Below are 144,179 nucleotides of genomic sequence, written 5' to 3'. Positions count from 1 at the left end.
AACTCAAGTGGCTCAACTATACAGAGACAGGCATGCATAACCCAACAAAGCAGTTGTCGGTCATCAACGAGTGTAGACGAGTCGTAGCAAGCTACAAGGACTCCATTACACCGCATGACATTTCCCCGTAGGGACGGACACAACAAATAAAAAGATACATGTCGGCCAACCAATGTGTCTGGAGCAGTAGCGAACTACCAAGGCTCGGTGGAAGCACAAAGGGGCATTCTTCTGTATAGAGAGATACTAAGGGCATACGACTAGGTGTCGAACCCCATACATATCACAGCACATCACACGTATGCATGACATACTCGATATGCATAGATACAACAATGGCATCACAACATAACCATACAACATCACAACATTTATTTGGAAGACTCGAAAGATCCTTGCATACTAAGTTCATACAGGTAGGGGTCACATGACCCGACACTCAAGTCATACAACACAAAGTCATACAAGCCATGCAGAAGCATTAAAGTTGTTTGAGTACAAAAAGATGAAAGTAAAAGGCATAAAGCCTAACTATCTATAGATCCCTTCTAAAAGGGCGAGGTCGTAGCTGGGACACCAGCTAGTCGTCATCATCAACGTCTAGGTAGAACCCACATGTTGGCTCATGGGTGTCTACTGCAACATTTATTAAGCAAACATGAGTACAAAGGTAATCAGCAAGACTTTAGACCAGATCTCTCTACTCATGCACATGTATAAATAAAGGGGGTTGTGGGGTTTCATACAGCCAACCAGCTTTGACTCTTGGCTAGCCTATACTTCAACTTTAAATAGTTTAAACAACTTTGATAAGTCGTACACGAGTCCACTACCACCACAACAATACACTATCATGGATTCCTTCCCGTCACCCTACGGGAATGCCATACATGATACTCACACTTATCTTGATACTTTTATGAGTAGCCATTAAAGTTATCAATGAACAACATATGTCTCCAAGTAGTCCTTATCCGCGGACGCGGCTATTCGAATAGATCATAACCCTGCAGGGGTGTACTTCTTCACACACGCTCTCGCCACTTATCGCCATGCGCACATTACCCACCTCGGAAACCTTCAAGCGGAAGCCCAGCGAGGGAGTCGGCCACGACCGTTAACCATGCTAATACCTAGTCCGGGTTTATCGCCTATTTGAGAGTGAACCCGCACGGAAGTCCTGCCGAAGTTTCCTCTACGGCCCCAAACGATGTGCGCAGGGTTCCCAAGCCCACCATACGGGTGCCACTTGGTACACCGTGCCACTGCCTACCGCATCATAGCCCACCTCTAAGGTTAGCACTATTTACGACCTCCAGCATGACTACAAACACCAAAAACTACTTGCAACTCTTGGACCGAGTACTAGGCAATTAATAAGCCAAGAGGGTCAATTAAGTATCCCAACGTGTGGCAGTATCTAGTCTTGGATTTCATACACAGAACTCAGTTCCTAAGGACGGTTCCAATGAAACAACCCGCCAAGTACTCCTACATAGCCTTTCATCGGTACCTTTACCAAATCAGGTTCTACACTTATTCTTTTGTCATTAGAACACATTCTTCCATTCCTGGTCATCACCCAGATGAAACAGACCTGACACAACTCTAAGCATAGCAAGCATAGCAGGATAAGACACATCATGGCTCAAGCAACTACCAGGTATGCTAGGTTGCATGGTTTAGCTATTTACTGTGACAATGACAGGTCATGCAAAGGAAAGGGTTCAGCTACCGAAGTAAAAGCATTTGAAGTATTTTGTCCTAATGCAATAAGTGAGAGCAGGAGCAGGAACATGGGATTTTATCGGGATGATAAAAAATGGTGCTTTCCTTGAAGCTCAGCGGAAGGAGACGCTCCTTCAGACGGATACTCCTGGGTATCCTGTGGAGCGGAGCCTACCGTAACAAACAGTAAAAATCAATACTGAAAATGCGTTATATCGACTAGAGGGGAGGTGAATAGGAGATTTTTAGAATTTCATCGCTGAGGAAATTCCTTTTGAGGAAATTCCTCACTGATGACTAACTTACAGCGGAAACAGTTACGGATCAGACGTGCAAACTTTCACAATAGCAGTATTACAGAGTGAAGAATGTGAAAAACAGATTGCACAGTAAGCAGGCACGCAGGATACAGATGATGATTAACTCAAGTGAAGAATTTGGGGTTGAGGAAATTCAGAGAAACTCTTCAGCAAATTCTTCAAACAGTCACAGTGAAAGTCATCAACACATAATAAAGAGAATGTAAAGAGTTGAGGAATTAGAACCCGATTCTTGGTGCAGACTATTGTTGATGACCCAGTTCCAACTGCTGTGACAGTTGTACATCTGGTTTGGAGCGGCTTGGTATTGAAACCAAAGGACACCCAGTCCCGGGACACACAGTCCCTACCGTATTCTCCTTGAGCTAAGGACATACAGTCCTCGCCCAACACTCGTGGTAAGTCTTCAGGGCAGACTTCCAAACCCTCACAAACTCGGTCACCCGGCGATCCACAATTGACTGCTGGATTGCTCCAGACCATGACGCCTAACCGTTTGGAGGATGCACAGTCCTCAAAGGTAAAAGGCTTCAGTCCCACACAGGAACAACTTCTTCAGTGATGCTCAATCACTAGGTTTGGTTGTGGTTTTGGTGGGTGGTGTATTTCCTAACTGATGATTTACTCTCGAAGGCTCTGAGGAATTTGGGTTGCTCTTATGACAAGTGTCATTTTCTAACGGAGCAGCCAACCAGCTAGAGGTTGTGGGGGGCGGCTATTTATAGCCTGGGAGCATCCCGACATGATTTGACACTAATGCCCTTAAATAATATGACCGTTGGAGTGGATAAGACCAGTGACTTGGCGTGGTTATCAAAACGGTCGGGACCCTCAACTGTGAGAGTCCTCATGTCACTCATATTCCTCACTTGAGGCTTTTGGTAGGATTTGGCTTGGGTTGAGCATCATGAGGAAATCCATTCCATAGTGTTACTTTGACCGCCTTTAACAGTACGGTGTTCCTATTCATCAATTGCATAGAAAGTAAAACAGAAAACGTAAATCTTCACGCTTCAATTTCTTCAGAAAGATTTTCTTCAGGAACCACCGATCTTCTCAATATCAATATCTTCATGAGGAATATCAATTTCATCGCAGATTCCTCGCGATTCATTTCTTCAGCTTCAGACGAATTTCTTCAACTGAAGATATACATTTTTAGGGGTCAATATTCTTCAAATATCTCAAACTCCTCAATGACTTATAGATCCTGTGTATACTCACAAACACATTAGATACTTAACCTATAAGTCTTCAAACCACCAACATCACTAAGGAGCACTAGATGCACTTACAATCTCCCCCTTTTTGGTGGTTGATGACAATTAGGTTAAGTCTTCAATAGGGATCAAAAATATGAAGTGTAAATACTCATTTGAAGATTTTCTTCAGGATTCACAGAGACTCCCCCTGAAGATGTGCATACCTTGAGGATTCTGCTTTTATAGCAGATGCACATTGATGATTTATATCATGGAGATCTCCCCCTGAATCTTGTAAATCATGCATACATATAACGTATCGTATGAAGAAAATGAAGATGCATGATGGCAAATGGTATCTGACGAATTCCAGCATGCGTGCATTAAAACTTGAGGAATAAGCATGCGAAGAAAAACGTTCAAAAGCGTCTGAGTACCATCGGGCTTAAGTTACAACTCATTACATAAAAACTTCAGAAGAGCCAAGAGTTTGTAACTTAAATATAGTTCATAAGCCCCAAAAATAAATCCCGTTTAAAGACTAACTCTCAAGTTTCTCCCCCTTTGTCATCAAGTGACAAAAAGGGACAAACTGAGGACTAATGCCCGAGAAGACTTCATTTCTTGGTGGTTGATGAAGATCCTTGACGCTTCTTGGGTGTAGTCTTCTTCCTTGGGCCGGTTGCTGTGTCGAGTTGTTCCTGATCAGATTCGGCGGTGCGGAATGAAGAGAAGGAGCTGTCTTCAACGTCTGGCATGGGAATGGGCCTGAACTTCTTCTTGCGAGGCCACGACCAGTCAAAGTCCTGCTCAAAGTTCATTTCTTCAAGCTCAGTCTGTGTCTTCAGATGTGCAAGTGTAGCCCAGGTGCGATCAAAAACCTCATGCAGATAGTGATGATTAATCTTCACAGAGTTCTGGGTTTCAGTGAGGTTTTCAAAATGGCACCAAACTGGCGTTTGACCCATTTGTGGTTGTGATCCACCTTCTGATGAAAACTAAGGAGAAGCTCTCTGGTGTTTAGCACGCGAGGGGGAACATGGCTGGGTGGACGAGTCTCAGTATCGTCCCATGAAGAATAAGCGTCTGGTTCTTTAAACTGGCCATCAAGGGGCATGCTGCCTTCGTCAATCACAGAATTTCCTTTTCCCTCAATGGGCTCGAAAGTCTTCTTGTTGACCCGGATAGGAGGCATATAACCAACATGGTTTTGGAAATCAGCGTGGAAGTTGATGCATGTCCTTGTCCTGAGGAATCTCATGATCCATGGTGCATAAATCTTGTGATCATAGGGGCACATTGCATTGTCAGCCAAAGTCCTCAAGAAGAAATCATGGATATTCATAGGAATACCGTGAATGATGTTGAAGAGGATATTCTTCATGAGGCCTACAACATCTTCTTCATCGTCATGGCCTTTGATTGGCGCAAGCACACTGCAGATAATGCGGTAGACAGACCGGGGTGTGTACTTGAGCTCATGGATGAGGAATGTGGTTCTTGAGGGTTTTCCTGCAGCCAAAGGCTTCATGAGGACTTCCATCATTCCATTTGGCAGCTCACGCTCACCATAAAGCTTCACTGCCCCGTCTGAAGGAATTGGTACGGGAAGTTCTCTGAGGAGTTCAGAAGCAGGAGCCTTGTAGTGAGTGTTTTGGGTCATCCAATCAAACACCAAAGTGTTGATGTCATCAGCATTGCCAGAGATGTGCAGAGTTGCATAGAACTGAAGAATAAGTTCATTATTCCAGTCTGATATATCTGTGCACATAGGGAGTAAACCTGCATCGTGGAGTACACAGAGGACTGGTTCCATGCAGGGTATTTCTTCAAGCTCATCATGAGGAATGTGCCTGTGCTGGAATATCTTGTTGCGTCCACAGAGCACAGAAGCATAGTAGTTCATCTGAGTCCTTGTCCAAAACTTCAGATGCCTCATTTGAGGCTTGTCATAAGGATTCTCTCCAATGAAATACATGCATTCCTCAAAGAAATTTTCTTTCTGAAACTTTGGCCGCTTCGAGAATGGCTGGCGCTCAACTGGCTTGATATTGTGCTGAGGAATGGGAGGGGAACAACCATGGCAGTCTCTGGGTTGAGCACAATGTAGTCATTGTCAGGGGCGGGAACATTTTCTTCAGCATTTTCCTCAGGTTGAGGAATTTCATTAGCTGGAACTTCTTGCTCTGGCTGAGCTTCAGGCTGAGGAATTCTGCTTCCTTCTCAGCTTGAGGAGTTTGGTCAGCCTGTTCAGAGTGAGGAGCCTGCTCAGGATGGACATTTTCATCAGCTTGTTTTTCTTCAGCTGGCTTTGTGGCAGAGGCATTTTCATCAGGTGCTGCAGCTGAAGCTTGAGTAGTCTGTGTCTGAGGAACATGAGGTTGAGGATTGTCATCAATCTGGATTTCCTCATCAGTATGTTCCTCAGAGACGACATCCTTCATTTCCTCATCTTCCCTTGTAGTTTGGTCACCAATGACGACCATTTCATATGAAGGTGCAACATTTAGAGGCACCGGGTCCAGAGGGGCAGATTCTTCAGTTTCCTTGAGGCGCTTTGCCTCTATCTTTTTTCTGCTGAAGAAGCTTTTCTCTTCTTTGCTTCCTTCTCAGCAGCTCTTGTCTTCTTCGCGTCTGATGCAGACGGGATTATCTTCTTCACCTTTGAAGCTTTTGGTGAAGGTGTTCTTTCTGCAGATTCTTGAGCTGGTAGTGAGGAACCAGCTGGAACAGAGTCATCAGCCTGCTTTGATGAAGCAGCTGGATCAGAAGTAGTTGCATCAGGGGTTACAATTTTATCAGTAGCGGTCTCGGTGATGATTTCTTCAATGGACGGCTCATCAGCACGGCGCTCTTGGTGTTGTTCCTCAGCTTGAGGAATTTCCTCCTCATCAGGAGATGTATCATATGGCTGCTCAACCAGGGGCTGAGGAGTTGGTGCTGGTGGTGGGTGTCGTTTGTTGTAGTCATCAACAGCACTAGTGGCTAGCTTGATGAAATTGCGCTTGATGCTTTTGCGGTCTGACAGTTTGTCACACTTGTAGTCAAGACTTGCAGCTCTGCCTGGGTTGACACCTGTGCATCAGGAGTCAGCTTGAGGAGATTTTGCCTGGGGAATTTCTCCTTTTTGGCCTTTGCAATCTTTGCCCGCTTGGCCTTCTGTTCCTTCCACTTGGCTTCGTTTATGAAGGTGGCCACCATGTGGCTGATGCCAGGAGGAAGTTTCAACTCATCAATGGGTGTGTTTGGGTCTTCGTACCATACATTGATGAAGTCGAGGAGGACCTTGGGGTCCATTGTCAGAGGAATAGCACTGCCTGATGCTTGTGCTACCCGTTCTTGCTTGTTTCTGATGATGGCTTGCAAGGTTTCATCATCATACTCATCACTTCCCTCTGATGCAGACGGGACTGCGATGATTTTGCTGGGGCTTGGCAGAGGTGCACGTTCAGTAGTGGCCAAAGTCTTCACAAGTGGTGTTGAAGACTTTGTCTCCGAGCTTGTTGCAGTTGGGAGTGAGGAGCTGGAGTTGGCGGTCGTAGGCTTCACGACATGCTTCTGTACTGGCTTTGGAGGTGGAGCTGAGGATTTTGGTGCAGAGGAGATGGGTGCTGAGGGTTTTGGCGCTGATGGTTTTGGTGTTGACGGTTTTGGAACCGAGGGTTTTGAAGCTGAGGGTTTTGTGACACAAGCCTGTGCAGACTTCTCTTGAGGCTTTGGAGCCTTTGGCTTTGTTGGCGCAGACTGCTTTTGAGGAATCTCTGAGCCTGAAGTTTCTGCTGCTGAGGAATGAGCAACACCGAAGGCAGCAGCTGAGGATTCGTTAAATTTCTTCACTTCAGCTTCTGCTTGCTTCTTGAGCTTGGCCAGATGCCTTTCTTTTTCATCTGGGAAGTCATCAAGTGTCATAAGGCTAGAGGGATGTGCTTCTTGATGATCCTCAAGTGGGGCCCTTCTGCCAGGAGCCTTCAAAGCGAATTTCTTCGCATATTTTGGAGTCACAAACCTGTACTCCTTCCATTCCTTTGCCCATCTGCGTTCAATCTTCTGCAGCCTGATGTTTCTCTTGGCCATTGTCTCAGGTTCTTCATCAGGCGTACAATAGTCCAAGTATATGTCCTCAGGAATATCAGCAGCTGTGTTCTGCTCCAGTTTCTTTCCTCCCTTCTGTTTCCTTTCTTCCTCCATTTTCTTCAGACGAGGAATATGCTAATGAGTTTGAACTCTTGAGGATTCTGATGAGCCATGAAGAGTTTCTTCCAGAATCGCTACAAATGAGTTAATGTGATGAGAACCGAGAGATTCATCAGCTGACATGTGTGTACCTGTGAATAGAGTATATTTGCGAGGAATTTGGAGAGGTCAGATGCGTTCTCAGATTTGAAGAAAATGAAAAAGTTTGACAGTTTGAGGAATATAACCAGTGGTTGAGGAATTTGTCTAAGCATACTGTTCTTGGGTTCCAGAGTTGTACAGATCCGAAAATTTGCACAATTGAGGAATCTCGTGAAAATCTTAGATGCTTAGCTAGTTCATGAGTGATTGCGGTGATAGGTAGTGTTTGAGGAATCATGTGCACATCGTATCTTGAGAAAAAACAGATTTCACATAGGAGAGGTAAAATTTCAGATCTAATCTGCTGTAGAAATGGGGTATATTTACCCTAGAAGGTGCGAGCGAAGAACACAAAAAGTGGTGTTGGAGAGGCTCTTGGGTCGAGTGTCCAATGCACCCTAACTGGGCAGCAGAGGACGTCTACGGCGGCGGCGGACGTAGATGTTCCGACTCCGGCGTGATCCTGGCGACGAAAATGGTCGAGGCAGTGAAGCTCTTCCTCACCGGCGACAAGACTACCAGCGGTGGCGCTAGGGTTCGGTGGAGTGTGCTGTGGCAGGAGAGCGATGAGGCGAAGAAGATGATACCGAGGGGGATAAGGACATATTTATAGCCCGAAAGTTACTGTTTGGCGCGAAAGTTTTGGACCAAATAGCCCTTGCCTCTACGTCTTCGCAGGACACGTGTAGCTCCCGTACGATGCGGTGGAGATAGTGGAGATCGTGGTTATACGATCGTGGGAAGTGGGGGTTTAGTTACTGTTCCTTTGAAGAAAACAATTTTTGAGGATTTGAGGATTTTCGTTACAAAATCATCAGCTGACAAGGATGCAGTGAGGATTTTTGAACAAAGTTTCAAGTAGAACGCATATGAAGAATTGAATAGACTGGATAAGTATAGCATAGAGGGAAAGTGGGGTCCGATCACATTCACTTAGCAAAAACATCAACTTGAAGAAATAGCAATAAGTGAATGCTGTTGAGGACTAGAAATCACAGTCTACCTAGGCAAATGAAAGTCATCAAGTGTTTTTGAAGATTTTGTAATAGATCATCACAATGAAGAATAACTGTTTTGAAGAAAATGCATTGTGAGGAAATTGATCATTTGAAGAAAATCAACTTGAGGAATTTCACATTGGGCGGTGGCGCTACCCACCATATAAGAATGTTGATTACACACGCCGCGTACAATTGTCGCAGGGCCCTGAGAATCAATTTCTTCGTTAATTTCTTCACATTCAGAGTGACTTTCTTCATTAGTTGAAGAAAATCGTTTCATCATGTGTTGCACATCTAAGTCATCAACTTTGCATAAGTGTTAGGATGTGTGCATGTTTTTACAAAACATTTGAAGACTCTAAGATATTTAGCTCACATCGCAACTTGCAAAACGTTTTCTCATCCAAGGGCTTAGTGAAGATATCAGCCAGTTGATCATCAGTCTTCACATGGTCGATGAGGATATTGCCCTTGAGGACATGGTCCCTAAGAAAATGATGACGAATCTGGATGTGCTAGGTCTTCGAGTGCTGTACTAGGTTATATGCAATCTTGATAGCACTCTCATTGTCACAGTAGAGAGGCACATTCTTCATGTTGATGCCATAGTCCTTGAGGGTTTGCTTCATCCATAGTAATTGAGCACAGCAAGAACCAGCAGCAATGTACTCAGCATCGGCAGTGGAGAGTGATACGCAGTTCTGCTTCTTTGAGGACCAGCAAACTAGTGATCTTCCGAGGAAATGGCATGTGCCAAAAGTTGACTTGCGATCCACACGGTCACCAGCATAGTCTGAGTCAGAATACCCTACCAGATGAAGATTGGAGCCCTTGGGATACCATAATCCTAGTGTTGGTGTGTGAGCTAAGTATCGAAGAATATGTTTCACAGCCTTATGGTGTGATTCCTTCGGTTTTGCTTGAAAACGTGCACACATGCGAACACTAAGCATTATATCTGGCCTAGATGCACATAGATACAATAAAGAGCCAATCATAGAACGGTATACCTGCTGATCGAAATCTTTACCATTTTCATCAGTGCCGAGGTGACCGTTGGTAGGCATTGGAGTCTTGGCACCTTTGCATTCGTGCATATCGAATTTCCTCAGAACATCCTTGAGATATTTCTCCTGTGATATGAAGATTCCATTGCTTTGTTGACGAATTTGAAGACCTAGGAAGAATTTTAGCTCCCCCATCATGGACATCTGATATTCTTCACTCATCATGTAGGCAAATTCATCACTGTATCTTTTGTCAGTACAGCCAAATATGATATCATCAACATATATTTGACATACAAACAACTCATTATCATGAGATTTTGTGAAAAGAGTTGGATCGAGTGAACCAGGTTTGAAGCCTTTCTTCATGAGGAATTCCTTCAACGTATCATACCATGCCCGAGGGGCTTGCTTGAGACCATACAGAGCCTTTTTGAGTCTGAAGACTTTGTCTGGATTCTTTGGATCTTCAAAACCTGGGGGCTGAGCAACATATACTTCTTCCTCAAGCTTACCATTGAGGAATGCACTTTTCACATCCATTTTATATAAGGTGATGTTATGATGATTAGCATAAGCAAGTAGAATTCGAATAGCTTCGAGTCTAGAAACAGGTGCAAAAGTTTCATCGAAATCTATTCCTTCAACCTGGGTGTAGCCTTGGGCTACAAGTCGTGCCTTGTTCCTCACCACTTGACCGTCCTCATCTTGCTTGTTTCGGAAAATCCACTTGGTGCCGATGATGTTGTGCTTGCGAGGATCTGGTCGTTTGACGAGCTCCCATACGTCATTCATCTTGAATGGAAGAAGTTCTTCTGGCATGGCTTGGATCCACTCCAGTTCCAGAAAAGCCTGAGCTACGTTTGAGGGTTCTGTGATGGATACAAAGGAAAAATGCCCACAAAAGTTAACTAAGTGTGAAGCTTTTGAGAGAGTGAGAGGACCTGGCGCGTTGATGTCGTTGAGGATTTTGTCAAGTTCTACTTCATTTGCAATCCTTGGATGAGCTGGTTGAGGATTTTGTCTGGGCTGAGGAAGTGGTGCTGTTGCAATTTCCTCAGGAGCATCTTCTTGGTTTTCACCAGCGATGGGGATCGTTTCTTCACCAATTTCCTCACTGGGGACAATGTCTTCAGTAGGCTTAAGCTTTATTGCTTCCTCAGGAGACAGCTTATCTGGATCAGAAGGCAATTGCTCTCTTTGCGAGCCATTAGTTTCATCGAACCGCACATCTAAAGTCTCAACAACTTTGTTGTGATAGTTGTTGAAGACTCTGTAGGTGTGCGAGTCCTTTCCATAACCGAGCATAAAACCTTCATGTGCCTTAGGTGCAAATTTTGAGCTATGATGAGGATCTCTAATCCAGCATTTTGCACCGAAGACTTTGAAATAACTTACATTGGGTTTCTTGTCAGTGAGGAGTTCATATGAGGTTTTCTTGAGGAATTTATGAAGATATGCCCTGTTGATGATATGACATGCAGTGTTGATTGCTACAGGCCAGAAGCGACGAGGAGTCTGATATTCTTCAAGCATAGTTCTTGCCATTTCAACCAGAGTCTTGTTCTTTCTTTCGACGACACCATTCTGTTGAGGAGTATAAGGAGCAGACAATTCGTGAGTAATACCAAGTTCATCAAGATAACCATCAAGACCAGTGTTTTTGAAATCGGTTCCATTATCACTCCTGATATGTTTGATCTTGATGCCGAAGTTCGCCGAGGCCCTTGAATAAAATAATTTGAAGAATTCCTGCACTTCAGTTTTATACACTATAATATGCACCCAAGTGTATCTGGAATAATCATCAACTATGACAAAGCCATATAGAGATGTTGCATTGGTTAGTGTGATATAGTGAGTAGGTCCAAATAAATCCATATGAAGCAATTCAAATGGTCGTGTAGTGGTCATGATGGTTTTAGAGGGATGCTTGGATCTGGTCATTTTCCGAGATTCACAAGCACCGCAGAGATGATCCTTGAGGAATTTGACTGATTTGATGCCAATGACATGCTTCTTCTTTGCAAGTGTGTGCAAATTCCTCATGCCTGCATGACCTAGTCTTCGGTGCCACAACCATCCTTCTGAGGTTTTTGCTAGTAAGCAAGTGGCTGGTTGAGGACCTGTAGAGAAATCAACAATGTACAAATCCCCTCTTCTTACACCTTCGAAGACTTTGGATCTGTGAGATTCCATGATGACTACACATCTATATCTACCAAAGATAACAATCATATCAAGATCACAGAGCATCGAGACTGACATGAGGTTAAAACCAAGGGATTCAACAAGCATCACTTTGTCCATATGCCTATCCTTGGAAATAGCTACTTTGCCAAGTCCCAATACCTTGCTTTTACCTTTATCAGCATATGTGATTTGCTTCAGAGGTGATGGAGTTAGTGGCATATTCATCAATAGGATTTTATCACCAGTCATGTGATGTGTGCAGCCACTATCGAAAACCCACTCAGTATTTTTGGGTTTGTCATCCTGCAGATGAATTAGTACAGCTTACCATCTCATATGCTTCAGATTTGAAGAATATGATACTAATTTCATCAGTTCAGTGATTTCATCATAACAGAAATGTACGGACGTGTGAAATATTTCTATTTCATCAATCATTAGCTTGCGTCCTATCAAGCGTTTCTCAGGTTTCCAGCAAATTCTTCAGATGATGATTTTCATCTGGAGACCTGACCTGCAGAAGTGATTAGTTTGATTTCTTCACCACCCACATCTGAAGGGGTGGCAAAGCGTTCATCATCCCGTGAGCACCATATGAGAAAGGTGGCATTGAAGCTAATGCACTTCTCTTAACAGTAGGGGGGTTAAAGTACTCATATGAGTATGCAGAGAACTGGTTTGAGGATTTATGAACATAATTATTTGAGGAGTAGAGCTCATATTCATATTCCTTGTAGTTTCCCTGCATGTTAGACGCGTAAGCACGGGTACGAGCATAGTTTTGACTAGTTGAGGATTTTGATCCTCCTGAAGACTTTGGTCCTCCTGAGGAATTTGATCTGGGGTTCAGATTCTTCAGAGGTGATGTCATGAGGACATTCACTTGAAGATTTTCAAGACAACTTTTGGGAACCCAGATTTTCCTCAGAGGAGGGCCATTCCTGCAGTTAGTTCCAACATATCGAGCAAATACTTCACCAGATTGATTTTTGAACAGTTTATAGTTGGAATCAAATGACTCATCCAAGGAATAGGATAATTCACATGAGAAGCCAGTTAGATTAGATGGATCAAAAGGAGGCCCAGTAGCAGCAACCCATGAGGTTTTGGGATACTTCTCAGGTTTCCAATAAGATCCATCAGCATTTAATTTCCTCTCAAAGGCAATTCCTTCTTTCCTCGGGTTCCTGTTCAAGATCTGCTTTTTGAGCACATCACAAAGGGTTTGGTGTCCTTTGAGGCTTTTGTACATGCTTGTCACATACAATTTGTTCAACCCTGCATTTTCATCAGTAACATTTGTGTTTTCCTCAAGTGAGGAAATAGACACAGCAGGTGCAGTTGAAGAATTTGTAGCATTTGATGATTCTGGTGAGGAATTAGCAGTTTCACGTTCAATGCATTTAAGACATGGAGGAATAAATTCAACTTGACTAGCGCTAATCTGTTGAGGTAGTAATGAATCATTTTCCATACGAAGATCATCATGACACATCCTCAGCTTCTCAAGATCAAGCTTTTTTGAAGGAATTCGTAGGAAAGCTTCTCATGATCAGTGAGGAGTGTATCATGATGATCCTGAAGATTATCAAATCTAGACTGAAGGTGTTTCATGTCATCAGCGAGGATTTGATTAAGATTCATTTCATCATTCAACAGATCATCACTTTTGTCTAGCGGTTTTTGAAGCTTTTCCAGAGCAGTTTGTTGTTTAGTGGCAATGATGGCAAGTTTACTGTAACTGGGTTTTTTGTAATCATCATGTTCGCAGTCACTTGAATCAGAGGAGGAGGCATTATTTGATACCTTTGACCCTTTTTCCATGAAGCAATAGGTTGGAGCAAAGTCATCAGCATAGTCATCAGTATGGATGGTGAAATCATTTTCTTCAAGATTGAAGATTGACTTACTGACGAAATTGGTTGCTAGTGCAAGACTAGCCTGTCCGGATTCTGAGTCTTCTCCAGAGCCTTCTTCTTCATCACATTCCTCTGATTCTGCCTCGGAATCCATTTCCTTGCCAATAAGTGCCCGAGCCTTTCTGAAGCTAGTCTTCTTGTGTGAAGAGGACTTTGAAGATGAGGATTTTGAAAATTTCTTCTTCTTCTTTGAGTCATCAGAACTGTCATCCTTGTATTTCTTCTTCTTTGATTTCTTTCTCCAGCGGGGACAATCAGCAATGTAATGACCTGATTTCTTGCACTTGTGACAGGTCCGTTTCTTGTAGTCCTCAGATGCAGATTCTGATTTCCTCATGTCTCTTCTTGATGATTTACCGAACTAGCCTCGTCGTGTAAATCTCTGGAATTTCCTCACAAGCATTGCAAGCTCCTGACCAAATTCTTCAGGGTCACAACTGCTGTCATCTTTGTCTTCTTCTTCAGATGAGGAAATTGCTCTTGCCTTCAGTGCAAGTGGTATGGAATAGCTTTGTCCATATAGATCTCTCTTTTCTTCTAGCTGGAATTCATGAGTATTTAGCCTTTCGAGGATATCAGCTGGATCTAGCATCTTGTAGTCTGGTCTTTCTTGAATCATCAGAACTAGAGTGTCAAATGAAGAATCTAAGGATCTCAGCAGTTTCTTCACAACTTCGTGATCAGTGATGTCTCGAGCTCCCAGTGCTTGCAGTTCATTTGATATGTGAGTGAGGCGATCAAAGGTGTCTTGGCAACTTTCATTGTCATGTCTCTTGAAGCGATTGAAGAGATTGCGAAGAATATCAACACGAGAGTCACGTTGGGTTGATACTCCTTCATTTAACTTGCACAGTCTCTCCCAGATCAGTGTTGTAGAGCCCAAGGCACTTACTCTTCCAAACTGGCCAGGGCTCAGATGACCACAGATGATGTTCTTCGCTTGAGAATCGACTTGCTTGAATTTCTTCACATCAGCCGCAGTGACACTGGCAGAGATGATGGGGACTCCGTTTTCCACAATATACCAGAGATCATTATCAATAGCTTGTAAATGCATTTGCATTTTGTTCTTCCAGAAGGGAAAGTTCTTTGCTTCGTAGGTAGGACATGCTGCAGTCACCTTAAACATGCCTGCAGTCGACATAACTAAAACTCCAGGTGGTTAAATCAAAATCACACAGAACAAGGGAGTACCTTGCTCTGATACCAATTGAAAGTGTGTTATATCGACTAGAGGGGGGGTGAATAGGAGATTTTTAGAATTTCATCGCTGAGGAAATTCCTTTTGAGGAAATTCCTCACTGATGACTAACTTACAGCGGAAATAGTTACAGATCAGACGTGCAAAGTTTCACAATAGCGGTATTACAGAGTGAAGAATGTGAAAAACAGATTGCACAGTAAGCAGGCTCGCAGGATACAGATGATGATTAACTCAAGTGAAGAATTTGGGGTTGAGGAAATTCAGAGAAAGTCTTCAGCAAATTCTTCAAACAGTCACAGTGAAAGTCATCAACACATAATACAGAGAATGTAAAGAGTTGAGGAATTAGAACCCAATTCTTGGTGAAGACTGTTGTTGATGACCCAGTTCCAACTGCTGTGACACTTGTACATCTGGTTTGGAGCGGCTTGGTATTGAAACCAAAGGACACCGAGTCCCGGGACACACAGTCCCTACCGTATTCTCCTTGAGCTAAGTACACACAGTCCTCGCCCAACACTCGTGGTAAGTCTTCAGGGCAGACTTCCAAACCCTCACAAACTCGGTCACCCGGCGATCCATAATTGACTTCTGGATTGCTCTAGACCATGATGCCTAACCATCTGGAGGATGCACAGTCCTCAAAGGTAAAAGGCTTCAGTCCCACACAGGAACAACTTCTTCAGTGATGCTCAATCACTAGGTTTGGTTTGTGGTTTCGGTGGGTGGTGTATTTCCTCACTGATGATTTACTCTCGAAGGCTCTGAGGAATTTGGGTTGCTCTTATGACTTGTGTCAGTTTCTAACGGAGCAGCCAACCAGCTAGTGGTTGTGGGGGCGGCTATTTATAGCCTAGGAGCATCCCGACATGATTTGACACTAATGCCCTTAAATAATATGACCGTTGGAGTGGGTAAGACCAGTGACTTGGCGTGGTTATCGAAACGGTCGGGACCCTCAACTGTGAGAGTCCTCATGTCACTCATATTCCTCACTTGAGGAGTTTGGTAGGATTTGGCTTGGGTTGAGCATCATGAGGAAATCCATTCCATAGTGTTACTTTGACCCCATTTAACAGTATGGTGTTCCTATTCATCAATTGCAAAGAAAGTAAAACAGAAAACGTAAATCTTCACGCTTCAATTTCTTCAGAAAGATTTTCTTCAGGAACCACCGATCTTCTCAATATCAATATCTTCGTGAGGAATATCAATTTCATCGCAGATTTCTCGCGATTCATTTCTTCAGCTTCAGTCTTTCTTCAACTGAAGATATACATTTTTAGGGATCGATATTCTTCAAATATCTCAAACTCCTCAATGACTTATAGATCCTGTGTATACTCACAAACACATTAGATACTTAACCTATAAGTCTTCAAACCACCAAAATCACTAAGGAGCACTAGATGCACTTACAAATACACATCAAGCGCGGCAATATGATGCATGATCATGGTATGACAAGAGTAAGATGAATGAGCTAATGCATCTATAAAGGAATTGGTTTGTAGCTGGTTTGAAACATGGTTTCAAATGTTACTTCAGTAATCATTTCCATAAACTTCTTTTAATTGATTTGACTTGATACTTACAATAACTTTTTTACCATGCATGAAAATAGCACCATTGGATTCTTTGGATTTTTCGGATCATTTTTCATATATAAATTATTTTATTCTGAGTTACTTATTATTTTCTATGAATTTTTGAATTTTTGAACTTATTCTGGAACTGTTTTAGAACAGAATTTGAATTACTGCATGAGCATGACATCAGTAGGTCAATCTGGCCATCGAAAGTTAAACCTGACTAGTGGGACCCACTGCTCAGTGACCCTGGTTAGAATTTAGTTAAGTTTTAAGTTAACTAGCTAATTAGCAGTGGTTGGCCCACATGTTAGTGTCTGTTTGGGGATTTAATTAATTAATTATTTTCATTAACTTAACTTAATTACTCAGGGGCTGGCCCCACCTGTCATAGGCTCTGGGGGGTTGAACCCACCGACGGTGTGGTCAAACTCACCGGTGACGAGCCTCCGGTGACACCATAAACGGCGGAGGGCATCGGAAATGCACCTCCGGCGACCAATCGAGCAGCGGAGGGCACTAGGAGAACGGCCACTCGACAGCGCGCACGGTGGAGAAAGCCCCAAGTGCTGGGTTGGCCGGAATCAACGCCGGCGACGAGCTTGGTGGCGGCCGAAGCTCGGGCCTCGACGAGCTCATTGCTACGGGGCTCAAAACATGCGGGGTTTAGCTCCTATAGCACCTACTCGACGAGCTGAAGCCGTTGGTGGCCTCGGAAGGACAAACAGATCGCCGGAGGGTCACCAGCGACGAGCTCCGACGTCGGATCTCGTCGGGCTCCGATGGAATCGGGGCTAGAGCTTGGGAATGACGGGCAAAATCATCAGAATGGATTCCTCAGCTCAAAGAGAGGGCAGAGGCGACGAGAGCTGGCTCGGGGACGACCTGGAGACGACGAATCGATGACGGTGAGCTTGGTGGCCAAAGGTTGAAGATGACGGTGATCTGGCGTGTCAGGAGCTCTCGGTGTTGGTTGTCTTGCTGGGAAGGTTCGGGACGTCTCCGTGCAGCTTCTGTGTGGATCAGAGGCACGAACGGACGGACAGAGCGAGCTGGCAACGGCGAGCTTTCACGGCGCCCATGGCGGCAGAAAGGAAGTGGGGAGGGATAGGAAATGGAAAGGAGAGAGCAAATGGGACGGCTTCGGGGAGGCTTATCCCCTGCGCCAGCACGACGAGGGAGGCAAGCAAGCACGCAGCTGCGTGCTACGACGAGGAGAAGCGGCGGCGACCTCCTCCTCTGCCTACTAGCAGAGGTGGAAGACGACATGAGGGAGTTGGGCTGGGCCTGGGCGACACGTAAGCTCCTTCTCCCATTTTTATTTTTATTTGTTTTCTGTTTTACAATTCTGACATTTGTTTTATTTATTTTTGGCTCCAAACTATTCCCTAAATTGTTGAATATATTTGTGGGGTGGTATTAGGAATAATTCCAAGCTCCACAAAATATTTCAACATTTTAGAACGTCCTGAAATATTTATAACTAATTGTTTGGGTATTTATCAGTGGCTTTTGTGGATCATTTAAAATGACAAAGGTGTTTTAAAATAATATCCACCCGTGTAATATTGTTTCCAATATTTAACAGAAAAGATGAATATTTTTTAAGGCCATTTTTGGTTCATTGAATTTTCACATTATTTGAATTGGGTTGAATAAGTGCGATACTAGGGTTTCTTTAATCCCCATTTCAATTTTAATGCAAAGACAAAACATGAGGCACAATCTTGCTAAACAACAAGGAATTCCAGGCATGTGACACATATGACTTCTCCAACTTCTTCGCACCTATACTCTGTTCACAGGTAGAAAATGTGAGCTGATGAATCACTAGGTTCTCATCAACTTAACTCGTTTGCAGCATTTCTTGAAGAGATATTGCATGTGTCCTCAGATTCCTCAAGAATACAAATTTCTTAGCAAAAACGTTAGCTGAAGAAAATGGAGGAAGACAGAAAACCGAAGGGTGGTAAGAAACTGGAACAGAACACTCCTTTTGAGATCCCTGAGGAGATATATATATATATATGTTGAGTAGTGCACGCCTGATGAACAAATTCAAGGAAAAGAGACTATGGCAAAACGCAAGATAAGGCTTCAAAGGATTGAACGCAGATGGGCAAAGGAGTGGAAGGAATATAGGTATGTCACTACAAAATATGCAAAGAAGTTTTCCCTCAAATCTCCTTGCAAAAGATTGCCACGGGGAGACCAACAAGCAGCACATCCTTCTAGCGTAGCCACCATTGAGGACTATCCTGATGAAAAAGACAAGTATTTGTCTAAGCTTTAGAAAAAGGCAAAAGTTGTTGTCTCAAAGTTTAATGAGGATTGTGCTGCTACAGCAACTGCTGCCACTTCTTTTGCTGCTGAGGCTTCAGCTACAAAACAACCTGAGAAGAAGGTCCTCATGAAGAAACCAAGTCTCAAGGCAAAACCCTCAACCGCACTATCTAAAGAGAAAATTCCTCAGAAAATTGCTACAACAGCTGCCAAGTCTGCAACTGCAGAAAAGTCTTCACCTCCTCTACAGACACACCTCAGTAAGCATCAAACAGCAAATCCAAGTTCCTTTGAACCATCTGCCTCAGGCTGAGCTCCAAAATCTTCACCTGGTCTGTTGAAGACAAAGATGGCTGCTGGTAGACCTACACGACCAATCCCAAGCAAGATTGTCAACTTTCCTTCTACATCAGAAGGAAGTGAACATTATGATGATGAAACTCTTCAAGACATCATCAGAAACAAGCAAGAAAGGGTTGCACAAGCTACTAGGAACACCATTCCCCTCGGACTAGATCCGAAAGTTCTGCTGAAATTCATCGACCTTTGGTATGAGGATCTAAACACAACAATTGATGACTTGAAACTTCCACCTGGACTCAGTCACATGGTCACTTCATTCATCAATGAAGAAAAATGGAAGGATCAACAAGCCAAACAAGCTCGGGTTGCGAAGGTTAAAAAGGAGAAGTACGTGAAGCAAAACATCCTTAACCTCATGCGTGAGAAACATGTTTTGACTCAGACTGATTTGAAAACCCTCACTGACAAATACACTAGTCTTCATGCAGACCGCAAAAGTGTCAAAGTGAGGTTTGTCCAAGCTGCAACTCATGCAATTGAGGAATACAACAACAGGGTTGCTGCTCCAAAGCAACCAGCAAATCCTCAGCCAAGCTATATTGTGCATCTGGCTGATGAAGATGAAGAACCAGCAGCTGATGAAATTACTCACAATATTATAGCTGAAGAATCTTCCCAGGCCTAACACTGCTAAAGTAGTGCCTGATGAAAATGCTCCTTCACCAAACTCTTCAAAGGTGCAGAAAGTGAGTCTTCCGTCTGCATCAGGCGTGAAGAAAACAAAAGTTGTTGAGAAGGAGGCCAAGAAAAGAAAGGCTTCAACACCTACAAAGTCTTCAGAGGAGAAACGCTTGAAGACACTGCCTGCTACATCATCAGCTCCAGTGGATGCAACTCCCCTCAATGTTGCACCATCATGTATGATTGTTCCATTTGGTGAAGAGCGCATCATTCTAGAACAGGATGAGGAAATTGATGATAATCGATCTGCTGCATCTACACGAATAGATGAGGAAATTCAAGGAGATCAGCTTTCTCAAGTCTCAGCACGTCCTCCATAAAACCCAGAAATGACTAATGCAGGAAAGGAGGCTGGTGAAGATATTGGCAGCATCACACCAGTTATCCATGACGAGTTTTGGGAAAAGGCTCACCCAAACTTGCCAATATCAGCTCAAGTTCCTCAAACTCCTACAGCCACTGAAATTTTGACTCGCTCTGAAGAAAAGAGTTTGCATGTGAAATCAGCACATGATCAAGATTTAGCTGCATCAGCTGAGGAAACTGCATCTGCTCACTTGGCACAGCAAATTCCTCAAGTTGAAGAACAAGCTCCTGATGAAAATTTCCCATCTGAGGATAGAAATACTGCTGATCAAACTGCAATTGTAGTGGTAAATCCTGAAACTGCAATTCTGGTGGCCAGAAATCTTCAAGATGATGAACAACATAATCTTCAATCAAAGCCTCATCGGCCCTTCTCAAAGAGGCCAAAGTTTCCGAAGGAACACTTCTATGAGGAGCATCTTTTCTTCACTGAAGAAAACCCTTACGACAGGCTTCGTATCAGGCACGGAAAGTTCTGGATGAGAACTCAACTTAACTACTATGCTTCTGTGCTGTGTGGAAGAAAGAAGATATTTCATCACAACCACATTCCTCATTGTGATATGGAGGAAATTCCTTGCTTCACCCTAGTAAAGAATGTTTTTCATGAAGCAGGGTTGCTGCCATTCTGCACAGGTATTGGTGATTGGAATACTGACATTCTTCTTCAGCTCTATGCCACACTGCATATCTCAGGTCACCCCAAAGACGTCAACACTTGGGTCTTGGACTGGATGACACAACACACTCACTACAAAGCTCCAACCACAAAATTGCTTCGAGCTCTTCCAATCTCAATTCCTTCAGACGATGCAGTCAGAATGTATGATGAAAGGGAACTGCCAAATAAGCTCACGGAAGTCCTCATGAAACCTTTGGCTAAGGGCCAACCTCGCAGAACTAGATTCCTGGTGAAGGATTTGAAGTATGAGCCTAGATCTGTTTACAGAATATTTTCATATTCCATCGTACCTATCAAAGGGCATGACAAAGACGAAGATGTTGTAGGCATCATGAAGAATATTTTGTTCAATGTCATTCATGGCATCCCGAAGAACCTTTGTGATTTCTACTTGAGGACTTTGGCTGAGAATGCTTTGTCACCATTTGAGCTGAAGATTTATGTGCCTTGGATCATCAGATTCATCAGAAAGAGATCTGCCATCGACTACCAAGCTGACTTTCAGAATCATCTCGGCTATCTGCCGCCTATCAAAGTCATCAAGAAATCTTTTGAACCTGTTGAAGTCAAAGGCAAGTCAGTGATTGATGAAGGAAATTGGTCCCTGGATGGTCAATTTTGCAAGGCCGAATCTTATTCCTCATATGATGACACTGCCACTCAAGAACCTTCAAGCCCAACTGCCCCAAGGGTGATGACTAATAGAGAGCTTCTCCTCAGTCTTCACCAAAAAGTCGATAACAATCACATGTGGGTAAAATGCCAGCTTGGTTCCATTGTGAAACCCCTCAACGAGACTCAAAATGTTGTGAACAGAAATCAGTATTATCTTCATGAGGTATTTGATCGCACTTGGGCCATACTGTCTCACCTGAAGACTCGTGAGGAACTTGAAAAATTGGAATTATCTCGCGACATTGACTAGTCATGGCCACCTAAGAAGAAATTCAAGTCTATTCCAGTTCGTGACTTGGTGGACAGCTCATTTTCTTCATTCCACACTCCTGATTCTGATAAAGAACCCGAGGACACTGCAACTGGCCCAACAAGGAACACTGACTCGAAGACTGACTCGAAGACTGCTCGCACCTATTCCTCAACACAGAAGTGAAATTCTTCATGGGAGTTAGTCCTTAGTTCCGTCCCTTTTCGTCACTGGATGACAGTGGGAGAGAAATCTGAGAGTTAGTCTTTAAGCGGGATTTATTTATGGGCTTATAAACTTTATTAAGTTACAAACTCTTGGGTCTTCTGAACTTTTTGATGCAATGAATTGTAACTAAAGCCCGATGGTGTTCTAACACTTTTGAACGTTTTTCCTCGCATGCTAATTCCTCAAGATAATTAATGCACGCATGCTAAAACTTGTCAGACACCATTTTTGATCATGCATTTCAAATTCCTCATACTATATGTCAAATGCATGCATGAATTAATGTGCATCTGCTGTTCAAAGCAAATTCCTCAAAACATGCACATCTTCAGCGGGAGGTTCTCTATATCTTAACTTTGAATTCCTCAAACTTAGTATTTAAATTTAATGTTATTATCCCCGTTGAAAACTTATGCTATTTGTCATCAACCACCAAAAAGGGGGAGATTGTAAGTGCATCCTATGCCCATTAGTGATTTTGGTGGTTTGAAGACCGATAGGTTAAGAGACTGATATGTTTGTGAGTGTACACAGGCTCTATAAGTCGCTGAGGAGTTTGAGTTATTCGATGAAAATCGACCCCTAAAAATGTATGTCTTCGGACGAAGACTTTGGTCATTCCTTAAAGACTTTGATTCCGAAAAAATTGATATTCCTCATGAAGATATTGAAGATGAGGAATTCGGTGTGTCCTGAAGAAAATACTCTGAAGTCTTTGAAGCTTGAATATTTACCTTTTCTTCTTCAGTTTCTTTACACTTGAGTCATAGGAACACCTGACTGTTAAAGGGGGTCTAGGTAAAACTATGGAACGAATTTCCTCATGATGCTCAACCCAAGCCTACATCTACCAATACCTCAAAGTGAGGAATATGAGAGACATGAGGACCTTCAAAGTTGAAAGTTCCGACCGTTGTCGCGCTACACGCCACCTGTCATAGATCTTATCCACCCAACGATCATATTATTAAAGGGCATTTATGTGAAATCATGTCGGGATGCTCCCAGGCTATAAATAGACACCCCTACAACCACTAGCTGGTTGGTTGCTCAAAGAGGACCTGGCACTAGTCATTTAGAGCAACCGAAATTCCTTAGAGCCTTCGAGAGAAAATCAATCAAGTAAGGAAATACCCCAAACACCAAACCAAAACCAAAAACCCAAGTGATTGAGCATCACTAAAGAAGTTATTCCTGTGTGGAACTAACGGTTGTTACCTTTGAGGACTGTGCATCCTCCAGACGGTTGGCGTCATGGTCTAGGGCATCCAACACTCAATTCTGGATCGCTGGGTGACCGAGTTTGTGAGGGTTTGGAAATCTTCCCTGAAGACTTACCACGAGTGTTGGGCGAGGACTGTGTGTCCTTAGCTCAAGGAGAATACGGTAGGGACTGTGTGTTCCGGGACTATGTATCCTTTGGTTTCAATACCAAGCCGCTCCGAACCAGACGTGCAACTGTCACAATAGTTGGAACTGGGTCATCAACAACTGTCTACATTAAGCTACTGGTTCTATTTCTTCAACTCTCTCATTTCGTCAATTGTATATTGAAGAGTCTCATTTGAACTATTCGAAGAGTTTATCTGAAGACTTTCTCTGAATTTCCTCGACCTAAAATTCTTCACCTGAGTTAATCTTCACCTGCTTATCCTCTACTTGTGACCTCTGCAAACCAAATCTCTGAAATCTCGTTGAGTACTTTGCTGTAGACGTTTTTGCACCCCTGATTTGGTTCTCTTTCCTATGCACTTAGTTCATGACTAAGGACTTTCCTCTCTAGGAATTTCCTCAGTGAGGAAATTGTAAAAATTTCCTATTCACCCCCCTCTAGTCGATATAACGCACTTTCAACTTCATAATATAGGTTGCTATCATAAAGGGAAATATAAAGTGCATGACAACCTAAGCTTCCCTCTGCGAAGGGCCTATCTTTTGCTTTCATGTATTTACTTTTATGCAAGTGTCATTAAGATTCGTCCCTATTCCATCCTTATTTACTCTCTACTTGGCAATCATCGTGTAGTGGGGAAGATCGAGATATATATATCTAGTAGGATGCAGGTGATCATGACTTATTATTGTTGACATTATCCTTGACATAAGTAGTTGGATATTGAAAAGTATAAACCCCTATCTTCCTATGTGTCTGATTGATGCTTTTTCTTTGACAAATATGACATGAGTGTCAGCAATCATAGAAGACTAAATGATAGTTAAGTATGTGAACTTTCTATAAAAAGCTGTCACATAGACTCTTTCTGAAATATGATGAATTGCAATTGCTTCAGTGACTAAGAACATAGCTTGTTAGTTTTCAGTAAGGTTTGTGGTTTATACTTTCTCGTGTGAATAGATGGCCACTTGTTCATGACATGTTTCATGCTGATATATTTAGCTATATCATGATGCCATCATGTCTGCATTTTTGTTTTTATTGAGACCTCTCTTATCATGTGGTCATTATTGTCGAGTTTGGCTTTCGCTTCTGGACAAGCAAGCTCTAAAGTTGGGGAAGTTGATACGTCCATTTTGCATTATGATTTCCTCTTGATATTATATAGTTTTCAAGCATTATTTCACTTTATGATGCAATCCTTATACCTTGCCTCTCTTATTTTACAAGGTTTATACAAAGAGGGAAATTACCAGCAACTGGAATTTGGGAACTGAAAGGCTAAGGATAAGATGGAAATTTTCTAGACTCCAAATGACCTAAAGCTACACAAAGAATGTTTCTTGAATATATAAGAAATATTGGAACAAAGAAGTACCAAAGGGGGCCCACCACGCAAACAATGCAATAAGGCACGACCACCCCATGGGCATGCCCTGATGCCTTGTGGGTCCTACAGGTGGCCTCTGGTGACCATCTTCTGCTATATGAAAGGTTTTGACCTACAAAAATTGGGGTAGGAATTTCAGGATGAAGCACCACCGTCTCAAGGAAAAACCTCGACATGAACACTTCTACTCTCTGTTGGAGCAATTTTGCCTGGGAAACTTCCTTCCGGGAGGGGAAATCGAAGCCATCGTCATCACCAACACTTCCTCCTTCATGGGAGGATCAATTTTCACCAATATATTCACTAGCAGCATCTCATCTCAAACCCTAGTTCATTTCATGTATTCAGTCTTTGTCTCAAATCCTCAGATCGATACCTGTGGGTTGCTAGTAGTGTTGCTTACATCTTGTAGTTGATGCTACTTAGTTTATTTGGTGCAGGATTATATGTTCAGATCCTTAATGGTATTCAATACTCCTCTAATCTTGAACATGAACATGCTTTGTGAGTAGTTACTTTTGTTCTTTGGCACAAGAGAGAAGTCTTGTTATAAGAAATCAGGTGAAGTTGGTATTCGTTCGATATTTTTTATGAAATATATGTTGTCTCTTCCATTGGTGGTGTCATGTGAACGTCGATTACATGACTCTTCACCATACTTGGGCCTAAGGGTAGGCATTGTGGAGTAATAAGTAGATGATGGGTTGCTAGAGTGATAGAAGCTTAAACCCTAGTTTATGTGTTATTCTGTAAGGCGTTTATTTGTGTCCATATGTTTCATGCTATGGTTAGATTTATCTTAATTATTATTTCATAGTTGCAGATGCTTGCGAGTGGGTGTAATCATTAGTGGGTTTGTTGTTCAAATAAGAACAACACCCAAGCACCGGTCCACTCACATATCAAATTATCAAAGTTGTTGGAAATGTGCCGTAGAGGCAATAATAAATTATTTATTATTATATTTACTTGATCAAGATAATCGTTTATTATCCATGCTATAATTGTAATGATTGGAAACTTATATACATGTTCTGATACATAGACAACACCGTGTCCCTAGTGATCCTCTACTAGACTAGCTCGTTGATGATAGATCGCTAAGTTTCCTGACCATAGACATGAGTTATCATTTTATAATGGGATCACATCATTAGGAGAATGATGTGATGCACAAGACCCAACTATAAGCATAGCATTTCATTGTATGACTAAGTTTATTTCTATTGCCTTCTACATGTCAAGTATCTCTAACTAAGACCATGAGATCGTACAACTCCCTGACTCTGGAGGACGGTCTTGTGTGTATCAAATGTCACAACGTAACTGGGTGATCATAAGGATGCTCTATTGGTATCTCTCGCGGTGTCTGTTGGGTTGGCATGGATCGAGATTGGGACCTGTCACTCCGTATGACGGAGAGGTATCTCTGGGCTCTCTTGGTAATACAACATCACAAGAATCTTGCAAGTAGTGTGACTAAGGAGATTGTTGGTAATGAGATTGAACTATGTATGGAGATACCGACGATCGAATCTCGAGCAAGTAACATACCACTGGACAAAGGGAACTGCATATGGGATTGATTGAATCCTTGGCATCGTGGTTGGACCGATAAAGATCTTCGTGGAATATGTAGGGACCTATATGCGCATTCAGGTCCAACTATTGGTTATTGACCATAGAGGTGTCTCGGTCATGTTTGCATAGTTCTCGAACCCGCATGGTCCACACGCTTAACGTTTGACGGCGATACAGTATAGTTGAGTTATATATGTTGGTGATAAAATGTTGTTCGGAGTCCCGGATGAGATGCCACACGTCATGAGGAGTTCCAGAATGGTTCATAGGTAAACATTTACATATAGGAAAGTGTTATTCAGGTTCCGGAAAAGTTTCATGTTTTTCTGGTATAGTACCGATAGTTCCGAAAGGGTTCCGGGGGTCCACCGAGATGGTCCACCCACCGTGAGGGCCCACATGCGATGAAGCATGAGTCACAACATCTCCTGGTGGGCTGGGAGCTACACCCATAAGGGGCCATGTGCCCAAACTAGTAGGAGTGAGGTGCCTTGGAGAGGAGGGACACCCCCCTAGGGCACCCACCTCCCTTATGGGAGGTGGACTCCTCCCTCTTTGGCCGGCCAACCCTTCCTTGGAGGAAGGTCCAAGGAAGCACCCTACCTACCCTTTCCTCCAATAAATAAAGTGGGCTAGAGAGGTAGGACACACCCCAAAGCCATTGGTGGAACCTTCTCTCTCTAGATCGTTTTCTCCTCTGTCGCGTATGCGACAACGGTTGGCGAAGCCCTACCGACATCGCACCACCACCACCATCACCACGCCGACGTGATCGGGGGAATTCATCTACTACTCCACCCTTGCTCTCTGAATCAAGGAGGTGGAGACTTCATCGAACTGTACGTGTGCTTAACGCAGAGGTGTCGTTCGTTCGGCGCTAGATGAGGACGAATCGTGATTGGATCGCGAAGACATACGACTACATCAACCATGTTTCTTAACGCTTCCTCTTACCAATATACAAGCCTATGTAGATGCACGCTCCCTCTCGTAGCTATACGTATCCATAGATAGATCTTGGGTGCACGTATGATTTTTTTTGTTTCCAATGCAGAATTCCCCAAAAGTGGCATCATCAGCTAAGTGTATGCATAGATGAGATGCATGAGTAGAACACAAAGTGTTTGTGGGTGTTGATGTATAGATTGCTTATTTCCTTAGTATTATCTTGATTTGGCGGTATTGTGGGAAGAAGTTGCCCGGACAAACATTACTTGTCCTCACACAAGAGACCGGTTCCACCAACTAACATGTAACTTGGTTGCATAAAGGTGGCTAGCAGGTGTCTGTCTCTCCCACTTTAGTTGAATCGGATTTGATAGATGCGGTCCTTGTAGAAGGTTAAATAGCAACTCGAATATCACCATTGTGGCTTTGCGTGGGTAACAACAGTTATTGCTAGTAGCCCATAGTAGCCACGTAAAACTTGCAACAACAAAGTAGATGACGTCTAACTTGTTTTTGCAGGGCATGTTGTGATGTGATATAGCCAAAGATATGATTTGATATATGTGATGTATGAGATAATCATAATTTGTATAGATTATCATGAATTGCATGTCGATGAGTACGACAACCGACATGATCCATAGGATTTTCTTTAATTTATTTGTACCATAGTTGGAGCGAGAACGACATGATGATAAGATGATGGAGATCCTGGTGTCAAGCCGGTGATGATGGTGATCATGTCGGTGCTTTTGAGCTGGGGATCATAAGCACAAGATGATGATGGCCATATCATGTCACTTATATGATTTGCATGTCATGTTTATATTTTATGCATCTTATTTTTCTTAGGACAATGGTAGCATTATAAGATGATTCTTCACTATTATTTCAAGATAAAAATTGTGTTCTCCCCAGGTTTGCACCATTGCGAAGGTTCATCGTTTCGAAGGACCTCGTGATGATCGGGTGTGATAGACTCTACGTTCGCAAACAATGGGTCTAACCCATATTTGCACATGCAGAACACTTGGGTTAAACTTCACGAGCCTAACATCTACAAACATGGCCTTGGAACATAGGAGACCGAAAGGTCGAACATAAGTCATATAGTAGATATGATCAACATGGAGATGTTAACCGTTGAAACCATCTCATCTCACATGATGATCGGACTTGGATTGGTGGATTTGGATGATGTCACACTCGGATAACCTGAGGGATGTTGATTTTAGTGGGATTTCTTTTATTAATATGATTAATCGAACTCATTATCATGAAGATAGTCGAAGTTGTGTTTCCAAATAATGTTGTAGGTCAATGGCTCATGCAGTAGCTCCCCTAAATTTTAATGCTTTCCTAGAGAAAGCTAAGCCGAAAGGTAATGGAAGTAACTATGTAGACTGACACCGTAATCTGAGGATTGTCCTCACGAATTCGCAAAAGTCTTACATCCTTAATGCACCGCTTGAAGTGCCACCCCTCCAATGCCGCTTGTAGATGTTGTGACTGTATGGCAGGCGCGTGCTCATGAGTACTCGATAGTTCAGTGTGCATGTTGTATGGCTTAGAATAGGGACTACAAAAGCGTATTGAATGCCATGGAGCATATGAGATGTTCCACGAGTTGAAGTTAGTATTTCAAGTAAATGTTTGGATCGAGGGTTATGAGACCACCAATAAGTTCTTTGCCTACAAGATGGAGGAGAATAGTTTTGTTAGTGAGCACATACTTAGAATGTCTAAGTACTACAACCTCTTGTGTCAGCTGGGAGTTGATCTTCCACTTGAGACAGTCACTAATAAAGTTTTCGAGTCACTGCCACCTAGCTAAAAAGGCTTTGTGATGAACTATAATATGCAAGGGATCAACAAGTCAATCTTCAAGCTATTCCTAATGCTGAAAGTCGCGGAAGTAGAAATAAAAATGGAGCATCAAGTGTTGATGGTGAATAAAATGAATAGTTTCAAAAAAGGCGTTGGCAATATGGGAAACTTCAAGAAGAACGGCAAGCAAGTTGCCGCTCCCATGAAGAAACCCAAGGCTGGATCCAAGCCTAAGACTGAGTTACCGCAGGTATCTCGCCGATAAGAAGGTTGACAACCTCAACAAAGGTATATTTGATATACATGTTATTGATGTGTACCTTACTAGATCTCATAGTAGTTCCTCTGTTTCTCATATTTGTAACTTGAAATAGGAACTATGGAATAAATGGATGCTGGCAAAGGGCGAAGTAGCGATGCCCGACACAAATGGTTCCAAGGTAGATGTGATCGCCATCGGCACACTCGCTCTTCGATTACGATTGAGATTAGTTATGGACCTAAATAATTGTTATTTTGTGTGTGCATTGATAAAGAACATTATATGTGGATCTTATTTATTGCGTGATGGTTATCCATTTAAATCAGAGAAAATGATTGTTTTATTTATATTAGTAACATCTTTTAATTGGTTTATTCTTGTAGAATCTCGATAGTGATGATACACATGTTTATAACATTGATCCCAAAAGATATAAAGTTAATAATGACAGTACCACGTTCTTTTGGCACTGCTACTTAGGTCATATAGGTGTAAAATGCATGAACAAGCGCCATCTTGATGGACTTTTGAACTCACTCAATTTTGAACCGCTTGATACATGCGAACAATCTCTCATGGTCAAGATGAGGAAAACCCCATTTTTGGAACAATGAATGGGCAAGTGACTTGTTGGAAATCATACATACTGGTGTGTGTGGTCCAATGAGTGTTAAAGCACGCGACGGGTATCATTATTTTCTTACCTTCACTGATGACTTGAGCAGATATGGATATATTTACTTAATAAAGCACAAGTCTTAAATGTTTGAAATGTTCAAGCAATTTCATAGTTATTGTAATCTCATTGCGGAGGAGCATCTCTAAGTTATGAGTTTGGTACACACTTAAGCCATTGTGGAATTGTTTCACATCTCACGCCACCTGGAACAGCACAGTGTAATGGTGTGTTCGAACATCGTAATTTTACCTTATTGGATATGGTGCATTGTATGATGTCTCTTACCGACTAGCCAATATCGTTTTGTGGTTATGCATTAGAGACAACAACATTCACTTTAAATAAGGCACCATCTAAATCCTTTGAGATGACACCGCATGAATTATGGTTTGGCAAGAAACCTAAGCTGACATTTCTTGAAGTTTGGGGCTGCGACGCTTATGTCAAAAGGCTTCAGCCTAGTAAACTCGAACCCAAAGAGGAGAAGTGTGTCTTCATAGGATACCCTAAGGAAACAATTGAGTATACGTTCAATCTCAAATCCGAAGGCAAAGTCTTTGTTTCCAAGAACGGATCCTTTCTAGAGAAAGAGTTTTTGTCGAAATAATTGAGTGGGGGGAAGGTAGAATCTGATGAGGTTATTGAATCATCACTTGAATTAGAGAGTAGCCTGACACATGAAGGTGTTTTTGTGACGCCTACAACAATTGAAGAGGAAGCTAATGACGATGATCATGTAGCTTCATATCAAGTTAGTACAAAACCTCATAGGTCGACAAGGACATGTACTGCTCGTGAGTGGTACGGTAATTATATCTTGGAGGTCATGTTGTTGGAAAAAAGTGAACCTACGGGCTATAGAGAAGTGATCGTGGGCCTGATTTCCAATAAATGGCTAGAGCCCATGAATTCCGAGATAGCAGCCATGTATGGAAAGGATCGTTAAAAAGAAGATAGACACGGGTGCTAATGTCACCGTCTATAAAGCATGACTTGTTGCAAAAGGGTTTTCATAGGTTCAAGGAGTTGACTATGATGAGAGTTTCTCTTCCATAGCGATGCTTGAGTCCGTCAGGATTATGTTAGCAATAGCTGCATTTTTCGATTATGAAATCTGGAAGATGGATGTCAAGACTACGTTCCTTAATGGTTTCCTTAAGGAAGAGCGATATATGATGTAAATAGAAGGTTTTGTCAATCCTGAAAATGCTGATAAAGTATGCAAGCTCCAGCGATCCACTTATCGACTAGTGCAAGCATCTCGGAGTTGGAATCTTCTCTTTGATGTGGTGATCAAACAGTTTGGGTTTATACAAGTTTTTTTGAGAAGCTTGTATTTACAAGAAAGTGAGTGGGAGTTCTATAGAATTTCTAATATTATATGTGGATGACATATTGTTGTTTGAAAATGATATAAAACTTTTGGTAAGCGTGAAGATATATTTGAACAAGAGTTTTTCAATGAAAGACCTCGGAGAAGCTGCTTACATATTAGGCATCAAGATCCATAAATATAAATCAAGACTCTTGATAGGACTATCAAAAAGCACATACCTTGAATAAGTTTTGAAGAAGTTAAAAATGGATCTGTCCAAGAAGGAGTTATTGCGTGTCCTACAAGGTGTGAACTCGAGTAAGACTGGATGTCTAGCAACTACAGAGAATAGAGAAAATATGTGTTATCCCTTATGCCTCAGCCGTAGGCTCTATCATGCATGTAATGCTGTGCACAAGACCAGATGTCAGCATTGCCATAAGTATGACCAGAAGGTTTCAGAGTGATCCAATAGTGGAACAATGGACATCGGTCAAGAATATTCTTAACTACCTGAAAAAGACTAAGGAGATGTTTCTCGTTTATGGAGGTGATCAGGAGCTCGTCGTAAAGGGTTACATCGATGCTAGATTTAACATAGATCTGGATGACTCTAAGTTTCAAACGGGATAAGTATCTATTCTGAATGGTGGAGAAGCTAGTTGGTGTAGTTCCAACTAAAGCGTGGTAGCAGATTCTACATGTGAAGCGGAGTACATAGCTGCTACGGAAGCAGCGAAGGATGGTGTCTGGATGGAGAAGTTCATGACAAATCATGGAGTTGTCCCAAGTGAGCTGGATCCAATGACCCTCTTTTGTGATTACACTCATGCCATTGCTCTAGCCAAGGAACCCAGGTTTCACAAAAGCACCACACACATAATGTGCTGCTTCAATTCCATGCATGATTATATTAAGGAGGAGGACATCAAAATTTGCAAAGTACATATAGATCTGAATGTTGCAGAACCAATGACTAAACCTCTCTCACGAGCAAAACATGATCATCACAAGAACTCTATGGTTGTTAGATTCATTACCTTGTAATACAAGATTACTGACTCTAGTTCAAGGGGGAGACTATTGGAAATATGCCCTAGAGGCAAGAATAAATTGCTTACTATTATATTTCATTGCTCATGATAATCGTTTTTTTCCAAGATATAATTGTATTGATTGGAAACTCACACACATGTGTGGATACATAGAAAACACTTTGTCCCTAGTGAGCCTTTACTAGACTAGCTCGTTGACAAAGATGGTTGAGGTTTCCTGCCCATTGACATGAGTTGTCATTTGATAATGGGATCACATCATTAGGAGAATGATGTGATGGATAAGACCCAACCATAAGCATAACATTTGATCGTATCACTAAGTTTATTGCTATTTCTTTCTGCATGTGAAGTATCTGTCCTAAGACCATGAGATCATGAAACTCTGTGACACCGGAGGAATGCCTTGTGTGTATCAAACACCATGCATAACTTTGTGATCATAAAGATGCTCTACATGTATCTCCGAGGGTGTGTGTTGGGTTGGCATGGATCGAGATTGGGATTTGTCTCTCTGTATGACCGAGAGGTATCTCTGGGCCCTCTAGATAATATAACATAACAAGAAGCTTGCAAGAAATATGACGAAGGACTTAGTCATGGGATCTTGTATTATAGAACTAGTAAAGAGACCTGCAGGTAATGAAACCGAACTAGGTATGGAGATACCAACGATCGAATCTTGGCCAAGTAACATACCGATGGACAAAGGGAATTGCTTATGCGGTTGATTGAATCCTTGGGGTCGTGGTTCGGCCGATAAAGCTCTTCGTGGAATATGTAGGAACCAATATGGGCATCTAGGTCCCGTTATTGGTTATTGACCATAGAAGTCTCTCGATCATGTGTGCATAGTTCTCAAACCCGTAGGGTCCGCGTGCTTAATGTGCAATGGTGATATAGTATTGTTGAGTTATATACGTTGGTGACCGAATGCTGTTCGGAGTCCGAGATGAGATCCCGGACACCACTGTGAGTTCCAGAATGGTCGAGAGGTAAATATTTGTATATAGGAAAGTGGTATTTGGGTTATGAAAAAGTTTCGAGTTTTTCCGGTATAGTACCAAGAGTGCCGAAAGGATTCGGGGGTCCACCGAGGGGGTCCACACACCCTGGGGCCCAGATGGGCTGTAGAGTGAGGCACACCATCCCTTGGTGGGATGGACGCCAGACTAAAAGGGCCCATACGCCCAAAGTCGTAAGAGGGAAGTTCCTTCGAGAGGAGGGAGACCCCCTAGGGCGCCCACGTCCCTTGTGGGAGGAGGAATCCTCCCTCTTTTGCCGGCCAACCCTTCCTTGGAGGAAGGGACAAGGCAACGCCTTACCTACCGCTTCCTCCTATAAATATAGAGGGAGAGAGCGGGCATACACACCCCAAAGCCGTAGGTACATCCCTCTCTCTAGATTATTTTCTCCTTCGAAGCGTCTGCGGTAGCGCTTGGCGAAGCCCTGCTGAGATTGCACCACCACCACCATCACCATGTTGTCGTGCTGTGAGAGAACTCATCTACTACTACGACCTCGCTCGCTAGATCTAGGAGGCGGAGACATCATCGAGTTGTACGTGTGCTGAACACAGAGGTGACATCCTTTCCGTGCTAGATCGGGACACATCGTGACTGGATCACGAAGATGTACGACTACATCAACGACATTTCTTAATACTTCCGCTTAGTAATCTACAAGGCCATTTAGATGCACTCCCCCTCTCATAGATATACTTATCCAACAAAAGTAACAAACGCGAATCAACTAAACATGATGAACGTGACTAGACAAAAATTCTCATGAGTCCTTGAGAGAACTTTGCTTTATATAAGAGAACTTTCTAGCTTGTCCTATGCAATAAAAAGTATTGTGCCACCTTGCTGGACCTTTGCTACTATTGTTATTTATCACTTCTTACAAATTATCTTGCTACAAAACTATCTATCATTGTTACTTACAACACTTGCACAGAATACCTTGCTGAAATCTGCTTGTCGTTTGCTTTTGCTCCTTAGTGGGTTCAAAACTCTTACTTATTGAAAGGACCATGATTGATCCCCTATACTTGTGAGTCGTTAAGACTCTCCACACCTACATGGGTTAGTCCCACACAATGAGCAATAAAAAGGATATCCATGGACATGGAGTGAAATGCTGAGATGATGATGTCCATTTATGCATTGAATAGCTTGTCCCTTGCTTACTAATAAGAGGGGTTATGACTCCTTGAACTAGTGCATAAGGTGGGAGTTGGTTGCACAATTTCTTGTAAAGATATGAATATGAATGAGGTTTGTTAGCGGAGTCACCCCTCAAGGTCTCTCTAGTTCTTCATCTCCATGACCCACATCAACTTGTTGGGAATCCTTGGAGTTGAAGTAGCACTTGATGAAGTAGGGCTTGTAGTAAACTTGGGAACGCACTTGACCATGGCTTGAGGTAGGTGTTCAAATGAGTCAATACCCTCTTGAACCATGTCCTTGACTTTTAGCTTGTAGACTTATGGTAGAAGATCATCTTTAGCTTGTGTTCCTTTAGAGAGAGTAGGATCGTACTTCTCTTGTTCAGGAACAAACTTTGTCCTAGGTATTGATCTTCCTCCCATTCAACTCCATTAGCATTGAACTTTTGGTCAAAACCAACACCTTGGTTCTTTCAGTGACAACCTTGCTTGCGTACAATCTCTTCAAATTGCCTAGTTTTGGCAAGACATTTGTAGACATCTTTCTCTATAAAATTTCAATAAATTGTTTTCTTTCTCAAGTGTAACTTGACTAGGAGAATCATTAGTGGAATCAATAGAACTACTAGAAGGAATATCTTTGGATTTAGAATTTTTATTGTTGCTACTATATGAAGAACCTTTCTTTCCCTTATTACTAGTTTTCTTAGGATTAAATTGAGGCATAAAAGTAGAAAGATAGGTCATTTGGAAAGATAAGAAGAACTTATGTTTGAAAGATCTTCGTTGGTAGATTTAAGAAGCTCATGCTCTTGCTCTAAATTTAGCTTCTCGAAGCATATCTTCTCATGAGTATTTAGAAGCTCTCTATGATTTTCTTGAGTAGATTCATGAGCTAACCTAAGACAATTTAGTTCATTACTTAAGCTCCCAATCTCCTTCTTAGCATCAACAACAGATTCATCTTGGCTATCATGATTACTAGCAACACTAGTACATGATTGTACAAAGACAACACATCAATGAGAGACACTTCGATGAAACTGTGTGTGATGCATGAAACACAGATGGTATAGTTTAAGCTCCATCGCTAGTGACATGAACTGTGTGCGATGGCGGATCCATCAAACACGATTCATAGAAGATTACGGTGTGTGGTCTGAGGCAAACAACTGGTATTAACAAACTTTTGTGATGAGGAAAAAGAATACAAACAGTTTAAAAAACACACGTTTGTGTGATGTATGACATATAGTTGACACGGGAAGATCCAACGTAACGCAAGCGGTTAGGCAGATCCGAATGTGTGCAATATACAACATACAGGTCGCTCAGATGCACTATTTGCACTAATCTGGAAGAACACAAACGGTTTGGCGTAACAAGGTGTGTGTGATACTCTACAAATAGGTTGGTAATCAGAATTGTGTGCGCTAATTCTAGACAACACATATGTTTTTTGTTCTCATTTGTTTTCTAGACATGGCACATGATACGTCCATTTTGCATCATGATTTCATGTTGATATTTATCGCTTTTTGGGCTTTTATTACACTTCGAGGTACAATACTTATGTCTTTTCTCCCTTATTTTGCAAGGTTTACATGAAGAGGGAGAATACCGGCAGATGGAATTCTGGCCTCAAAAAGGAGCAAGTTTGAGATGCCTATTCTGCGCAACTCCAAAAGCTGTGAAAATCAACGTGGAATTTTTTGGGAATACATAAAAATATTGGCCGAAAGAAGTACCACAGGGGCGCCACCTGGAGGCCACAAGCCTGCCAGGCCCGGCCTACCCCCCTTGGTCGGGCCTGGGGGGCTTGTGGGCCCACTGTTGCCCCTCCAGCACTCATCTTTTGCTATATGAAGGGTTTCGTCCGGAAAAAAATCATAAGGGAGCTTTTCGGAGGATTCGCCGCCGCCACGAGGCGGAACTTGAGCAGAACCAATCTAGAGCTCCGGCAGGACGATCCTGCCAGGGAAACTTCCCTCCCGGAGGGGGAAATCGCCACCATCGTCATCACCAACACTGCTCTCATCGGAGGGGACTCGTCACCATCAACATCTTCATCAGCATCATCTCATGTCCAAACCCTAGTTCATCACTTGTAACCAATTTCCGTCTCACGACTCCGATTGGTACTTGTAAGGCTGCTAGTAGTGTTAATTACTCCTTGTAGTTGATGCTAGTTGGATTATTTGGTGGAAGAGTTTATGCTTAGATCATTTATGATACTCATTACCTCTCTGGTCATGAAGATGATTATGCTTTGTGAGTAGTTACTTTTGTTCCTGAGGACATGGGATAAGTCATGCTAATAGTAGTCATGTGAATTTGGTATTAGTTCGATATTTTGATGTGTTGTATGTTGTTTTTGCTCTAGTGGTGTTATGTGAACGTCGGCTACAAGACACTTCACCATTATTTGGGCCTAGAGGAAGGCATTGGGTAGTAGTAAGTAGATGATGGGTTGCTAGAGTGACAGAAGCTTAAACCCTAGTTTATGCGTTGCTTCGTAAGGGGCTGATTTGGATCCACTAGTTTAATGCTATGGTTAGACTTTGTCTTAATTCTTTCTTCCTAGTTGCGGATGCTTGCGAGAGGGGTTAATCGTAAGTGGGATGTTTGTCCAAGTAAGGGTAGTACCCAAGCACTGGTCCACCGACATATCAAACTATCAAAGTAACGAACGCGAATCATATGAACATGATGAAAACTAGCATGACAGAAATTCCCGTGCGTCCTCGGGAGCGTTTTTCTTCCTATAATACTTTGTCCAGGCTTGTCCCTTGCTACAAAAGGGATTGGGCCACTTTGCTGCACCGTTACTACTTTTGTTACTTGTTGCTTGCTACGAATCATCTCACCACAGAATCACTTGTTACCGATAATTTCTGTGTTTGCAGATATTTCCTTGCTGAAAACCACTTGTCAGATTCTTCTGCTCCTCGTTAGGTTCGACACTCTTAATTATCGGAAGGACTACGATTTATCCCCTATACTTGTGGGTCATGAAGACTCTTTTCTGGCGCCGTTGCCGGGGAGTGAAGCGCCTTTGGTAAGTGGAACTTGGTAAGCAAACTTTCATATAGTGTGCTAAAATTTATTGTCACTTGTCACTATGGATACTAATCCTTTGAGGGGCTTGTTCGGGGTATCTTCACCTCGAACGGAAGCACAAAGAGTTTCTCCTCAACCTACTGCACCTACTGAAAATATTTGCTTTGAATTTCCTTCGGGTATGCTTGAGAAACTGCTAGTTAATCCTTTTACAGGGGATGGAACAACACATCCAGACTTGCATCTAATCTATGTAGATTAAGTTTGTGGTTTATTTAAGCATGCACGTTTGCCCCAGGATGAGGTCAATAAGAAGGTCTTTCCTTTATCTTTGTAGGATAAGGCGTTGACATGGTATAGGCTATGTGATGATATTGGATCATGGGACTACAATCGGTTGAAATTGGAATTTCATCAGAATCTTATCCTATGCATTTAGTACATCGTTATAGGAATTATATTTATAATTTTTGGCCTCGTGACAGATAAAGCATCACCCAAGCTTGGGGGAGGCTCAAATCAATGTTATATTCATGCCCCAATCATGAGCTCTCGAGAGAAATTATCATTCAAAACTTCTATGCTCGGCTTTCTCAGGATGATCGCACCATGCTTGACACTTCTTGTACCGGTTCTTTTATGAAGAGAGATATTGACTTCAAATGGAATTTATTGGATAGAATTAAACGCAACTCTGAAGATTGGGAGCTTGAAGAAGGTAAGGAGTCAAGTATGAATTTCCAGTTTGATTGCATTAAATCCTTTGTTGAAACAAATACTTTTTGTGACTTTAGCGCTAAGTATGGACTTGACTCTGAGATAGTAGTTTCATTGTGTCAATCATTTGCTGCTCATGTTGATCTCCCCAAAGATAAGTGGTTTAAATATCATCCTCCCTTAGAAGTCAATGTAGTTAAAGCCAATCCATTTAAAGAGAAAGTCATTGCCTATAATGATCCTGTTGTTCCCAGTGCTTACATTGAGAAACCACCTTTCCTTGTTAGGATAAAGGATCATTCTAAAGCTTCAAGTGTGATACGTAGAGGCTACATTAGAACACCTACACCCCCTGAGCAAATTAGAGTTGAACCTAGCATTTCTATTATCAAAGATCTTCTGTTCGACGATGTTGAGGGACATAATATTCACTTGTGTGATGATGCTGCTAGAATTGCTAAACCTCATGCTAAAGATAAACATAGGACTCTTGTTGGCACGCCTGTTGTTTCTGTTAAGATAGGAGATCATTGCTATCATGGTTTATGTGACGTGGGTGCTAGTGTTAGTGCAATACCTAAATCCTTATATGATGAAATCGAAGATGAGATTGCACCTATTGAGATAGAGCCTATTGATGTCACTATTCAGCTTGCCAATAGAGATACTATCTGCCCTGTGGGAATTGTTAGGGATGTTGAAGTCTTGTGTGGTAAAACGAAGTATCCTGCTGATTTCCTCGTTCTTGCTACCACCCAAGATATCTTTTGTCCATCATATTTGGCAGACCTTTTCTCAATACTGTCAATTCTCATATTGATTGTGAGAAGCAAAATGTCACAGTTGGTTTTGAAGGTGTGTCACACGGGTTCAATTTCTCCAAGTTTGGTAGACAACCTCATGAAATAGAGTTGCCAGTAGGGACGAAACTATTGCCTTAGCTTCTATTGATGTGCCTCCTACTAATCCCTTAGAGAAATACTTGCTTGAGCATGAAAATGATATGCATATGGATGAAAGGGATGAAATAGATAGGGTTGTCTTAGAATAATATCATATCCATAAGAATAATCTGCCTGTTGAACTGCTTGGGGATCCCACCCCACCAAAGGGTGATCCTATGTTCGAGCTTAAATAGTTGCCTGATACTCTTAAGTATGCTTTTCTTGATGAAAAAGAGATATATCCTGTTATTATTAGTGCTAGCCTCTCCAAGCTTGAAGAAAAGAAATTAGTAAAAACTCTGAGGAAGCACCGTGCTGCTATTGGATATACTCTTGATGATCTTAAGGGCATTAGTCCCACTCTATGCCAGCACAAGATTAAATCTGATCCTGATTCCGAACCAGTTGCTGATCATCAAAGGAGATTAAATCCTAAGATGAAAGAAGTAGTAAGAAAAGGAATACTAAAGCTCCTGGAGGCTGGTATTATTTATCCTGTTGCTCATAGCGATTGGGTGAGTCTGGTGCATTACGTCCCTAAGAAGGGAGGCATTACCGTTGTCCCTAACGGTAAGGATGAATTGATCCCGTAGAGGATTATTACTGCCTATAGGATGGTGATCGATTTTAGGAAATTGAATAAAGCCACTAGGAAACATCATTACCCTTTGCCTTTTATCGACCAAATGCTAGAAAGACTATCTAAACACACACACTTCTGCTTTCTAGACGGTTATTCTGGTTTCTCCCAAATACCTGTTGCACAATCTGATCAGGAGAAAACCACTTTCACCTGCCCTTTCGGTACCTTTGCTTATAGATGTATGCCTTTTGGCTTATGTAATGCACCTGCCACCTTTCAAAGATGTATGATGGCTATATTCTCTGACTTTTGTGAAAACATTGTTGAGGTTTTCATGGATGACTTCTCCGTTTACGGGTCGTCTTTTGATGATTGCCTCAGCAACTTTGATCGAGTCTTGCAGAGATGTAAAGACACCAATCTTGTCTTGAATTGGGAGAAGTGCCACTTTATGGTTAATGAAGGCATCGTCTTAGGAGTATTGAAGTCGATAAGGCTAAGGTTGATGCAATAGAGAAAATGACATACCCCACAGATATCAAAGGTATACGAAGTTTCCTTGGTCATGCTGGTTTCTATAGAAGGTTCATTAAAGACTTCTCTAAGATTTCTAGGCCTCTTACCAATCACTTGCAAAAGGATATTCCATTTGTTTTTGACGATGATTGTGAGGAAGCCTTCGAAATACTTAAGAAGGCTTTGATAACTGCACCTATTGTTCTACCACCTGATTGGAACTTGCCTTTTGAAATCATGTGTGATGCTAGTGATTATGATGTTGGTGTTGTCCTAGGGCAAAGAGTCGATAAGAAGTTGAATGTCATTCACTATGCCAATAAAACTCTAGACAGTGCCCAAAGAAACTATGCTACTACGGGATAGGAATTTTTAGCAGTCGTGTTTGCATGTGAAAAGTTCAGGTCTTACATAGTTGAATCCAAAGTCACTAGTCACGCTGATCATGCTACTATTAAGTACCTCATGGAGAAGAAAGACGCTAAACCTAGACTTATCAGATGGGTTCCCTTGATACAAGAATTTGATTTGCACGTTGTCGATAGGAAGGGTGCTGATAACCTAGTAGCAGATTACTTGTCTAGGTTGGAGAACGTTCTTGATGACCCACAACCTATTGATGATAGCTTTCCCGATGAGCAACTGAATGTCATCAATGCTTCATGTAGTGCACCGTGGTATGCTGATTATGCAAACTATATCGTCGCCAAATATATACCACCTAGTTTCACGTGTCAGCAAAAGAAGAAATTCTTCTTTGACTTGAGACATTACTTTTGGGATGATCCTCAACTTTATAAGGAAGGAGTAGATGGTGTTATTAGACGTTGTGTACCTGAACATGAACAGGGACAGATCCTACAGAAGTGTCACTCCGAGGCCTACGGAGGACACCATGCGGGAGATAGAACTGCACACAAGGTATTGCAATCACGTTTCTATTGGCCCACTCTCTTCAAGGATGCCCGTAAGTTTGTCTTGTATTGTGACGAATGTCAAAGAATAGGTAATATTAGTAAAAGTGAGGAAATGCATATGAACTATTCACTTGTCATTGAACCATTTGATGTTGGGGGCTTTGATTATATGGGACCTTTTCCAAAATCCAATGGGTATACTCATATCCTAGTTGCTGTTGATTATGTCACTAAGTGGGTAGAAGCTATCCCCACTAGTAGTGCTGATCACAACACCTCTATCAGGATGCTTAAGGAAGTTATCTTCCCTATATTTGGAGTCCCTAGATATCTAATGACCGACGGTGGTTCACATTTGATTCATGGTGCTTTCCGTAAAACGCTTGCTAAGTATGATGTCAACCATAGAATTGCGTCTCCCTATCACCCTCAGTCCAGTGGTCAAGTAGAGCTAAGAAATAGAGAGATTAAACTGATTCTGCAAAATTCTGTCAATAGGTCTAGAAAGAATTGGTCTAAGAAGCTCGATGATGCACTGTGGGCTTATAGAACTGCCTATAAGAATCCCATGGGCATGTCTCCGTGCAACATGGTGTACGGTAAGGCATGTCATCTACCTCTTGAGCTAGAGTACAAAGCTTATTGGGAAATCAAAGAGCTCAACTTTGATTTCAAACTTGCTAGTGAGAAGAGGTTATTTGACATTAGCTCGCTTGATGAATGGAGAACTCAGGCATATGAAAATGCAAGTTATTCAATGAAAAAGGTTAAGAGGTGGCGTGATAAGAGGATACAAAAGCGTGAGTTCAATGTAGGTGATTATGTATTGCTATACAATTCTCGCTTAAGATTTTTTGCAGGCAAGCTTCTCTCTAAATGGGAAGGCCCCTATATTGTTTAGGAAGTATATCATTCCGGTGCTATCGAAATCAACAACATGGAAGGAAAAGAATGAAGCATTACATCTCAGGTACTCCCATAAATGTTGAGAGCAACATTATCAATACCATAACTCCGGAGGAGTACATAAGGGATATTTATGAGCCAGTTTGAGACTCCGAAAACGAAGAGGTATGTGATTCCGTAAGTAAACCGACCCCAAAACCTTTTCCGTAGCAATTTTCCTCCGTTTTGGAATATTTGAAAAATTAGAAAAATTTAAAGCAGTCTGGAAAGTGCATGAGGAGGCGACAAGTCTCGTAGGCCCGACCTACCCCCCTGGCCGGGCCTGGAGGGCTTGTGGCCACCTCGTGCGCCTCTCGGACTCCATTTTGGTGTGGAGTACTCCTTCAGGTCTGGAAAAATTCATTATATATTCGCCTGAAAGGTCTGATCCTCGTATCACGCAGATTTCCTTTGTTTTCAGTTTGAGCTTGTTTGCCGCCGCAAATTTAGAGCAAGATCTCGTCTCAGGAATCTGTGGGGAGAACAATCTCCCTCAAGTCTATGGAGAAGTATATGCTGATCTAAAAAGGATGGAAGTCATGGAGGCCAAGGAAAGGCTACCTAAAGAAACCAAGGGCAAAACTAAGGAGAAGAGTCAGGCATGGGACGAACTGCAATCTGTGCTCAACAAGGAAGAAGTTGAAGAAGTGGATTTCCTCCAACCCTACCTCCACCTATTGTCTCCATCCTTGATTGAACTCTTGAGGTTTTGTGAAACAACTCGTGCTCGCAATACTTATCTCACTCATGAAGTTGTTTTGCTTGAGAAACATATCACAGGTCTCCAAGGTATAAATCAAAGATTAATGGCCCTCTTGGAATGAAAGATTACAGCAACTCCACCGCCATCACCTCCAAAGGAAGACAACTGAGCATGGGTATGAGCAATCCCCTTGGCTTGTGCCAAGTTTGGGGGAGTTGCCCTGGTATCGTATCACCATCATATCCTTTGCCTTTACCTTTGCTTTAATTTGTTCCTTTTCAGTTTTCTCTTTCTCTAGTAGAATAAAAGTCTTAGTGTTTTAGGCTTGAGTTTTGCTTTGTGTCACCCCCGATGTATTCGAGCTCGTGAGCCATATAATAAAGAGTATCTTAGTTGAAGGGCTTTGCCTCTTGCCATGATCAAAAGAATTAGAAAGAACAAAGGCATGAATGAGCATATAGTGTTCTTATGGGAAGTGATGGATTCACATATAAAAAAAGGATGATGATTGAAGCTTGTTAAGGGTAGACAAACGTAGACCTTGCTGATTGTTGCAATTAATAGGAAGTGATCAAGAAGGAGAGGTTTACATATAAATATATCATCCTTGACACCACCTATGATTGTGAACACTCACTAAACTATTACATGCCTAAAAGTAGATGTTGGACAAGGAAGACAACATAATGAATTGTGTTTGCTTGGTTCCAAACAATGTTATATGATTAGAGATCCCGTAGCATGTGACGATTGCTTCCACCTCATATTAGCCAAAACTCCTGCACCAAGTAGAGATACTACTTGTGCATCCATAAACCTTCAACCCAGTTTTGCCATGAGAGTCCACCATACCTACCTATGGATTGAATAAGATCCTTCAAGTAATTGTCATCGGTGCAAGCAATAAAAATTGCTCCCTAATATGTATGATCTATTAGTGTGTGGAAAATAAGCTTTGTACGAACCTATGACGAGGAAGACATAACAGCGACAGACTGCATAATAAAGTTCTTTATCACAGGAGGCAATATAAAGTGACGTTCCTCCGCACTAAGAGGACACGCATCCAAACCTCAAAAGCGCATGACAACCTCTGCTTCCCTCAGCGAAGGGCCTATCTTGTACCTTTACTTTTTGCCCTTGAAAGAGTCATGGTGATCTTCACCAATTCCTTGTTTCACCTTTATCTTGGCTAACGTCACATGCTAGGGAAAGATCTATATTCATATGTCAACTTGGAGGTAAGTATTCATGAATTATTACTGTTGACATTACCCTTGAGGTAAGTAGTTGGGAGGCAAAACTATAAGCCCTTATCTTTCTCTGTGTCCAGCCGAAACTTTGCTCTCCTGAGTACCACGTGAGTTGTAGCAATTGTAGAGAACGAAAGGATGATTGAGTATGTGGATTTTCTTTACAAGCTCTTATTTGACTCTTTCTGATGTTGTGATAAATTGCAATTGCTTCAATGACTAAAGGCAATCGGTTCTTGATTCTCGGTAAGGTTCTTGATCCATGCTTTACTTTGTTAAGAATTTGTCACTTTAGCATGAGAGATTATATGTTGGTATTGATGTTCTAATCATGATCATGATGCCTGCATGTTCGTATCTTGTTTTGTCGATGCCTCTCTCCCTAAACATGTGGATATATTTATTGAGCTAGACTTTCGCTTGAGGACAAGTGAGGTCTAAGCTTGGGGGAGTTGATACGTCCATTTTGCATCATGCTTTCATGTTGATATTTATCGCTTTTTGGGTTGTTATTACACTTCTAGGTACAATACTTGTGCCTTTTCTCACTTATTTTGTAAGGTTTACATGAAGAGGGAGAATACCGGGAGCTGGAATTCTGTCCTGAAAAAGGAGCAAGTTTGAGATGCCTATTCTGCACAACTCCAAAAGCCGTGAAAATCAGCGTGTAATTTTTTGGGAATATATAAAAAATATTGGGCGAAAGAAGTACCAGAGGGACACCACCTGGATGCCACAAGCGTACCAGGCCCAGCCTACCCCCTTGGCCGGGCTCGGGGGGCTTGTGGGCCCCCTGTTGCCCCTCGGGCGCTCATCTTTTGCTATATGAAGGGTTCCGTCCGGAAAAAAATCAGAAGGGAGCTTTTCGGAGGATTCGCCGCCGCCACGAGGCAGAACTTGAGCAGAACCAATCTAGAGCTCTGGCAGGATGATCCTGCCGGGGAAATCGTTGCCATTGTCATCACCAACACTCCTCTCATCAGAGGGGACTCGTCACCATCATCATCTTCATCAGCACCATCTCATCTCCAAACTCTAGTTCATCACTTGGAACCAATCTCCGTCTCACGACTCCAATTGGTACTTGTAAGGTTGCTAGTAGTGTTAATTACTCCTTGTAGTTGATGCTAGTTGGATTATTTGGTGGAAGAGTTTATGTTCAGATCCTTGACGATACTCATTACCTCTCTGGTCATGAATATGATTATGCTGTGTGAGTAGTTACTTTTGTTCCTGAGGACATGGGATAAGTCATGCTAATAGTAGTAATGTGAATTTGGTATTCGTTCGATATTTTGATGTGTTGTATGTTGTTTTTCCTCTAGTGGTGTTATGTGAACGTCGACTACATAACACTTCACCATTATTTGGGCCTAGAGGAAGGCATTGGGAAGTAGTAAGTAGATAATGGGTTGCTAGAGTGACAGAAGCTTAAACCCTAGTTTATGTGTTGCTTCGTAAGGGGCTGATTTGGATCCACTAGTTTAATGCTATGGTTAGACTTTGTCTTAATTCTTCTTTCGTAGTTGCGGATGCTTGCAAGAGGGGTTAATCATAAGTGGGATTCTTGTCCAAGTAAGGGTTGTACCCAAGCGCCGATCCGCCCACATATCAAACTATCGAAGTAACGAACGTGAATCATATGAACATGATGAAAACTAGCATGACAGAAATTCCCGTGTGTCCTCGGGAGCGTTTTTCTTCCTATAAGACTTTGTCCAGTTCCTTGCTACAGAAGGGATTGGGCCACTTTGCTGCACCGTTGCTACTTTTGTTACTTGTTGATTGCTACAAATCATCTCACCACACAATCACTTGTTACCGATAATTTCAATGCTTGCAGATAGTATCTTGCTGAAAACCACTTGTCAGATCCTTCTGCTCCTCGTTGGGTTCGACACTCTTACTTACCGAAAGGACTATGATTGACCCCCTATACTTGTGGGTCATCAGCACACAGTTGAAGAAACGAACTGTGCATGATAATGTGAATGATCAGTGTTGAATCTATATTCGTAACCATTTGCGATGAGATCGACACGGGAAACAGAGTTCTAGTGTAAATATGAGCCAACGGCAACATAGATATACAATCTGATTCACCTCTTATTATTTTTTTGTTCTTGGATGGCCTCGTGACATCGTCTTGGCATGAACACTTCTTGCCACTGAATATTGGCTTTTCATCGCCTTCGTCGTCATCACCATCATCGATGTCATCAAAATCGTCCTCCTTTAACCATTCCTCATCATCATCTTCATTGATGTCCTCATTGGCGTTCTCGTCCTCCTCCTCCTTGTTCGACCATTCCTCACCAACATCATCTTCATCATCTTCTTTGTCCCTCGGTGTCTCATCGTCCGTATGGTCATCGTCCGACTACTCGAGGGAGAGTCCCTTCCATGAACCGGATAAACTAGAGGTCAGAGCTCAAGGATGGACTAATGGAAGACGATCACGATGATTCTGAGGTTGACCGTAGATCGGGTACCAGACTGGCGGAACTGTCATCCTTGCTGTCACTCAACATGGCTCTGCTACGTATACGAACGCGAAGAAAGCGAGTTTGCAGAGTGTGGGTAAGTGTGTAGCGCGGCCTGCCGGGACGATGTAGATGGTGGCGACTAAAGCGCGGTATCAAGAAAAGAGGAATGCCAATTGAAGCATGGTATTGACGGATTATATTGGTGCGTTTCGAGGTGGTTAGAATTCCTATATAATCAACCGCAACTATGAGTACACCATCGCTCTAAATTCCTCTCGTTGTGATAATTACGCACACAAGTTGGAGCGTCCAAATGTTTGCAGTATGCACACAGTGCATTTTAGCATAGGACAGTTGGTAAGCAATAGATGAGCTCTGCTCATTAATCTAGCCACTAAGAGTCAAACAAATCCCCTAGTCATCATTGCAAATAGGGCATAGAATATGACTAATGTGACAACTACAACAACACATGCTAGTTCCTTCTTGTCTATTGCTTTCATCTGTTGCCTATGATTGATTCTTTCTTGCTTCATAGTACTTATTGTACAATCCGGATAAGTCAATTTCTTCTTCAGCTTGACGTTATCTTATGCAAGGTTGGTGATAACCCTCTGAGACCGGCCATGCCATTCATCACGCACCCAGTTAACACAGTCACAAGCCTCATATCCCTGCGAATGTTAAAAAATCACGATGAGTGGGGGCATTAACTGAACTTAAAGGATGAACTTAGCACTAACCTCTAAGGGGCAACTGAGAAACCATGTGCCAATGTTGAATCCCTCTATGCATACACATCGAGCGGAAGTGTGTATGTGCACACAACTCAACTTTGCTACATCTCGGTGGCGCAAAAAACAGAAACAAACTCATGTTGCGGGAGTTTGCTCGAGTCATACTCTGGATCCAACATTTGATCGCTTTCCTAAGAGAGAGAGAGAGTGAGTGGTTGCAATTTAGGGCGGATTGAGTGAGCTACTTGCTTTGGACATGCTACAAAGATGAGGAATGATTGGGACCTGACAGGATGTTCTGGATCCGTAGTACACCGGCCTCCTGATGACCTATGGCAAGTTCTCGGCGGTTACAACTATTGCGGTGGCGTCGCAAATGGCGCTCCCAAGAGCGACTCTACGGACTAGAGAAGCCGCACTCAAACCATCAGCACCACTCATTCAGATTACCCCAATGTCAGTTTCATGCTACGTAATTTGGGGGCTATAGATTTGGAGGCTATTTAGGGATCTCTAGAAGAAGAGGAAACTATGGGGATCTGATAACGCCCGGGCAACTATTTTATCACACTCTGTTGTATACGACACATGGTTTTCCAATCCTAATCGTGTTAGATGGAAACGTGCCTAATACACGGTTTTCGTAACATGACTGTTTGTGATGTGCTACCCAGTACATATGGAGCGGTAAGCAATCGCTCTCCAAAAACCCCAAAAAACGTTATGTTGATAGAGATGTGGACGACGGCCAAGTCAGTGGCTCCTAATAGGAGGTCAATCCCCGGTCAGTTGGTGGTGTCGGTGTTATAGGAAGTACATCCTCAGTCGGCCGATGGTGGTGGTGTGATCTGATTTCAACCCTTGGTCAACGATGGGAGATTATGAGGAGCTCAATCTTCCTGGTCGGTGCCAGCATGACTGGAGCACGTCCCTCGAGCTCGTAGGTGGGATAGTGGAGCTCGGAGGTGCCTTGCTAAGCTCTGCTCCTCTCAACTCTGATGTCTCGTAGTGCCACTACTAATTAATTAAGGTATTTTTTTTGTTGAGTAGCCTAATTAAGGTATTACATTCATATAAGTGTATTACCAGTGGGGAATCTAGCACGAAACTGAAGGACATGCTCAATCTAAGTCTAACTAGCAAATGCATTGCAAATTACATGTTAAATACCTTAGTATAATTTTCAACTAGTATGTTTAGCTGAAACATGATTTTTGGAGGGTAGGCTTAAGCCTATTAAAGCCCCTAGTGTAATCGCCATTGGGTACTACTGATGATACATGTAAATTGACTAAGCATTGATTAGTGTCATCGCACGGCTGGATAAAATTTTGCATCAACCTCCATAAATTTTGAAATTAAAATCTTGTGATTTATTCACACATCTTTATGCATCTATTAATCCATATATTCATGTTTTTTGTAATTACCCCTCGCATGTGCAGATGGAACGATCTCAATGTATGGGGGATCAGACAAGCTCAAGGTATGTGGATGGACCGCAGGAGTTCACGACTTTGATCGAACAGACAAAGAAGAGAATTGGCAAAGAAGATTATGTCATGTGTCCATGGAAGGATTGTACAAATACAGTGTCACGTCCAATTGATGTGGTCAAGTTACACTTACACAAGAGGTGATTCATGGGAGGATAGACATTATGGACTAGACACGGTGAAGAGCATGTTATGGATGAAGGTATTAAACTGCATGTCAGTGAGCTTCCAAACCCCAAACAGAGGCGCATGGGTGTCGAATTCAACCTCGGGGCTCATATGTCAAGCTACACACAGAAGACTAGCATGCAAAACCCCCCAAAGAAAAACCAAGAGTGTGAAGCAGATGACACCAACCTTGATGATATGCCATATTTTTCTGTTATGATTGTAGATTTCCAGGGCCGAGAAGCACATGTAGCTAACTAGAAGAAGCTGCAAACCATTGATATGGCCTCCAAGAAAGATTTGTATCCAGGTTGCACAAAGAAATATTCCAATTTGAGTGTCACACTCGCGCTTCTCAGATTGCAGCAGAAAGCGGTCTATCAAACAAGGACTTCACAAAGTTATTGAGTCTTTTCAAAGACATTCTTCGAGACGATAATGTGCTCCCCAAAAGCACGAACGAAGCGAAGAAAGTTGTTTGTCCATTGGAACATGAATTCCAGAAGATACACGCTTGTGTGAATGATTGTATGTTGTAGCGTGGTGTCGAAAAACATTTTCCTTCATGTCGCATATGCAAGCATGCACGATACAAACACACAAGAGCAAATGACAAGTACAAAATAGACGAAGAGATCAATACAAGAATCCCGTTCAAGGTTGTTTGGTACTTGCTTATAATTCAATGGTTGAAGCATTTATTTGCGAATCCTAGAGAGGCAAAGAGTTTGGGATGGCATCAAGATGAGCGAATTGCGGATAAATATATGAGGCACCCGAAAGATGGGGTTACGTGGGAACAAATCAATCACAGGTTTAAAGATTTTGCGAAGGATCCAAAAAAATATATGGCTAGGGAAGTGTATTGACGGATTTAATCCATTTGGCGATATGATGACCCAAAACAACACTTGGTTGGTGCTTTTGTGCATATATAACCTTCCTCCTTGGTTGTGTATGAAGAAAAAATACATCATTATGTCGGTGATTATCCAAGGTCCAAAGCAACCTAGAAATGATGCCTACATTCATTTTTAGCTATTGGTAGAAGAACCGCTGACATTGTGGGAGCCTGGTGTGAACTGTTATGATGCCTGCACAAAGGAGTTTCTCTAGCTACATGAGTTGCTACTGCACACCATTCAAGATATGTCGGCATTAGAAACATTTTGGGACCGAAAACAAAGGGATCATGAGGATGTGTCACATGCATGGATAGCACAGCGAGTATGTTTCTTTTCAGCTCACGCAAAACCGTGTATTTGCGTCACTGTAGGTTCTAACGGAGAGATCGCCCATACCAAAAATGACAGCTGAATTTCATGGTACGGTAGAGAAAGGAATGTGCCCGAGACCCTATAATGGGAAAGTAGTCCACATCATGGTTAAAGAAATTAAAGTTGTGCTTGGCAAGGGTTCGGGTTCGACATAAAAAACACCCAAGGACCAAGTGTTTAAGGAGGAATCTGTGTTCTAAGAATTACCTTACTGGGACTTCTTAAATGTACATCAGTTCATTGATGTCATGCACATAGAGAAGAACATTTGTGAAAGCATCCTTGGTAACCTTCTCAAGATAAAAGGCAAAGCAAAGGATGGTGATGATGCGTGACTCGATATGCTTGGTGATCAATCAGAACGAATGAATGAAGCAGAAGATGATGACAAATTGCTCCACCTACACCAGAGTTACAATCGCAATGCAACAGAAGTAAAAAAAAATCTTCGATTTTTTGTTGTCAATTAAGACACCCTATTCCTACTCCATAAACATCCAAAGTATCGTGGATGGCACCTTGGCTAAAAAGAAGTTGTCTCACATGAAGTCACATGATTCCCACGTAATGTTGACACAAATCCTCTTGGTGGCCATAAGGAATATGATGGAGATAGACATAAGAAATACACTGATTGATCTATGTGATTTCTTCAACAAACTATGACTGAAAGTGGTAGATATTGAAGAGGTATCCAAGTTGATATTGCAAGAATATTGTCAAACTTAGAGCAGTTCTTCCCACCGTCATCCTTTGATGTCATGGTTGATATCACCACGCAACTTATCGATGAGTTAAAGTATTGTGGTCTTGTGTTTCTTTGCAACATGTATCCCTTCGAGCGATACATGTGAATATTGAAGCGCTATTATCGGAACCAATGTCATCGAGAGGCAAGCATCCTACAAGGTTATACCATGGAGGAGGTGGTTGAATTTTGCATCGAATACATGAAAGTTAGACCTATAGGTGTGCCCCTCTCTCGCCATGAGGGAAGGATGGATGGTAACTCGGTCCTTGCTGGCACACAGATATGTGCACATGGAGAAATGGAAAATCAAGCCCATTTGACGGTACCGCTTAACAACTCGATACTCGATGCTTATGCTGTAGAACATGTGAAGGAGCTATTCAAGTGGCATTATTCAAGTGGCATTATTCTTCATATCACAAGGACCTATTTATTATTTCTAGCGATGCTATCCAAAATTTCTATGTGCCAGACCCCTTGCATAAGAACTGCCATATAGTGATGTATTGGAAGAGTTGGGTATAGGAGTAGAGAATGTTGCCGATGTGGAGGAGCACACTCAATATGATGAGTTTCCACCTGAGGGGCCACGCGACAAAACAGAGGAGAAGCGTAAAATCATCAAAAACCTAAGTTCATTAGGGGTCAACCTAATGATTGCGATCACCACAAGTACATGGATATTAGTTTTAAAAACTAATCATTATGTCTATTGTACTGAATTGTTGCATGCACTGAATCACGAGCGATATGTACTGAGTTTGTTCTATTAGAAGTTTCGAATGTACTGTATGACAAGGTATGCTCGGCCTTTTGTTAATCAAGATTAATATGTTGTCAACCCTAGCAGTGAATTTCAAATATTTATGATGATATACCCTATAGCTAGAATGCCTGCTTTATCTCACTCTGGTATGTATGAACTTAACACATGTAGTTTGGTTTACCAATCGCACACTGTTCACTCACTAAATCCGCGTGCCACCGAAACCATGGTTGATGACCCCTAATGTGCACAACGTGAGTTGTGCGTTATGATTGCCCAAAATCCAAGACACAGGGATCGTTCGTCTGTACCGTAGGATGCATCCTGATCGAATGACAGTCCTTATCCCTCTCGTCAACACACGTAGTGGAAGTTGGGGTTTGATTCATGCACTAAATTCCATGTAAATGCTTAAAATGTCTTAAATATAGCAAATGTCCTAGAAATGCTCCAGAAAGTCAAACCTAGCATGTAATGATGATTGCGTATCATGGGAAAAATATTGGAGGAGAGGCCATGAAGACACTATCGATTGGAGTTTGATTTGCCACTTCTCCCTTTGGAACTATGATCCTTCTACTGAGATGCTATGGTTTCCAAGGAGTGATAATTGTAACTTATTGCCAATTTTACCAAAAAATTACCATGGTTTCTCAAGATCACGCCGTGATGACACACCAATTTCCGCGATTTTCCATGTCCATCTGCATTTCCCGTAGTTAAATTACTGACATGCCTTACGTAGGTGGACACATCTCCCATCCGAAATGTTTGAAAATTCTTCTCATTCCTTGGACAATGACAAAAATCATGGAAAGCAAAACATAAATGAGTTTTAAGAGTTCTTGGTGAGCATCCACACGTAGTTCGTGTTGGGATTTTATTTATATGCACTAAATGCATGGTGAATACAAAAATTGCCTTAGATATAGCAAATGAGCCCTAAAATTCATCATAAGATCAATAATTGGAGTACAATGATGTTTGCGTACTCGGGAAAATCAAGGCAAAACGATGAAGTCGACAGCAATTGGAGTCCCAAAATCCAACTCTCCTCTTGGAAACTATGATCCTTCTTATGAGATGCCTTTGTTTCCAAAGGGGCGATCCTCACAACTTCCGCCATACATTACCAATTTTTTTCCACGCGGTTTTCACATCATGCCACGGTGATACACCCATTTTCATGATTTGTATAGTACATCTGCATTTCCTCCAATTAAATTACTAACAAACTGTACATTGGTGAAGATATGTCTTCAAATTAGCAAAGGAGTCAAGAAATGTGACCAAAAATCAATACATGGGTTAAAAGGTGATTGTTTGCCACTGAAAATAATTCGAGGCGAAATGATTCATTTCAAATCAAAATATAATTGTTGTGCATAAACAAATAGCACATAGTTCATTCATTAAATTTGTGTGCTTCCCAAACCACGACCGATGAGACCTAATGCGCACAAAGTGAGTCGTGCGTTGTAATTGGCCAAAATCCGAACCACATGGATCATACGTCTACACCGTAGAATGCTTCTAGATCGAACAACAGTACTTAACCCTCTTGTAAACACATGTAGTGAAAGTTGGGGTTTTATTTATATGCACTAAGTGCCTTGTAAATGCTAAATATAGAAGACGAGCCCAGAAATGCGCTACAAAACCAAACTTGGCGTATAATTATGATTGCCTATGGTGGGGAAAGTTGGAGGAGAGGGGATGAAGGCACCGTTGATTGGAGTTCGATTTTCCAGTTCTCCCTTTGGAATTATTATCCATCTTCTGAAATGCTATGGTTTCCAAGGAGCGATCATTGCAACTTGTGTCAAAGTTTACCAATAATTTTCCATGGTTTCTCGAGATCATGCCATGATGACACATTGATTTCCATGATTTTTTGAGTCCATCGGCATTTCCTGTAATGAAATTACATGCATTATGTAGGTGGACATATCTCGTAGTCGAAATGTTCAAAATTATTTGGATTCCTTGGACATAGAACGAAAACACACAAAGTTACACAAAACAGATTTTAATGCCTTCTTTGTGACCACCCACACGTAGCTGCATTTGGGATTTGATTTGTATGCACTAAATGTCTAATAAATGAAAAAATGGCTGAAAATATCGAACGATACATGAAATGCGGCACAAAATCATACTAGGGTACACAGATCGCTGCATACCATGGGGAAATTTTTGAGACAAAATGATGAGGACACGTCTACATTTCAAAGTTGTCAGGTTTTCATTTCAAATGAATTTATGCTGCTTATGCACATGGGTTACTATACGAAACCGTTTGCATAGGTATTTTCACGACTCACTCGACGTTCTTTTTTCACCCTTTCCCCCAAACTCCATCGACAGCTCCCTCCCGTCCCCCACCTACTCCCTCCCCCGTTACGCTCAATGGTACACATATTCTACCCAAACTCCATCGACAGCTCCCTCCCGTCCCCCAGATCCACACCAAAACCATTTCCGGCGGCATCGTGCTCAACCCGGCTATGTACCCGCTTCCCGGTGTCAACCCTAGCCTTCACTGTCATTGCAAACATGAGTTTGCCTGCGCCTCACCGTCTTCATTTTCTCACCAGCCGCCCTTGAGTATATCGATCCTGTACCCTCACCTCTCCTGTCCTGTTTGCACAAAAACTGTCACTTGCTTCCCTCCATCGTGGAGCGGTCTATTATCTCGCGATCCCTTTTCCTAGTTGGTTCAGTTTGTCCCCAAATTTGTTATAAATAATGGAGAGTGTATTTATGTTCATCATATATATTATAACTACATATAAGCTGTATTTGTTCCAATTAGTTGTTGTCGAATTACATACCATGTGCCTATGAGTCACACAAAATGAACAGATTAGCCGTATTTTTTTGAATTGCCACATGCCATGTTTAGAGAGCTTGTTGATAAGTTGTTACCTTTAATTTATGCTTATCTCCCTTTATTGAATTTTGCACGTGTCCTTTGTACATGAATATTTGCATCAACGACAATCAAACTGTAACGCCCTAGATGTGGTCCTATCCTTATTTTGGTTTGAGGACCTCGATAGGGATAGAAGCGCATCTCGTTGTTTCGGAAGAATGGTTATCCTTACAAGTACATGTAAAGAGGATATGAGTATATGGAATTGGATTACACTCACCACAAGCTAAATCATGAACATCTCAATACAATCATCATACATAAAAGTAGGGTCCGACTACGGACGCAATCAAATGATAAAAGCGACATCCATCCTTGCTAATCCGAGTCTTCCAAATGAAACAAGCATCCCTCTCACATCAAAGCATCACATTACGTGTACCTGCAACTGTTGATGAAGTAATATCTGAGCCACATAGACTCAACAATCTCATTTCTGAGGGTATAAAGACTAGCAAGGCTTAATGGGTGACGCATGTTTAAGTCGTGAGGCTGCAGCAAGCACTAAGCATTTATTTGAGTGGCCAACTTAGGAGTTCAAGAATAAGAAGAGTGATCTACGCATAAATGGACGTGAACTAATAATAATCATGAAGTGACCCTCAACACCTACTTACAAGTCAAACATGATCCCACCATGTTCCCTTCTTGGTTCAAACCTCACAAGAAGAGAGGATCATGGTTACACACACGGTTGGTGTATTTTAGTTCAATTTACTTAAAGTTTGCTATGACCGGTTTTGAAACAAATTTCCAAGTTGCCACATAACCATGGGCACGACTCTTAGAGATATTTAACCCTACACTGGTGCTGCAACTCATCCATCACAAACTAGGCACAAGCTGCGCTGGAAAACCTCAACCTCGAGATATTCCAATGTATCCTGAAAATTCAAGTGCACAAGACATCCGAGAAGGGTAAAACAAATCCAGCAAGATCTCTGAGGAGGCCAGATCCCAATAGGAGTCGTGCATATCTCTTTCTCATGGCACTACTACATGGGCAAGACGCCGGGTTGCTGAAACCCCGGGTGACCAGGGTGACCGAACATCGCCCGTTTTGGACAAGCACATTAAGCACTGGCCCTCCCTGCATTAGGTTGAATTAAAAATTCATGAGGGAGAAAGCCCTATGCAATTAGTAAATTATCAGTATTTTTATGTTGGGAAAAATTTAGTACCAATGTTGGGCCTTGCCGGAAGAGTTTTTCCCAAAACGAAAATCAAGGGGTCCCCATAACAACCCAAAGCATGTTAGGAGCGCTCAATATGGAACGTAACACCGGCACCCAAGTAATTAGGGGGCAAAGGTGGAACAAAACACCAAGAAAAAGGCCAATATTTCCACCTTTTATCAAGTATATATATATGTGCACTAAATTAAATAGCAATAATATCGTGACATTCCAAGATATCCAGGTTATCACATGCAAACAACGTGCACCTGTAATGTCGGGGTTCGACGATCTATGGGACTGGCAACGTCCCTTTTGCAATGGTTCTATAGGGACTACATGTGCACAATTAGCATCACTGACAGCTGCATGCACACGGTTTAGACAGGTTCGTGTAAGGATGGCAATGGATCGGGTTCGCCTCGGGTTGAAAAATATCATATCCGTATCTAAATCCATGACGATACTCTTTGCCCATGCATGATAAAATCCATGGGCAAAATATTGAGTCCATGTCCAAACCCGATGGATGTCCATAACCAATGGGTATCCATCGGGTCCTATCAAAACACATGTATCCATACATGGCACACCACTAAAAAAAGATTGAGATCCTCGCAAAATGGCATGGAACAACTACACAACATTAAATAAGTTCTCAAATGCTAACAAAATGACACACGAGAAGTGGACCACAAGAAATGGGCTCTTAGATTCTCACAGAATGACATAACAGAACATCCAATAAGTATATTACAAAATTCTTAGGACCATTTCCTTAAAAAATGACATAGCAATAGCCCAACAAAAATTTCAGTCTCAATTTCTCTCGAAATGGCATAGCATCACATAAGTGACCACATGGCAGCCGGGAGACATAACTACATCTTATTATAAATGAAGGAAGGTATTCTTGACTTCTTCTAGGCATCATCTTCTTTCTTTACCGCATGGCAGCCGTGATACATAAGTACAACCAAATATAGCATGATGTGGGAACCAACTATATTGGGTGCAATATGTTACCATAGATTCTTCATCATCATCAAGAACACTTTGAAATGCCGCAAAGAGAGTTGAGTAGTATCTCGAGCGATAGCCCCAGCGTCGCCTTGTGCTCCATTGGAAACAATATTTAATTTCAATTAAAGTGAGACAAGCTACATAATGTTTGTACAAATTGATACCTAAATTGAAAATTTTAAAAGCAAAGTTACTAATAACTAAAGCATCATACCATGAGATATCTTCTTCAGCATGAATGCACATGTCGTAGACCAAGTTGAGCACATGCTTTAATTATGCGAGCTTAATTAAAATGGATACTAACCAGTTAGGTCCGAACTTCATATTAATCATTCACAACCCATTTCATTGAAGTTCAAAAATGAACTCACTGGTTTGGAAAGATAGAATTACTAATTAACATGCATATCTACTCATTAGTTCATGTGTAGAAAAGAGGAATCAGGCTAATTTTGTAAATCACAAGAAAATACCATTTTTAACAGCCACAAAGTAAACAAGTTGAAATTGACCACCAAAAATATCTTGTTCTCTACTCTAATTGCCACAGAGTCATGAGCAAGCACCTAATGCACATCCATCCACGAGAACACATGACGAATACGAATATGAACCTAAATATTACTCAGGTTGGTTGTTGGGAAGTGAAAAACCCAATGTCGTGCGTTCTATTGGATTATGTCGATGATCACAATATAGACATACTCGCCGACAATGATGCTCGAGGGCAGCAACTACGCGTGTGCAATAAATAGAGTGACGACCTTTCTAAAGGTAGCCATGGACCTCCTTTGTGGGGACCCCGACTTACGACTCGAGATCGCTGAATGAATGTGCTTAGTGATCCCAGAGACCAATGGTCACCGAACACACATATACTGAATAATAAGAGTCCTACATCCAAGTACCGAATTATTAAATCACGTGACCAAGAGGTCAAGTTCTCAAGGTAGGGCCTATAAGGCCAAATCACATGAATACAACTAGCGGCGGAAATCTTGGGGCTAAGAGGGTGCCCATGCCATAAACCTTCACCAATAGGCATTATGGCTGGGAAACGTCCTAGTTCGCGGGGCCGTCTCCGAAGACGTACTCTTCTCCCAACTCCGCTCCTTCCATGTCTGGTCAATAATATAACCTGTGGCAAGCCAATGAGTACTTTTGAATGTACTCACGGACAACCCATGCTATGAACAATGCAATTGAAAGTATAACAAGTAATATGTATCTTTGGTGGATAGCTCCTTATCTATGAATAAACTTGATCATGGATATGCATCATAAACTAGATGTTGATTTGAAGAACAGGTTACAGATAACAACATATCTGTCAAGGGCTGAATACTCCAGATCCACCCTTTATGCCAAGTCACCAAACTTGGTCATATCAACTCTTTCATATTAACACTAAAGACCACACACTCACACTCGGTTTATGCGGAAACGACTGGACGTAGTTTAAGAAGCACCACCCAACTGTCCTTGACCATGGACACAGCTGTTCGAGTAGTTTCACACTCTGCAGAGGTAGTACGCTGGACCCACGAGATCCGGGAAACTTCCGTGTCATCCACGACTTGCGATATATAACATACCCGAGGTAAGTACCCGATCAATGCCTTTCCCATGATGATACTAGACAAAGAGGTCCACTCGATTGGTACCCAGCCCACATGATGTACGTCTTACGAGCACCGACTCTCGACAGTATCATCCATGCGGGGACCAATGGTATGCCTGGAACACGTAAAAACAACATAGTCGCCCTACCTGGCACGACCCCATCACGAGAGTGACCACACATCACTCCCACCACTAGTAATGTGGCTCTTTGCTACCACCGACCAGAGTAATCAACAAAGCCCCATCCCATAAAGGGGTAATGTGGTCATACATGTAAGGTTGGGACGGTCGACACATCATTAATCTATTCCCATTTTCGAAACCATACACACTCAAAATACCCGGTGCACCACTTAACCAAAAGTGGCCACCTAACTCAACATCACCCTCGGGCATTAGTGGCACCCGATGGGGTTTTCATAAACCTTTGATTTATACCAACATCATGCTCATGCTACTATGCTTAGATCTACCTGTCAACACGATATAAGCGTGACCCTCATAAGTGGTAGGATCATGCTTAAAATGCAAGTGCCCCGGAGGAGCCATCGGTAAATCACTTCAATGATTTACCGATACTTATGATCACATGCAACAAAAATATATGCTACTCTAGCATGCAATATAACATATGCTCAAACATGGCCAAAGGGGTGCTTGCCTTGGTCAACTAGGTATCCGGCGTCTTCGAGGTCTTCAAGTCCAACTCCTTCGTCACACGGGTTTTCTATCATCGTAATAAATAGAAAGCAATAAGTGGCTCACTCCAAAACAGATCACGAAGTCACTTTAAAAATGTTGTTTATTTCTAGTAAATCCATATTGTTATTTGAAAAATATTTGTCTCTGGTTTTAGTGAAAGAATATTTTTAAAATCAATATAACAGAAGGAATACTATTCCAAAACCCTTATTTTTATTATAAAACAGAATAGTTGTTGCAAAAAAAATCCAAGGTTTCTGTTAAATACTACACATTTTTAGAAAAATAGAAGTGGAAGAATCATATTTTTCACTAGTTAAATCTTTGTACAAAAATCATTTAATATCAAGTTGTAAATAAAAACAAAAGGGCTACAGCCCGTGTCCTGGCTTGGTCTGGGACTGGGCCGGCCCACTGGCCAGCCAACCAACCTGCCCAGGCGCGCGCACCGTCAGGTTTGAACATGACGCGTGGGCCCCTGCGGTTAGTGGCTGCGGGCAGCGAGGGAGAGAGAGATGGGCCATCGACAGGTGGGGCAAACTTGTCGGGGTCGTCTCCTACTTCTTGCCAGAGAGGAGGAGGAGCACGCCGGTGCTACCGACGACCTCGGGCCCTAACGACGACAGGAATGGGTCCGACTCGTCGTCGCCTACCTGTTGGAGGTCGAGTCGACGACGGAGGGGCTCTGGTTCACCGGCGACAACGTAGCCGCGGCGAAGGGGTTTTGTGTGAAGGTGGAGGTGGCAGCTACGGGCACAGATTCGCTCGGGGAAGAGGGGGGAAAGCATCATGGGGTCACGGGGAGTGCTCTAGTGGGTAGAGGGACGCGAGAGCCGACGTGTAGCCTGGGAATGACCAGAGCCCCGAGGCAGAGGGGCCTCGGTCAATCTCGAGCACCGGGGCACTGCTTGCTCAATGGGGTGGCTAGGGAGGTGATTGAGGTCTCGGTGAGGTGGAGTGAGGGGTTCTGGAGCGAGGGGAGGGGCTATTTATAGGTCTACGATGGTGAGCCGACTCAGGAGCGCGAGTGATCCATCGTGGAGTGCATACGTGTGCAGAGAAAGGCTGGGGTCGAAACCACGGTCTCAGGACGTGGTTTTGGACCTCCAGGACTCACTTCGAGAGAGAGGGAGAGAGGAGAGGCGAGCTATCATGGCAGCGGTCCTCTAGCGCTTCTGGTGCGCCCGGGCACGCGTCACAGCGGCTCTTAGCGCGGGAAAGGAGGGGCCCTAAGGGCTGCCTGATGCAACGAGGCTATTGGGGGAGACGAGAGACACCGCAAGGAAGCTGGAACTTGCCGAGGGAGTCGCCCCCACCTCGGTTGCATTCTGTAGCGCGCCAATAGCGGAGCTTTGGCATGCCTTGGCATGTTGGCGCGTGCTACCTCTTGATCTTGTGTTGGTTTTTCCCTTGAAGAGGAAAGGATGATGCAGCACACTAGCGATAAGTATTTCCCTCAGTTGGAGAACCAAGGTATCGATCCAGTAGGAGTATCAAGATGAGGCGCCAATGTACCTGCGCAAAAACAAACAAACTTGCACCCAACGCTATGAAGGGGTTGTCAATCCCTTCACGATTATATGCAAGTATGAAGGTGGAAAGTTAAATAAAGTAAAAGTGTAGATCTGAAAATATGATGTGAAGTAGACCAGGGGGCCATAGCGTTCACTAGAGGCTTCTCTCATGATAGCAAGTATTACGGTGGGTGAACGAATTACTGTCGAGCAATTAATAGAATCACGCAAAGTCATGATGATTTCTAAGGCAATGATCATACATATAGGCATCACGTCCGAGACAAGTAGACCGATACTGTCTACATCTACTACTATTAATCCACACATCGACTGCTATCCAACATGCATCTAGTTTATTTAGTTCAAAACAAACAGAGTAACGCTTTAAGCAAGATGACATGATGTAGAGGGATAAATTCATGCAATATGATATAAACCCCATCTTTTTACCCTTGATGGCAACAACACGATGCGTGCCTCGCTACCTCTTATGTCACTAGGCGAGGACACCTCACGGTATGAACCCCAAACCAAGCACTTCTCCCATTGCATGAATTATAGATCAAGTTGGCCAAAGAAAACCCAAAACTCGAAGAGAATTACAAGGATACGAAATCATGCATATAAGAGATCAGAGGTGTGGGGACCCCGACTTACGAGTCGAGATCGCCGTGCTCAGTGATCCCAGAGATCAATGCTCACCGAACACAGATACCAAATAAGAGTCTTACATCCAGGTACCTATTATTACAACACATGACCGAATGGTCAAGTTCACAAGGCATGTCCTAAGGCCAAATCACTCTGATACACTAATAGCGGAAAACATAGGGGCTAATTGGGTGCCCATGCCATCAAGCCTACACCGATAGGCATTCTGACTCGGAAGCGTCCTAGTTCGCAGGGGCGTCTCCGAAGACGTACTCATCTCCAAACTCCGATCCTTTCATGTCTGGTCAGAAACATAACCTGTGGCAAGCCAATGAGTACTTTGAATGTACTCGGAAACAGCCCATGATATGAACAACGAAAGTGAAGAATAACAATATCTTGTATCTTTGGTGTAACTCATCTTGGTGGAATAATCATGAATATGCATCAAGTTAAAGAATTACTTTTAAAGAAGAGGTTACAGATATCAATATATATCTGTCGAGGGTTGAACCATCCGGGTTCACCCTATATGCCAAGTCACTGAACTTGGTCGTATCATTACTTATATAACAAAACCTTTTTCAACACCACACACACTCACACTTGGTTTGTGCGTAAATAACTGGACGTAGTTTAAGCAGGATTACCCAACTGCCCTTGACCATGGACACGGCTATTCGAATAGTTTACACTCTGCAGAGGTAGTACGCTGGACCCACCAGATCCGGGAAACTTCTGTGTCATCCACGACTCGCGGTATAAAACATACCCGAGGTAAGTACCCGATCAATGCCTTTCCCCTGATGATATTAGACAAAGAGGTCCACTCGATTGGTACCCAACCCACATGTTGTAGGTCTTACGAGCACCAACTCTGGACAATACCAACCATGCGGGGACCAACGGTGTGACTGGAACTCATGAAAATGGCATAGTCGTCCTACCTGGTACGACCCCATCACGAGAGTGACCACACATCACTCCCGCCACTATTAATGTTTCTCTTTGCTAGCATTGACCAGAGTAATTAACATAGCCCCATCCCACAAGGGGTAACATGGTCGTACTAGTAAGGTTGGGACAGTTGACACATCATAAATCTAATCCCATTTCCGAAACCATACTCATACAAATACTGGGTGCATCACTTCACCGAAAATGACCACCTAACTGATCATCACCCTCGGGCATTAGTGGCACCCGACGGGGTTTTAGTAAACTCTTGCTTTATGTCAACAACGTGCTCATGATAATACTACTTCCATCTTTACTTTTCATCATGGTATTAGCAGGACCCTCAAGGGGTAGGTAAAATGCATGTGCTCTGGGGCAGCCTTCGGTAAAATCATATCAAATGATTACCGGCACTTATGATCATATGCAACGGGAATACTTGCTATTTTAACATGCAAAGTAACATATGCTCAGTCGTGGTCAAAGGGCTGCTTGCCTTGGTCAGCTATGTATCCAGGGTCTTCGTGGTCTTCCGCTCCGATTCCCTCATCACACGGATTTTCTGTCATTGATAAAACAATAAATAAGAAATAGCTCAGATAGAAACAGATCAGAATGTCATTTTAAAAATGTGCTTTATTACTGATAAATCTAAGGTATCATTTTGAAAATATTTGCCTTAATTTCCCTTGAAGGAACATTTTTGAAATCAACCAAACACAAGCAAAAGAGAATAGTTGTAGAAAAATTCACCCAAACATATTATTAAATACTACATATTTTGAGAAGAATAATAGTGGAAAAATTATATTTTTACACTGGTTAAATTGTTTTTATAAAAACCTTAGAAACCAGGGTTTAAAATAAAAAGAAAAATCAGCTAACTCCTAGCCTGACTCGGCTCGGAGCTGGGCTGGCCCATGGCTAGTCGACAGCCTGCCCACGCGCGTGCGCCGTCAGGTTTGAACCTGACGTGCAGGGCCCTGCGGTCAGTGGCTGAGGACAGCACGGGGGAGGAGGCTGGGCCATCGACAGGTGGGGCACACCTTTCGGGGTCGTCTCCTACCTCTGGCCAGAGAGCAGGAGGAGGACGCTGGCAAGGTTGCCGACGCTCTCAAGCCCCAACAAGGACTGGAACAAGCTCGCCTTGATGTCGCCTACCTGCTGGTGGTCGAAACAACGATGGGGAAGTAGGGGTTTGCCGGCGACGAGGAGGCCGTGGCGGAGGAGTTTCGGGAGGTGGTCGAGGAGGTGGCTAGAGACACGGAAATGCTCGGGCAAGTTGGGGGAAAGCTTCCTGGGGTCGAGAGGGTTGGTTTGGTGGGTCGAGGGGTGCAGGAGCCGTCGTGTAGCCGGAGATCGACCGGAGCTCCAAGGCGGAGGGGCCTCGGTCGATCTCGAGCACTGGGGCTCTGCTGGGTTGCTGGGGTGGCTAGGGAGGTACTAGTGATCATGGTGAAGCTATCTCAGGGGTGCTGGAGCGAGGGGGAGGGCTATTTATAGGCTCACGACGGTGAGCTGATTTGGGAGCGCTGATGACTCACTGTGGCGTGCATGGGGGTGCAGGGAGGAGCTGGGGTCGAATCCATGGTCTCAGGACGTGGTTTTGGACTGTCGGAACCATCCGCAACACAGGGAGAGAGAGAGAGGAGTCGAGCATCCGTGGCCGCGCAACCTTGGCCGGTTCTGGTGCGCGCGGGCAAACGCCGCACGAGCTCTAGAGCGGGAGAGGAGGGGCCCTGAGGCTTGCTCGACGCAGAGGGGTTGTCGGGGAAGAGGTTGGACACCTCGGGGGAGGCTGGAATTGGCCAAGAACGTCGCCCCCACCTCGATGGCTTCCTGTGGCGCGCCCAGAGCGCTGTTTTGGCATGCCACGACATGCTGGTGCGCTCTGAGGCACTTTGGACTTGTCTAGCATGTCATGGCACTGGCTGGGAGTGTGACTAGCCGTTTGGGTCTTGTGGGAGCTTCGGTGGTGAAGGGAGACAAGAAATACTAGTGTTGTCAACCTTGAACTGAAATCTATATTAGGGTTTTTGGCCTTTCCACTTTGAACCAGTGAGGGGCCAGTTGACTGGGGTTAGACATAGATGCTGGCCACCTGATCTATGAGTTTGAAGCAAAGGGGTTTGGTTTAGCTGTGGCTAAGGTGGCTTTTGCTATCCGTCACAAGGTGTTCGACAGTGGTTTAAGGGGGTTGCACCCCACCACTAGTTCTGCAACTTAACAGGTTTGGGTTTGGTGGTAAATCATGGGGTTTCACCAAGTTTGAGCTGCAATGGACAAGTTTAGCTTTGTAAACTTGAAAACACTCCAATATGACCAGATGTGTCCCTTCCAAAGGCACTGTGGGCAAACTAAGTCCCACAAATCCCATTTTTGGTGTGGAACCCTCTTTTCAGGTATTAGGCACTCCTGCAAAGTTCCAACATCATTGGATAAACTTTGCTATGTAGAGTTCCTCTAGCTTGATTTTGGATAGAATGGGTTTTTGGGTTATTTGGGGTCCTTATTCACCCTTGATCAAGGTGAAACTTTATGTCGACACCAAATATGGCTTAGGGATCTCTCTGGAATTTTCTAGGAATTTATTGAGAATATTTACTTTGGAAATATTTCATAAGGTCAAAACATACAGAAATAGCTTTCATGGTTTTATTCAATAATTATAATATAAAATAGGTTTTAAAATCCTATGAATGCAAAATATATGTCCTTGTGATCATCTCTGAATTTAATCAGATTTTTCTAAGACAGAAAAGTATTTTTCCAAGTAGGAATACCAATTCTGGTCTCAAAAATGGACATATTATTTAATTAGGAAAATAATCACCTTTGTGTTTTTGAAATACAAAGATAGTTTAAAATCAGATCACCAACTTTGAGTAGAAGCACTACTTGCTATCAAGGGCATGTAGTGCAACTCAAGGTAGGGTTTTACCTTGACCAGAAATAAGTAAAAGGTTTTTGGAAATAAGTGATATAAAAATAGGGTTTTATCCTCACATGATCAATCACACAAGCATACAATGTCAATCCTGGCACTCACAACATTAGTCTTGAAAAAGTTTTAACAAGCTCAGAATTTCACAATACAAATAAGTGACAACAAAAACAGGGTGTGACAGACCTATTCCCCTTCCAAGAATCTCGTCCCCGAGATTCCTAAGCTAGGTGCTAAAAAGGTGTGGAAACTCAGATTGGAGATAGTCTTCACGTTCCCATGTAGTTTCGGCTTCGGTGTGGTTGCTCCATTGAACCTTGAAATACTTGATAGTGCGGCTTCTGGTGAAACGCTCAGCTTTGTCTAGAATTCGGATCGGCCTCTCGCGGTAGTTGAGATCAGGCTGAAGGTCAACGGCGTGGTGGTCCATGTCCTTGTAAAGTTGAGGACGACTTGGCGCTTGAAGACACTTCCGAAGTTATGAGACGTGGAAGACGTTGTGCACACCCGAAAGTTCCGGACGTAGCTCCAACTGATAAGCGACCTCTCCACGCCTCATCGTGATCTTAAATGGTCCAATGAACCTTGGAGCGAGTTTCCCTTTAACGTGGAAATGCTTGGTTTCCTTGAGAGGTGTGACGTGGAGGTACACCAGGTCTCCAAGAATGAACTCCACATTTCTGCGGCGAGAGTCCGCATAACTCTTCTGTCGTGACTTGGCTGCTTTCAGATTTTCTTGGACCAGTTGCACCTTCTCTTCTGCCTTGTGCAAGACTTCCGGTCCGAAAATCAGCCCGTCACCGGTTTTAGACCAGTTGAGCAGGGTGAGGCATTTTCGTCCATACAATACTTTGAACGGGGCCATCTGGAGATTGGACCGGTAGCTGTTGTTGTATGACTCACCGAACGGTAGACAGTCTTCCCATTTGGGTCCGTCCGCCAAGACGCATGCGCGGAGCATATCTTCGAGTATCTGATTCACTCTTTCCGTTTGACCACCCGTTTGCGGGTGGAAAGCGGTCCTGAAAGAGAGCTTGGTTCCGAGGGCCTCTTGAAATTTTCTCCAAAACCTTGAGCTGAACTGCGTGCCTCGGTGAGATACAATCTCCTTGGGAACTCCATGAAGGCTTGCTATACCGTCAATATAGAGACTAGCCAACTTGTTCCCATCATAGATGGTGTTGACAAGGATGAAATGGGACACTTTGGTCAAGTGGTCGACAATAACCCGTATCGAGTCATGGACCCTGCTAGACCTTGGTAAGCCGGTAACAAAGTCCATGCCTACCTTGTCCCACTTCCATTCCAGCACCTTGAGAGGTTGTAGCAGTCCTGCGGGTCGCAGATGCTCGGCCTTGACTTTGCTGGCACACGTCGCACTTGGCAACATAAGACGTTATTTCCCTCTTCATGTCGTGCCACTAGAATCTTTCTCGGAGGTCTTGATACATCTTGGTTCCACCGGGGTGAATGGAGTAGGGTGTAACATGTGCTTCCTGTATGATTAAGTCCTTGAGCTCAGCCTTGTTGGGTACGCATAAACGCTTCCCAAACCACACCGCTCCTTGTTCATCCTTCAAGAATCCTAGGGCCTTGCCTTCTTGAATCTTCTTCTTGATACCTTCAATGCTCTTATGACCCTTCTGGGCCTCCTTGATGTCGTCTACCAGCGTTGGTTTGACTTCGAGGTTATCTAGGGATCCAGATTCCACTAGTTCCAACCCGAAGTTCTCCAATTCTTCATATAAGGCGGGCTGCCTTTTCTTAAGCATGACGTTCAAGTTGCTGGTCTTCCGTCTTAAGGCATCAGCCACTACATTAGCCTTACCGGGGTGATATTGAATGCTGAGGTCGTAGTCTATGATTAACTCTAACCATCTTCGTTGCCTCTTGTTCAATTCCCTTTGGGTGAAGGTATACTTCAAACTTTTGTGGTCAATGTATATTTCGCATCGCTTCCCCAGAAGGTAATGTCGCTATGTCTTCAGAGCATGCACTACGGCTGCCAATTCAAGATGATGGGTGGCATAGTTCTCCTCATGCGGGCGCAGTTGTCGTGACAAGTATGCCACGACTCTGCCATCCTACATTAGAACCCCACCTAGTACGGTCCTTGAGGCATCATAATATATCACAAACTCTTGGCTGATATCTGGAGTGGCCAATACCAGGGGCAGTGGTTAGTCTCTTCTTCAACTCTTGGAAGCTTGCTTCACATTCCGGCGTCCATTCAAACTTCTTTCCTTTCTTCAAGAGCTGAGTCATAGGTCGTGCGATGCGGGAGAATCCTTCTACAAACTTGCGGTAACATCCCGCGAGTCCGAGGAAGCTCCTGACTTCCTTCATGTCAATTGGCGATTCCCAGTTGGTTACCGTGTTAATATTAGAGGGATCAATGGCCAATCCACTTGCTTTCATGGTATGACTCAAGAATCCAACTTTGTTCACCCAAAACTGGCATTTGATGAACTTGGCATATAGTTGGTGCTCTCGAAGATTCTCCAATACTAACCTCAAGTGTTGCTCATGTTCTTCTTCAGACTTGGAAAAGATTAATATGTCATCAATGAACACGACGACAAACTTGTCCAGGTATTCCATGAAGACCTTATTCATGAGATACATGAAGTAAGCTGAGGCATTAGTCAACCCAAAAGACATGACAGTGCATTCATACAGACCGTACCAGGTCACAAATGTTGTCTTCGGCATGTCCTCGGGTCGGATCTTCAGTTGGTAATATCCAGATTGGAGGTCGATCTTGGAGATTACCTTAGCTCCATTTAGCTGATCGAACAAGTCTTCAATCTTGGGGAGTGGGTACTTGTTCTTGATCGTGACCTCATTGAGAGAATGGTAACCAACGCAAAGTCTGATTGTCCCATCCTTCTTGGACACAAAGAGAATAGGTGATCCCCATGGTGATGCACTCAGACGAATAAACAATTTCATGAGTTGCTCATCCAGTTGCTTCTTCAACTCCGCTAGCTCTTCGGATCCCATCCTATAAGGCTTCTTATAGATAGGCCTTGATCCGGGCATGAGTTCAATGATGAACTCGATGTCTCGGTCAGGAGGCATCCCTGGTAGCTCATCAGGGAAGACGTCCGGGTATTCACAGAATATTGCTACTCGATCGAGTCCTTCCTCTGACAGGCTGTTAACCCATGGTACTCGAGCGGGTACTGGCTCACAGACATACTTGACTTTGACCCCTTGGTCACTTGTCATGGCAATGGCCCTGTTGGCACAATCCAAGATGCTTTGATGCTTGGCCAACCAGTCCATACCGATAATTACTTCTAGGCCTTGTGACTTAAGCACAATGAGATCCGCTGAGAAGCTCGTCCCATTGATAACTATCCCGACCTTCCTACATCCTAGGTTGGTCCTCAAAACTGCTACCTGGGTTTGAATTGCCATATGCCCACGAAGCAAGGTAGGTTCTAAACCACACTTTTCCGCAAACTTTTGTGTAACAAAAGAATGTGAAGCACCACAATCAAACAATACTGTTGCTGGGGTAGAGTTGATGAGGAACGTACCCAGAATGCAGTCCGGGTCTTCCTGTGCCTCTTCTGTGGAAATATGGTTAATCCTCCCCTTGCTGTGATACTGCTGATTGCGGGGAACCTGATTCCTCCCTCATGCTCCTTGGCCTGGATTTGGCGCACTGGGGCGCGGAGCATCGGGATTCTTGTTGGGGCACTGCCTGGAATAGTACCCTGTTTGTCCACATCCGAAACAGGTAACTTGCGCTGGAAGATTGGTCTTGACCCCACGTTATTTGGCGGATTGCTTGCTGGCTTGGCGTTGACTTGTTTTTGAGGCTGGTAATTCTGGCGAAATGTCGGATACTTGTACCGTCGCTGCTGATAGTTGGATCTTGCTGGAGTTGACTGCCATGGTTGTGGCTTCGAGCTACTTGGTCCTCCACTACCCATTAGCTTGCGCTTACGGGTGTCGTCCATTGCACGACGCTGGTCTTCCAACATTATGGCCTTATTAACCAGGTCGCTGAAGGTCCGGCATTCACAAACAACCAGCTGATACTGGAGTGACTGCTGCAGTCCTTCCATAAAGTGTTCCACTTTGGCAACCTCAATGCTGACGTCTTCAGGCGCCTATCTTGATAGGAGGTTGAACTTCTGCAAATACTCCTTGATAGATCCACTGCCTTTCCTTAAGGCTCGGAATTCTCGCTTCTTAATGGTCATCATTCCAGGAGGAATGTGAGTAGCGCGGAATCCATCCTTAAACACAGCCCAAGTGATGACTTGCCCTGCTCGCATGATCTGAAATCCATCCCACCAAGCTCTGGTTGTGCCTCCGAGACAGTGAGTTGCATAGAGGACTTTCTCATGGTCATCAGTGAATTTGACCAGCGCGAGAAGGTCTTCAATAGTACAGATCCAGTCATCGGCATCCAATGGTTCATTCGTCTCTGTGAATATGGGTGGCGTAGTTCGCATAAACTCAGAGAGAGTTGAGCGACCATTGCCATTCCTGTTCTATGGTGAGTGGTTCACCAAGGTTTGAGCCAGCTGCTGGATAGCGGCATTGTTGGCTTGATGCTCCTCTCGAAGATCTTGAAGGAACTGAGCCATAGTCAAGGTTTCAGGAGGAGGCGGTGGTGGTGGAACATCGTCTTGCTGCTCGTGGTGATCTCCAGCTTGAGCTTCCCCTCCGGTTGCCTGCTGCTGTCCTGAAGAGGCAGAGCCGGGGTGGCCGAAGGTGCTGTTGCGAGTTGCGTTCACCATCCTGTCAAGGGAGTAGACAGGTCAATTTGCCAAACTGGCAGAAATCATAAGGAATGATGTTCTAGTAAAGAGGGGGTCTGCTGTCGTGCTAGTGTGCAAGATTTTTAAGCCAGTGGTTTTGAAAAGAACTATTGCATCAAATTCGAAAACAAGCGATGTAGTCGCTCACAAGTTGCCTAAGGAAGAATGTGACTTGCATCCAACAGCCTTACACAACATCCGGGGTCATACAACCTGATACAAGAACTCCTACGCTCGGGTACATCCTAGTTGCCTACGTTGCTAACCGATCGACTGCGCGGTCTCATAAGCCGGTTCTGCGGGATCTTCATCTTCGTCTTCATCTCCATATTCATCTTCATTAGTGCTTCCCTTCCTTTAAGGAGTAGGGGAAGGAAGCGGACCATCACAACGCCTCTCGGTTGGCGAGATAGCGAAGAGTTCGGTGTACTCTTCCGCGATCAAGCGATGACTCTGAAGAGGAGTGGCCTGAAGCGGTGGTATTCCTCCTCGAAAAGCAAAACTAGGTGGTCCTATGGGTGCTCCTTGTTTCTTCACCTTGTGGTTCTTCATCTTCTCAGTGCGAACTAGGTCCTTGACTTGGTGCAGCTCTTGCCGGATCCTAGTCGACTCCTTTATCAAAAGTTGTGTCAAGGTGTCTGAGGAGAGACTGAAGTAGGTCTGAAACCTTAGTGGCGTCCCGTCCTCGGAAGATGGGTTGAGTGTCCAACTCCCGTCTACCTTATCTTTAACAAAAGGTAGGTGATGAGTAGCTGGCTCATCAGCCATCTCGGGAAGGATGTCACGGAGTCGCACGAGTGCCTCCCGTGCTGCAGTCTCCACGACCAACATCAGATCCTCCATCTGTGGTCCTTCAAAGAACCAACTAGTCAGGGAGTCGTTAGCCTTCACTATCACGTCCACGTGATATTCCTTGGTGTCGGCGTTGACCCAGTGCTCGTGGTAGAGGAAGATGGGGGTGCAATGTACTTGGCACTTCTCAAGGCTATCACTCAAAAGCAGAGGAAAGCCCGTCTCCAGAAGCATCTCAGGTACTGCGGCCATCTACAAGGTCTAGAGGAGAGGGTTAGAAAGTTTTAGTGGTTGCAGGTTCTCGGGTTAATTTTATGTGCTCTAATCATTTCGGCTAACGTCCATGCTACCTAAGGCTTCCTATAGTCAGGATGGATCTGATACTAGCTCTGTGGGGACCCCGACTTACAAGTCGAGATCACCGTGCTCAGTGATCCCAGAGATCATTACTCACCGAACACAGATACCGAATAAAAGAGTCTTACATCCTGGTACCGATTATTACAACACATGACCGAATGGTCAAGTTCACAAGGCAGGGCCTAAGGCCAAATCACTCTGATACACTAATAGCGGAAAACATAGGGGCTAATCGGGTGCCCATGCCATCAAGCCTACACCGACAGGCATTCTGACTCGGAAGCGTCCTAGTTCACAGGGGCGTCTCTGAAGACGTACTCATCTCCAAACTCCGGTCCTTCCATGTATGGTCAACAACATAACAAGAGGCAAGCCAATGAGTACTTTGAATGTACTCGCAAACAGCCCATGATATGAACAACGAAAGTGAAGGATAACAATATCATGCATCTTTGGAGTAACTCATCTTGGTGGGATGATCATAAATATGCATCAAGTTAAAGAATTACTTTTGAAGAACAGGTTACACATATCAATATATATCTGTCGAGGTTCTGAACCATCCGGGTTCACCCTATATGCCAAGTCACCAAACTTGGTCGTATCATTACTTTCATGACAACACCTTTTTCAACACCACACACACTCACACTTGGTTTATACGGAAATAACTGGACGTAGTTTAAGCAGGATTACCCAATTGTCCTTGACCGTGGAAACGGCTATTCGAATAGTTTACACTCTGCAGAGGTAGTACGCTGGACCCATGAGATCCGGGAAACTTCCGTGTCATCCACGACTCGTGGTATATAACAAACCCGAGGTAAGTACCCGATCAATGCCTTTCCTCTGACGATACTAGACAAAGAGGTTCACTCAATTGGTACCCAGCCCACGTGTTGTACGTATTATGAGCACCAACTCTAGACAATACCAACCATGCGGGGACCAACGGTGTGACTGGAACTCATTAATATGGCATAGTCGTCCTACCTGGCACGACCCCATCACGAGAGTGACCACACATCACTCCCGCCACTAGTAATGTGGCTCTTTGCTAGCACCGTCAGAGTAATTAACTTTGCTAGACACGGGGTAACGTGGTCGTACTGGTAAGGTTGGGACGGTCGTACCTCATAAATCTAATCCCATTTCCGAAACCATACTCACACAAATACTGGGTGCATCACTTCACCGAAAGTGACCACCTAACTCATCATCACCCTCGGGCATTAGTGGCACCCGACGGGATTTTAGTAAACTATTGCTTTATGCCAACAACATGCTCATGATAATACTACTTCTATATTTACTTGTCATCATGATATTAGCAGGACCCTCAAGGGGTAGGGTCAGGCTCAATGCATGTGCTCCGGGGGAGCCTTCGGTAAAATCATATCAAATGATTACCGGCACTTATGATCATATGCAACGGGAATACTTGCTATTTTAACATACAAAGTAACATATGCTCAATCATGGTCAAAGGGTTGCTTGCCTTGGTCAGCTAAGTATCCGGCATCTTCGAGGTCTTCCGCTCCGATTCCCTCGTCACACAGATTTTCTATCGCCGATAAAACAATAAATAAGAAATAGCTCACACAGAAACAGATCACAAAGTCATTTTCAAAATGTTCTGTATTACAAATAAATCTAAGGTATCATTTTGAAAATATTTTCCTTAATTTCCCTTGAAGGAACATTTTTGAAATCAACCAAACAGAAGCAAAACTTTTTCAATTTAGTCCTTTTTATTATTGTAAAATAGAATAGTTGTAGAAAAATTCATCCAAACATATTATTAAATACTACATATTTTTAGAAGAATAACAGTGGAAAAATTATATTTTTACACTAGTTAAATGTTTTTATAAAATTCTTAGAAACAAGGGTTTAAAATAAAAAGAAAAATCGGCTAACTGCTTGCCTCACTCGGCTCGGAGCTGGGCTCGCCCATGGCCAGCCGACAGCCTGCCCAGGCGTGCGCGCCGTCAGGTTTGAACCTGACGTGCGGGGCCGTGCGATCAGTCGCTGAGGACAGCATGGGGGATGAGGCTGGACCACTGACAGGTGGGGCACACCTGTCGGGATCGTCTTCTACCTCTGGCCAGAGAGGAGAAGGAGGACGCCGGCGAGGTTGCCGATGCTCTCAAGCCCCAACAAGGACTGGAACAAGCTCGCCTTGCTGTCGCCTACCTGCTAGGAGGACGTCGGCGAGGTTGCCAACGCCGCCTTTCGCCCTTGCCTATGGGCTGCTCGGTCTAGGTTCCCCCATGGCCCACTTGCGCGTCTCTGGGTGAGGCACGAAGCGAGGCATCCGCCAAGGCCATCGCCTCGACTACCAGTGCAACAAGGCGGCCAGAAAACGCGATGGTCGGCGCCCATCAGCCTCTTGGCAAGAGGTAGAAGAACGGGAAGAGAAAGAGGACTCGGTAGACCCGCTTATCTTCTAGAGGTCGAGCTATCGGCAATTGGTCCCATCCCTTCTTAAGGGGAGACGCCTTTGCAGGATCCACCTCCCTGCAAGGAAGGCACATAAGGCGTAATCGGTCTTCGGCATCGCCGAGCCGCCCTGCCGAGCCATAGGGCCGGCCGAGGATCTATTCTATGCCCTACGCGTGGTTTAGCTGCTATGGTATACGCCCTCCGTCCCAAAATTCTTGTGTTTGATTTTTCCATATCTAGACAAACATAAGACAAGAATTTTTGGAGGGAGGAAGTATTATTTTTTTTTGTTTTTACCCACACACTAAAGTTTTTCCACAAGGCTCATTTCTAATCCAAATTTGATGATTCAAAATCCTAGAGACTTCACGAATTATGCTCTATCCAAAAAATGTGTCCATAAAACTCATATATGTTGTTCTAATTTAAACTTCAACTTTTAGTTATTCAAGGCCACATTGAAAAATCCCTAGAGCACCCAAATGAACTCCAAATGGAATGATTCAAAATCCTAGATGTCTATAAAAATATGAACTGTTTTTCTAGCCATGATTAACAATTTTCCAAGCATTGTTTCTATTAGATACATCAAATATCTCCCTTTACTATTTATTCCATCTTAGAAAAACCATAGGAAATTCATCCCAACTCCAAATGTAGTGAGAACACTTACAAAATTCTTTTAAAATCATGCCCTATTTGATAGGTGCATCCAACCATTTTTGTAAAAAATATTTTTAGAAGACACCTCATAAGATCACAAATCCCTTCATTTACACCTTTACGAAAATCCTCATTGACCCATATCTAATAGAAACTCTATGGGTAATTTCCTTATAGCCACATGTGTCTAATAAAAAATGGACTTCCTATTTAAGAATAGTTTTATTTCCTTCTTGTTGTGTTCCTTATTGTGGTTGTTTCGGCGATTGTTGACGATGTAGCCGAGGTGCTTGGAGTTGGACTAGAAGCTCGTGAAGACCTCGAAGACTTCGCTGACCATCGTGAAGACCTCGAAGACTTCGCTGACCAGACAATCCATCCTTTGACCATGTCTAAGAAACTATTTTATGCATGGCGTATAGCACTTTATTCTGTTGCAATTAATCATGACGAATCGGTGACCATCGTGGTGGCTTATCGCCATTACTTTCCTCGTTGATACTTGTTATAAGCATGACACCACCTTCCTATGAGGGTTGTGCGGGTGGGAAGTAGTTAGGATGCTAGTAGTTGCCACACTAATGGGATGTGAAATGCATGGCGTCAAAAAGGAAATGATGTCAAAGACTTTTCAAAAAAACCGTCGGGTGCTAGTAATTCCCGACGGAGATGATGTTGAGCTAGGTAAGTACTTGAGAATGAAGTGGTGTATCAGAGCAAGTTGTGTGTGAGTTTTCAAAAATGGATTAGATTTAAGACTTCTCGACCGTCCCAAACTTACATGTGGGACCACGATACCCCTTTTTGCGTTAGGTGTGTCCACGGTCAAGGATAGTTGGGTGCTCCTACTTAAACTATGTCCATATGTTTTTACAAACTTGGTGTGTGTGTGAGAGAAATATGATACTTGAGCTAAGTCAGATGACTTGACATGATGAATGAACATGAGATGTTCAACCCCTACTTATGATGATATCTCTAGCTTGTTCGTATGGATATCTCTAGCTTTGCATGTTGAATTGAACATGTCATTGGATCCAAAATTAGCTTTCAGCAACGTACCTAATTAGTGCTATATCATACATTGTTATTGCCTTGTTCCAAACATGGGTTGCTTGCGAGTATATTCAAAGTACTCATTGGCTTTCCACTAGTTATTTTATTCGCCAGGAATGAGAGAACATGATATGATGAAGAATACCTTGGTGATGTACGCATGAGCTAGGACACTATGCAGTCAAAATGCATGTCGAGTTACAACATATGGCATGGGTTCACGCTAGGGATGGAGATTTCTGTTGCAAATGTATGACGACTTTGCCATAAAGTCCATATTCGAGGAAAATGGTATGTAATGTATGTAAGACTCTTGTTATTCCATTTCTGTGTGTTCAGTGAGCATTGACCTCTAGTATCACTGTGCACGTACATTCGGTGATCATGACTTATGAGTCGGGGGTGCGAGGTCGACACCTATGGGAATCAACGTGAAACCCTTGTGATCATAGGGCAGGGATAGGTGACGTGAAGAGCAGAGCCAGCGATCAGCACCCGACAAGCCTTTTTACCCAGGTTCGGGCCGCTTACGCGTAAAACCCTATGTACTGCTTGTCTGATTGTATTAAGCGTTTTTTGTTGATTGTTAAAGTGACTGTTGATGATCGCCTTATGAGCCAATGTCCAAACAGTCTATCCCCTTATGATTGAGCTAAGGGCCTCCTTTCATAGGTAAAGGGGTCACCTATAGTGCTTGATGGTAGGTTCAAGAGGAGTTATAGTGAACCTAGAGCGGTGCTTATATATCTACCACTGTCAGGTGCATTAAATGCACGTCTTGTCCTTGTCAGCAATGTGCTGGTAAAGGCACGTATCCAGGTATTTCGACACCTTGACGCTGTGCTAGCACATGCGGAATGCGTTGGAACTTGGGGGCGGTGGCACTGTGGCAGGGGCGGTTGCCCTCCAGTACCTAGCCCCGTCTTCTCGGCAAGGGAGCTTGCCGGGGCATTGGGTCTTCGTCCCGACAAGTCGTCATCCTGGTAAGGGAGGCTTGCCGAGGTATTGTACTTGGTGTGTTCATCATGCACCACCAAATGGCCGTGGCTTTGGTCATCTTCCCAGCAAGGCAGGCTTGCCGAGGCCTTGATAATCTTGGGGGTTGTATCTTGTATGGGTCCTGCCATGCCCTGCCGGCAGGGGCTCTTCGCGCCCTTGCACAAGTCTGGGGCACTAGGGACCCCAGTCTTTAGTGCATCGATAGGAGCCCCCGGGCCTGGGCCACACACACATGTGAATCATTGTCGGTCCAGGCCCAAAGAGGTGCACGGGCCTTCATGGCTGGATCTGCTGGCGGTTGCGTTTCCTCACGTCACACATTGAACGTGCAGAGTGGTGAGTCGTGTGCGGAGTGTCATAGGCGGCTGCGGGCATGGGGAATCGTTGGTTGAGCAGGAAAAAGGTCGGCCCGCGTCCCCATAAGAGGGGGAAACACGAGCTCTCCTAGCCCACTATTGCCGGTCCTTTTCTAATCTCAAACGCCGCTGCCGTCGCCACCCTAGGCTAAAGCTTCCCCACGCCTCCCTTCCCCCCCTGAGGTTCTGCTTTGGGCGACAGCGACCATCTTCCACCATCGCTATGCCGCCGAAGGCCTCCAGGGGAAAGGGCGCTGCCACGGAGAAGGAGTTGGCGAGGCTGCGGAAGAAGTACGCCTACTTCCCCAAGGGTCTAGTTATGGCCACTCTGAAGAGCCGCTACCATATTACGTGGGTTGTCGAGACGAAGGTGCATCCGGCCACCCACGTGCTCTCCGGGACGACAAGCAGGGGGGCGTACCAGTTCCCCTTCTTCGCCAATTACTTCTTCTGCGGGCTTTGCCCGACATTCTCAGAGTTCTTCGCTGACCTCATGCACACCTACGACTTTCGCCTCCTCGACTTCACGCTGAACGTTGTGACGTGCATGTCCATCTTTGTGCACCTCTACGAGAAATTCGTTGGGATTACTCCCAACACAGCTCTCTTCCGCCACTACTTCACTCCTCGCATCCACGGTGGGGAGGCCCTTTCGGGCTCCATTGCCTAGGTCCCAAGGATTGGGTGCAAGGAGGCATACCCGGGTGGTACCCTCCGCGAGAAGTCGGACGAGTGGCTAGGGAAATGGTGCTAGATTCGTCAGAAAGGGTACCTGCCTTGTTGGGAACCTAGGACCTCCAGGATTGGGTCCCGGGGAAAGGGGTGGAGTGATCTGTCCCTTGACAATGATACGCTGACCATTGCCACCACCGGGATCGTGCGCCTCAGGGCCGCGGGGTTGACGATGGACATGGTGGCCGCCGATTTCATCCGCAGGCGCATCGCCCCCCTCTAGTATAGGGGAGGGAGGCCAGCTTCGGCATTTGTGAACGCGGCAGATGTCATGCGGCTGAGACCGGGGGTGGACAACAATCTGACGAACATGGAACATGGATACTTCTATCAGAAGTTGTACAGCTCTGAGCTGAAGACCCGGTTGTCGTGGGGGGTCTTTCTGTTGTGCAACAACTTGGCCCTCAGCAGTCTCACGACGATGATGCCGGAATGCGATGCTTACGGCGTGGTTGCAACCTGGCTAGAGCCCGTGGTGGAGGTAGTCTCGTCTTTCTTCAACGGATTGTCAGAGTTCTCCATTCGAGAGGAAACTGGCCTCATCTGCGAGTCCACCGCCGAGGAAGAAGCGCACATCGCCAGCTGGGTGGAGGAGCATACCCTCGCCCTCCAGGCTGGGGATGTGGGCTTCCACGACAGGAAGCGACAGGTGAAGAGACGCCGCCACAAGCAGAGTTCGCTGACGGTGCCGACAGCTCAGCTGTTGGAGGATCAGGCAGCCTCGCTGCCGGGGAGCTTAGCGGTTCGGCCGTCGGGGGTCGCCTAGAGGAATGGGCACCTTTCGCCGAGGCACAGGAGGAGGAGGAGGAGATGGAGGAGCGCTTGGCTCGCCGGAAACCCAAGCGAGTGCGCCAAGGCCCGCCCACTTTACCCGCCAAGCGTCTGAGGCCAGCGCCCCCCTCGACGACCATTGGGGCGGAAGTGGATTATGATATCTCGACTCTGAGTTTGGAGGAAGAGGAGGATGAGTAAGAGTTTGATCTCCCGTCTCCCCTCCCCATTCTTACTTGCTTGGTGCTTTCACTAATTTGATGCTGCCGTCCACCCGCAGGGACACCCAGACGCTAGTCCAAAGGTTGGCGAAGAGGGCCAGGGTGTAAGTCACCGACGAGCCGCCGGCGAGAGCGGACATATCGGCTGGCGGTGTGCCCTCGGCAAGCCCTAGGCGACCAGTCGACGACGATCCCTTGGTGGATGCTGATGTGTCGGCCGGCGATGGGCCCCAAGTAGGTGCCATGGAGCCAACCAGCGACAACCCCTTCGCGGATGTTCTGGAGGCTTCTCCGGTGCCTCCGTCTGCTTTCGTGGCCAGCCCCCGGCAAAGCCCCCAGCGTGAATCACCTGAGCCTGCGGGTATCGAGGACAAGCCCTCGGCAACGGACGTCGCCGGGGAGGGGAAAACTACCGTCCATCAGCACGAGAAAGGTGAGCGTCTTTCCACGAGCATCCGCAAGTTGGGCCTTAATTTTTCTTCTTGATTAATTTGTCTTATCTTGATCATTCCTCTTCTCTTCCTGTCCCACAGGTCCTTCTCCTGCGGAGGAGATGGACGTTGACGCTATGGTTACGGAGGTTGCCTGTGAAGCGGCAGCTGAAGCCTCCGCCGCCATAGCGCGTGAGGCGTCCATGAGGAGTGGGAGCAGGAGAAGGGTATCCAAGAGCCTGCAGAGGGGCTCGTCGAGGGCCCGGAGGTGCGTCCTGACGATTCCTCACTTGCCGGGGCGAGGAGACTGTCAGGTACGAGGAATCCCGACCCACCGGAGGAGAGCCAAGTGGCGGTCAGTCTCCCAGGCTCGAGAATAACTCGGACATTGCGTACCTCCGGATCAGCGTTGACACGTTCATCGTCCATCTGGGGGCGGAGCGATCAAGGATCTTGGCAAAGGGGGAGAGCGTTGATGCAGAGCTTTACGCCGGCGTTGGTGCCGAGCCTCGGTGGGGTTGGAAGCCGGCGGTGGAAAAATTAGCGAGGAGCAGCTCTTCCTATCCATGGGGGACCATGTCGGCAAGCTCCAAGCCTTGTATCGTGCCAGGAGGGAGAAATTGGACTCCCGGGAGGCGGTCATCAAGGCAGCGGAGGAGGCGTTTGAGAAGCGTTTCGAAGAAACACGGGCTCACTTCGACGAGGCCTACAAGGCGCTTCAGAATGAGCACGAGAAGCTGAAGGCCGAGGACCAAGCGCTCAACCTTCAGTCGGATGACATCCAGAAGGAGGAGGAAGAGTCTCTGCGTCGAACTTCAGCCAAGGAAGCCCGCCTCACCAACGCGTGCTCCGCGAGTAGCTCCACGCCAAGAACGAGGAGGTCAAGAAACTGGTGGTGCAGCGTACTCAGGAGCTGACAGACCAGTTCAAGAGCGACCTCGATGCTCAGGCTTCGGAGTATGCCGGCAAGCTCCAGGAGTCCACCGACCGAGCGTCTGCCGCCAAAGTCGCCAAGGATGGGCTCATCGGGATGGTGAAAGAGCTCGAGGAAGAGCTCGTTGGCCTACGTGACGAGGTATCGATGCTCTCTTCTGCGAGGGACAAGGCCCTTGCCAGCCTAAGGGATGCTGAGGCTGCTGTGACTGACAAGGCCGCCCAACTTCGTAGTGCCAACACCTCCGTGGTCACCCTGCAAAACAAATTGACTCCTATGGAGGAGGCACTGAATGAGGGTGCGGCCCGGGAGCAGGATTTGACTCGGAGGCTCCAGGTCGCGGCGGAACAGCTCGATGCCGCCTCCGCCGTCCACGACGGGTACGTGAAGACCGTCAAGTTGTGGACGGAGCGCCTTGTCAAGGATGCATCCACTATTGCCGATCGGCGGGCCACCATGGACTCCTAGGCCCTGGCTATTCTCCTTCTCAAGGGGTTCCTCTGAGTGTCAATTTGGCCTTGTTCTTCGAGAGTTTGACCGATGCCCTGAAGCATCTCCAGACCGAGGAGGCGACGCGGCTGGCGAGCAAGGCCCGACGGCTGTGCCGGAACGTCCTCCTCAAGGTGCTCACCAAGCTGGCGTACAGGAACCCCGATCTGAACCTCTCGATGGTACGCCTACCGAAGGACGTGGACCCCATGCCTTTTGAAGAGAAGGTCATGCCTATTGTCGAGAGGGTAGGCAATGTAAAGAGAGTGCAAGGTTCACATCGGGACTAGCTCCCGTCCCCCTTGTTACTGCAATCTGTGCTTTAAACATAATTATTGTTATTTGTAGTATACTCAGTGCTTTGCTTCAGAGAGCAGTGCTTCTCTTCCTCTACAGCCCCTTTTTTCTCTCTCTGTTTTTACCGTGGTCTGCCTTTGTGTGCTCGCTGGGGAATCATTGGCGCGATCGGCCTTGTCATGAGCACCCTGGGGGAGGATGATACCTTGCTGGAGTTGTCACTACCGGCAGGGCGTTTAGCTCCCTTTCGGGCTTTGCCATGGGTCGTCGAGCACGCTTTTTACAAAAAGGGGTGTTCCGGACAAGCCACCTTGGTTGTTGAGCGCGCTTCGAAATGACGCCTGGAAGGCTTATAGCCGTGATCCCCACCGCACAGGTTTTGCCACATGAGAGAATCGAGGATTCTTAGAGAGGAGAGGGGTGTACTTACCCGACGACTTAGTCAAAATGTTTGCAACTTATTTGCCGGCTGCGCTTACGTTTTTCGGCCTCGAGTGTATTATCTTGGATCTTGCTATTGTTGTGGGTGTCCCCACTATCTTCCAGCCTGGCAAACTTGTGCGCATGGTTGTACCTGTCTTTCAAGAGAAAAAATAAAGGGAAGATATCTGTCGAGGCTACGGTCCCCTTATTAGTTTATGCGTTTCACAAAATCATAGATGCATGCATCTTTTCTATCATGAGAATATATATGATGATGCGGAACGCTATGCTTTATTTAACTATGCACAGGGTCTTTGTCTCGCTTTGTACAAAGCATTACATGCAACTTCGGCAAGACATGTACAAAAGGTGGTTACCGGTCTGCCCGGTAACCTCTCCGTACGGGTAGAACTTTTGAAGAGGCTCAATGTTCCACGAGTTGCTCACCGGTAAACCATCTTCGGTCTCCAGGCGGACAGCGTCGAGCCTGGTGACTCGCACTACCCGATATGGGCCTTCCCACTTCGGCTTCAATTTGTTTGTATTCTTGGTCGACTAAACGTGCCGAAGAATAAGGTCACCTTCCTCAAGACTTCTGGCTCGTACCTTGCAGCTATGATAGCGAGAGGATCGCACAGCCTCCTGAATCCGGCTCTCCTCGAGGAGCACTGCGTCGTCTGGACGCAATTGCTCTTGCTTAAGCTCATCATAAGCGAGCACTCGAGGCGACCCATAAATGAGTTCCGCGGGAAGTACTGCTTCTACCCCGTAGACCAAGGAGAACGGTGTCTGGCTGGTGGCTCAATTTGGTGTCGTTCTGCTCGACCAAAGAACTGCCCGCAGTTCATCAATCCAGCGCTTTCCATTCTCGCGTAGCTTGTCAAAAGTTCTAGTCTTGAGCCCGCGCAGTACCTCGCCATTTGCTCCTTCGGCTTGACCGTTGCTCCTTGGGTGAGTGACGGAAGCAAAGCATATTTTGCTGCCGAGGTCCTGGGCGTCTTGCATGAAGGTGTCGCTCGTGAATTGGGTGCTGTTGTCGGTGATGACCCTGTTCGGGACGCCAAAGCGACAGACTATCCCCTTGAAGAACTTGATGGCTGATCGCGCTGTCACCTTTCTCACCGGCTCCACTTCTGGCCACTTTGTGAACTTGTCGATTGCGACGTACAAGTACTCAAAGCCCCCGGCGGCTCGGGAGAAGGGCCCGAGAATATCGAGTCCCCAGACCGAGAATGGCCATGAGAGAGGAATCATTTGGAGAGCTTTTGCTGGTTGATGAAGCTTTCTTGAATGGAACTGGCACGCTTCACACTTGGTTACTAGTGCAGCTGCATCCTAGAGGGTTGTGGGCCAGAAGAATCCTTGCTCGAACGCCTTGACGGCAAGGGCCCTCGACCCTATGTGGGATCCACATATTCCTCCATGTATTTCGGCCAACAGCTCTAGTCCTTCCTCCTGGGGAATGCACTTCAGCTTCACGACGTTTAGTCGTCTTCTGTAGAGGGCATCATCTAAGAATTGGTACATGCTTGACTAGCGAGCTACTTTTTCTACTTCTTCGGGTTCTTCGGGCAATTCCCTAGTCTGGAGGTTTTAGACTATGTGTCGTGCCCATGCCGGAGCGTGGGGCTCGACGACAAGGACTAATGGCATGTCTTCTGCCGGGGTGGAATCCCCCCGGCAGGCTTTGCTTCCGGTCCAGCAACTTCTTCCGCAATGAGGTTTTTGCGAGGGCTCCTTGGCAGATTTGCCAGGAGGTACTTGCCAGAATTAATCTTCTTCCTTTTGTCTAGCTTGGTTGATGGTGCCATGGAGGGTTGAGTCAGTAGTAGCACGAAGGTTCCTGGTTCCACATGAAGTTTAAGTGCTGCACGCTTCGACAGGTCATCTGCGATGGTGTTTTCGGCACGGGGTACGTGCTCCATCTGTAGACCATCAAAGCATTCCTCCGACTTTCTCACCTCCTGCACGTAGGCTTCCATCAACGAGCTCTGATAGTCTTTGTTGACTTGCCGGATGACTAGCTAGGAGTCACCTCTGATGATGAGCTTCCGAATTCCAAGATCTGTCGCGATCCTGAGCCTAGCAAGCAGCCCTTCATACTCTACGGTGTTGTTGGTTGACTTCTCCCAGGGAAAATACATCTGGATCACATACTTGAGATGCTCTCCGTTAGGCGCGACTAGAAGCACACCTGCCCCGGCGCCCTGGAGAGAGAACGCTCCGTCGAAGTACATGACCCATTCCTGATCTGATTCCTTGCCCGGGAGGGTTGATTCTAGTATTTCCTCGTCTGGCGTCGGGGTCCATTTTGCAATGAACTCCGCCAAGGTCTGGCTCTGTATGGTCAAGGTGCTCTCGAACTTGAGGCCAAAGCTGGACAACTCCAACGACCACTCCACTATCCTGCCAGTTGCATCGGGGTTTTGCAGAACACTTTGCAGCAGGAAGTGAGTGACGACGGTAAGCTCATGTCCTTGGAAGTAGTGGCGTGATACGTCTCAAACGTATCTATAATTTTTGATGGTTTCACGCTATTATCTTGTCTTCTTTGGATGTTTTATGTACCTTTTTATATATTTTTGGGACTAACTTATTAATTCAGTGCCAAGTGCCGGTTCCTGTTTTTTCCGTGTTTTGGACTCTTTTCAGATCTGATTTTGGAACGGAGTCCAAACGGAAGGAAAAACCCCGAAATGATTTTTCCCGAACGGAAGAAGATCAGGGGGCCTTTGGGACAGACCAGGTGGGCTCCAGGGAGCCCACAAGCCCCCACTCCGCCACCAGGGGGGAGGCGGCGGTGGGCAGGCTTGTGGCCTCCCTGGTCGCCCCTTGACCTAGGTCTTTGGCCTATAAATTCCCAAATATTCCACAAAAAACCAGGGGAGCCTCGAAAATACTTTTCCGCCGCCGCAAGCTTCCGTTCCGCGAGATCTCATCTGGAGACCCTTCCCGACGACCTGCCGGAGGGGACTTTGGAGTTGGAGGGCTTCTTCATCATCATCATCGCCCCTCCAATGACTCGTGAGTAGTTCACTTCAGACCTACGGGTCCGTAGTTAGTAGCTAGATGGCTTCTTCTCTCTCTTGGATCTTCAATACAAAGTTCTCCATGATCTTCATGGAGATCTATCCGATGTAATCTTCTTTGGCGGTGTGTTTGTCGAGATCCGGTGAATTGTGGATTTGTGATCACATTATCTATGATATATATTTGAGTCTTTGTTGATTTCTTATATGCATGATTTGATATCCTTGTAAGTCTCTCCGAGTCATGTGTTTTGTTTGGCCAACTAGATCTATGATTCTTGCAATGGGAGAATTTCTTGGTTTTGGGTTCTGCCATATGGTGACCTTTCACAGTGACAGTAGGGGCAGCAAGGCACACATCAAGTAGTTGCCATCAAGGGTAAAAAGATGGGGTTTTTATCATTGGTTTGAGATTATCCCTCTACATCATGTCATCTTGCTTAAGGGATTACTCTGTTCTTATGGACTTAATACACTAGATGCATGCTGGATAGCGGTCGACGTGTGGAGTAATAGTAGTAGATGCAGACAGTATCGGTCTACTTGTTTCGGACGTGATGCCTATAGAAATAATCATTGCATAGATATCGTCACGACTTTGTGCGGTTCTATCAATTGCTCGATAGTAATTTGTTCACCCACTGTCTACTTGCTTTCATGAGAGAAGCCACTAGTAAACACCTCCGCTTTTACTTTGCTTTGTTATTTTGTTTCTTTCAGTTCTCACTTGGCAAACAATCTATAAGGGATTGACAACCCCTTTAGAGCGTTGGGAGCAAGTTTTTGTGTTTGTGCGGGATCTTGAGATACTCCTTCACTTGATTGATACCTTGGTTCTCAAAATCAGGGAAATACTTATCATCGCTACGCTACATCACCCTTTCCGCTTCGAGGGAACACCAACGCAAGGCTCCAAGGCCACGGGGGAAATCCTTTGCATACATGCCTAGGAAGTCCCTTAAGGCGTAGCCGCAGCACAAAGATCAAGCCAAGTATTCTCCCGTCGACGTGCCTATTTCTGGCGCCGTTGGAAGGTCTTTTGTTGGAGTAGCAGAAGTATTTCTGGCACCATTGCCAGGGATACACAGCTGATATCATTGCGCAACTTTCTTGAGGCCAGGAGGGGGCCAAAAAGAAACTTCTGCACTCCGTAATATCTCGTCCTGGCCCCTTGTAGGAGGGAGCTGACGAAATAGATTGGGCGTTGCACCAACTACTTCTTTTGCACAGTCCCGCTGGTTGGCGAGGATTTCTCTTGGTCGCCCCCCCCCCGATTCCGTAGCGGGCCTTTGCTCGCTTTGGTGCGCATCCTCACTGAGTGGCGTCACCTTTGCCGGGGCTTCATCGTCCTCTTCCCTCTACACCACCAAGGCAGTACTGACCACCTGGTTGGTTGCCGCTAGATACAAGAGCAGTGGCTCTTGGGGTCTAGGGGGCACCAGCACGGGTGTGGAGGAGAGGTATTTCTTCAAATCTTGTAGTGCCACTTCTGCCTCAGGAGTCCACTTCATTGGCCCCGCCTTCTTCAGGATTTTGAAGAAGGGCAGGGCGCGCAACGGACTTGGAAATGAACCAGCTCAGGGCACCTACGCAACCGTCTAGGCGTCGCACATCCTTGACGCGCTTCGGTGCCTCAATCTGCTCGATGGCCTTGATCTTGTCGGGATTGGCTTCGATCCCACGTTGGGACACGAAGAACCCGAGAAGCTTGCTGGATGGGACACCGAAGACACATTTCTCGGGGTTGAGCTTGAGGTTGATTTTGCGTAGGTTGGCGAACGCTTCTTCCAGGTCTTGCACAAGTGTCGTCCTGTCCTTGGTTTTGAGTACTATGTGATCTGTATAGGCTTCCAGATTTCTATGGAATTGGGGTTCAAAACAAATTTGGATCACCCTTGCGAAAGTTGAATCGGCGTTCTTCAACCCGAAAGGCATCCGCACAAAGCAGTATGTGCCACATGGGATGATGACCACGGTCTTCTCTTCATCCTCCTCGGCCATGTAGATCTGGTGATAACCGGAGTAGGCGTCGAGGAAGGACAGCAGGTCACAGCCGGCAATGGAGTCAACAATCTGGTCGATGTGCGGTAAGGGGAAGGGATCCTTGGGACAGGCCTTATTGACGTCGGTGAAGTCAATAAAAAAGCCGCCACTTCCCGTTCGCCTTGCGCAGAATGAGGATTGGCCAACCATGTGGGGTGGATGACCCCTCTAACTAGGCCTTCTGCATCTTGCTTCTTGATCTCCTCGGCAATAAACTCTTGCCGCTCTAGGTCCTGTTTCCTCACCTTCTGCTTGACTGGCCGCGCGTGTGGACATACGGCAAGGTGGTAATCATTCACCTTCCTGGGAACGCCGGGATATCTCATGATTGTCATCCAAACACATCAAGATTTTCCTACAGGAAGGCGATGAGTGTGCTTTCCTATTTGCTATCGAGGGTGGAATTGATGGTGAAAGTTCCACCCAAGCCGTCTTCCTTGGCTCGCACCTTCTTGGTCTCGAGTGGAGCGGCCCTGGACTTTTTGCTCTGCGTGGTGGAGCTTTCAGGCACGTCCTTGTCGGCAGCACAACATTCTCATGAGGTGCGCTCGCCGGGGTCGATGCGGGAGATCCTCTTGCCGACCTTCTTCTCTCCTGGGATCTTCATGGCAGCGAAAGGGGCCTTGGCGGAGGGCACCGCCACGGCCTCCCGGTAGAGGTGGTAGGTGCACCGAAGTGCCTCCTTCTTGTCGGTGCGGATGACGATGACACCGACCGGGCCAGGCATCTTCAAGGTACCGTAGGCTTAGTGCGAGGCTGCCATCAATTTGGCAAAAGGAGGATGCCCCAGGATTCCATTGTACGCCAACGGGTTGTCGGCAACGTCAAAGACGACCCTTTCCATTCGGTAGTTCTGATCGCTGCCGGAAGCTACCGGCAACGTGATCTTTCCCTTAGGCTGGATCTTCCCCGGGTTGATCCCTTGGAACACGCCTGTGTCCTCAAGGTCTTCTTCGGGGATCTGCAGCTTTTGGATCACATTAGGGGAAATGAGATTCAGGCCATCCCCTCCATCTACCAACATTTTCGTCACCTTGAGGTTGCGGATCATTGACGATACCAACAACGGCAAGCACCCGACCTGCAATGACGCGGTCTGCGTGGTCCTCAGAGGAAAAAATGATTGGTGTCTGCGACCATCTCACGGGTTGTGGACACCGATGGAGGGCTCCGTTGGAATCACCTCATGTGCCCACTTTTTGAGCTTGCGGTGGGAAGAATGCATCGAGGCGCCTCCTTTAAGGCACATCAAGTCCGCTGTCCTCTGGAACTCGTGGTTGCCGGAGTCATCGTTGGGGCAGTCTTCATCATCGTCCTCCTCCATCTTCTCCCATGGTTGCACGGGCCTCACTTTCTTTCCTTTGAACTTGCCGAGGCGGCCCCCTTGGGCGCCCTTCTTCCCGCCTGATCCTTCGCCACCTTGTTGGGCCTTCTCCTTGTCGCGCCTTTGGTACTCGGCTCTCTTCTTCTCAGCAAGCTGTTCAACTTGCCGACAGTGCTGGAGGTCATGGCCTTTGGTGCGGAAAATCTTGCAGTATTGGGCCCCGGAGCCATCTGGTTTGTCACCGGCCGCCAAGGCCTGGGAGGAGCCACACTCGGCAGCATCCTTGCTGGAGGTCTCGGTTTTCTCCTTCTTGGCGGAGTCGGCATTGCCGGTCGCCTTGATGGCAAACACGGTCTTGCCGTTCCGCTTCTTGTTATGCCGCTTTCCCCTCTTGGTGGGGACATCGGCGTCTTCATCTTTGAAGTCTGCTTCTACACGGATGTTTTCACCGGGAAGCCTCCTCCCTTCTTCTGCACACCCACATCTGTCCGCCAGAGCGTAAAGCTCGGCGATATCGCGGACTTTGTTCATCGCCAGCACTCCACGCATCTTTCAATTGCACACGTTCTGGTGGAACGCGCTAATGACGACAGCTCGGTGAATGTCCGGGATGTTGTGTTGGATGCGGCTAAACCTCTGGATGTACTAGCGCAAGGATTCACCCTCCTATTGGGGGATGATGTGCAAGTCGCTTTCCTGACCACGAGATCGATGGCCGCCACTGAAGGCGCTAACAAAGTCCTGGCACAATTCTTTCCAGGAGGAAATGGAGTTCTTGGGGAGGTGCATCAATCACGACCTGGCGTTGGGCTTAAGCACCAACGGGAAGTAGTTGGCTAATATCTTCTAGTCTCGTCCCCCGGCAGCCTGAACCGCGATGGTGTAGATGTTGAGGCACTCTGACAGGTGGGTCCTGCCATCGTAATTTTTCAGAATATTCGGCTTGAAAGTACGGGAGCTGGGGCACTGGACTCGTCGTAATTTGTTGGTAAACGCTCGAGAGCCCACCTCGTAGGGTAGGTCGGCTGGGTACCTTGAAGCTGGCATGCTAACAGCATTTCCAGCGTGCATATCCGATTGACGGTGCATCTTGCATCGTCACTCGATGAGGGTGCGGGCGTCTTCCCCGCGTCGCTCGCGGAGAATGTCCCGCTGGTCACGGCAGTGGTGGGGGTTGGAAGACCCAGTCGAGTCGTCAGAGACGATGACCTATTGCCGTCGCCGTGGAGGAGAGTGCACCGTGGTCGTGGGAGCCCTAGCCTTCTCAGTACGGTCTTGAGCACGCTTGATGGGGGTCGTTTCAACGTCCCCGCCTGCTGCGGCTGGTATCCATCGGCGACTGCGAGGAGGCTTTCGATTGTGGCTCTCAACTCCTCATGCTTGTCCGTTGGAGGGAAATCTAGGAGCAGCTGGGCTCGCGCCCGTGCGGGTGGCGGCGAGATGTGCGAGGACCTCAAGGGTCACTTACTCCTAACCGTGTTAGAAGGAGCTCCGTGTTGGTCACGCGGTGGATGGACAGTCTATGCCGTAACGGAGTGGGTACGCCTGCTCTGCGTACCCCGAGAACAAGGTCCATGGGTCCCCTTAGGTCGGGGCCGATCGCCTCCGTCCTGGGACGATCCGTCCTGTGTGGCCTGAGAAGGCCGCGATGCGCGTGATTGCATCGGCGCCTTTAAAGGCACCGGCGTGTCCTTGAAAGGCGCCGGCGCGTCCTTGGACGTGGCCGCACTGTCGGTTGGTCGCGCGGCCGCCTCCTTCGACGCTCCATGGCGAGGATGATCGCCGCGGCCGCGGGCGACTCCACTCGCCTGGCTTTGTTCTCCAGAATGTTTCATAAGATCGGGGCCTCCACCTCCTTGTTCCACACCCGTGCCTCCTCCTACCCCCGCTGGGGCCGGAGGGCTGGGTGTGGGTCCATTGGTTGCCGGAGCGCCCCTTCTCTGGGGGGCCATGGCTATGAAGAAGAGTTGGTGCGCTAATGGCTAGGTCAAGCTAATGCAACCTTCCCCCCCCCCCTACCTGGCGCACCAAAGATGTCGGCGGTGCAAGATCGACACCTACGGGAATCAACAAAAAACCCTTGTGATCATAGAGCGGGGATAGGTGAAGTGAAGAGCAGAGCCAGGGATTAGCATCCGACAAGACTTTTTACCCAGGTTCGGGCCGCTTACGCGTAAAACCCTACGCCCTGCTTGTCTGATTGTATTAAGACTTTTTGTTGTTGATTTGTACAGTGAGTGTTGATAATCCCCTTATGAGCCAATGTCCAAAGAGTTTATCCCCTTATGAATGAGCTAAGGGCCTCCTTTTATAGGTGAAGGGGTCACCTACAGTGCTCGATGGTATGTTCATGAGGAGTTACAGTGAACCTAGAGAGGTGCTTATCCATCTACCGCTGTCAGGTGCATCAAATGAATGTCTTGTCCTTGTCAGCGATATGCTGGTGAAGACATGTATCCAGGTGTTTCGACACCTGCATGATGTGCTGGCGCATGCGGAATGCGCTGGAACTTGGGGGTGGTGGTACTGTGGCAAGGGTGGTTGCCCTATAGTGCCTAGCCTCGTCATCCAAGCAAGGGAGCTTGCCGGGGCCTTGGGTCTTCGTCCCGGCAAGGGATCTTGCCGGGGGCTTCAGTTGGCATCCCGGCAAGGGAGGCATGCCGAGGTCTTGTACTTGGTGAGTTCATCCAACCCACCAAATGGGCCTCGCCTTGGTCATCTTCCAGGCAAGGCAGGATTGCCGAGGCCTTGATAATCTTGGTCATCTTCCCGGCAAGTCAGGGGCTCTTGGAGCCCGTGCACAAGTTTGGGGCACTAGGGACCCCAGTCTTTAGTGCACCGACATCGGGTTCCCCTCAAAGGACCTACTAGAGCCAACCTGGCTGTAGGAAGCCATAGTTAGCATGGACGTTAGTTAGGACCAAACTATTTTGCCAAACCCTTCAAAATCACTTACCAAACCTCTATATTTCTCACCTCTCCTATGTTTTCAAAGGAAGCAAAGGTTTTACCTTAGCACTTCCAACCTTATTCTCTTGATTTTCCTCATTTTCTTTTTCAAAACGTGCAAACGGTCGCTTGCACCCTTATGCCCATGACCACTTGATTCCCTGAAACCTTAGTGGGTAACTTAATAGGAAAGCGACCTTGGCAAATGATCACCCACATATTTTGAAGACAAGGTTGACAACGCTATGACAAGACGACACCAACGGAAGCTACCTTCTCGAGGAATGAGGACATCAAGAATCAGAAGATGGTGGCACCCTCGACACTGTTCTAGAGTGAGGCAACCTTGGCCCACAATGATCAAGACAGAATATATGCAAGATCATGATATGCATCGCTAATAGAGCAACCCAACCTTATTCCTGTTGTGTCGACAACCACCGATGGATGAGAACCTCGCCATTTAGTTTGCCTCAAAATAATGAGCAGGAAAATGGTTCTCTTCATCCCGCTCTCTTGGTGTCGATATTGTGATCAGCATAATCGAAAGTTAGGAACTCTATCATGCCTTTTCATTGTTCTTGTATAATGGATCGTCCACTCAGTACTCTCAACGCCATGAAAGAGAAGAAGACGTTGACAGGATTACGAAGACAATAGAAGACCCTATAAACTACAACCATGAGGAACCACCTTCGCCGTCAGCTTACCAAAGAGAAGTCATCAAATATTCTTTAGGATCAAGCCGGATCGTTTCAACAAACAACCACAACACACGTATCGACACCTGAGGAAGACCCAACAAACCAAAAGTCTTTCTCTCCAAGATACGAACCAAGCACGACTATTGAGTACAAGAACTCCTTGGATAGGATAAGTCGTGTATCGAGTATGTGATGTCGACTGCGTGTGATGGTTCCAATGGAACCATGATGTGTGTCACTTGGTTTTTATTGTTGTGCTTTGATATAAGTCGCGCTTTTTCCCTAGGCAACAAGTAAGCGACTATATCACCTACCTCATCTTGATGTTTGTGTTTGGCCTTTTTGGCACTTATTGGATTGCAGTTGCACTATACCACCCTTTTTGGCACCTCCCATCTATGCTACTTCCCCTCTCCCTCATCTCGTCAACCGAAGACCAGTAATACAAGATGCACCAAGGATCCACCTCGATGGACAACTGGCACTAAAGACTTTTACTAAAATGTACTCAACCAGACCCAACCCCATAGAGATGTGCTTTTCCCTCAAGATTTAGAATCCTATTCTAGACCAGCCTAGACCACATAAGTTACACCAGCTCAAACCTCTAACCACGTGTTTAAAACATGGGTTTGCCAGCGCCATGTGAGCTCCAATGACCCCTACTTAGCATTTGGTTCATTATGGAACTAATGATCATAGTGAAGAGACAAATTTCATCCTTAGCCAGCACCAGAACTGTGATTCCATAAGGAAATTGTTTGAGGATACATGACTAGGAGACAAATGATTTGATACGACTATAATAGGTATATTGAGGATATAGTTGAACCTCCTTTTTTGTGGATTACAAGCTTTTCATGATGATAGGTTAAATTGGTGGATCAGGTTGATAGAATAGCATAACTTGTTTCCCCTTTTAGTAAATTGGATTTAGTAGGACAATGGTGATTCACAAGTCAAAATCCTAGGTGGTACGATAATTCATATTGACAAGTAATGGGTGTGGATTAATAATGCTGCAATAATGACTTTGAGTAACGAGTAGGAAATCTCGTTGGACATGAGAATTGGATTTAAATAGGTGATCCTAATAGAGTTTTCGTGTTAAGTAAGCCAACATGGTTCGGAGTAATTTGGATTTAGTCCAATGATCTTGACCATGATACCATGTTTCTTGGTGGATGATGAGGTAGGAAAAAATTGGAGTCGTCACAATTGATTTAAAGACCTATATAAGTTGGACCTTTGAGTTTACTTGGTCATGATATTGGAAGTTGTTGGATATAGTGAGATAACAGTGCTTGCAATGGTATGTGGTTTGTTGGAGGTCCAGGAGATTATGTAGAACCAGATCGATATTGGATTTGTAGGAGTAATGGGTCAAGTAATGATTGATGGGATTGACGAACCACTTGGTTTGATTAGTAGGAAGGAAACAAGATCTTGGATGGTACATTACGTGTTTCCTTGGTATAGGAATACATCACCTGAGCCCTTGGATATTTTTGCTGAGCGCTTGGATTTGTAGTGTCATAATTAAGCTTTGTGACTTGTATGCTTGTCGATTATTTTTACGTAGGGATACATGTGAGTTGGCTATAGTATACTTATGAGATTTTTGGTTTAGTCCTTCTTCCAAACCTTGGAGATGCGTAGCATAAGTGATGTTGGAGTTGTCTTGTATATATGAGATGGTACTTTCGAATAATATTGGCTGATTTTGATTGAAAAATAGGAGAAAATATTGGCATCTAAGAACCGGGCTCTAGGATAAGATGGTAGACATTCACTCACATCCTAAGCTCTTTGAAACCTTCAAGCTTTATCGATCCATAATATGGTCGGATTATGACCGTAGGTCTTGGCTCTAAGTAATTAGACAATGGCCAATACTCTACCTCGACCACCCCAATCATATCCAAGAGGAAGATGCATAGGAAGAACTAGATTATGTTGAATCTCAAACCCCTGGACAAGTGACCATCTGGAACAAATGCCCGCTCCTCTCACATATCCCATGAGCAATGTGCTTATGTGATGCTTGAAGAAATATGTTGTTGTCCTCATGGATGGCATACTTATTTACCCTATGAGAGAAAGGAACACCTTAGTCCTATTTGGATACGCCCCAGAATCACCAATTATCATTATTCTCAATTGTAAGGTATGACCTTAAATAAGTGGACTCCTCGATGCACCCTCCAAGTAACAGAAAACAATCCTACCAAGCAAGATGAAGAACCACTACGGCTGGGATGCCACTACGAAGAAGACAAAGCAAGAGAAGTCAGCCACCGCTACTCCATCGACTACATCAGCTTGACTGCATTAGTAAGCACCAACATTCAAGCACAATGAAGCCCTCGGACATCAAAAGAAGTTTAAGAGCCCTTTTAGATCGCATCATCGACATGACTAGATCATGGTGAAACACCTGTTAAAAGTGGTTCACACCACTTGCCAACCCTCACACCCTGGGGATTGTATGGATGATCTATACTCTTGGGTAGCCAAGCATCTAGGACCTCTCAAAAACTTTCCTAGGTGGTAGAACCTGTTTTAACATAAAGTAACTAAACTTAGTCTTAGGGGCGAGATTCGACCCAGACTTTTTCACAAGTAGCTACGAAGAGGCTAGAAGACCGATCATCCGAAGACACGCGTGAAATGTACGTCCGCGACAACAAAGACAAAGGCCATAGACAAATGAAGAACATATTTGGGCAACTTCCTCAAGCAAAATATCTGGATGAGAAGCCTACTTCGAAAACCTTCAACACTCTCAAGGATGAATACCACCTCTAATTGAAGGTCACATGCTTTAAGAAGGTCAAGGATTTTCCCGTCAATGTGTAGCTACACCAAAACCTTGACCGCTCTATTTTAACACGAGACATCTAGATGTCACTAACCTACATGAATAGCCCCAGGACCAGCATGTAGACACACTACTTGCACGCATTCCTATTTTCGAATACACACGCAAGCCAGACCCTTGCCCGAACCTTGTTCACCAAACCCTTACCTCTAGTCAAGAGAAACATACCAAAAGAACCCCATTAACTCTCTGACAAAGCCAAGAGAAGCACTCAAAGAAGAATCATCAAGAACTTCGAGATCCAATGGAGAATCACATCAAAGAATAATCAACGCGAGAACGAGAAGGATACCTCAAACCCGAATTTCCGTGTCTCTTCAATGCCTAGCCTAGACTAGATTCTTGTAAGGGGGTAGGTCTGTCACACCCATTGTTTTGCCTCTCCTGACTAAGTTAACATAGCTCAAAAATTAGGACCAATTAAAAACTTTTGTGTGCTTGTGCTATTTGACTTGATTAGTATTTGCTTGTGTGCTCGTTTGTGTTTTAACTTCACAAAACCATACTACTCTCTAGACTCATCTGGTTGCACCAAATCCTTGCCTAATGACCATACCATGTGTATTGGACTGAAAAACTATTTTTAGATAATATCATTTTTACCAAGAAGCATTTATTTAGTTTAATCATTCAAAAACCCCTCAATTGCGGTTTGTACAAAAAGTCCTCAAATTTGGGAGCAAGTTTTACCCAAAAAATTTATTTGGATCCTACTTTTTTTACTGTAAACTGTAGGGAATCCCCCCCAGAGCAATTCAACTTTATTATCCAAGAGAGTTATAAATTACATAGATTACAAATGTCGGATTTTGTGCTACGCAAAACCCTAAAGATTCGAGCAAAGGGGCGTGTAAGAAGATCTCTCTCTGCTTGACCTTGCCAAGCATGCTACTCGATGGGAACGACTAAGGACTCACTCAATGGTGACGAGAACACAGAACACAACAGCTTACCCAAATTCGGGCTGCTGCGAAGCGTAAAACCCTACTCTTGCTTTGGTGGATTGCCTCTCGGGGAGGTTGGTGGATGAACTAGTACAGTGCTCTCGAGTTTCCGGAGGCTGGGTGGCTGTGTGTGTTGTTCAAGGGTGAGAATGAACTGCCTCTCTATGAAATATCCTACCCTCTCTATTTATAGTGGAGACCCGGGTCCTCTTCCCTCATCGTTTCGGCGGGAAGGGATCCCACAACGGACAATTCCGAAGGGGGGACAAGGGAACGTGCTTCCCCTGTCAAAAGTGGTCTTCACTTGCAAAGTAGTTGCATGTGCTGCTGGGGTGGGCGCAGCGATGACGTCCGTCCTGCCGGCGGGCGGACATGGTCTTGTTGCACCAAAAGGGAAACCTTTAGGAGATGCCTTGGGAAACAACGTTCGGCTTTGCCCTCTTGGCACTAAAGGGGAAACTGCACTGCCTGCTGCTTGCTTCTCGCCTGTCCTCCCTCTACATCAGCCTTGACTCATGAGATTGGGCCCTGCCTCGGAATATTCGCCGCTCCGGAGGGGTCCGGAGGAGGCCCCCTTCGGGTCTTGATGCCGCTCCTCCTCGCGAGGCTTGGCCCCTCGGGAGGGCCTTGTCCTAGGTGGTGTCGTGCCAGTTGGCTTTATATTGATGAAGAGGGCCAGCCTTGGGCAGCAGGGACGCAGGTCTGGGTACCCCCATTCCCAGAACAACGAAGGTAGTGTTGGGGAACGTCGCATGGGAAACAAAAATTTTCCTACGCACACGAAGACCTATGATGGTGATGTCCATCTACGAGTGGATATTAGATCTACGTACCCTTGTAGATCGCTCAGCGGGAAGCGTTAAGAAGCGCGGTTGATGTAGTGGAACGTCTTCACAATTCGTCCCTTGAACCGTCCCACGATCCGTCCCACGAACTGTCTTCGATCCGTCCCACGATCCGTCCCGATCTAGCGCCGAACGGATGACACTTCCGCGTTCAGCACACGTACAGTTCGATGATGATCTCGGTCTTCTTGATCCATCAAGCAAGACGGATAAGTAGATAAGTTCTCCGGCAGCGTGACGGTGCTCCGGTGGTGGTGACGATCTACTACTGCAGGGCTCCGCCCGAGCTCCGTAGAGATCCGATCTAGAGGTAAAACTATGTGGAATAGGCTAGAGTTGAACGTGGCAAAGTTGTGTCTCAAAAAGCCCTAAACCACCAATATATATAGGAGGAGGGGAGGGGAAATCCTTGAGGCACAAGGTCCTCAAGGTGCACCGGCCGCCAAGAGGAGGAGGACTCCTCCTCCAATTCGGTTTGGGAAGGAGGAGTCCTCCTCTTCCTTCCCACCTCCCTCTTTCCTTTTTTTATTATCTTTTAGTATTTTCTTATGTGGCGCCATAGCCCTCTTGGGATGAATCCACCAACCCAATAAGGTATTGGTGTGCCACCCTAAGGCCTTGGGCTCACTCCCGGGTGGGTGGGCCCCTCCCGGTAAACACCCGGAACCCATTCGTCACTCCCGGTACATTGCCGAAATTGCCCAAAACTTTTCGGTGACCAAATGAAACCAACCTCTAAATCAATCTTCGTTTCGGGACCATTCCGAAAACCCTCGTGACGTCCGTGATCTCATCCGGGACACTGAACAACATTCGGTAACCACACATATAAATCAACTATATTAAAACATCATCGAACCTTAAGTGTGCAGACCCTGCGGGTTCGAGAACTATGTAGACATGACCCGAGGCACTCCTCGGTCAATATCCAATAGCGGGACCTGGATGCCCATATTGGAACCTACATATTCTCCGAAGATCTTATCGGTTGAACCACAGTGCCAAGGATTCATATAATCCCGTATGTCATTCCCTTTGTCCTTCGGTATGTTACTTGCCCGAGATTTGATCGTCGGTATCCGCATACCTATTTCAATCTCGTTACCAACAAGTATGTTTACTCGTTCCGTAATACAAGATCCCGTGACTTACACTTATGTACATTGCTTGCAAGGCTTGTGTGTGATGTTGTATTACCGAGTGGGCCCCTAGATACCTCTCCATCACACGGTGTGACAAATCCCAGTCTTGATCCATACTAACTCAACGGACACCTTCGGAGATACATGTAGAGAACCTTTATAGTCACCCAATTACGTTGCGACATTTGATGCACACAAGGTATTCCTCTGGTATCAGTGAGTTATATGATCTCATGGTCATAGGAATAAATACTTGACACATAGAAAACAATAGCAAAAAAATGACACGATCAATATGCTACATTCATAGTTTGGGGCTAGTCCATCACATGATTCTCCTAATGATGTGATCCAGTTAACGAGTGACAACACTTGCACATAGTCAGAAAACCTTGACTATCCTTGATCAAGTGGCTAGACAACTAGAGGCTTGCTAGGGACATTGTTTTGTCTATGTATCCACACATGCGTCTATATGTTCATTCAATACAATTATAGCATGCATAATAAACGATTATCTTGCAACAGGAAATATAATAATAACTATTTATCATCGCCTCTAGGGCATATTTCCAACAGTCTCCCACTTGCACTAGAGTCAATAATCTAGTCCTCACATCGCCATGCGATTTACATTGTAATAAATCTAACACCCATACAGTTCTGGTGTTGATCATGTTTTGCCCGTGGAAGAGGTTTAGTCAGCGGGTCTGCTACATTCAGATCCATGTGCACTTTGCAAATATTCATGTCCTCTCCTTCGACGTAGTCGCGGATGAGGTTGAAGCGTCCTTTGATGTGCCTGGTCTTCTTGTGAAACGTTGGTTCCTTTGCTAAAGCAATGGCACCAGTGTTGTCACAGAACAGAGTTATTGGATTTAGTGCACTCGGCACAACTCCAAGATCCGTCATGATCTGCTTCATCCAAACACCCTCCTGTGCTGCCTCCGAGGCAGCCATGTACTCCGCTTCACATGTAGAATCTGCTACGACGCTTTGCTTGGAACTGCACCAGCTTACCGCACCCCCATTAAGAATAAATATGTCTCTGGTTTGCGACTTAGAGTCATCCGGATCGGTGTCAAAGCTTGCGTTGACGTAACCCTTTACGACGAGCTCTTCGTCACCTCCATAAATGAGAAACATTTCCTTAGTCCTTTTCAGGTACTTCAGAATATTCTTGACCGTCGTCCAGTGATCCACTCCTGGATTACTCTGAAACCTGCCTGCCATACTTATGGCCAAGCTGACGTACTGTCTAGTGCACAACATTGCATACATGATAGAACCTATGGCTGAAGCATAGGGGATGGAACTCATTTGTTCTCTATCTTCCGCAGTTGTTGGGCACTGAGTCTTACTCAATTTTATACCTTGTAACACTGGCAAGAACCCTTTCTTGGACTGATCCATTTTGAAATTCTTCCAAACTTTATCAAGGTCTGTGCTTTGTGAAAGTCCTACCAGGCATCTCGATCTATCTCTATAGATCTTAATGCCTAGAATGTAAGCAGCTTCTCCTAGGTCCTTCATAGAGAAACTTTTATTCAAGTAAACCTTTACGCTCTCCAAAAACTCCACGTTGTTTCCAGTCAGCAATATGTCATCCACATATAATATTAGAAATGCCACAGAGCTCCCACTCACTTTCTTGTATATACAAGATTCTCGAACAACTTGTATAAACCCAAATGCTTTGATCACCTCATCAAAGCGCTTATTCCAACTCCGAGATGCTTGCACCAGTCCATAAATGGATCGCTCGAGCTTGCATACTTTGTCAGCATTCTTTGGATCGAAAAAACCTTCGGGTTGCATCATATACAACTCTTCCTTAAGAAAACCGTTAAGGAACGCCATTTTGACATCCATCTGCCAGATTTCATAATCGAAAAATGCACCTATTGCTAACATGATTCGGACGGACTTAAGCATAGCTACCGGTGAGAACATCTCATAGTAGTCAATTCCTTGAACTAGTGAAAAACCCTTTGCCACAAGTCAAGCTTTATAAACGGTCACTTACCGTCTGCGTCCGTCTTCTTCTTAAAGATCCATTTGTTCTGAATGGCCCTGCGGCCTTGAGGTAGTACTTCCAAAGTCCACACTTTGTTTTCGTACATAGATCCTATCTCGGACTTCATGGCCTCCAGCCATTTGTTGGAATCCGGGCCCACCATTGCTTCTTCGTAATTTGCAGGTTCATTGTTGTCTAACAACATGATTGATAAGATAGGATTACCGTACCACTTAGGAGTAGTACGTGATCTTGTCGACCTGCGAGGTCTGATAGGAACTTGATCCAAAGTTTCATGATCATGATCATCAACTTCCTCCTCAACCGGCATCGCAACGACACGGGTTTCCCCTTGCCTTGTGCCACCATCTAGAGCGACTACAGGTTCGACAACCTCATCAAGTTCTATCTTCCTCCCACTCAATTCTTTCGAGAGAAACTCCTGCTCAAGAAAAGCTCCATTTTTAGCAACAAACACTTTTCCCTCAGATTTGAGATAGAAGGTGTACCCAATTGTCTCCTTCGGGTAACCTATGAAGATGCACTTTTCTGCTTTCGGTTCCAGCTTTTCAAGCTAAAGCTTTTTTACATAAGCATCACACCCCCAAACTTTTAGAAAGGACAACTTCGGTCTTTTGCCCTACCATAGTTCGTATGGTGTCATCTCAACGGATTTTGATGGTGCCCTATTTAAAGTGAATGCAGCTGTTTCTAATGCAGAACCCCAAAACGATAACGGCAAATCGGTGAGAGACATCATAGATCGTGTCACACCCTGTTTTTGGCTTCCCTGGCTAATTAACTTATTTCAAATTTAGGACCAATTAAAAATTGTTATGAATGCTTGTGATGCTTGGAGTGACTATTGTTTGCTTGAGTGCATGTGATTGCTCCCCAATAAATCTATCTATCTTGCAACCCACCTCCCCATTCCCTGATCTCCTGCCTAATGATCATGCCATGTGTTTAGGATAAATATCCATTTTCACCAAGAAGCATTCCTGAATTAAACCTTAAAACCCGTGAGATGAGACTTCAACTAAAAGTCCTCAAATTAGGGAATTTCTTTTGCACCAATTATTTTATTTAAAACCTATTATCAAAATGTCTTCCAAAAACCACCATATTATTATTTTAAAATTTATTTTATTATTTCATTTAAAGTCATTTCTGTGAGGCCAGAAATGGTCTCCTATGAAGGAAAGTTATTTTTATTGCTTTCAAAATATTTAAGAAAATTTAGGGAAATTCAGTGGATATATTTATTCCATATTTTTGAGTTTCAACACATGGTCATGTTCAAAATATTGGGGAAACCCCTCCAAAACCATTCCTGCCTATTTCAAGCTTTTGGAATATTTCTATAAGAAATATTCTCAATAAATTCCAACTAAATTCTAGCATGTCATCTATGATATTATTGATAATCTTGCCAAGTTTCATTTCAATCCAAGTTTATTCGGCTCCCCTAATCACCCTAAAACCCTATCTGTCCAGAATCAAATTTGAGCAACTCTACATTGTGAAGTGTCTCCAATTGTACTCAAATTTAGCGGACATGTTCTAATACTCCTTTAAGTGTTGGCGCCCCAGCGCCTTGCGCCTTCCCCGAGTGGAAGCGTATTCAAAGGAATACGCCTCCTGCATGGCCGCGGTTAGCCAGGCCCAGTCAGCGGGCCGGCCCAATCCCTTTCCTCCGCCCCGGGCGTAAGATAACCCCGAGGCTAAGCCTTTTTCCTTTTTCCTATTTGATTAAATTTATAAATTCCATTATAAAATCATACTAACTCCAAAATTAATGATTCAAAATTCTAAAGGTTCCTAAATTCAAGCTCTATCCACCTATGAGCCTTGCACATTTTTCCAAGACATGTTTCTGTGGAGTTTTATTAAAAATCGAAATCTGAATATTATTAGCCCCATCTTTCAAAAATCCAATAGGCTTCAAATCTACGCCAATTGGGGTGATTCAAATTTCCACAACCTTCTTAAATCATTCCCTATTTTTAGAACCCTGGTCAACATTTTTTGTGTGACTTATTTCTGTTCAATAAATAAATAGCTTCCTATTGCTATTTATTCCACATTAGAAAATTCCTAGAATATTCATACCAACTCCAAATGCAGTGAAACCACTTCCTAGATATTTCTAAAATCATTCTCTGTTAAATGGGTGTCTCCACTCATTTTTAACAGAATGATTTCTGTTGGCTTCTTCAATGATCACCTATTGCTCTTTCCATCCATTCAAAAATCCTTGATGATTCAAATCTCATATATCAATATTCAGGTAATTTTCTTATGACCAGAGAGGTCCAAGACAAATATAACTTCTATTTTGTGGGACTTTTATTCTGCTTGCTATATGGCTTACTATGGTTGTTTCCGACGATAGTTGACGGTAGACGGAGTATTCGGAGTTGGAGCGGAAGACCTCGAAGACCCTGAGGACTTACGTGAGCAAGGCAAGAAGCCCTTTGACCATGTCTGAGCATATGTTACTTTGCACGTTAAATAGCAAGTATTCCCATTGCATATGATCATAATTGTCGGTAATCATTCGATATAATTTTTACCGAAGGCTCCCCCGGAGCACATGCATTGAGCTTAACTCTACCCCTTAGGGCCATGCTAATACCATGTTGACAAGTAAAGATAGAAGTAACATTATCATGAGCATGATGTTGTCATAAAGCAAGAGTTTATGAAAACCCCGTCGGGTGCCACTAATGCCCGAGGGTGATGATGAGTTAGGTGGTCACTTTTGGTGAAGTGATGCACCCGGTATTTCTGTGAGTATGGTTTCGGAAATGGGATTAGATTTATGATGTGTCGACCATCCCAACCTTACCAGTACGACCACGTTACCCCTTATGGGATGAGGCTATGTTAATGTGACAGCCCGGCGCCGACGTTCCAGAAGATCCCCTTTATTTCCGTTTCCGTCGTGTGATCAGTTTTATTTGTTGCATCTTCATTTAGTTTGCATCACCGCATCATGCATGGCATCATTTCTTTTGTGTGCTTGTCTTGTGTGCTTGCGTAAAAGATTTCAGTTTTAACCCCTTCAAAATAAATTCATCTTCTTTTAAAACTCATTTTTTAAAGGTGGAGGCAACCCCTTGGGTAACCTTTATTTTTTCCCTTTGTTTTATTTTAAAATTAGAGTCTCTTTCTATTTCTAAAAAAGGGGGTTTATTTTATTCTCTTGTAAAAAGGGTTTTATTTTATTCTTTTAAAAAGGCTTCATTTTATTTCTTCTAAAAAATAACTAATCCTTATAGTTGGGGTATGTTTTTAAAGGAGCAAAGAGTATGTTTTTTCTTTGTTAAATCCTTTTATTTTTGTGTGTGTGTATTTTCTGTTTTAAAAGAAAAAAAGAAAACCAAAAGAGGGAGAGACGAGGACCCCAGGCCCAAGGCCCAGCTCGCCAAGGCCCAAGGCCTCCCCTCCAACCCTAGCGAGCAGCTCCCAATCACCTCCTCGTCCCTCGTCCTCTCCCCCCGCGTCGTCGCCCTGTTCCTCTCATCTCTCTCCTCTCGTGCCTCCCTCTATCCCGTGCTCGCCTCCCCTAGCCGTCATGCCCGCTGACAACAGCAGCCGCATCACCCCTGGTTTCCCCCGCCGGTGCTCGTCCCGTGCCGACCTGCCGCCGTGCTCTGCCCCTCGCCGCGTTGCACCCCCTCGGCCCTGCCGCCATGGTCACCCGCCATGGCCTCTCCCCGTTGCCCGTGCGCCGCTGTTGCCCACGCACTGCTTCGCCTCGAGCCCCAGCCGCCGTTCCAGGCCATCCCGAGGACCTCGCCGCGTCGCCATGGTCGCCGGGCCGAGCCGCGCGTCGCCCTCGCCATGGCCGCGCCGCCGCCTGCAGGTCTCGCGTGGTCACCTCCCCGCGCGCCCCATCGTCGTATCCTCCCCCGCCGGTGCTCGCCCCGCCGCCGGCTGGCCCTATTGCTGCAGGTTGCTGTTGCTGTAAATGCTTGATGTGCATGCTACCGTTGTTGTCCCGATTTGCTGCTGCTGCGTGATGTTGTGTCGCCGCGATGCCATTCTGTTGTTGTCGCATGTTGCCGTTAGCCGCTGCTGCTTGGAGATGCTCTTGCAGCTGCTGCCGCTGCCAGATGTTGCTTGCCCGATTGCTGCTGCTGCATGTGCATGTTGTTGTTTGTTGCATGTCGCTGTCTATTGCCGTTGCTGCTAGGAAGCCTGCAGCTGTTTGCTAGTTGCTGTTGCGTAGTAGCTGTTGCTGCTCTTGCTTTTGCCTGCTTTGCTGCTTGATGCCATTGCTATGTTGTTGCTTGCTGCGGCTAGATAGATGCTAGTGATGCCTTGTTGCTAAGCTAGTTGTTGTTGTTAGATTGCGGCATCTTGTTGTTGTGTCGCTGTTGCTTGCTGTTGTTGCTACTGTAGTCGCGTTTCTGCTGTCGCTGCTTGCGTCGCCGAAGTTCGCGAGGACCATCCCCGCCACCGTGCGTCGTCGACAAGTTCGCCGAGTCCAGACGTCCTCGACGACCCCGGACCTCTTCGGAAACGTATCCGTCTTTCGACGCCAAAGACCCATGCACCGATGCCAGGAGCACGACTACCGTCGACGAGACTGGAGTTCCACGACTTCAACTATGACCACGACTTCCACGACACATGGGAATGTGTCGAAGGTATACCGTTGGAACGTGTCGTGAACCGAATGCCAATGTTGTATGAGATGTACCGTATGTTTGCGCTATATGTTTGCCCGTTGCACGTTTTCTTCCTTTTTGTTGTTGCCTAGACACATGGGAACCCGGTAGCGGGATCACCCCATATTTATTTAGCGTTCCGGCACATGATTCCTATACATTGGCCCGATATCTCATTGAGTTATCGTGATAGGAACGTTGTCGTGGCTTCGTTTCCGTCTTGCCGCTATGGCTCCCTCTCGCTCGCCGTGGCGACACATACTTGTTTCTCTTCTTGTCGTGATGTTGTAAGTTGCATGCATGACGCATTCATGGCATAATATCTTGTGTTGCATGTTTCTTGTGTCGTAGCTCCGATCTATGCTCCGCGTGTTAACCGACTAGGATGTCAGGTAGAATCACCCGCTTCACCCCTTGCCATGTTAACAACAATTAAATATTTTTGCGTAAATTAACGGGAGTGAACTAAATAATTAATCATGGAGTTTCGTCGATATGCAACTCGTTGCATATCGAGCTTCACTTAATGTGTAGTGTTTGTGTGAGGTGAATTTCCATGCCATCCCTTGCATATTGAACTGATCATGCATCATAGTAGGTTGTGCATCGTGTGGTGAATATCTGTGTTGATGCTTGTTTCCGGTTTGCTCCATCTTGATAGAGTTCCTCAAGCATGCCGGATTGTGAGGACCCGTTCGACTACGTCGGTTCGTCTGCTTCACGGAGTCATTCTTCTTCCGAGCGGGATCTCAGGCAAGATGACCATTCCCCATATACCATTAGTATCATTGCCATGCTAGTTTTATCGCTTCTATCGAATATGTCTCGTTGCCTACCACATGTTAAATATTAGCGTCTCAACAATGCCATGATAACCTTCAACTGTTCAACCTAGCAAACCACTGATTGGCTATGTTACTGCTTGCTTAACCATGTTTTTAGCGTTGCTAGTTGCACGTGTAGTTGCTTCCATGTGATAACATGGGTTCCTTGTTATATCAACATATTAAATGCTATTTAATTTAATGCACCTATATAGTTGGTAAAAGGTGGAAGGCTCAGCCTTTTCTAGCCTGGTGTTTTGTTCCACCTTTGCCCCCTTAGTTTTCGGCTACCGGTGTTATGTTCCATATTTGAGCGCTCCTAACACGATCGGGGTAGTTATGGGGACCCCCTTGATAATTCATTTTGTATTAAAGCTGGTCTGGCAAGGCCCAACTTTGGTATTACATTTCCCTAATAACTAATGAACTGCATAGGGAGTAATTAACACGAGGATAATTTAATCAACCCCCGAGCCAGTGCTCCTCATGAGTGTTGGTCCCACCTGAGCGATGTCCGACGCCCCTCTGGTCTAGTTGGAGCACCCCTACAGGGTTAAATCTTTTCAGAAAGCCATGCCCACGGTTATGTGGCAACATGGAAGCTTTGTTTAACACTGGTTCTAGATAACTTGAAGTTAATTTAATTAAAATATGCCAACTGTGTGCGTAACCATGACTGTCTCTTTCATGAGTTCCTTCTCCGATCAAGGACACGGTGGGGTTATGTGTGATGTAGGTAGGTGTTCCGGATCATTCATTTGATCATCAGAAGTTCACGTCCGTTATGCGTAGATCTTCCCCCTCTTATTTCTTGTACTCGTAAGTTTAGCCACCTGATATATGTTTAGCCGTTGTTGCAACCTCACCACTAAACCATGCCTCACCTATTAAGCTTTGCTAGTCTTGATACCTTTGGAAATGAGATTGCTGAGTCCCCTGTGGCTCACAGATTACTACAACACCAGTTGCAGGTACAGGTAAAGGTTACTTGATGCGAGCGCGTTGATTGTTCATTTGGAGTTGCTTCTTCTTCTTCTTCTTCATCGATCTAGGATGGTTTCTAGGCCGGCAGCCTGGGATAGCAAGGATGGACGTCGTTCTTCTTTTCTCGTTTGTTTTCGTCCGTAGTCGGACCCTGCTCTTACTCTTGATGAATATGTAATGTACTGATGTGACTCTGATGTAGCTTGTGGGGAGTGTAAGCCAATTCTATTATATATCTCTTCTTTTCAGTACATGTACTTGTAACGATATCCATTCTCGTGACACGACGGGATGCGCTTCTATCCCTCACGAGGCCCTCGTGCCAAATTGAGGATAGGTTCGCATCTTGGGCGTGACAATTAATTACTCTGGTCGGTGCTAGCAAAGACCCACATTGCTAGTGGCGGGAGTGATATGTGGTCACTCTCGTGATGGGGTCGAGCCGGGTAGGACGACTATGCCATTTTTATGAGTTCCAGTCACACCATTGGTCCCCGCATGGTTGGTACTTTCCAGAGTTGGTGCTCGTAAGACATACAACATGTGTGATGGGTACCAATCGAGTGGACCTCTTTGTCTAGTATCGTCAGGGGAAAGGCATTGATCAGGTACTTACCTCGGGTATGTGATATACCGCGAGTCGTGGATGACACGGAAGTTTCTCGGATCTCGTGGGTCCAGCGTACTACCTCTGCAGAGTGTTAACTATTTGAATAGCCGTGTCCATGGTCAAGGACAGTTGGGTAATCCTGCTTAAACTACGTCCTAATATTTCCACATAAACCAAGTGTGTGTGTGTGTGTGTATGGTGATATGAAAAGTGTTGCTATGATAGCAACAATATGACCAAGTTCGGTGACTTGGCATATAGGGTGAACCCGGATGGTTCAGCCCTATACACATATATTGATATCTATAACCTGTTCTTCAAGAGTAACTCTTTAACTTGAAGCATATTCATGATCATTCCACCTAGACGAGTTGCACTAAAGATGCATGATATTGTTATCCTTCACTTTCGTTGTTCATATCATGGACTGTTTGCGAGTACATTCAAAGTACTCATTGGCTTGCCACTGGTTATGTTATTGACCAGACATGGAAGGACCGGAGTTTGGAGATGAGTACATCTTCGGCAACACCCCTGTGAACTAGGACGCTTCTGAGTCAGAATGCCTGTCCGTGTAGGCTTGATGGCATGGGCACTCGCTTAGCCCTATGTTTTCTGCCATTAGTGTACTCGTGTGATTTGGCCTTAGGCCCTGTCTTGTGAACTTGACCTTTCGGTCACGTGTTGTAATAATCCGTACTTGAATGTAAGACTCTTTATTCAGTATCTGTGTTCGATGAGAATTGATCTCTGGAATCACTGAGCACGGCATCCTCGACTCGTAAGTCGGGGTACCCATAGATCGCACCATTTCTAACAAACTACGATTGCGACGTTCGGACACACCATTACGTTGTGGTGTTCTAGGCGGTGTCAACTGTGAAACAATTCCACATTGTCTTAAGAGAGCACCAAACTCGAAACTCAGATATTCACCCACATGATCAGACCGTAGGAACTTGATCTTCTTGTTACGATGATTTTCTACTTCACTCTGAAATTGCTTGAACTTCTCAAACGTTTCAGACTTGTGATTCATCAAGTAGATATATCCATACCTACTCAAATCGTCAGTGAAGGTGAGAAAATAACGATATCCGCCGCGTGCCTCCACACTCATCGGACCGCATACATCAGTATGTATGATTTCCAACAAGTCACTTGCATGCTCCATTGTTTCGGAGAACGAAGTCTTAGTCATCTTGCCCATGAGGCATGGTTCACACGTGTCAAGTGATTCAAAGTCAAGTGACTCCAAAAGTCCATCGGAATGGAGTTTGTTCATGCGCTTTACACCAATATGACCTAAGCGGCAGTGCCACAAAAACATGGCGCTATCATTGTTAACTCTAACTCTTTCGGTCTCAATGTTATGTATATGTGTATCATCGCTATCAAGATTCAATATGAACAATCCTCTCACATTGCGTGAATGACCATAAAAGATATTACTCATAGAAATAGAACAACCATTATTCTCTGACTTAAACGAGTAACCCGTCTCGCAATAAACAAGATCCAGATATAATGTTCATGCTTAACGCAAGCACTAACCAACAATTATTTAAGTTCATAACTAATCCTGATGGTAACTGAAGTGAAACTGTGCCGACGGCGATTGCATCAACCTTAGAACCATTTCCCACGCACATCGTCACTTCATCTTTCACGAGCCTTCATTTATTCCGCAATTCCTGTTTCGAGTTGCAAATATGAGCAACCGAACCGGTATCAAATACCCAGGCACTACTACGAGAGTTGGTTAAGTAAACATCAATAACATGTATATCAAATATACCTGATTTTTCCTTGGCCGCCTTCTTATCAGCCAAATACTTGGGGCAGTTGCGCTTCCAGTGACCCAGTCCCTTGCAATAATAACACTCGGTTTTTAGGCTTAGCTCCAGCCTTGGGTTTCTTCGTCGGACTGGCAACAGGCTTGCCGCTCTTCTTCGAGTTACCCTTCTTGCCTTTGTCGTTTCTCTGGAAACTAGTGGTTTTATTGACCATCAACACTTGATGCTCTTTCCGGAGTTCTGGCTCTGCGACTTTCAGCATCGCGAATCACTCGCTGGGTCACTTGTTCATCCCTTGCATGTTATAGTTCAACACAAAGCTCTTGTAGCTTGGTGACAGTGATTGAAAAATTCTGCCAGTGATAGCCTCTTGCGGGAGTTCAATCCCTAGCTCCGCTAGACGGTTTGAGTACCCAGACATTTTGAGCACATGTTCACTGACACACGAATTCTCCTCCATCTTGCAAACATAGAATTTATCAGAGGTCTCATACTGTCGATCCGAGCGTTCTTCTTCAATATAAAATTCAACTCCTGGAACATCTCATATGCTCCATGACGCTCAAAGCGACGTTGAAGTCCCGTCTCTAAGCCATACAAGACTACACATTGAACTACTGGGTAGTCCTCCTTACATTTAACCAAGCGTTTTTAACATCTTGGTCAGCCGTAGCGGGTGGTTCATCTCCTAGCATAGCATTAAGGACATAATCCTTCTTTCCAGCTTGCAGGAGGAACCTAAGATTACGAGCCCAGTCTACAAAGTTGCTTCCATCATCTTTCAACTTAGCTTTCTCTAGGAATGTATTAAATTTCAGGGTGACTGTAGCGTGAGCCATTGATCTACAACACAAATATTGCAAAGTGGACTTAGACTATGTTTAAGATAATTAGAGTTTAATTAATCAAATTACTAATAAACTCCCACTCAAAAAGTACATCTCTCTAGTCATTTGAGTGGTACATGATCCAAATTCACTAACTCAAGTCCCATCATCACGTGAGTTGAGAATAGTTTTAGTGGTAAGCATCTCTATGCTAATCATATCAACTATACGATTCATGCTCAACCCTTCGGTCTCATGTGTTCCGAGGCCATTTTTGCACATGCTAGGCTCGTCAAGTTTAACCCGAGTGCTCCGCGCGTGCAACTGTTTTGCACCCGTTGTATGTGAACGTTGAGTCTATCAAACCCGATCATCACGTGGTGTCTCGAAACGATGAACTGTTGCAACGGTGCACAGTCGGGGGGAACACAATTTCGTCTTGAAATTTTAGTGAGATATCACCTTATAAGGCTACTGTCGTTCTAAGCAAAATAAGGTGCATAAAAGGATTAACATCACATGCAATTCATAAGTGACATGATATGGCCATCATATTGTGCTTCTTGATCTCCATCACTTAAGCACTGGCATGATCTTCTTGTCACCGGCGCCACAGCATGATCTCCATCAACGTGTCGACATCGAGGTTGTCGTGCTATCTATGCTATTACTAGCTACGACCTAGCAATATAGTAAACACATCTGCAAACACAAACGTTAGTTTAAAGACAACCCTATGGCTCCTGCCGGTTGCCGTAGCATCGACGTGCAAGTCGATATTAACTGTTACAACATGATCAACTCATACATCAAATTTATCACATCACGTAATTGGCCATATCATATCACAAGCATACCCTGCAAAAACAAGTTAGACGTCCTCTAATTTGTTGTTGCATGTTTTTCGTGGCTGCAATGGGTATCTAGTATGATCGCATCTTACTTACGCAAAAACCACAATGGAGATGTGCAAATTACTATTTAACCTCTCCAAGGACCGCCTCGGTCAAAGCCAATTCAATTAAAGTTGAAGAAACCGACACCCGCCAGTTATCTTTATGCAACGAGGTTGCATGTCCATCGATGAAACCAGTCTCTCGTACGTGTACGAGTTATGTCGGTCCGGGCCGCTTCAATCCAACAATACCGCCGAATCGAGAAAAGACTAAGGAGGACAGCAAATCGAACATCACCTTCCACAAAACCTTTTGTGTTCTACTCGAGATAACATCTACGCATGAACCTAGCTCATGATGCCACTATTTGGGAACGTTGCATGGGAAACAAAAAAATCCCTACGCACACGAAGACCTATCATGGTGATGTCCATCTACGAGTGGAGATTAAATCTACGTACCCTAGTAGATCACTCAGCGGGAAGTGTTAAGAAACAAGGTTGATGTAGTGGAGCGTCTTCATGATCCGTCCCTCGAACCGTCCCATGATCCGTCACACGAACCGTCTCGCGATCTGTCCCACGATCCATCCCGATCTAGCGCCGAACGGACGACACCTCCGCGTTCAGCACACGTACAGCTCGACGATGATCTCAGCCTTCTTGATCAAGCAAGCAAGATGGAGAAGTAGATGAGTTATCCGGCAACGTGACGGCGCTCCGGTGGTGGTGACGATCTACTCCTGCAGGGCTCCGCTCGAGCTCCTTAGAAATCTGATCTAGAGGTAAAACTATGTGGAATAGGCTAGAGTTGCACGTGGCAAAGTTGTGTCTCAAAAAGCCCTAAACCACCAATATATATAAGAGTAGGGGAGGGGCAAGCCTTGAGGCACAAGGGCCTCAAGGTGCGCGGGCCGCCAGGAGGAGTAGGACTCCTCCTCCAATTTGGTTTGGAAGGAGGAGTCCTCGTGTTCCTTCTCACCTCCCTCTTTCCTTTTTTTCTTTTCTTTTGGTATTTTCTTATGTGGCGCCATAGCCCTCTTGGCTGATTCCACCAGCCCAATCAGGACTTGGTGCGGCACCCTAGGGCCTTGAGTTACTCCCGAGTGGGTGGGCCCCTCCCGGTAAACACCCTGAACCCATTCGTCAATCTCGGTACTCTACCGGAATTGCCCGAAACTTTCCGGTGACCAAATGAAACCATCCTATATATCAATCTTCGTTTTCGTACAATTCCGTAAACCCTAGTGACATCCGTGATCTCATCCGGGACCCCGAACAACATTCGGTAACCACACATATAACTCAACTATACTAAAACATCATCGAACCTTAAGTGTGCAGACCCTGCGGGTTCGAGAACTATGTAGACATGACCCAATGCACTCCTAGGTAAATATTCAATAGCGGGACCTGGATGCCCATATTGGATCCTACATATTCTCCGAAGATCTTATCGGTTGACCCACAGTGCGAAGGATTCATATAATCCCGTATGTCATTCCAAGTGTCCTTCGGTATGTTACTTGCTCGAGATATGATCGTCGGTATCCGCATACCTATTTCAATCTCGTTACCGGCAAGTCTCTTTACTCGTTCCGTAATACAAGATCCCGTGACTTACACTTAGTCACATTGCTTGCAAGGCTTGTGTGTGATGTTATATTACCGAGTGGGCCCCTAGATACCTCTCCGTCACACAGAGTGACAAATCCCAGTCTTGATCCATACTAACTCAACGGACACCTTCAAAGATACCTGTAGAGAACCTTTATAGTCACCCAGTTACGTTGCGATGTTTGATGCACACAAGGTATTCCTCCGGTACCAGCGAGTTATATGTTCTCATGGTCATAGGAAAAATACTTGACACATAGAAAACAATAGCAATAAAACGACACGATCAATATGATACATTCATAGTTTGGGTCTAGTCCATCACATGATTCTCCTATAGATGTGATCGAGTTATCGAGTGAAAACACTTGCACACAGTCAGAAAACCTTAACTATCATTGATCAACTTGCTAGCCAACTAGAGGCTTGCTAGGGACATTGTTTTGTCTATGTATCCACACATGTATCTATGTTTTCATTCAGTACAATTATAGCATGGATAATAAACGATTATCTTGCAAAAGGAAATATAATAATAACTATTTATCATTGCGTCTAGGGCATATTTCCAACAGGTAGCTCCCGGGCCCAAGGTGCGCCTGGGTTGGCTTCTCGGCAAAGCCTTGAGGGCAGCCCAAAGCATCGCGGACCCCATTTCCCTACAGGCCAGGCGGCTCACTTGTCCTGCAGCCGTGCGGTGACGCTCTAGCTCCTCGAGGCGGCCGGGTTGTGCGAAGCCATGACGGTATAATCCCCAAGAATCGTGCAGGCCATCATTGCTCATTGAATGGCATGGGTGTGGCCTGACCACACCCAATGGCCCTCACGGACGTGATCGCTCAGTGGACATGTGAGGCGACATGGGCGACAAAGCTACCATCGGCCCACCTCGCGACTCTCGCGGAGCGCGCGACTCTCGAGCTCCCACGACGGCTGGTGACCTTGACGATGTGTGGCTGGCCCGCTTATAAATTCGCCCAGCTCTGTCGGGGGAGGCACCGGCTCTGTCGGGGGAGGCACCGCAACCTCGAGCTTATTCTCTGCTTCCTCTGCTTGTCGCAAGAAAACCTCATCTCCCCCTCGCTCTTCATCTTCATGGCGTCGCCCGGAGATGGTTTTGGCCGGGCGAAGTGCGTGGCGCATCCTGCGCCTTCGTCCGGCTCCGGAGGCAGCGGCGGAGGGCCCTCGGGGCCCTCGCGCATCCGCCACCTCTGGGCTATGGCCGACGAGTAAGTCTGTCGTTGCGTCTCCTTTACTTGTTGCTTCATCTGCTGCTTGGTGGTTGACCTTCCTTCTTCTCTAGCGCGCCCTCCTCCAAGAATCCCAAGCTTGGAGAGGCCCAAAAGGAGCTGGAGGGGTTGCAGGCTCAACTTGAGAGCGATCAGGCCGCCCTTCGGGCGGCCCGGGCACGAGGCGGAGGCCGTGGCGGAGTTGGCGTCAATGCGGAAACAGGTCCAGGAGGTGACTGACATCGTTCTGGCTTCCAAGGGCAAGGTGTTGATGGCGTACCAGCGCACCAAGCAGTTCGCCGGCATCGCTAGTCAGGCAGTCAGTGCGGCGCGTCGGTTCGTGGGGGAGGCCCCGGCGCTGCCTAACATGACGAGCATCGGGGGCTACCTCACCTTCTTCGAGAAAGTGGTGGAGATGCTAGAGACCAGCGTCTCCCGTGTGGAGGAGGACAACGTGGACGATGGGCGCGTGCTTCTAGGCCTTGCCTTGACGCTTGTCTTCCACAACCTGCGTTGTCTCGCTCCAGAGCTTGAACTCTAGCGCGCCATCGAGCCGGTGCCTGTTGAGTCCCTCGTCTTCTTTGGGGCGAAGTCCGTGCGCACGTGGACGCCCTGGTGGAGCGGTGCGCCTAGGTTCCCATCTCTAGGGACGAGGACTCTGACACCGAGCATGTGGTCGTCAAGGGCGTCGTCGGCGACCTCTCCCCTTAGGTGTCCCCGAGTTCATGTCTTCCTGCTCCTGTGAAGGTGGACCAAGAACTCTACCCTCTTGGGAGTTAAACTCGCGTTGCTATTACCTTTGTCGTTCTCTTTTTTCCCTTTGCTCCTGGATTGATGGCTCGCTCATCGGGGGTCAATGCGGCTAGGCTTCGGAGCCTACGGCCCCGTCGCCGCTCCAATCGTTGCTCGGGGTGATGAGGGTCCGGGGCCCTCAGGAGGCCTTGTCCTCCGAGGCACCGCTCGTGCCGCCGCGCGCTTGGTCGACGACCTTGTTCTTCACTGCAGCCGAATCCTTAGGCTTTGAATCCCTTCGTTAGCGCGCATGTTTTTAATTCATTGTTAGTTTGATGTGAGGCGAAAAGGTTTGGTCCGGGCCTCCGGGGTACTTAGCTCGTGGGTTTGTGTCGGTCCCTCGTGTAGTCCCTCCTCAGTAGCTCCTGTTTCGTAGGTGGGACGGGGTCAAGTCCCTTTCGGCACTCTATATATGCGGGTCCCGTTCCTGCGCATTTTCCTGCCTCCGCAAGGCGCAACCCGTTACCAAGGTTTTCCCCCACAGGGCGAGGCCCTGACCCGAAGGCCAGGTGGCCTTATGACCGGTAAGGCTCGTGAGGTATGCTGCTCAGGAGCCCCCCTTGACACGCAAGCTGCTCTACGTTGTCAGGCCCCGGCCCCGCACATTTCCCCACCACCATTAGGCTCGCGCCTCACAGGGCGGGGCCCCGACATTCCTGACAACCACCGGGGCTCCCGGACGGCGCCAACAATGGCAAGTGGCATTATGGCTGGTAAGGCACCTGGGGCGTGCCCAGGAGCACCTTTTCTGGCGCACGAGTGATTCCGCACTCCCGTCCTTTGTTCATCGCCCCAGGGGGCCTTGAGGCCTCTCGAGACTCTCTGTGGTGGTATCAAGATTCGGTCCAGACCCCCGAGCAGGGGTTGAGTACTGAAAAAAGTTTGCCCCCGGGGTAGCAAGTCCTTGCTTTCATGCTCCTTGACTCCTAAGGCGGTGCAGAGCGGTTATCTCCAAACACGTCCTCCAGACGGGAGGTTTTTAAAATCAGTGAAACAAGAAGATGCTAGAGTAAGTTTTTCCCCCTTTTGTTTTTCGAACGTCATGCACTAAAATTAGAAAACATCTTTTGGAACCAGCAAGTTTAAGTTCAGCAAAAAACAGTTCAAAATCCAAGAAAAGAAAGCAAACTCCGCGTCCGGCTCTCAGGCTGGCATAGTCATTGGCGGACTATATGGGTTTCCTTGCCAGCTGCGGGCATGGTCATTGGTGGAATGTGCCGATTGCCTTCGTTTTCTCCCCAGCGCAGAGTGTAGGGCTGTCACTAGGCATGGGATGGACCCCCTCCGCGTCTTCGGGGGCCCTGGGCGTATACAGCCTCGGCTCGTTATTACGTGACAGTTTCACGGTGGGGGTGTATTTGGGAGGTCGCGAGGACGCTTTTGCCTGACGAGTGTCCCTACACCGAGGCATAGGCGCCTCATTCCGGAAGTCGTTTGTGGACTGTGTTTATTTCCTCCATCTATACCCAGCGCGGAGCATAGGTCTTCCACTAGGCGTGGGGTGGACCCCTTCCGCGTCCTTGGGGGGCCCTAGATTTATACAGCCTTGGCTCGTTATTACCTGAGAGTGTCACGGGATGAAGTAGGTTCCGAAAGGATTGAAGGACGATGGAGAGGTGCGACGCGTTGACGCAGGTCCTGCATGCTCCTTCCTCGGAGGCCAGTTAAGGGCTTTTTATGGCTCTACGTTGACAGGTCCCTGTCCTGCACATTTCCGTGCCGTCGTGAGGCGCCTCACGAGGCAAGCCCCCAACATTCCACGATACAACCAAGCCTAGACGGCACCAGGGTAGTCAAGTGGCTTTGTGACCGGGAAGTCTCCTGAGGAGCGATGCTCAGGAGCCCCCCTTAACGCTCGAGCGGCTGTATGTCGCCAGGATCCAGTCCCGCACATTTCCCAACCGCCATCGCGTGTGACCAAGTGAACGGATGTAGCTACGGGGTCAGGCCCTGCCACCCCTGGTAACGACCGGATCACCGAGGACGATACCAAGGGAGGCAAGTGGCCTTGTGATCGGTAAGGCCCCTAAGGCACGATGCTTAGGAGCACCCTTTTGACGCTCAGGCGACTCTGATTTTATCCTGTCGATTGTGGTCCTGGGGAGCCGGGGGGCTTCCCGGCCCCCGTGTCGGGGCGACGCGCACCGGTCTGAGCCCCCGAGCGAGGGAGGTAGATCGCCCAACGATGCAAGGAAGGCAGTGTGTCAGGTCACCCAAAGATGCAGCAGAAATTAAAAGATTACGTAACTGATACGAGGGGGAGAAGCATGCCCTGAATATTTCAAGTCCCTGTGGTGAGCAGACAGTTCCTAAGGCAGTAAATCTAAAAAGTTACCTCAAATAGCTCCTTTGTGCCGGCGGAGCGCCTAGTGAGGCCTGGCCCTGGAAGCCCATGCCTGCATCATGGTTGCCGCGGGTAACCCGTGCCACTTGCGTCTTGTAGCTGCACTCGACTGGTCCGCCTAAGGCCTAAGGTTTGGACGTGCATAGTTCTTCCGCGGGGGAGGCGGCTTGCACCATGTCCCGTGGCTCGAGGGCGCCTCCCTGCACGCGCCTCTTGGGCCCAGCTCAAGGAGGGGTCCCGAAGCATTCTTCACTCCTGAGGTGGGTAGGCGCCCGGGGGGGGACTCCTGAAGCTCTTCCTCGTCGGGAGGGTCAGGTGACGCCGCATACTCCGGCACATACGGCTCCATGTAGGCGTTTGATCGCCCTCCATGGTCGCTCAGCAGTGAGACGATGGCGGTCCCTCTCGGTGATGGAGGGGGATCTCCCCGGCCATACTGCTCGGAAACCTTCCTGTGATAAGCCTCCGTGCAAAGTCGCTTGTTCCTGTTGCTGCCGTTGGCTGGTCCTCGCGCTGCCTGGTGCTGATTCCCTCCTTGGTGCCTTGACATGTCTCCGTTGTTGTACTTCGCCCGCGCCTGCGCCTCCTCCCTCTGCTGGTTGTGTCGGAGGGAGCGCTCCTGTCTCGCCGCGCCGGGCTGTCGGGGGCCGACCTGGTCTTGGTGATGCACACCTGCGTGTGCGTCGGTCGTACAGCCATCCTCTTCATGCCCCAGGTGGTTGTCAGCTTGATGTGCCTCGGTGCTGGCCACGGCAACCTGGAGGAGGAATAGGGTTGCACGGGACGCGTCTCTCTGATCCCCACCCATCATAGGAGGGTCCCTGTTGCTCGCAGCCCTGGGGGCGACATGAGCTGCAAGCCCCCGGCGCCCGATGCTGGCGGCCTTGAAGAACAGCGGGGTTGGACGGCGTTCTCAGCGATGGTGATCAGCTCCATGAAGTGGTCTGCCCGGGCGTCAAAGCCCCCCTACATTGGTTGTGGATGGAGCATCTCGCTCACCATCTGCAACGCGTCGTGAGCGCCGAGGTCCCCCAAGTTGATGCGACGCGTCGTGGGTGCCGGGGGAACCACCCAGCCGTCGGGCGCCTGGGTGGCGTGGGTGGTGGCGACGGTGGAGACGACGTTGACGATCTGGCGTGGGTGGTGGAAATGTGCGCTTCCGGTCGCCGTGACGTAGTGGTTGGAAGCCAGCTCGATGAGGCTCGAAGAAGTCGGGTGATCGCCGGCCATCGGAGCAGCGGGCCTGGGAAGGAGGAAGCTCGGAGAATACCATCACACGCCCCCTACCTAGTGCGCCAAATGTCGGATTTCGGGCTCCGCAAAACCCTAAAGATTCGACTTCAGAGGCGTTTACGAAGATCTCTCCCAGCTTGACCTTGCCAAGCACACTACTCGATGGGAGCAACGAAGGACTCACTTGATGGTGAGAAAACACAGAACACAACAGTTCACCCAGGTTCGGGCCACTGCGAAGCATAGAACCCTACTCCTGCTTTGGTGGATTGCCTCTCGGGGAGGTTGGTGGATGAACTAGTACAGTGCTCTCGATCCTCCGGAGGCTGGGTGGCATCGTGTGTTGTTCAAGGGAGAGAATGATCTGCCTCTCTACGAAGTATCCTACCATCTATATTTATAGTGGAGGCCCGGGTCCTCTTCCCTCATCGTTTCGGCGGGAAGGGATCCAACAACGGACAATTCCGAAGGGGGACAAGGGAACATGCCTCCCCTGTCAAAAGTGGTCTTCGCCTGTAAAATAGCTGCCTGCGCTGGTGGGGTGGGTGCAGCGATGTCATCCGTCCTGCCGGCGGGCGACCATGGTCTTGTTGCACCAAAAGGTAAACCTTTAGTAGATGCCTTGGGAAATAGCATTCGCCTTTGCCCTCTTTGCACTAAAGGGGAAACTGCACTACTTGCTGCCTGCTGCTCACCTGTCCTCCCTCTATGTCAGACTTGACTACTCAGCTTGGGCCCCGCCTCGGAATATCCGCCGCTCCGGAGTGGTCCTTAGGAGGCCCCCTCCGGGTCTTGATGCTACTCCTCTTCGCGAGGCTTGGCCCCTTGCGAGGGCCTTGTCCTAGGTGTTGTCGTGCCAGTTGATCTTATGTTGATGAAGTGGGCCAGCCCTGGGCCACAGGCAGGTTTGGGACCCCCATTCCCAGAACGCCGACAACAAGTTGTAAACAAAACTGGAAAGTAGAGTGTAAAAAAGCTACATTACAATACCTCAAGGAGGCAGGAAAGAGATCGATCTCAATAACTCATCTCTAAAGACATGTTTGATTTTGTACTACATTAGAGTAATATCATGGATCAATGCACTTCTCCATTTATCTAGATCCTATTATCAAAAAGACTTCCCAAAACCACAAAAAAAGTATTTGAAGAGTTATTTGCCTTCTTTATTTAAATGCCTTTTTCTGAAGCTAGAAATGGTCTTTTATAGGGAAATATTTTTTTTACGCTTCCAAAATATTTGAGAAAATTTTGGGAAACTCAGTGGACATATATTTTCCATATATAAGAGTCTCAACACATGGCATGTTCAAAATATTGCACAAAACCCTACAAAAGCCTTTCTGTTCGTTTCAAGTTTTTCAAATATTTCTATAAGAAATATTCTCAAATAATTCCAGCAATATTCTAGCAAGTCACACATAATATATGTGATTTTCTTGGCAAAGTTTCATCTCGATTCAAATTGATTTGATGCACAAAACTATTCAAAAACCCTCCCTATCCGGATCTGAACTTGAGCAACCTTACATTGCCAACTATCCCCAATTATTCTCAAACCTTGTGGACATGTTCTAATCCTCTAATAATGCATCCACACAAAATGGTGCATCTAGGAGAACACATCCACTTGTCCATATCCACTCAAACCCATCTCTCCTGATTTCTAGAGTTATGAGCTTTTGCATTACAAAGTTCATCCAATTAATCCCATACTTCTTGGGCATGCCCTACTTCCTAAATGATGCCAGCACACCAAGTGGTGCATTAGGGAGAATAGAATTGCACGAATGCATCTAAGCAAAACAATTTCTAGCCATTCCTAGGTTTATCAAGTTTACATTGGCAACTTTCATCATATAATATCAAAATTGGTGATTAGGGCTAATTGGTCTTAGCCTTTACTCTTGGTAAAGATCAAGGCCATAGGATTCTGTTGCCTAACCCAAACACAGAACAAACACCTTCACCCATGAGTTAGTAGACAAGACAAAATGACCCAAAAAGATTCCCCTTGCCCTCACTTTTTGCCCATAGTATGTTCTAACCCTATTCTACCCGCCCCCCAAAAAAACTTTGGTATAGCCTCTGCTCAATTATTTGTGGGGTAATTCCATCACTTTCCCTCTCTTTTTACTATGGTAGCACCTTTCCTTTCCGCTCTCCTCCCATTCCGTCCATGCAAAACTACACCCAATCTTCTTTTGCATGCTAGAGCATATATCCAAACCCAAATATAGCAGTCTCATGTGGACAAAATGAGCCTCTCATCACAAGCTAGATTTTGGCACCAAATGTAGCCTTGAACTACAACAGCCACCTACTCTCATCTCCGTGCGCTGAAATTTGGGTATAGATGTGGTCCTTCCCTAACTAAAAAAACATGAAAAATTCTTCTCCATAACTCCCTCCCGTAAAAGCCTTTTTCTAGCCGCCAAGTTTGCTGTTGCAAACTTACCTGGAGTCATAAACAACTCCACCTAACTCCACATGTGTCCAAACTCCACTAGTACCCCTTGAATGCATCCCTTGCACCCTAGATAACCTTGACTGACCAAAAGGTCTCCCTAGACACGCATTTGCATGGTGACGACACCACCGGCATGGAGAAACCATGCTCTGCCGCTTGTTCTTGTCATCTAACTCATTGTTGGCCTTGGTAGGGTGCCCACTCGCACCGGGCATCTTCCCTAGGCATCCCATGCCACTCCACGATGTCAGCTAGCCTCCAATTCAGCTCTCGCAAGCGTGCTCGCCACTCCCAAGGGCATCCAAGGCGCACCCGAGCCGAGTCCGCCGCCCTCTTCCATTTACCTCCCCTCCGAGCGCCTTGGTCGCCCCTAGTTCACCCCTCTCATTCCCATAAACCCCCATATCTGAGCCATTGGAGCTCTCGAGTGCAAAATTCTCTCCCATGGGCGCCATCGCGCCACCTCGGCCTCCTTAAAATTCAAGCTAGCCGACCCTCCCATGCCTCAACTCTCCCCTCCAAATGGACCGCCTCCGCGAACCCATTCTACCTGACACCCCAAGCATCCTCCCCACGGTCGAGCCAAACTCACTAGAGTCGCCATCAACGCCATCCGTCCTTGCCGGTAGGCCGTTCTCTTCAGGTTCCCTCATGGCCGACTCGCATGTCTCTCGGTGCGGCACAAAGTGAAGCATCCGATCAGGCCACTGGCTCGATGGTCGGTGCAACAGGGTGTCCAGAAAACGTGATGGCCGACAACCCTCGGCCTCCTGGAGGGAGATAGAAGAAGGGGGAGGAGAGAGAGGACAAGATAGGCCCGCCAGTCGGCCAGAGGCCGAGGCACTAACAGTGGGCCCATCCTTGCTTAAGTGGAGACGCCTTAGCAGGATCGGCCTTCATATAAGGAAGGCGCATAAGGCATAATGTACGTTCGGCATCTCCCCAGTTGCCCGGCCGAGCCAGTATGTCGACCCAACTTCTATTTTGTGCCCAAAGCGTGGTTTAGCCGCTATGGTATATTGTTTTCCCTTTTTCTTTTTGTCCACAGACTAACAATTTTCTACAAGGCTCATTTTTAATCCAAATTTCAGGATTCAAAATCCTGAAGACTTCACAAATCATGATCTATCCAAAAATATGTCTTACATATTTTTCCATAAAACTTTTCTATGTTGTTCAAATTTGAATTATTCAAGGCAACTTTGAAAAATCCCTAGAGCACCCAAATCAACTCCAAATAGAGTGATTCAAATTCCTAGATGTCTATAAAAACATGAAATGTTTATCTAGGCATGGTTAACATTTTTACCATGCATTGTTTCCGCTAGATATAATAAATAGCCCCTTTACCATTTTATTCCATCTTAGAAACCCCTAGGAAATTCATCCCAACTCCAAATCCAATGAGACCACTTCCAAAATTCTTCTAAAATCATTCACTATTTCATAGGTGCATCTAATAATATTTACAAAAATATTTTCAGAAGACTCCTCATAGGATAACAAATCCCTTCATTTCCACCTTTCTGAAATTCTTCGTTGACCCAAACCTAGTAGAACCTTTGTGGTTAATTTTCTTATAGTCAGAGGTGTCTAATAAAAAATGGACTTTCTATTTAAGAACACTTTTATATTCCTTCTTGTTGTGTTGCTTATTGTGGTTGTTTCGGCAATAGGTCACGAAGTAGACGAGGTGCTCGGAGTTGGACTAGAAGCTCGTGAAGATCTCTAAGACTTTACTGAACTAGGCAAGCCGCCCTTTGACCATGTCTAAGAAACCATTTTATACATGGCATATGGCACCTTATTTTGTTCCATATAATTATGATGAATTGGTGACCATCGTGGTGGGTTAACTCCATTACTTTCCTCGTTGATACTTTTACTAAGCATGACCCTACCATCATATGAGGGATGTGCGGGTGGGAAGTAGTTAGGATGCTAGTAGTTGCTATGCTAATGGGATAAGAAAATGGATGTTGTCATAAAGGAAATGATTTTAAAGACTTTTCAAAAACCCAATCGGGTGCCACTAATGCCCGAGAGAGATGATGCTGAGCTAGGAAACCACTTGAGAAATAAGTGGTGTACCGGAGAAATTTATGTGTGAGTTTTTGAAAACGGGTTAAATTTAAGATTTGTCGACAATCCCAACCTTACATGTGTAACCACGATACCCCTTTATGGGACGGGGCTTTGTTGAGTACTTTGATCGATGCTAGAAGAGATCCCACATTACCACTTGTGGAAGTGGCATGGTCACTCTCGATACGGGGTTGTGCCTGGTAGGACAACCATGTGCTGTATTTATAGACCGCGGGCACACCGTTGCATGCCCTCATGGATGATATGATCTTGATTGAGGCTCGTATGACGTATGTCAAGAGGGATGGCACTAATGAGTGGACTCTTTGTTTGGTGCCACCAGTGGAAAGGCACTGTTCGGGTGTTTACCTCATGTATGTAATATACCGCGAGTCGTCAATGACACGAAAGTTCCCCGAGTCTTGCGTTACAGTATGCAACCTCTGAAGAGTGAAAAACTATTCAAATAGTCGTGTCCATGCTCGAGGGTAGTTGGGTGGTGCTTCTTAAGCTACATCCAGATGTTTTCACAAACTTGGTGTGTGTGAGAGAGAGAGAGAAAGATGATACTTGAGCTAAGTCAGATGACTTGACATGATGAATGAACATGCAAGGTTCAACCCCCGCTTATGATTATATGTGTAACTTGTTCTTATGGATATCTACAGCCTATTGATGCATGCTTTGCATGTTGATTTGAACATGTCATTGCACTAAACATTAGCTTTCGCAACTTACCTACTTATTTCTATATCATGCATTGTCATTGTCTTTTTCCAAACATAGGTTTCTTGCGAGTACATTCAAGGTACTCATTGGATTGCTAGTGGTTATTTTCTTGGCCAGGCATGAGATAACAGGATATGATGAAGAATACCTTGGTGACCTACTCGCGAGCTAGGACGAATCCTTGTTAGAACATGTGTAGGGTTACGACAGATGGCATGGGTTCACGCTATCGATGGTGATTTCCACTGCAAATATACGAAGACTTGGCCCTAAAGGACATATTGGAGTAAAACTACACGTAATGGATGTAATAATCTTTGTATTCAGTTTCTATGTGGTCAGTGAGCATTGATCTCTCGGATAACTATGCACGTGCATTCGGTGATCACGACTTATGAGTCGGCGTCCCCACACTAAATGAGTCTTTTCATGGGAGAATTGTCCATAAGCTAACTGCCAAAACTATTGACATAACAAATAGTGGGAAATACCTAACTCTGTGAGAGGCGACATTCCTCGGCAAGAACTACCTCTTTTTATGTATTATTCGCCCAACTACCTTCTATTTGCTTCACATGCTACGGGATGGGTGTCATTAAAGTGGTTGATTGCCTATGACTAGGCCCACCTAACCGCCTTCCCGCTTGACACCTCACTCATGCTGACAATCAACCAGATGAGGTGGAGCGGCGGAGATCTGGAGGGGTCCTGCCCGGCGTGGTCGTTGTACGGTTTTCCTCCTCCTGGCAAGGTGTCTTGCCGGGGCCTTGTTTCTGGCCTTCGCTTGTTGTCATGTGAAAGTTGGCATTGGCCGACAGGGTCTTCCCAGTCCGAGGGCCATGGTTACCTGTGTACAAGTCTGGGTACTAAAGCCCCCATATTTGAGAACACCGACATTAGCCCCCAAGGGATTGGGCCACATATTCGCCTGGGATGTTTTTTGGGCTAGGCCCAAAAAGAATGCACAGGCACACGTGGTTGCAATTCCCTGCGGTATGATGATTCTTAATGCTTTCCTAGGACGCACATTTACTGCGGTCGTTTGAGTGGTGGAGCGAGGCAGCGTGTGCACAACGTTTATTGGGAAGACATGAGCTCACGGAATGAGGAGGCGCGGTCTCCACGAGCAAAGCGTCTCGTCTTCCACTATTCCCTTTATGACGCGTGTCATGTGCAGGGCGTGGTATAGGCGAAGTCGAGCGATCATCACAGTGAAGGGTGAATGTCCCTTGAGGCGGTGAAGAGTCAGCCTCCCTCGTCTCCCCCTATAAGAAGGGGCTTGATCGAAGCGCTGCTCATTCATCTCCCTTTCAGTCGCGGCCATTCTTCTTCACAATTCCTTTCCTTTGGATCCTAGAAGCCATCATCATAATGGCCATGGGCAAGAGATGTGGTCGAGCCCGAACTTCAGCAGTTGGCTCGCAGACCTCTACACAGTCCCGCAGTGAGGCGGCAACAGTAGGGGTTGGGTTCCCGAAGTAGGGGCGAAGCTATGGACCGTGTGGGACGGAATGCTCTCCGTCACCATGGACATAGCATCCCCCCCACCCCCGACCCCGCCACCAACCCGAGCGGATCCCCCTCCATAGGATGTGGTGCATGAGTTTGTGGTATCGCTGCACTGGTGCCCTCGTAGTTGGTTGCGAATTCCGGACACCTTCGTCATGGCTATGGAGGGCAGAAGGCCAGCAGGCCAGTGGGTCCAGGTAGATGGATGCTGCAGCGGCCCTGTGTGAGTGGAGGACAACTCCTGCCACGACTTAGGTCCAGAGTATCTTCTCCACTTTAGAAGGCCAGCAGACCAGTCATTCATACGCTCCCACGACCTAGGTCCAGAGCATCTTCTCCACTTTAGATTTGATGGGGAAACCATGCTCTCTGTCGGATTCTTTAGGAGCTCCGGCAGCCGGTTGGATTGTTGTGCAGAAATCTCCAGTGACAAAGGGCCTAAGGCCTCAAGCAATGATGAGGACGGCGATAGACTCCGCCGTGCCATGCTCGAGGGCGACGACTCCGAGTAGGTGCAACGGTGTCGTGGCGGGATTCGGCAGGCGCTGCTACGTCTTGGGTTGGATGGTCAAACTTGGCACTCCATCCGCGAGGCCTCATTTCCACACCAATCGCCACATCATAGTGGTAGATGTCCTTCCGCTCCTAAGTAGCATTTTTGTAATCTTGCAAGAAAACATGCAAAGAAGATCTTAGCGTACTGCCCCGTTAAATGTTTTAACTTGCTTGTTATGTCTTGATGACAGTGTGCTCTCACTTCCTCCCGTACTCGTGCACCTGTATTCCTTACGTTTTCTGGGAACACTTGCCGAAGCATTGCCCGTAGGATCACCCTATTGTCCTTGCCACGAATATCTCGAGTGTTTAGATACGACATACAAGCCTGCAGCAATTTTCACAAATTCCCTGTGTGTTGCTTGCCGATGCGCGTATTCACCGTGGGCAGGTTTGAGTCCTTAGTATCCCGGTGGTGACACCGTCGTAGGTAAGACATCTTCGTTGTCCTTGCCGTGACTTCTTAGTGTGTTGAGTAAGCTCGAAAACAGTCAAGCGCACAACAATTTTGACGAATGCCTAGGCCTGCACGCCTTCTCACACGAGTGCTAACTGGGTTGCTGGAAGATTTTGAGAAATTTTTAATTAGCTTTTTATTTTGCTGCATCCTTACCACAAGGTGGTTGTTCCCGCATCCATAGGTGTCCTTGTTATTACCCTCCCCTAACATGCTTGCACGCGGGGCTTATTTTCCTTTGAGAAAAAGAACGGAGAGAATATAGAGGAGGCTAGGAACCTTGGTGGTCCTGTATCCACCTTGGATAGGTGATGGGAGAACACAACAATTTATGCAAGAATACATAACATAAATATGTATTTTGACAAAAAGTTGGGGAAGACTTAGCGTTATTTACTGCGCGCAGGGTCATCACTTGGCTTCGTACAAAGTATTACTCGCTTTCATGGGAGACTTGTACAAAAGTTGTTATCGGGAGGACCAACAATTGCACCTCATGGGTAGAACTTGCGAAGATCATTGATATTCCACGAGTTCTCCACTCGGGCGCCATCTTCGGTCTCGAGGTGGACAGCGCCAGGCTTGGTGACTTGTACTACCTAGTAAGGGCCTTCCAACTTTGGCGTAACTTGATGGATCCCTTCATGGACTGCATCCATCGAATAATAAGGTCGCCTTCTTCAAAGGTCCTGGCATGCACTTTGCGGGTATGACAGTGACGCAAGGCCTACTCATATCGTGTGGCACACACAGTGCGGCCTGGACATGACCTTCCTCAAGGAGCAAGGCATCGTCTTGCCATATCCGCTCTTGTTGGTCCTCTTGAAAGGCATGCACTCAAGGTAACCTGTATGTGAGTTTCGTGGGGAGCATAGCTTCTGCCCCATGGACGAGGGAACCAGGTGTCTTGCCAGGAGCTTGATTTGGTATCATTCTGGACCAAAGAACTATCGGGAGCTCGTCAACCCAGTGCCTTCCATGCTTGTGCATCTTGTCAAAAGTTCTCGTCTTGAGGCCCCACAACACTTCAGTGTTTACCCTCTATGCTTAGTCGTTGCTCCTTGGGTGAGCAAATGATGCGAAACAAAGCTTGGCACCGACGTCTCGGCAATATTGCATGAAGGTGTTGGTAGTCAATTGTGTGCCATTGTCGGTGAATACCCTGTTAGGTACACCGAAACGGGAGACTATTCGTTTCATAAACTTGACTACTGCTAGCGCCATTACCTTTCTCACTAGCTCCATCTTAGTCCACTTTGTGAACTTGTCGATTGCGGCAAACAATAACTCGAAGCCCCCGATACCACGGGCGAAGGGCCCGACTATGTCGAGCACCCATACTGAGAATAGCCAGGAGAGGGGTATGGTCTGAAGGGCTTATGGGGGTGGATGTGTTATCTTGGCATGGTATTTACATGCATCATATGTTGTCACCACCTCCAAGGCGTCTTGGAGGGAGGTCGGCCAATAGTAACCTTGCCAGAACGCCTTTCGACAAGGGCTCACAACCTGATAGGGGAGCCACATATCCCGCCCACTACTGGAATCCAGAAATTTGCCGTCAGCCAGTTCTTTACCGTCTGCTGGCTGACGGCAAAGAACCTCTTTGCCATCAGTTGACACAATACAGACGGCAAAGAACTGACACATGGCAAAAATACTATTTGCCATGTGTGGGTCCTTTGCCGTCTGCCAGCAGACGGCAAAGAGCCCCAGGGCAGATGGCAAAGGGGACGCGTGGGCCCCATGCCTGCCGTGTCCGAAATCCGGGGGCCTTTGCCGTCCGCGGGCCTTTGCCGTCTGCCATACGGCCCTTTGCCGTCTGCCTTACGTCCCTTTGCCGTCGGGGGGCGGACGGCAAAGGGGCCTCCCTATAACGGCCGTTACCCCCCCACCTCGCTCACTGTCTCTCTCTCTCTCTCACCCCGACCACTCTCTCTCTCCACGGCGGCGACGCCCTGCCGGCGAGATCCCCTCCCCGCGGCGAGCCTACCCCCCCAGCGAGCCCACCCCCCCCCCCCCCGGCGACCCCCTCCCCGCGGCGACCCACCCCCTGCCCCCTGCCGCCGCCGCCCCCTGCCGCATGCCGCCCCCTGCCGCCGCCGCCCCCTGCCGCCGCCCCCTGCCGCGCGCCGCCCCCTGCCGCCGCCCCCTGCCGCCGACGCCCCCTGCGGCGAGCCCCCAGCCGCGCGCCCCCGTGCCGCCGCCGCCCCCTGCCGGTGAGTTTTTTTTGTTTTTCTTTTTAAAAAAGTTAATTACTTTAGTTAGTTTATTAGGTTAGTTTTTTTATTATATATAGGGTAATTTAGTTAGTTTATTTGGTTAGATTATTAGGCTAATTAGGTTAGTTAGTTAGGTTAGAAGAAAAAAAGCAGAAGGAAAAAAAGCAGGAGAAGAAGAAGATGAAGAAGAAGAAGAAGAAGAGGAGGAGGAGGAGGAGAAAAAAGAAGAAGAAGAAGAAGAAGAAGAAGAAGAGGAGGAGGAGAGAAGGAGGAGGAGAAAGAGGAGGAGAAAGAAGAAGAAGAAGAAGAAGAAGAAGAAGAAGAAGAAGAAGAAGAAGAAAATAGAAGGAGAAAAAGAGGAGGGGGAGTAGGAGGAGAAAAAAGAAGAAGAAGAAGAAGAAGAAGAAGAAAAAGAGGAGAGAGGAGAAGAAGAAAGAAGAGGAAAAGGGAACCCCGGCACCCTGAAACTGACCGTCGACACCCGACCCCTGACGCCCGACGCCACTGACCCCCGACCATCGACCTCCGACGCCACTGACCCCCGACCCCCGACCCCCGATGCCACTGACCCCCGATGCCACTAACCCTCGACCCCCGACGCCACTGCCCCCGACCCAGCCCCTCGGCCCACGACTCCCGACCCCCGACGCTCGACGCCACCAACCCCCGACCCCCGACGCCACTGACACCCGACGTCACTGACCCTGGACCCCCGACGCCACTGACCCTGGACCCCCGACGCCACTAACCCCCCACAACCGACGCCACTAACCCCCCGACCCCCGATGCCACCGACCCTCGACGGCACTGACTCCCGACGCCACTAAGCCCCGACCCCCGACACCTCTTCTGCCTTCTTTTGAACGAGAAGGTGCTTTTCGGCCTTCGAGAGGCCCACGGGGTCATAGTTTTGAAAATTATGAGTTAGGTCACATATTTTCCGATCATGTTAATTAGAAAACATCGTATTTGTGTTGATCGGGTGAATTTCAATGTGCAGTTGTTCGACGACCTCCACGTGCGTTGGACGAGCTCCGCCCTTGCGTTTGTTGGTGAGCACAAATGACTTCTCCTCCTACCCCCTTAATTTGCTCTGTCCCGGTCTTCGTGCCGATGAAACTTGCTAGCTATAGGTTTCTTCAATCATGAGTATGCGTGACCAGTATGCGTCTCCCGTTCGAAAGGGCGACATCTATAAATATGAATCTCTTTGCATATTTATAACCGCCATCCTTTCGAATTGTCCAACATTATCCATGGACAGCCCGAGTATGTGTAGATTGGGTTTGTTTTGCCGTATGCTGTGCTCCGGATCCGATGCGGAATTTCGTCAGTGCCTCCCCTGTTGTTCTCCGGGTACACATCCTCTCTGCTTATTGCCGAGACGTGTATCAGGAGAACAGCGGGGAGGTGCTGCCGAAATTGTGCGTCGCATCTGGAGCAGAGCATGGGAAAACAAACCCAGTCTGCACATACTCGGGTGGGATTAGGACCTATCTTTACCTATTAGCGTGTAGGTTGCATGGACGTAATAAAACTGACAAACTTGATTAGCGTATGAATATAGATGATGAATTATGTATTTATTTCTTGTGCCCCCATAGGTAGCTAGGCAACATGAGTGATCGTGCTTGGATGTACACTGGTCACCCTAGTTAGAAAGACATGACCCATGAATGGTTAACAAAAACCAGGGGGTTTGTGAGAGCCGCATTTGCAAATGGCCAGCAAAAAACATGGTGCCCCTGTCCCAACTGCGACAACTGGAAAAAGCAGACAGAGTTTGAAATGGGTAAACACTTGCAGAAGTGGGGTTTTACGCCTAATTATACGGTGTGGACTTTTCATGGTGAGTCTGACCAACGTGCCAGAGCTGAGGTGATTCGTCGTCGCACCGACGAGCATGGTACTGGGATTGAAGACATGGTGCAAGACTTTGATGATGCTCGGGATTCGGACGATGAGATGGAGGAATCTGCAAAGGCCTTCTATGAAATGCTGGAGTCTTCAAAACGTCCTCTCCACGAGCAGACTGAGCTTTGTCAGCTGGATGCCATCGCGCAAGTAATGGCTCTGAAGGCTCAATTCAACCTAGGCAGAGAATGCTATGACGCGATGATGACGATATTTGGACGCTTTCTACCCAAAGGCCATGTACTGCCTGCAAACCTGTACCAGTCAGAGAAAATCCTCCGTGTACTAAAGATGCCCTATGAGAAGATACATGCCTGTGAGAATGGATGTGCCTTATTTAGGCTTGAGTATGCGGCCTTGAACTATTGCCCCATTTGCAATTCTTCCAGGTATATTGTGGTAGACAACAGCATGGGTGAGAAGAATCAGACCAAAATCCCCATTAGTGTTCTTCGATATCTGCCAATCGTACCAAGACTTCAACGTCTTTTCATGGTCGAAGAGACGGCCAGACAGATGACATGGCACAAATTGGGCAAAAGAACCGAACTAGATGTGGATGGGAACAAGATGCTGGTACACACTTCAGATGGTTTTGCGTGGAGGCACTTCGATGCATTACATAAGGATAAATCGGAAGATCCAAGGCAACCTAGAGTTGCCATCAACACGGATGGGTTCAATGTGTATGGTATGACGGCAGCAAATATAGTTGTTGGCATGTATTTGTCATTCCACTAAATTTGCCACCCGGAGAGATTATGAAAAGAAAGAACATTTTCCTGACGTTGATAATTCCAGGGCCCAACTATCCGGGGAAGAATATGAATGTGTACATGCAGCCGCTTAAGGATGAGTTGCAAGAAGCCTGGGATAATGGGATCAAGACCTACGACGCGGCTACCAAAACAAATTTCAAAATGCATGTGTGGTACATGTACTCGACGCATGATTATCCGGCGTTTGCGCTATTCGCTGGCTGGTGTGTGCATGGAAGGTTCCCGTGCACCACATGCAAGGCAGCTCTTCAGTTCCGTTTGCTGCAGGCTGGTCGCAAGTATTCTTGCTTCGACATGCATAGACAATTCCTGGATCCTGACCATAAGTTCAGAAAAGACAAGAAGAATTTCATCAAAGGTAGAGTTGTCAAAAACACTGCACCAGCTGCGTTGACAGGCCAACAGACCCTTGATCAGTTAAACGCTCTCGAGCCCGATCCTTTGCGTCCAGGATACTTCAAAGGGTATAATACAAAACACGCCTGGACTCACAAGTCATGCTTATGGGATCTCCCTTACTTCAAAGACCTCCTTTGCCCACACAACATTGACGTGATGCACACTGAAAAGATTATTGCGGAGGCCATTTTTGGTACATTGTTCGGCATAGAGGGGAAGTCAAAAGATAATCCTAAGGCTAGAATCGACCTGGAGGCTCTATGTGATAGACCGTTGCAAAACTTGCGACAACGGAAAGGAAAGCAAAGCATAGCGAAGTCAAAGGCATGGTTCAATCTTGAAAGGCCAGCTATGAGGGAAATGCTATTGTGGGTGAAAATGCGGTTGATGTTCCCCGATGGGTATGGTGCGAATCTAAAGAGGGGAGCGAGTCTTGAGAAATTGAAAATATTTGGGCTCAAGAGTCATGATTGGCACATATGGATTGAGCGGGTAATGCCGGTGATGTTGCGTGGCTTTATCCCTGAGGATGAATGGCTAGTACTGGCAGAGCTGAGCTATTTCTTCCGTTCTCTTTGTGCGAAAGAACTATCGCCTAGCGTGCTAGATGAAATGGAAGATTTGGCGCCGGAGTTGGTCTGCAAATTAGAAAAGATCTTTCCACCGGGCTTCTTTAATCCAATGCAACATTTGATTTTGCATCTCCCGACCGAGGCAAGAATGGGGGGGCCCGTTCAAAATCGATGGTGCTACTCAACTGAGAGGATGCAGAAGACGCTTCGAGCTAAGTGTAAAAATAAACGTAGAATTGAAGCATCGATGGCCGAGGCATTCATTACTGAGGAGGCGGCAAACTTCGTGACAGCACACTACGAAGCCAAAAATTATCATTTTCATAACCCGAAGCCTCAGTACAATGATGGCGATCGAGAAAAAGTTCGATCCAACCTCGGCCTATTCAAAGGTAAGCTCGCACCATCCGGTGCTTCGAAAGGGAAATCGTTGGATGTCGAAGAATGGCGGACCATTTCATTGTATATCTTCACCAACCTAACAGAAGTGCGGCCGTACATCGAGTAAGTTCTCGGTAATTTATTGTTCCGCAACTTCTAATTGCTTTGAACCACTCTTATTCCCGGATATTTGATATAGTCGATACGTCGCCGAATTCTCGGATGGAGCGGTCATCGAAAAGGATTTCGTCGAAGAGTATGAGCTTCTCGCAAAGCATGGAGGCGACTATCCTGGTTTCATCTCTTGGTTCAAACAAAGGGTAATTAATTACCATTAAGGGCCCATTTGACTTATTGGTCTAATTTGCGGCTAATTTATCCATTCTTTCATATTAAACTTGTAGGCTGATGCAGAGTCTATGGACCCGAGTTGAGACAAGTCGCTAATGGTTTTGACTATAAGGTCCGTTCATTTGACAAATACAACATCAAGGGGTATCACTTTCGTACCTTTGGCAAAGAGCTATCTATGCCCGACCTAAAGACTACAAATTGTTATGTCTCTGCTATCGGCGAAGGAGACACCGAGTATTATGGAAGGGTTGAAGCAATTTATGAACTTCTATTCTATTGTGAAAACCCACCGACCGTCGTAGTCTTCAAATGTTATTGGTTTGAGCCGAGGGGGACTAGAAGGACTCATGAACATATAGGACTAGTCGAAATCAACCAAAACACCCACTTAGATGTTCCCGATGTCTATATTACGGCTCAACAGGCGACACAAGTTTTCTATCTATCGTGGGCCTGCCAAACTGATCCAAATCTCAAAGGTTGGGATGTCGTTTATGAAGTGCCACCACATTTTAGACCACCTACCCTCAATGAAGAGGATTATGAACCTCACATTAACCCAGACACATATGAAGGAGAATTCTTCCAAGAAACACGTATGTCCAAGAAACGTTTCAAGAACCGCTCTACTTCACCCCAGAACATTGAAGTAGACAGCGACAGTGAATCCGTCTTAACCCCTGAGCCCGAACAGGAAGAGCTGGAAGAAGAAGAGGTTACTGATGTGGATGACCTGTCACTTCTTGACCGATTACATAAAGGTGGCCTTCCACATGTTCTTCTAGATAGTGATGATGATGATGCATTTATTGATGATAGTGATGATCATGATGCATTTATTGACCCCGAAGCATATATAGACGAGGACGATTGTTATTAGTTCATGTCAGGTATTCAACTATTATACTATATATAAATTTTGAGTTCATGTTAGGTATTCAATTTTTATTAGTCATGTTGGTATTTATGTTGTACTAATTTCATTTACTCTTTGTCATGACAGGTGTTGAAAGATGGTGGGAAAGGGTCGAAAGCATGTCGCGGCTGCTTCTTCGTCGGCGGGTGATGGGATGGGTACTTCCATTCCTGCCTCGCCTCTTCGGAGAGTGTTGCTCTCTACTATGCAAGGAGCGGCCCCCGTGAGAGGAGGTCGACCACCCGCGAAGCCGAGAGGCACTAAAGGTACACGTTGTATTCATGTTGGTATTTATGTTGTACTCATGTTGTATGCATATTGGTATTTTATTACTCATGTTGGTATTTATGTTGTACTAAAGGTACACGTGGCCGCGGGAGAGGTAGGGCTACACGGTCTCCGCCACCACCCCAAGCTGATTCACCTGAGCACAGGAGGACTTCTAGGGTGGATTCGTCTGAGGTGGAGGCTACACGGTCTCCGGTTCACGAGCCTCGGGTCGACGAGCCTTAGGTCGACGAGCCTTTGACCCACGAGACTCGTGTCCCAGAGGCTTCCTTCCACACGACTGCGGAGCACAGCAGGGATGAGGGTACGTCCCAACAGACCCAGTGGGATACCTGGCCTGAGCCAACTGGCCATGCTGGTAGCGACGAGGAGCTGGGTGAGGGGGATACCCAGTGGGATACCGTCTACCAGCGTGGTAGTTCGGGGCTCCCGCTCGTGCCAGCGACCCCCGACCAGAGGTGGTCGATTAGGCCAAATGGGGACAAGTAAGTTAATTTACTCTTATTTAACCTTTTGCCTTCGCGTTTTCTCAAATATCTAATGTTTTGGCTTCAATTTGTCATACTGTAGGGGTTGGATTGTTGCCAAGGGTGTCCGCAAGCCCAACAGCGTCCTCGGTGTTCTTTGTCGTCAAAACTTCCCAGGGTTTGTTACGTTGCCCGGTCGGGAGCGAGAGGTAGGGATGACCTGGGAGCACTACTTGGGTGCCCCGGCCCCGCCGGAGGTGGAGATCGACGGTGTTTTGTGTGACACGAGGGCGGACATGGTGATCCGAAAGTTTTGGGTAATTTCTCTTTCACACAATTATAAATTAACCATAGCTATTTATTGTACTAATCGGTGTTGTCTCGTTTGCAGACCATCTACAGGTGTGAGGAGGGATACGAGGACGACGCGGCAAAGGTTATCGAAACCGAATGTCGCCGCCTACTTCAAAACTTTCGGCACGAGGCTCGGGTGCAGGCTGTTCGAGACTACTATGCCACGCGGCGTATTAGGATTGATAAGGCGAAGTGCCGTGATGCTAAGATGGAGAAGGAGCATTACATGAAGGTAATTACATATTATTAAGGCTTTGTAGTTAGTTTCCTTGATTTGGTTCTTACGCACTCAATTTTCACTTTATTAACTTAGGTGCCCCCGAGATGGTGTGTGGATAAGATGGATTGTTGGGAGGCCTTGGTGGACCAGTGGTGCTCCGAAACGTGGGAGACCAGCCACAACAACGCCAAGGAGAGGCGTGGCAAAATGGTTGGCGTGCCACACCATCAAGGGAGCGTCAACTTAATCCAATTTGGCGAGAACTGGGTATGTGGTTTGCTTCATGCCTCATGCAATTCATTCTTAATGCTATCTTGAGCCCTTTACCAATACAATTTTCTGCTCTCTCTCTTTTAGGCGTGTCACAATAAGACGGAGGCGCCACAGATGTACGACCTGTATGCGATGGCCCATACTGCCTCGTACAAGAAGGTCAAGGCATTCTCTCAGTCTGACCTCGAGCATCCAGAAAACTTCACCAACATCTCCTCCCACGACAAGCTCGTGAAGTACAGAGATCACGGGAAGGCGAGGAAAGGGGAGGACTTTAACCCGAGCGAGGGGCCTATTGATCTAGAGCTGGTGATGATAGCTGGCAACGGGAGGCCCCATGGCTCGCTCGCCATTGGAGACGGCCTTATACGTTGTCCTAGCACTCTCCGGCAGATAAAGGCACGCCAAACGAGCTCTTGTCCGGAGATAACACGTCGTCCACGGCGAGTCGACCTCACGATCGAGGTTAGTTTAATGGACTCAACTATCTTTCCGCATTATGTTGTGCGTTGGAACCAATATGATTACATTGCTAACAACGAGTTGTGTTGCAGGCTGCTATTCAGAAAGAGAGAGCGGCAATGCAGGCGGCTATGGCGGAGAAGGATAAGGAAATTAGGGAGCTGGAGGAGAGGACGACTGCATTGGTGGAGGCGGAGAGGGCACGGAATGAAGCGTCTACCAGGGCCATATACGAGCTCTTCGTGGTAAGTTTCTTCTTCATGTTATTTCAAATCTTGCATTTGAATGTCCGTTTCATTAATAAATAAAAAGTTTGACTTGTCGAAACCAAATGTACAGTCTATGTGCGAGAAGAACGGCCAAGTCCCTCCGCCGATGCCAGTCATTAACGTGGCGGGGACGGTGAGTTTCATTTCAGTGGAGTGATCTTAAGAGTGTCCTCATGCTAACTACACATTGCAAACGATGTTTGGTGCAGAATATGTCCCGAAACGCATCGCACGAGCCTTCTACAGTCGAGCCTTCTCCAGGGCGGCCTTCTCCAGGTGAAACAAGCCAGAGCCACCGTGCTTCACCCTAACTTAGGTATGTTATTTCTAGTGTTTTAATAAAAAATAGCTACACTTCCATCTAATGACATAATTAGCTTAGTTAGCTGCAAAATAGCTAGACTTCCATCTAATGACATAATTAGCTTAGTTAGCTCCAAGAAGAAGGAGGAGAGGGAGGAGGAGAAGAAGAAGGGGACAAAAGGATAAGAAGAAGAAGGAGAAGAAGGGGACTTCCTCTTTTTCTCCTTCTTCTTCTCCTTCTTCTTCTTCTCCTCTTCCTTCTCCTTCTCCTCCTCCTCCTCCTCCTCCTTTTTCTTCTTCTTCTCCTCTTCCTTCTCCTTCTCCTCCTCCTCCTCCTTCTTTTACTTCTTCTTCTCTTTCTCTTCTCCTATAGTTAGCTAGGGTTCCACCTAAATGACATAATTAGCTTAGTTAGCTCCAAAATGGCCTATTTAATAAAAAATGACCTATACTTAGCTAATTATCCTCGAAATGACATAATTAGCTCCAAAAAGGCATTCTTAGCCACTTTAGCCCGAAGAAGGGGACAACAATAGAAAAAGAGGAAAATGAAAGCAAGGAAGAGGAAAAAGGAGAAGAAGAAGGAGGAGAGGGAGGAGGAGAAGAAGAAGGGGACAAAAGGATAAGAAGAAGAATGAGAAGAAGGAGAAGAAGAAGGAGAAGGAGCTCCCGCTCCTTCTCCTTCTTCTTCTCCTTCTTCTCCTTCTCCTCTTCCTTCTCCTTCTTTCTCTTCTTCTTCTCTTTCTCTTCTTCTCTTTCTTCTTCTCTTTCTCTTCTCCTTCTTCTTCTCCTTCTTCTCCTCCTTCTTCTCCTTCTCCTCTTCCTTCTCCTTCTCCTCTTCCTCCTCCTCCTCCTTTTTCTTCTTCTTCTCCTCTTCCTTCTCCTCCTCCTTCTTTTACTTCTTCTTCTCTTTCTCTTCTCCTATAGTTAGCTAGGGTTCCACCTAAATGACATAATTAGCTTAGTTAGCTCCAAAATGGCCTATTTAATAAAAAATGACCTATACTTAGCTAATTATCCTCGAAATGACATAATTAGCTCCAAAAAGGCATTCTTAGCCAATTTAGCCCGAAGAAGGGGACAAGAAGAGAAAAAGAGGAAAATGAAAGCAAGGAAGAGGAATAAGGAGAAGAAGGAGGAGAAGAAGAAGGGGACAAAAGGATAAGAAGAAGAAGGAGAAGAAGGAGAAGAAGAAGGAGAAGAAGAAGGAGAAGGAGCTCCCGCTCCTTCTCCTTCTTCTTCTCCTTCTTCTCCTTCTTCTCCTTCTCCTCTTCCTTCTCCTTCTCCTCCTCCTCCTCCTCCTCCTTTTTCTTCTTCTTCTCCTCTTCCTTCTCCTCCTCCTTCTTTTACTTCTTCTTCTCTTTCTCTTCTCCTATAGTTAGCTAGGGTTCCACCTAAATGACATAATTAGCTTAGTTAGCTCCAAAATGGCCTATTTAATAAAAAATGACCTATACTTAGCTAATTATCCTCGAAATGACATAATTAGCTCCAAAAAGGCATTCTTAGCCAATTTAGCCCGAAGAAGGGGACAAGAATAGAAAAAGAGGAAAATGAAAGCAAGGAAGAGGAAAAAGGAGAAGAAGAAGGAGGAGAGGGAGGAGGAGAAGAAGAAGGGGACAAAAGGATAAGAAGAAGAAGGAGAAGAAGGAGAAGAAGAAGGAGAAGGAGCTCCCGCTCCTTCTCCTTCTTCTTCTCCTTCTTCTTCTCCTTCTTCTCCTTCTTCTCCTTCTCCTCTTCCTTCTCCTTCTCCTCCTCCTCCTCCTCCTCCTTTTTCTTCTTCTTCTCCTCTTCCTTCTCCTTCTCCTCCTCCTCCTCCTTCTTTTACTTCTTCTTCTCTTTCTCCTCTCCTATAGTTAGCTAGGGTTCCACATAAATGACATAATTAGCTTAGTTAGCTCCAAAATGGCCTATTTAATAAAAAATGACCTATACTTAGCTAATTATCCTCGAAATGACATAATTAGCTCCAAAAAGGCATTCTTAGCCAATTTAGCCCGAGGAAGGGGACAAGAAGAGAAAAAACAGAAAATGAAAGCAAGGAAGAGGAAAAAGGAGAAGAAGGAGGAGAAGGAGGAGGAGAAGAAGGAGGAGAAGAAGAAGGGGACAAAAGGATAAGAAGAAGAAGGAGAAGAAGAAGGAGAAGAAGGAGAAGAAGAAGGAGAAGGAGCTCCCGCTCCTTCTCCTTCTTCTTCTCCTTCTTCTCCTTCTTCTCCTTCTCCTCTTCCTTCTCCTTCTCCTCCTCCTCCTCCTCCTCCTTTTTCTTCTTCTTCTCCTCTTCCTTCTCCTCCTCCTTCTTTTACTTCTTCTTCTCTTTCTCTTCTCCTATAGTTAGCTAGGGTTCCACCTAAATGACATAATTAGCTTAGTTAGCTCCAAAATGGCCTATTTAATAAAAAATGACCTATACTTAGCTAATTATCCTCGAAATGACATAATTAGCTCCAAAAAGGCATTCTTAGCCAATTACGCCGAAGAAGGGGACAAGAAGAGAAAAAGAGGAAAATGAAAGCAAGGAAGAGGAAAAAGGAGAAGAAGCAGGAGAGGGAGGAGGAGAAGAAGAAGGGGACAAAAGGATAAGAAGAAGGAAGAGGAGAAGGAGAAGAAGGAGAAGAAGAAGGAGAAGAAGAAGGAGAAGGAGCGGGAGCTCCTTCTCCTTCTTCTTCTCCTTCTTCTTCTCCTTCTTATCCTTCTCCTCTTCCTTCTCCTTCTCCTTCTTCTCCTTCTCCTCTTCCTTCTCCTTCTCCTCCTCCTCCTCCTCCTCCTCCTCCTCCTTTTTCTTCTTCTTCTCCTCTTCCTTCTCCTTCTCCTCTTCCTTCTCCTTCTCCTCCTTCTCCTCCTCCTCCTCCTTCTTTTACTTCTTCTTCTCTTTCTCTTCTCCTATAGTTAGCTAGGGTTCCACCTAAATGACATAATTAGCTTAGTTAGCTCCTAAATGGTCTATACTTAGCTAATTTCTCTCCGAAATAACCTATATATACACTACTTCATCTAGTATTATTTTTCTAACTTTCTTATTTGTCATTTTGCAGATTACCTTCACTTCACGGGAAGCTTGGTTGATGGAATGCTTGAAGATGATTTCTTGTACCATGTGTTGTATTGAAACTATTGTAGTATATGAATATATGAAACTTTGTATGCACGTGGATGAAACTAGTGTAATATATGGTTTGGTATGGATGTAACTTCCATAATATGTATGCACTATGGATGAGAGTTATTTTAATATGGTTATGAGTACGGAAAGATATTTATTTATGTCAAATATATATATATATCCTGATTATTGTTAAAAATGCTGGATATAACAAAAAACAAATAAAAAAGGGGCTGGTTCCCCTCTTTGCCGTCTGCCCCCACATGGCAAAGGGGGGAGGCAGACGGCAAAGGGGGGAATCTGCCCCCCTCTCTCCCCTCTTTGCCGTCTGCCCCCGCATGGCAAAGGGGGGAGGCAGACGGCAAAGGGGGGAATCTGCCCCCCCTCTCCCCCCTCTTTGTCGTCTGCCCCCACATGGCAAAGGGGGGGAGGCAGACGGCAAAGGGGGGAATCTGCCCCCCTCTCTCCCCTCTTTGCCGTCTGCCCCCGCATGGCAAAGGGGGGGAGGCAGACGGCAAAGGGGGGAATCTGCCCCCCCTCTCTCCCCTCTTTGCCGTCTGCCACCACATGGCAAAGGGGGGGAGGCAGACGGCAAAGGGGGGAGGCCTGTCGTTAACACTTAACGGGGACGTTGCAATATATGTCGTCCCACTTATTTTGCCGTCTGCCCCCTCATGGCAAAGATTCTTTGCCGTCCGCTTTGTGAAAGCAGACGGCAAAGAGCCTCTTCACCGGATTTTTTTTTACCGTCTACTTTGCCGTCTGCTGACCGACGGCAAAGCCTTTGCCGTCCGTGGTAGCCCCATTTGCCGTCCGCCTTGGCAGACGGCAAATTTCTGAATTTCAGTAGTGTCCATGTATCTCTGCCAACAACTACCGTCCTTCCTCCCCACAGACGCACCCCAGTTTCACCCCATTTGGTCTTCTTCTGTATAGAATGTTGTCCATGAACTCATACATACTTGACTGTCGGGCTACACTTCCGGCATGTTCCTGATCTTCGGGGAGGTCTTCGGTTTGCAGGAATCAGACGATTTGCTGCACTCATGCCGGAACCATGGGCTCGACAACAAGGACTAAAGGTGTTTCTTCTTCCACGGGAGCACGTCCTTCTACCTCTAGGGATGTTGGGCCCGCTGGAGCCTGTTGCTCACTAGCAGGTGTTTTGTCTCCCCTGAGAACCTTCTTAGCGGCCAGTGGTGGCTGTGCTAGGAAATAGTGGTCGAAGTTGACCTTCCTTTTGTTGGCTCGTCGATCTGATGTTGTGATGGATGGCTGAGTAAGTCAGAGTACAAAAGTGCTTGGTTCCACAGGCGACTTCTTAGTTGCTCATTTTGATAGGTCATCGGCAATGTCAATCTCTGCAGGGGGGACGTGCACCATTTGTAGATCGTCAAAACGCTCCTCCAACTTCTTGACTTAATCATTGTACGCTTCCATCAGAAGACTTTGGTAATATTTGTTCACTTGGTGCACAACTAGCTATCAATCCCCTCGTACTATCAACTTCTTGATACCAAGGTTAGCTGGTATCCGTAGTCCATCCAGCAATACTTCATACTCAGCTGTGTTGTTGTTTGATGTCTCTCGCGAAAAGTGCATCTGGAGCACGTACATGAGGTTCTCTCCGATGAGTGCGATAAGCAGCACACCAGCACCAGCGCCTTGCAGCAAAAAAGCCGCATCAAAGTACATGATACATTCTTGAGGTTCCTCCTTGCCGTGAAGGGATGTTTCCGGGATCTGTTAATATGGCGTCGGCATCCAGTGAATTCTGCTAGGGCTCTGTTCTAGATGGTTGTTGTTCTCTCAAAACTTAGATCAAAGTTGATTAGCTCCAGGGACCACTCAACAATCCTGCATACTGCCTCCAGGTTTCTAAGGATGCGATGCAGCGGGAAGCGGGTGGCGCTGGTGATGTGCTATGCTTGGAAGTAGTGGCGCAGTTTCCAGGAGCCCATGAGGAGGCCGGAGAGTAGTTTATGTATCCCAGAGTACCTTGATCTAGCCCCCTGTAGGAGAGAGCTTACAAAGTACACTAGTCACTCCATCGTATTCTTCTTTTACACAACCTGTTGTCTGGGCTCTTGTGTTGCATCCTTGCCGTCGACTTATTGGCTTGCTGGGGATGACCCTAGTTTTTCGTTTGCCAACTCAGGGGATGCTGCCCCATTTTCCTCACATTCCCTCTCCCCCAATAGTGCAGGCTAACCACTTTGTTTGTTTTTGCCAGATATGGCAGCAACGGTTCCTCGAGTTTGGGTGCGACTAGGGTTGACGGAAAGTGCATGTACCTTTTCATGTCTTATAGTGCAGCCTCCGCCGCCGGAGTGCATTTCATAGGACGTGCCTTTTACAAGATCTTGAAAAATGGCAGGGCGCATTCCGCGGACTTGGAGATGAACCTACTGAGGGCGGCGATGCAGCCCGCCAAGCGGCGAACGTCCTTGACGTTTTTTGGAGCTTCCAACTGTTCAATGGATTAAATCTTGGCAGGGTTTGCTTCTATCACGCGGTTTGACACAACGAATCCGTGGAGCTTGCCAGATGGGACTGCGGATATGTACTTCTTGGGGTTGAGCTTCAAGTTGAGCTTGCGCACATTGGCAATGGTTTCTTCAAGGTTTTGAACCAGTGTGGCTTCATCCTTGGTCTTGACCACAATATCATCCATGTAGGCTTGTACATTCATGTGTAGCTGTGGACCAAGACCGATATGGAAAGTCCTCCTGAAAGTTGATCCTACACTCTTAGGTCCAAGTGGCATGTGATTGAAACAGTACGTACCACAGGAGTGATGAATGTTGTTTTCTATTTGTCTTCCCTGGCCATGAAAATCTGGTGGTAACCAGAGTAGACATCCAGGAAGGACAAACGGTCGTAGCCGGCTGTCGAGTCCACTATCTCGTAAATGCGCGACAAATGGAAGAGATTCTTCGAGCAATCCTTGTTGAGAATAATCAAGTCGATGCAAAGCCTCCACTTCCCGTTCGCCTTGTGAATACCACAGGGTTCGCCAACCATGTTGGGTGAAGGACGCCTCTGACCGGGCTTACTGCTTTTAGCTTCTTGATCTCTTTGGCAATGGACTCCTGCCACTCGAGTGCCTACTTCTGGACCTTCTGCTTGATGGGGCGCACAAGGTCACAGACGACACGGTGGTGCTTGATCATCTCCGTAGGAACACAGGGGATATTAGATGGTTGCCAGGAAAACACATCGACATTCGTCCGCAGAAAGGAGAAGAGCATGCTTTCTTATTTGCTGTCGAGGGTGGCACATATGGTGAAAGTGCTTCCCTTGGTGTCTTCCCGCGCGACCACTTGCTTCGTCTTTGGGATGGTCATTTTGTTCTTCTTTCTCCTGGCGGCAGAAGTCTCACGTGAATCCTCGACGGGCGTGCAACAACCTAGGGTGCACTTCCCAGTCCTTGCTACAATCCTTACCAAATTTCTTGCTCTTCCTCTTCCCCCGAGGAGTGTCGCCGACAGGAGCGAGTGCCATATCAGCAGATGCTGCAACTACATCCCGGTACAACTTGTTGACATAGAGGACTGCATCCCTGTTGTCAGCATGGATGGTGATGATGCTCATCTGCCATGGAATATTGATTGTGTTGTAGGCGTGATGAGATGCTTCCATGAACTTCGCCAACGCCGGTCAACCCAAGATCATGTTGTATGGCAGGCGCATCTTGGCAATGTCGATGGTGACCCTTTGTGTCCTGAAGTTGAGTTCGTTGCCAAATGTCACTGGTAGATTTATCCTACCCCTGGGTTGTAGTTTCCATGGGTTGACCCCATCGTGGGACCTTGTCAACTTGAGATCCATATCTAGAATTTGCACCTGCTTGATCTCGTTGGCCGAGATCAAGTTCAAACCAGCCTCACTGTCGACCAACATCTTTATTACCTTGAGGTTGCGAATTGTTGGCGATACCAACAATGTCACACACTTGACGACATGGTGAGGTGGGGGTGATCCTCAATGTCAAAGATGATGGGAGTGTTCGACAATTTGAGGGGTTTCCTAGGCTCTGCTGCTCGTTCTACCGCATTGACTTCACGAGCCCACTGTTTGAGCTTCTTGTGGGAGGAGAGCAGAGATGTGCCTTCATCAAGACATATAACATCCACAGCCTTCTGGAACTAGTTCATCAGCCAACACCTAATGTTGGGATTAAGCTCCAGCGGGAATTAGTTGACCAGCACTTTCTCGTCGTGTCCCCCAGCAGCCTGCATTGCTATAGTGTAGATGCCTAGGAATTCTGAAGGACTAATACTGTCGTCGTACTTGTCCGGCAGCTCCGGCATGAAGGCTCTGCTAGAAGTCCAGTGGACTTTGCGTAGCTCGCAGGTGAATGACGGGCAACCAACGTCGTTAGGTAGTCTACTGGGTGCTCTCGGCGATGGCTCAACGACGACTGGATTCGTGCGACTGTCTGATTGGCGACATGTCTCCTGTCGCCTCTCGATGGTGGTGCGTGTGTCCTCCTTGCGACTGTTCTTCAAGACCTAGCGTTTATCTTTATTTTTCCACGGGTCTGTTGAGGTGTGGGACATCTCGTCCCGCATGTCGGTCCCGCGGGTAGGTTCTTGCTGTTGTGGGGCCAACTGCATCGTAGGTGCTCCGCCTGTGCCGCATTCGATAGTGGACCTGGTCGGGGCAGCCTAAAGCGGGTGTGAAGCATCCACCGCATCCTGGCACTCATTATTTACAAAGCTCATCAAACTCTAAATGGTGGCCCTCCATTCTTGCATGTTTTCTGGTGTGGGCGGGAAGTTCAGCAGCAGTTGGGCGTGTGCGAGGGCATCCCCTGGTTTTGGGCGGAGCGATGCGAGGCATGGGTGGCGCTCTGACTACTTGTAATGCTAGAAGAAGAACCTCCCCGCGCAATCACCCATTGTCCGTTCTCACCAGGGGTTGTTGAAGATGGTGGCCTTGCACAGCTTGAGATTGGTGTGTAGTGGTCTTGTACGCATGCTGGTCAGGGTCTCCTCCTCCCTCCCCCCCCCCCCCGCCCCCGGAAATTGATTGTGGTGGTCTTGCAAGGCACACAATGGAGGCATCGCCCTACGCGTCGCGATGTTAGGCTTGGCATTCTCCATGAAGTTCACCGTCGCCGCCACTCCAGTGCAGCCTTTGGACCTCACTGGTGCGTCCTGAGACGTCACAACGTTTGGGTCCCGATCGCGGTTCATGGAGCTTCATGTGGTGTCATGGTTGTGCTCTTGAGTGTGGAGTGCGTGATGGCCGTGTCCGCCTCCATTGCCTGTAGCAACCTCCGTGGGCAGCTTGGATGAAGATGGAATGACTGTTGATGTTCCCCATGCCTTCTTCATTGCCATGTGAACTTGATGAAGATGTTGGAGAAGACACAGAGTGTTGGAGAAGATTCGTGCAACAATCACCCCTACCTAGCGCACCAAAGATGTCGTGGTTTGACGATCTATGGGACCGACATGGGCCCTTTTGTTACGGTTCTGTGGGGACTACAAGCGCACAAAGAGCTTCATCGATAGCTGCAAGAACGAGGGTTTAGACAGGTTGAGGCCGCTGGAAGCATAAAACCCTATGTCATGTGCTATGTGGATGATCACAATAGAGACGCGCTAGCCCAACAAGGACTTTCAAGGGCATCAGCGATGCATGTGGAATAAATAGAGTGTTGACCTTTCTAAAGGTAGCCATGGACCTCATTTTATTGTCCAAGGCGTTACCATTGTGGCTAAATCAGTCTTTCTGCGGGATAATAGTCCACAAACTAACTGCAAAACTACTGCCATAAGCAACAATGGAAAATACCTAACTCTGACGGATAGATACATACACATTAAATGTGCCGTGAGGTGGTGCACTCGCGACGTTCGCCGACAAGAATTGCCTCTCCTTCTATGTCATTTTCCCATCTACCTTATTTTTGCTTGACCCACTGTGGGATGGGTGTCATTAAAGTGGTTGCATGCATCTGGCTAGACCCACCTAACCGCCTGCCCGCTTAACACCTCTCTAATGCTGACAATCAGCATGATGAAGTGGAGCAGCGGAGATCTGGAGGGGTCCTGACGGGCATCGTCACTGTGTGGTTTTCCTCCTCCCATTAAGGTCGATTGTCGGGGCCTTGTGTCTGGTCTTTGCTCGTTGT

This window comes from Hordeum vulgare, chromosome 3H (genome assembly GCF_904849725.1).
Source record: "Hordeum vulgare subsp. vulgare chromosome 3H, MorexV3_pseudomolecules_assembly, whole genome shotgun sequence".
Taxonomy (NCBI): Eukaryota; Viridiplantae; Streptophyta; class Magnoliopsida; order Poales; family Poaceae; genus Hordeum; species Hordeum vulgare.
Note: the sequence above shows the minus strand (reverse complement) of the source record.